Source organism: Salmo salar, chromosome ssa03, assembly GCF_905237065.1.
Source record: "Salmo salar chromosome ssa03, Ssal_v3.1, whole genome shotgun sequence".
NCBI classification, from domain to species: domain Eukaryota; kingdom Metazoa; phylum Chordata; class Actinopteri; order Salmoniformes; family Salmonidae; genus Salmo; species Salmo salar.
The window spans coordinates 42,609,302-42,753,480 of NC_059444.1; the positions used below are offsets into that span (position 1 = coordinate 42,609,302).

Genomic DNA, 144,179 nt, shown 5'->3' on the forward strand with positions numbered 1-144,179 from the left:
TCCACAAGTATTAATTATATGCATATCCTAGCTTCTGAGTTTGAGTAGGAGGCCGTTTAAAATGGGCACAAATTCTTTTCAAAAATCGCTGTAGCGCCCCCTATCCTAGGCGAACGACAAGAGGATAACAGACTCGGTCAGGGATAGGTTGAAAATGTCAGTGAAGACACTTGCCAGTTGGTCTGTGCATGCTTTGAGTACACATCCTGGTAATCCGTCTGGCCCCGCGGCTTTGTGAATGTTGACCTGTTTAAAGGTCTTGCTCACATTGGCTACCGAGAGCATTATCACACAGTTGTCCAGAACTGCTGGTGCTCTCGCTCGTCTGGTAGGCTTGCAGCTTGCATCTGGGTTTCTCTTTGTTGTCCATATTAGTTTTCAAGCCCTGCAACATCTGTGTCAGAGCCGGTGTAGTAGGATTCAATCTTAATCCTGTATTTACGCTTTGCTTGTTTGATGGTTCGTCTGAGGGCAAAGCGAGATTTCTTATAAGTGTCCAGATTAGTTTCCTGCTCCTTGAAAGCGTCAGCTCTAGCCTTTAGCTTGATGAGGATGTTGCCTGTAATCCATGGCTTCTGGTTGGGAAATGTACATACGGTCACAGTGGGGATGACGTCGGTGATGCACTTATTGATGATGACTGAGGTGGTATCCTCCTCAATGCCATTGGATGAATCCCATAACATATTCCAATCTGTGCTAGCAAAACAGTCCTGTAGTGTAGCATCCGCGTCATCTGACCACTTCCGTATTGAGTGAGTCACTGGTACTTCCTGCTTTAGTTTTTGCTTGTAAGCAAGAAACAGGAGGATATAATTATGGTCAGATTTTCCTAATGGAGGGCGAGGGAGAGCTTTGTATGCATCTCTGTGTGTGGAGTAAAGGTGACCACCTTTACTGGAGTTTTTTTCCTCTGGTTGCACATGACACATGCTGGTAGAAATGAGGTAAAACCGATTTAAGTTTGCCTGCATAAAAGTCCCTGGCCACTAGGAGCGCCGCTACTGGATGAGCATTTTCTTGTTTGCTTATGGCCTTACAGAGTTGGTTGAGTGGGGTCTTAGTGCCAGCATCAGTCTGTGGTGGTAAATAGATGGCTATGAATAACATAGATGAGGACTCTCTTGGTTGATAGTGTGGTCTACAGCTTATCATAAGGTACTGTACCTCAGGTGAGCAGTACATCAAGACTTCTTTAATATTAGACATCACACACCAGCTGTTATTGACAAATAGACACATACCCCCACCCCTCGTCTTACCTGACGTAGCTTCTCTATTCTGCCGGTGAATGGAAAATCCTGCCAGCTCTATATTTTCCGTGTTGTCGTTCAGCCACGACTCGGTGAAACTTAAGATATTACAGTTTTTAATGTCTCGTTGGTAGGATCATCTTGATCGTACGTCATCGATTTTATTTTCCAATGATTGCACGTTGACCAATAGAATGGATGGCAGTGGGAGTTTACTCGCTCGCCTACGATTTCTCAGAAGGCAGCCCGACCTCCGCTCCTTTTTCTCCGTTTTTTCTTCAAATGACGGGGATTTGGGCCTGTTCCCGGGAATGCACTATATCCTTCCCGTTGGATCGGTGGGTCCCCCATGGGACAGTTGAGCTAAGGTAGGCTAATGCGATTAGCATGAGGTTGTAAGTAACAAGAACATTTCCGAAAACATAGACATAAAGCTTAAATTCTTGTTAATCTAACTGCACTGTCCAATTTACAGTAGCTATTACAGTGAAAGAATACCAAGCTATTGTTTGAAGAGAGTGCACAGTTATGAACTTGAAAAGTTATGAATAAACCAATTAGGCACATTTGGGCAGTCTTGCTACCAAATTTTGAACAGAAATGCAATGGTTCATTGGATCAGTTTAAAACTTTGCATTTCAATGATGGTACAACAAAATACAAAAAACATATGTTTTTTTTCTTTGTATTATATTTTACCAGATCTTATGTGTTATATTCTTCTACATTAATTTGACATTTCCACAAACTTCAAAGTGTTTCCTTTCAAATGGTATCGAGAATATGCATATCCTTGCTTCAATGCCTGAGCTACAAGCAGTTAGATTTGGGTATGTCATTTTTGTTGAAAATTGAAAATAAGGGTCCGATCCTGAAGAAATTATTCTTCGGGTTTGAGGTGAGTAATCGCTGTTCTGATGTCCAGAAGTTTTTTCAGTCATAAGAGATTGCTATATAATAAGTAAAAAAATAAGTTACAAACAACGAGAAAAAACGAACAAAATGGCACAGTTGGTTAGGAGCACTTATAATGTCAGCCATCCCCTCCAGCGCCATTATACATTATGATGCAGCCACCACTATGCTTGAAAATATGGAGAGTGGTACTCAGTAATGTGTTGTATTGAATTTGCCCAAAACAAAACACTTTGTATTCAGGTGTCAAAGCTAAAATACCAAACCCGGCAAGATTATCAACTCAACTAGGCCCTGCCTACCCAATGGCAGTTCAGTTATTCCTTGTCCTTAATCCCACAAGTCTGATAAATCCTGCTCTGCCTTACCATTGAGCTAGTATACAGCTAGGAACTGTTCCTCAAACTCAACAGTAAGGGCCTTACATTAAAGTGGTCTATCCCTGGAGTCTAGTGCCTATGCTACCTCGCCTCTATAAACCCAGTGCCTTCTCAGGATTAGGCTGTTAGGCTATTAGGCTGACTGATAGAACAGCTATTTCCATATTAAAATGTTATGGGAAGGATTTTCTCCATTGTTTTTGATGGTAGGCCACTCTGGTAGGCCTACATTATGATCAAATAGCCACAGTGGCCTACTTGACCAGTGTCTGAAACTGTAACTTAAAGCAGGTACATCCTCAGTGTTCACAGTAAACACACGCTGGAAGTTGCACAGAAAATAATATTGAGGGAACAATGCATACGAGTGCATGTCGTTTAACTCTAGGTTTCTGAAATTTACTTGATAAATTGAGGATTTTTTGCATCTGGTTAATTAGTCTATTGGGAACCCGAGTTGCTGATAAAAAGGGACCTGAGACCCGACTATAGGTACTGAGTGCATTGGTAGGAGTCGTAGTGAGGGGCGTCTCTGGGCTAAGCCAACCCAGAGGAATGCGGCCCACTCATAGTGTAAAGTAGCAGGCAATGTGTGGTGTTCAATTTAGGCCTACAGTCCATGAGACTTCCGAAAAAAACATGCAGGGCTTGACATTAACCTGTTTATCCACTTGTCCTTCAGACAAGGTGACTGAAAATGTAGTCTTGTTGCTTAATGCAAGAAACCACTTTACAAAATAAAATGCATTATTATTCCCATACCATTATAACAGAGAATCAGACAAATTATGCTACCCTCTGCCTATTGGTTACTTATCTTATTCAAGCCAGTCTCAAAATACAACACTGTCCCTTTAATAAAAAAAAGAAGCTCTTAACCTGAATCGCTTTTCAAAGATGTCTAGATGTCACGTCCTGGCCAGTATATAAAGTTAATTGTTTTGTAGTTTGGTCAGGGTGTGGCAGAGGGTATTTGTTTTATGTGGTTCGGGGTGGTGTGTTTGTTAAAAGGGTGTTTGGTTTAGTATTTCCGGGTTTTGGTTTATGTCTAGGTAGTTCTATGTGGAGTCTAGTGAGTGTATGTCTATGTTTGGTTAATTGGGGTTGGGACTCTCAGTTGAAGGCAGGTGTTGTCTATCTGCCTTTGATTGAGAGTCCCATATATTAGGGTGTGTTTGTGATTTGTGGGTGATTGTTCTGTGTTGAGCTTTGCTTTGCCAGACTGTTTGTTAGTTGTTCGTTTTTTCGTTTTTGTTATTTTGTATGTTCATTTTTGAAGATAATTAAAAATCAAGATGAGCATTCACGTACCTGCTGCGTTTTGGTCCTCATTCACCGACAACAACTGTGACAGAATCACCCACCACTCAAGGACCAAGCAGCAGAAGAAGGAGCAGAGGGAATTCGAGTTGGACTGGCGGGAGAAATGGACCTGGGAGGAAGTTCTGGACGGGGCCGGACCTTGGCACCAGGCTGGGGATTATCGACGCCCGCAGTGGGAAATTGAGGCAGCCAAGGCAGAGAGGCGGTGGTACGAGGCCAAGTACGCGCTGAAGGAGAAGCACGAGAGGCACCCCCAAGAACATTTTTTGGGGGGGCACACGGGTAGTTTGGCTAGGCGTAAGAAGAGCCGGAAGCCAGCTACCCGTGGTTATATGGAGGAGCGTATGGGGTGGAGAGCGCTATGTTTCGCTGAGGAGCGCACTATCTCACCCATACGCACGCACAGTACGGTGCGCGTTATTCCAGCCCCTCGCAGGTGCCGTGCTAGAGCGGGCATCCAGCCTGGTAGGAGGATGCCTGCGCAGCGCATCTGGTCGCCGGTACGCCTCCGAGGACCAGGCTACCCAACTCCCGCTCTACGCACGGCTACCATCAGGCCCCTGCACAGCCCAGTCTGCCCTGTACGAGCACCCCGCTCGTACAGGGCTACTAGTTCCATCCAGCCAAGGCGGGTTGTGCAGGAGGTAAGATCTAGACCGGCTGTGCGCCTCCTTAGCCCTGGGTTTCCAGCTCCTGTCTCTCGTGCGGACCCGGAAGTGCGTCAACCCAGTCCGACTCGTCCTGTTCCCGCTCCCCGCACTAGCCTAGAGGTGCGTGTTCATAAACTGGTATATCCGGTACCAGCACCACGCACCAGGATTATAGTGCGTCAGCCCGCCAGTCAACAGTCATCATCAGAGCTGCCCGCCAGTCAACAGTCATCATCAGAGCTGCCCGCCAGTCAACAGTCATCATCAGAGCTGCCCGCCAGTCAACAGTCATCATCAGAGCTGCCCGCCAGTCAACAGTCATCATCAGAGCTGCCCGCCAGTCAACAGTCTTCATCAGAGCTGCCCGCCAGTCAACAGTCTTCATCAGAGCTGCCCGCCGTCAACAGTCATCGTCAGAGCTGCCCGCCAGTCAACAGTCATCGTCAGAGCGGCCCGCCAGTCAACAGTCATCGTCAGAGCTGCCCGCCAGTCAACAGTCATCGTCAGAGCTGCCCGCCAGTCAACAGTCATCGTCAGAGCTGCCCGCCAGTCAACAGTCGTCGTCAGAGCTGCCCGCCAGTCAACAGTCATCGTCAGAGCTGCCCGCCAGTCAACAGTCGCCAGAGCTGCCCGCCAGTCAACAGTCGCCAGAGCTGCCCGCCAGTCAACAGTCGCCAGAGAGGTCAGACTGCGCTGAACTGCCGGAGTGGCCAGACTGCGCTGAACTGCCGGAGTGGCCAGACTGCGCTGAACTGCCGGAGTGGCCAGACTGCGCTGAACTGCCGGAGTGGCCAGACTGCCCTGAACTGCCGGAGTGGCCAGACTGCCCTGAACTGCCGGAGTGGCCAGACTGCCCTGAACTGCCGGAGTGGCCAGACTGCCCTGAACTGCCCTGAACTGCCAGACTGCCCTGAACTGCCGGAGTGGCCTGAACTGCCGGAGTGGCCAGACTGCCCTGAACTGCCAGAGTGGCCAGACTGCCCTGAACTGCCGGAGTGGCCAGACTGCCCAGACGGTCCCGAGTTGCCAGACGGTCCCGAGTTGCCAGACTGTCCAGACTGTCCCGAGTTGCCAGACTGCCCAGACTGTCCCGAGCTGCCAGACTGCCCAGACTGTCCCGAGCTGCCAGACTGCCCAGACTGTCCCGAGCTGCCAGACTGCCCAGACTGTCCCGAGCTGCCAGACTGCCCAGACTGTCCCGAGCTGCCAGACTGCCCAGACTGTCCCGAGCTGCCAGACTGCCCAGACAGCCTGGAACGGCCTGAGCCGGAGCCACCTCCAAAAAATAGGTGGGTTTGGGAGGGGGGGTGTAGCACAGTGCCGTCGTTGACGGCAGCCACCCTCCCTTCCCTCCCTTTAGTAAGGGGGAATTTTTCTTTTGGGTATTGTTTGGGGTTATTTTTTTGTTAAGGTGCTTCCGGGTAGCACCTTTAAGGGGGGGGTACTGTCACGTCCTGGCCAGTATATAAAGTTAATTGTTTTGTAGTTTGGTCAGGGCGTGGCAGAGGGTATTTGTTTTATGTGGTTCGGGGTGGTGTGTTTGTTAAAAGGGTGTTTGGTTTAGTATTTCCGGGTTTTGGTTTATGTCTAGGTAGTTCTATGTGGAGTCTAGTGAGTGTATGTCTATGTTTGGTTAATTGGGGTTGGGACTCTCAGTTGAAGGCAGGTGTTGTCTATCTGCCTTTGATTGAGAGTCCCATATATTAGGGTGTGTTTGTGTTTGTGATTTGTGGGTGATTGTTCTGTGTTGAGCTTTGCTTTGCCAGACTGTTTGTTAGTTGTTCGTTTTTTCGTTTTTTGTTATTTTGTATGTTCATTTTTGAAGATAATTAAAAATCAAGATGAGCATTCACGTACCTGCTGCGTTTTGGTCCTCATTCACCGACAACAACTGTGATAGAATCACCCACCACTCAAGGACCAAGCAGCAGAAGAAGGAGCAGAGGGAATTCGAGTTGGACTGGCGGGAGAAATGGACCTGGGAGGAAGTTCTGGACGGGGCCGGACCTTGGCACCAGGCTGGGGATTATCGACGCCCGCAGTGGGAAATTGAGGCAGCCAAGGCAGAGAGGCGGTGGTACGAGGCCAAGTACGCGCTGAAGGAGAAGCACGAGAGGCACCCCCAAGAACATTTTGGGGGGGGGGCACACGGGTAGTTTGGCTAGGCGTAAGAAGAGCCGGAAGCCAGCTACCCGTGGTTATATGGAGGAGCGTATGGGGTGGAGAGCGCTATGTTTCGCTGAGGAGCGCACTATCTCACCCATACGCACGCACAGTACGGTGCGCGTTATTCCTTTTACAAGAAACTCAGAAGTGACCCTACTTCCCAATTTCAGAATACTATCTTTACTGTCCTAGATGGTTATTTAAATTCTGGTCAGATAACTAAAAAAGAATATGACTTTCTGGCCATTCAACACCCTAAAATTGCCACTTTCTATACTTTGCCGAAATTACACAAGAATGTTACAAACCCTCCAGGGTGCCCTATTGTAGCGGGCATTGATGCAGTAACGGCCCCTCTTTCTACTTTTGTGGATTTTTTTATTAGACCACTTGCAGAACAGCTCCCCTCCTTTGTAAAGGACACCAGCAGTATGATCTCTATCATTGAATCTCTTGATCCTCTGCCTGAGAACACCTTGTTAGTTACTTTTGATGTTGAGTCGTTATACACAAATATTCCACATGAGGGCGGTATTGAAGCCATGGAACATTTTCTTCTGCAACGTGACCCTAATGAGCTACCTTCCAGTGCCTGCATTGTAACATTGGCTGAAATAGTACTCACACATAACTACTTCATGTTTCTAAATGATTTCTTTATTCAGACGAAGGGTACTGCTATGGGATCCCCCATGGCTCCTAACTATGCTAATTTGTATGTGGGTTACATGGAGAAACAATCCATTTTCAACCCTCTCAAAAATGTTTTCTTGCCTAACATCATTATTTGGAAACGGTATATTGACGATATTTTTGTTCTATGGAGGGGTGATGCAGAACTGCTCCAGGCGTTTTATGCTTTTCTTAACTCCTGTTCTGAACATTTGAGATTTACTATGCAATCTGATACACGTCAAATCAGTTTTCTTGATCTTCTGATCGTGTGTGAAGATAATGTTTTATACACTGATCTTTACAGGAAACCTACTGATCGTAACAGTTTGTTGAGGGCTGATAGTTGTCACCCACTGCCCTTGAAAAATAGTTTGCCCTACAGCCAATTCTGTCGAATCAAAAGAATTTGTATTAAACAATCAGATTTCGACAGAAATATGGCTGAGACTCAGGATAAGTTCAAGGAGAGGGGGTACAACAATGATCAGATTAATATTGCCATTGAGAAAATTCAAAACAAAACGAGACATGACCTTTTTCAAGGTCAGTCTCGCAAAAAGACGCATTCTTGCGTTCTCACTACCCGCTATTCAAAGTGCTCTGAACAAATTAAAGGAATCGTTCACAAACATTGGCACATTCTGAAATATGATGATAGTCTCGTTAATGTGTTTTCTGATCTTCCCCTGGTCGTATTCTCGCGGGGAAGAAATCTCAGAGACCAATTGGTACATTCTGATTTACCACCCCAAGATATTCCTGAACAACGACTATTGGCGCCCATACTGGATGGAAATTACAAGTGTAATGGCTGTGCTCAATGCAATGGCACTTATAAATGTAGATCCTTCAAACACCCCCAAACAGGGAAATCTATCCCAATTAAAGGTGTTATTACGTGTTCCACTAAGGCAGTTATTTATCTTATAACTTGTCCTTGTGGTAAAAATTATGTGGGTAAAACAAAGCGTGAATTAAAAGTACGTATCTCAGAGCATCGTAGCACCATTAGGTGCAAAAACTTAACTTACCCAGTTGCGGCCCACTTTTTGGAAGCAAACCATCCGATTTCGTCTCTGCGTTATATTGGTATCGACCATGTCACCCTCCCGAGGAGAGGGGGTGACCTTGATAATTTGTTGTTGAAACGAGAGGCTGCCTGGATCTTTAATTTAAAGACCCTTGCTCCCTTCGGTCTCAACATAGACTTTGATCTGAAGCCATTCTTGTGATAATTGTGATTTTGCCATTGTAATTGTTTGTTAGATACATTTTAGACTACAAATGCTATGATCGTATGCTATCCATTTGTTTGTCTTTTTGTATGTTCTTTGTATGCCATTTTTTTAAATATTTGAGTTAACCAATGATATTAGGCCATACTTGGCCATGATTACAAACACCTGTGTGTCTCTCGACACTATATAAATGACTCATCTCGCAGTGTTTGATGATACCCTGATGAAGACAGCTTCGCTGTCGAAACGTTGGTGATTAAAAATTTTTTTTGCATCTGAGCTCTTAGAGTGTGCGGCTTTCCTTTATTTTCTAGTGTTCTACTCCGCTAGCCAGCACCTCGCCTTTAAAGGTGTGCGTTTCTTTTTTTCTAGGTGTTGTCTATCTGCCTTTGATTGAGAGTCCCATATATTAGGGTGTGTTTGTGTTTGTGATTTGTGGGTGATTGTTCTGTGTTGAGCTTTGCTTTGCCAGACTGTTTGTTAGTTGTTCGTTTTTTCGGTTTTGTTATTTTGTATGTTCATTTTTGAAGATAATTAAAAATCAAGATGAGCATTCACGTACCTGCTGCGTTTTGGTCCTCATTCACCGACAACAACTGTGACACTAGAAATATACACGTTTATGCTCTTGTAGGAAGCAATCACCCCCCTATTGCTGACTACAAATGATCTATAACTGGGCTAATAACTCACTAACTAGCGAAGGATATGAACAAAATGTGCACACGTCTGAGGTGCGGCTCTCGCTTTGATCTCAAAACAAGCGCATCTACTTACGAACGCTCATGCTGTAAACACAGTCCAGTTCAAAGTAAATGGCACAGATACATATATGGCAATGGTCTATTTGCATAGAGATCTACTGCAGCTCTGATTGTTTATGCTTCACAGGTCTGTGTAGAGTACGGGCTGAGTAGTGTGTCAATGCATTAGAATCCTACTCTGATGCGTTCTGCCTACAAAAAAATCTCTTGCATTGTTTGTTTTGTTTCAGCATGTTACATAGAAAGTTGCTAATATTGCGTTGATTCGATCACAATTGCCACAGTAAAGGGAAACGTTGATAGTGTTAACAGGAAAACAGTGGTCACCAACCTTTTCTGAGTCAAGATCACTTTGAGTCAAAATGCAAGCATGATTTAAAAAACGTAAACCTATGCAACATTAACCAATTCAAAACTGTAGCAATAAGGTTTATGCAGTAAGCAATGCCCAGTACATTATCATTGCATATTGGCATGCCAATGCATTGTTGTTCGGGCCATGTTTTAAAATTATATTTAAAAATTTGAGGTAGGCTACATGATCACACCGGTAATAAATCCGTTGTTGAATTAGTTGTGAAGCACATCTGAGTGAGCATACATTTAAATAATGTGCTTTATATTTTCGTTTTACTGGGCTGATGGTGTAAGGGGTGCGTACTGGCGGCAGAGAAGTCAGACGCAGGAGAGCAAAAACTGTATTTCCAACGGCGCAGTTTAATAATAAAAACCACCGGAAAACATAACAATCAATAAATGGGTACAAAACCCGACGCACACCAGACATAACGTGCACAAGCACTTACAATAAACAATACCAGACAAGGACATGGAGGGAACAGAGGGTTAAATACACAACATGTAATTGATGGAATTGAAACCAGGTGTGTGGGAAGACAAGACAAAACAAATGGAAAATGAAAGGTGGATCGGCGATGGCTAGAAGACCGGTGACGTCGACCACTGAACGTCGCCCGAACAAGGAGAGGGACCGACTTTGGAGGAAGTCGTGACAGATGATGCCTGCATCTGATGGTCAGTCTCAGCGGAGGGTGAGAGCAGCAGACTGAGGGTCCACCTCTCAACATCCCTCTGCTCTCCCTTTCCTCCACTGACCAAAAAGGGACACCGTCTTCCAGTTGTTGGCAAAACTCGTGTCGCACTGCATTATTTCTTCACAAATTCATTTTGTTACTTCTATGAACAGAGAAAGTTAAATATTCCTTAAGTATAAAAAAAGACCCAAGCCGCTAGTAATAACAACAACGCAAGCCTATAGATACACTTTCCTACTCATTCATTACGGCTGCAGTGCTTGTTTTAGCGCTGAGTGGAAATAGGAAGAACAAGCATTTTATGGCTTATAAAAGTGTTGAATACAAAGTGTTGACAGTGCAGAGTAAGCAGCTCTTTGCTGTATTCGTTGACAGTCTCTCTCCAGTCATGGTTTTGAACGTTTTCAAATCTCATAGTATCAACTCTGCTGTAGCTTTCTTTTATGCCTGCTATGTTACAGCAGACAAGTAATCTGAGCCATCCGATTGGCCAGCGGTAAGCCTATAGTGCACTTGATTTGCTCTCTGGGCCCACCGGGAAGGCAGAGGTTGTACCTTCAGACACATGAAATGGTTCAAAATGGCAACAGTTTGTCTACCCGGTGCGCAGGGCAGCTGAATTTGTTGGTGACCACTGCTCTAGAAAGTTGAGTGAAGTTCAATCTCGTGCTCTGTGGGCTGCTTTTCCTGTGTGGCAGTCCAGGGGGAGCTGCGCGCATGCAGTTTAGAGAGAACATTGCTTGCATGACTCTTTGATGACACAGAACAATAAAGCAAGTTTAATCTAAATTCCATAAACAGGCATAAGAAAATCCCAGATCAATCAATCAATCACAAATCAATCTTCCTTCAGCAGATGACAGTTTCTTCTAGCACGCTCAAAGAGAGTCCCACCTCTCCCAAAAATCCTGCCTCTTTTATACCCTAATCCTCATCTTCTGCTAACTCATCGTGGCTAACACCTGGCCAGATTATTCATTCAGTGGTTGACACCTAATGCGGTCATTTCTCAAAAGGTGCTTTTCCAGCACTCACTAGCCCCCACCTTTTCTCGCCTAGACAGGATGTTTGTTTCGACAGGATGCCTCCTCCTAGCAGCTCTGACCTGGGGATTTCCAGGGCAAGCTAGCACCCTTAGTACACTCCATTTTTAAAACATTTATTTTTAAACATTATCCTTTCTTACTCCACTCAATTCCAATTTCACTCCAACCTAATTTATTACTCACATTACATCCTAAACATCCAACATTTTAAACACTTCAACATTATAACATTTCATCATTATAACATCTCATTATCAACCTGCTAAGGCCTTGTCATTGAAGCCTAATAAACATAGTCTATATGCATCACACAGTACCTTAAAGCAAACATTATAACATTGTTAACTATTACTGAAATTACTTTAATCACCCTTAAATGTCTCCCACTGTATACTAACAGTTAACATATTTAACCTTTAATTATTATTTTAATAAATTCCCCAGTCCCAATTAATTTCTTCTTATTTTTCTTCTTCTCTTTAATCAATATCAATTCTCTCTTAATGTTCCTTCTTCTTTGTGCTCCATGTGTGAAAGTGAAACGTCTTTATGAGTGTGTGCGTGGATGTATGCAAGTGGGGCCTAACAACCCATGACCTGTGTCACAGACAACCTGGGCCTTAGCCTTCTGCTCTTGACACAGGACATGAAGTGAATTACTTTGCTTAATATTTTGCTGTATTATTTTAGTGCCTTGTTGCAAAAGGATGCATGTTTTTGAATAAGCTTACTTCTTTTCACTCTGTCAATTAGGTTAGTATTAGGGAGTAACTGTTGTTGATCCATCCTCAGTTTTCTCCTATCACAGCCATTATTAAACTCTGTAACTGTTTTAAAGTCACCATTGGCCTCATCGTGAAATCCCTGAGCGGTTTTCTTCCTCTCCGGCAACTGAGTTAGGTAGGAGGTGTCGTGTCTTTGGGGTACCATTAAACTGAAGACATGTTTATCAATTAACTCCCTGTAATTATTATCACGCGATCAAACTGATTCATCGTTTAATTGTAATTAACTAGGAGATCGGGGCACCAAGGAAAATATTCAGATTACAAAGTTATAATTTTCCTAATATAACTTTCCTATATTATAACATTATATATTATATTCTATTATAGTATAGGCCGATTATCTTCTGGTTTAAATAGTGTATTTTACCTCGCGTCCAGTCTCATTCCAAACGTCGTAAATTGTTGTATCTGCACGAACCCAGTCTTTACTAAGAGTCATCCATACATCAATTGTCTTAAAATCATTAATTTACTAAACTAAGTAATTCACATAAAGTATACAAACAGTAATTATCATCACAAAGAATTGGTAGAGTAATGTGCCCTAGTGGTCTAAACAGGCATGGCTGGTGTCTTGTAGAACAATGGGTCATAAAATGTTCAGCTGAGGAGGTACACAGAGTTCATCAATATTAACAATTGACAATTGAACGCTCACTCATTCGGGAACAATTGCAATCAATATATATTTACGCTCAGTGTGTCGTCAGGATCCTTGTTGGAGCATCGCCCCGTTGGAGAGTTTTGTCCGCGTTCTCTCTCTCTCTCTCTCTCTCGGGTTAGAATGGATCTTTCAAAGCGACATTCATTAATGTCGTCATAGAATGGATGTCTCATTGGTTTTCGCGTTCAATGATATAATTTACTTAGCTGCAGACTAATAATTAATATCAAAGACTTGTTCTTATTCTGTCAGTATCAATAGTCTAAAAGTTAACCACGTGGTATAGTTCACTTTCAGTAGAGTACTTGGATGGTCAAACCTATTGGCCAACTCGCAATGGAGTGGAGGCCAGGTCTGAAGAAAGTAGATCAGGCTATGGTTTTATAGTGAACATGTCACATGACACCTGGTCCTGTCTGTGTCCCTGGGGGCGTGCCGATGACTGAGTTAAGCTTGGTACAGAAATATAATTCTATCACATTAACATCAGTACATAGCATCTCAATGTATTACAAATAGCTTTATCCTTATTAATACATTCTATACAACCATGTGGATGCAAGTCTCAAGGCTGAGGCTATTATATAAACCGTTTTATGGTAATATGGCTATATTGTCTCTTCTGAGTATCACAAAATTGTACCAAGCGGACCAATTCGTAGCTGGATTCTTCACCAATCTTCCATACCTTCTCCAGAACACAAAGGTCGCTTGACTCCCCAATTCTGTGAGTTGGAAGAATTTCCTGTGTCTCTCTATGGGCCATGTGGCAAGAGATTCTCCTCTTAGAGTTTTTACAACCCTTTCACACAGGGCCTGGGTGGGGGAAGGTAGGTTGGGGGATGGTGCAAGGGGGGAGGGGGTCAACTGTCCTCCCTGTACTCAAAGAGGCCAACGTCATGACAGAGGCCTGTGCCTTTGTAGTGACTGCGTGTATTGATACACCATCCAAAGTGAAATTAATAACGACCATGTTTAAAGGGATATTCAATGTACACTTTTTTCTTATTTTTACCCATCTACCAATAGGTACCCTTCTTTTGTGAGGCATTGGAAAACCTCCCTGGTATTTGTGGTTGAATCTGTGTTTGAAATGCATTGCTCGACTGAAGGACCTTACAGATAAATGTATGTGTGTGGTACAGAGATGAGGTAGTCATTCAAAAATAATTTTTAACAGTATTAATGCACACAGAGTGAGATTTTTACTCCTGAACTTATTTAGGCTTGCCATAACAAAGGGGTTGAATACTTATTGACTCAAGGCATTTCATATTTTCATTTTTTATTCATTTGTAAACATTTCTAAAAACATAATTCCACTTTGACATTATGGGGTATTGTGTGTAAGCCAGTGACAAAAAAAATCTAGATGTAATCCATTCAAAATTTAGGCTGTAACACAACAAAATGTGAAAAAAGTAAAGGGTGTGAATACTTTTTGAATGCACTGTAGATTTGCTCACCTCCTGTGTCTTCTCTACTCTGTCCTCTTGCCTCTTTTATAAAAGGTCACAGTTAATCGAGGAGAATCGGCAAGGAGAGTAAACATGGATGGGAAAGCACTTGCTTGAAATGAGACGGTCCTTCTCCACTTGCACGTCATTAGGAAAATTACGTTTAAGGGGTGGATCCCAAAATAAATGTGCAAAGTAATCCAAACTAATGTTAGTTGTGCAAGACATTTCATAGATAAAACATTGTTTTTAAACTTGTTTTTCTCCTCTGACAAAAAAGCTGATTCAAAGGGGGTGTATTTTGTATTTGTATTTATTATGGATCCCCATTAGCTGCTGCCAAAGCAGCAGCTACTCTTCCTGGGGTCCAGCAAAATTAAGGCAGTTTATACAATTTTAAAAACATTACAATACATTCACAGATTTCACAACACACTGTGTGCCCTCAGGCCCCTACTCCACCACTACCACATATCTACAGTACTAAATCCATGTGTATGTATAGTGCGTATGTTATCGTGTGTGGGTGTGTATGCATGTGTCTGTGCCAATGTTTGTGTTGCTTCACAGTCCCTGCTGTTCCATAAGGTGTTTTTTAATCTGTTTTAAATCTAATTTTACTGCTGGCGTGAGTTACTTGATGTGGAATAGAGTTCCATGTAGTCATGGCTCTTTGTAGGACTGTGTGCCTCCCATTGTCTGTTCTGGACTTTGGGACTGTGAAGAGACCTCTTGTGGCTTGTCTTGTGGGGTATGCATGGGTGTCTGAGCTGTGTGCCAGTAGTTTAGACAGATAGCTCGGTGCATTCAACATGTCACTACCTTTCTTCAATAAAAGTAGCTATGATGTCAATCTCTGAGATTGACATGCATATTATTAATATTAGCTCTCTGTGTACATTCAAGGGCCAGCTGGGCTGCCCTGTTCTGAGCCAATTGCAATTTTCCTAAGTCCTTTTTTGTGGCACCTGACCACACGACTGAACAGTAGTAAAGGTGCGACAAATCTAGGACCTGCAGGACCTGCCTTGTTGATAGTGTTGTTAAGAAGGCAGAGCATTGCTTTAGTATAGACAGACTTCTCCCCATCTTAGCTACTACTGCATCAATATGTTTTGACCATGACAGTTTACAATCTAGGGTTACTCCAAGCAGTTTAGTCATCTCAACTTGTTCAATTTCCACATTATTTATTACAAGATTTAGTTGAGGTTTAGGGTTTAGTGAGTGTTTTGTTCCAAATACAATGCATTTAGTTTTAGAAATATTCCCTTGCTACCCACTCTGGGTGTGGCAGATTTCAAAACACTTCCACATTAGGATACACATAAGTATCAAAAGGGTTTTCTAGTTTAGGTAAAAGTATGTCCTCAGTCCTCTGTCCTCAGTACTCTCTCCTCCGTGACCCGGAAACCAATAAGTGGTCGAGGAGTGTGTCAATTTGTTAGTAGGCAAACAGAAGTGTCCTCCCCTCCTTAATAGCCACCTTTTATCGAGGATATTCATGTGTATCCTACCATGGAAGAGTTTTGAAATCTGCCACACCCTCTTTGAATCAGCTTTTGTTTTATCAGAAGAGAAAAACATGCACACGTTAAATGCATTATGGTATGTTAATTGCTTAATTAACTCAGGAACCACACCTGTGTGGAGCACCTGCTTTCAGTATTCTTTGTATCCCTCATTTACTCTAGTGTTTCCTTTATTTTGTCAGTTACCTACAAAGTGTTATAAGTTTACCTTTCCGTTAGTCAGCACCTCTGTATCTATTAAAGGGTGTGAGTCAGCTTATGCTTTGTGTTGTTCTGTCGAGAACAGAGTTGGGGTCAACTCAAATTGAAGGCAGTCAATTTAGGAAGTGATTTGAATTGAAAAACTTTAATAGCCTCTTCTTTTCAGTTTATTGAGAAGTAATTGAAAAATACATGTCATTTTTTCAATTATTGAATTATTGCATTTACTTCCTGAATTGACTGCATTCAATTCAAATTGACCCCAACCCTGGTCGAGAAACACCTTATGTGTCTGCTATGCTGCACTCCTTTGTGTTATAGATCTATGGCGTTCGTTAGCTCTGCTCTTCCCAGCATGGTGAAAGCGGAGCCCTGTGTGTGTGGACTGCTGGAGCTGCAGTGGAAGACTAGATTGTTGTTCCAACAGCTGATTCGATCCCTCTCTCCCTCTGAGCTAGCCGTCTCCCTGGCTATTTATGGCAGATTCCCCGCTATCAAAGCTCCTCTCTTCAGCCCATACATGGTTGCTCCTGTATGAAGTTACCACCACGCCGCTTTTGGCACACAGTCCTCCTCAGCACAGTCGTGGAAGTGCGCAAGGCCGGCATCTCACTGCTTCTTAGTGTGAGATTGTCAGAGGCCTAATGTTAGTTGTTAGAATGGACATTTTGAAAATCCGGCAGGCAGGCACAGCGGACCGGTTGATGGATTGCTGGACTAGTTCAGAGTAGAATCGAAGGAAGTTAGAATTGAGAACTTTTGGAATAGTTTTAAGAAGAACCACCTGTGGACTATTGCTTATTTTTTACTACCCCTGTTTATTTTCTGTCTCCCCTCTCGTCCTCTTTCACTCCCTCCCTAACCCCATTCCCTGCCCACCTCTCCTTACCCCTCTCTTCCCCTCTCGTCTTTTCTCTGCTGTATCTACTTCTTGGACTGATTTATTTGGCACAGCTTTTTCCAGAGAGGTCTGGAATGCACTGTTCTATATTTGTCGGCTGCTGAAGCTATCTTCTCCATCGTGGATGAGGCTGAATCCTGGTGCTCCTTTGGGAAGGTGTGAACCCTAACCCTAACCCTGTCACACCTGCACCACCTCCAGCCTCCTCACCACTGATAAGACTACTAGCCTCCCAGGACTAATAAGAATCTTTTCCTTCCTTGGCTTCAAAACCCTGAATTTGTTTTTTTTTTCAGGACAGGTGGACTTCACTATTGTGGTGTTGCGCCACCATATCAATCACCTGCTGAGAGTTTGAATGTAGTTGGAACCAAGGAAAAGTAAGTGAATTTACTTCCTTCCTCTTATTGTTTATTAAGACTTGCTAGTCTGTTACTTTGTGGTATTCATCTTTCAATGTTGATGTGAATATGTATGATTATAGATATGTATTGAGTCATTCATAGGACCTACGCAATCAAATTTCCCCTTTGGGGGATTAGTAAAGTACTATCTTGTCGTATTTAAGTGCTCTTCCATTTAGCCTGGGGTGAAGATAAAAGGGAACACTACTGTCTACTGCAGACCGCAGATCACACCACTGTAAACCCCAAACCCACTGTATGGGGAGTCGTGCCTTACCTCAGTCATGCCTTACCTCAGTCATGCCTTACCTCAGAAGGCATCACAATAGATGTTATGTTGGCTAAAATGTCATCAGTCACCTCCTGAATCGCTGGGTTATAGTCTCAGTAAATCCCCTGACTACGTCTAGATATACAGCCTGTGGTGTGTTGTAAATCTCAGACAGAAACAGGATTTGCTGTAAATCTATTTGCTGCTGTCGTGTACTAGTAGGGATTGGCATCTTTCCCTTTCAAGGTGATTCGATACATGGGCTCCAATATGATACAGGAACGATGTGTCATAGTTTGAAACAATTCGGTGCGATTCGGTTTTATTAGAGAATGAATCGATTTGGTTTGATGCGATACGATTCAATGCACTAACTAACATTTGTTGCATAAACATATTCATTTTTCAATCTGATGGAGCTCATGAGCTGGGCCTCTATGAGCTGACACATTTGTGTTTAAATTATGTATGTCTATGGCGCATACTATTTAGGCACCTGATTTGAGGAATAAAGGAGACTAGGTATCTACCACCCCACTTCACTATCTGATTAAGGGGGGGCAATGTAGCCCATGTTTTGTCCCCCCACGTTGGTTCTGAAATCACCATCATCACCCGCTAATGAATTTTTTATTTGTGCAGATTAAGTGCTTGAGCTAGTAATGTATCAATATTTACCGTTTATAAATTAGATATGACGTAAACAATGACTATATAGCACAACTTTGGATTTCACCCCCATCTCAAAATCAAATGGTTTTGACCATAAACCCCATTCAGCAGGTATAGCCAGAAGAGACTTGTGTCTGATAACCCTAAAACACAATTTTCAACAGCACATAGATAACAATAACCTAGCAAATTACATAGGTTGTCACTCAACTAATAAAGCCTAATATCACGCAAGCCATTTTAGCGTTTGAATGCTGAAGGTGCCGCGTAGATGTGCAAGATCAGTAACGTAGGATTTCCACCACTTCCGAATTAGCCAGACGAAATACCGCCCCCATACATTTTCCACGGGAGAACGCGGAGCAATGCGCAGAGGATCGTGGGAAGGTGAGCGGCGCGAACCCTGCTAGCGGAGCGATAGAAAAAGTTCTGCTCTGCTCTATGGCACCGCTGCCGTTAACCAATCCGGTGAGAAGCAAATGTTTTCAAAATCTTCCTTTATGGAACATACTATAGTTTCTGCCTGTCATTAGTTCCAGGCAAGGACAACCAAAAAAGATGGAGGAAAGCCAATCATCGCTGTGTCTGGTTTTCCATTCTGTTTGATTTTGCTCTGGTACAATACAGAGACAAAATCATAAGGTCAATGGCATGGAAGAGGATTGCAGAGTTTGTTTGTTTGTGCTGCTAGCTAGCTATGAATGTCAAGCAGCCTAAAAACTGATCAAAGCCACCAAATTGTGAAATTTGCCCACCAAAGGATATAAATCACCAGTAACATGCAGTATAACATAGTAAATTATACACTAAGAATGAATTTTACCATATGGTAAAGTAAGTGATTCTCAAATATAATAGCTTATGGCTCTTTAATTATACTTGTGTCATGACTTTGATCATTATAGCTTACTTCCTGTAAAATACATAGGCCTACATGCACATAAATGGGTTCTTTGGGTAATGGAAATTATGGCTTTGACTTGCAAACATTGTTGTGCAAATCTGTCTTTACCCCTCATCAACACCAACATCTCTGCAATCTGCCCCATGCCATTGACCTTCTGATTTTGTCTCTGTATTCTAAAATAATTTTCAGCAAATGAACGAGGTAGATTTAAAATGCTCCCCACGCCACATTCTTTTTCTTTTTTATATTTTTAATTAGCCTACAAGTTGCCAGCTCCTTATTTTCACGTACAGTACTATACCTAGAATACAAGGGTTGGATTTGCACTAAACCATTTAATGTCAGAAAAATAATGTTGAAAATGTGCCTTATGGTTAGCCTCATATACATTATCTAATAGTATCATTTTAAATTGAGAACATACACAACCAGTCAAAGTTTGGATACACATACTCATTCCAGGGTTTTTCTTTATTTTTAATATTTTCTACAGTGTAGAATAATAGTGAAGACATGGAATCGTGTAGTAACCAAAAAAGTGTTAAACACATCAAAATATATTTTATATTTAAGATTCTTCAAAGTAGCCACCCTTTGCCTTGATGACAGCTTTGCACACTCTTGGCATTCTCTCAACCAGCTTCATGAGCTAGTCAATTAATTTAAATTAACAGGTGTGCCTTGTTAAAAGTTAATCTGTTGAATTTATGTCCTTATTATTGCATTTGAGCCAATCAGTTGTGTTGTGAAAAGGTAGGGGTGGTATACAGAAGGTAGCCCTATTTGGTAAAAGACCAAGTTTATTTCTTTATTACTTCATTGCAACTTGCTGAAAAGTGTCAACAGTGTTCTTATCATCCTGATTAAGCAGTTCAACAAACATGGTACTTACAGAGTGACCTTGTTTTTGAGAAACTGTTTATTTCTGTATTACATGACTGCAACTTGCTGAAAAGTGTCAACAGTGTTCCTATCATCCTGATTAAGCAATACAGCAAAAATGGTTCTTACAGAGTGCATCAAACATGATTTAGACCTTGTTTGTGAAAAACTATTTATTTCTGTATTTCATGATTGCAACTTGCTGAAAAGTGTCAACAATGTTCCTTTCATCGAGCTTAACAGTACAGCAAAATGGTACTTACAGAGTGACTCAAACATGACTTAGACCTTGTTTTTGAAAAACTGTTTATTTCTTTATTTCATGATTGCAACTTGCTGAAAAATGTTAACAGGGTTCCTTTCATCGAGCTTAAACAGTACAGCAAAATGGTACTTACAGTGACTCAAACATGACTTAGACCTTGTTTTTGAAAAACTCTTTATTTCTGTATTTCATGATTGCAACTTGCTGAAAAGTGTCAACAATGTTCCTTTCATCGAGCTTAAACAGTGCAGCAAAATGGTACTTACAGAGTGACTCAAACATGACTTAGACCTTGTTTTTGAAAAACTGTTTATTTCTGTATTTCATGATTGCAACTTGCTGAAAAGTGTTAACAGGGTTCCTTTCATTGAGTTTAAACAGTACAGCAAAATGGTACTTACAGAGTGACCTTGTTTTTGAGAAACTGTTTATTTCTGTATTACATGATTGCAACTTGCTGAAAAGTGTCAACAGTGTTCCTATCATCCTGATTAAGCAATACAGCAAAAATGGTTCTTACAGAGTGCATCAAACATGATTTAGACCTTGTTTGTGAAAAACTATTTATTTCTGTATTTCATGATTGCAACTTGCTGAAAAGTGTCAACAATGTTCCTTTCATCGAGCTTAACAGTACAGCAAAATGGTACTTACAGAGTGACTCAAACATGACTTAGACCTTGTTTTTGAAAAACGGTTTATTTCTGTGTTTCATGATTGCAACTTGCTGAAAAGTGTTAACAGGGTTCCTTTCATTGAGTTTAAACAGTACAGCAAAATGGTAAAAGACCAAGTCCGTATTATGACAAGAACAGCTCAAATAAGCAAAGAGAAACGACAGTCCATCATTACTTTAAGACATGAAGGTCAGTCAATCTGGGAAAATCTCAAGAACTTTGAAAGTTTCTTCAAGTACAGTAGTAAAAACCATCAAGCGATGTGATGAAACTGGCTCTCGTGATGACTGCCACAGGAAAGGAAGACCCAGAGTTACCTCTGCTGCAGAGGATAAGTTCATTACAGTTACCAGCCTCAGAAATTGAAGACCAAATAAATGATTCACAGAGTTCAAGGAACAGACGGATCTCAACGTCAGCTGTTCAGAGGAGACTGTGAATCAGGCCTTCATGGTCGATTTGCTGCAAAGAAACCACCACTAAAGGACACCAATAAGAAGAAGAAACTTGCTTGGGCCAAGAAACCTGAGCAATGGACATTAGACTGGTGGAAATCTGTCCTTTGGTTTGATGAGACCAAATTTGAGATTTTTGGTTCCAACCCCTATGTCTTTGTGAGACGCAGAGTAGGTCAACGGATGATCTCTGCGTGTGTGGTTCCCACCGTGAAGCATGGAGGAGGGGGTGTTATGGTGTGGGGGTACTTTGCTGGTGATTGTTTTTAGAATTCAAGGCACACTTAACCAGCATGGCTACCACAGCATTCTGCAGCGATACAACATCCCATCTGGTTTGCGCTTAGTGGGACTGTTATTTGTTTTTCAACAGGACAATGACCCAACTTACCTCCAGGCTGTGTAAGGGCTATTTGACCAAGAAGGAGCGTGATGGAGTGCTGCATCAGATGACCTGGCCTCCACAATCACCCGACCTCAGTTGAAATGGTTTGGGATAAGTTGGACCACAGAGTGAAGGAAAAGCAGCCAACAAGCGCTCAGCATATGTGGAAACTCCTTCAAGACTGTTGGAAAAGCATTCTAGGTGAAGCTGGTTGAGAGAATGCCAAAAGTGTGAAAAGCTGTAATCAAGGCAGAGGGTGGCTACTTTGAAGAATCTCAAATATAAAATATATTTAGATTTGTTTAACACTTTTTTGCTTACTACATGATTCCATATTTGTTATTTCATAGTTTTGATGTCTTCACTATTATTCTACAATGTAGAAAATAGTAAAAATAAAGAAACTATTATTCTACAATGTAGAAAATAGTAAAAATAAAGAAACCCTGGAATGTCCTTTAGTGGTGGTTTCTTTAGTGGTGGTATTTGTGTCCAAACGTTTGACTTGTACTGTATATGACAGTCATGCCATCATACTGTAGGCCTATGGCTGCATTGGGGATGCATGCCACCATGACAAGCTGCAAAATGTGTTCACATGGCTGATATCCTGAGACAGAGTGACAATCAAATAAAACCGATAGGAGAGCTCACAACTGGACAAAAAGCTGATGTTAATTTGACAAAGCAACACAGAAACACAGACAAATTAGAGACAGATCCCATTCACACATTTTTATTGAAGAATTGTGATCTGTGATGAATGAACATTGACACTAGTTCATCTTGAAAAATGTTTTAAAGTTAACAGTTAACACAACTTTAAACACTTCACTTCAATGAATCAACGTTGAATTAATCAGCATATAATTTCAAAATGTACAAATAATATAACTTGTTTGTGATTGTATTACATCTTAGTGAGTAGGCTATTATTACTGAAGCATACTTTCGGGTGAACAAAAAAGTCCATACCAGAGGTGGCCAACCTTGCTCCACTCCCTGATCTACTGTATGAGCAGACTTCTATTCCAGCCCAGCAATAATACACATTATTATCAACTTAAGTTTTGCAAGTTGAATCAGGTGTGTTAGTGCTGGGCTGGAACAGAAGCCTGCACACCCAGCATACCTCTAGGAGAAGGATTGGCCTGCTACAGTTTTAATATACATTTGTAGCCTATATTGTGTGTGACTTAACTGTATTGTTGTATGCAACATTTGCTAACATAAGTACACATACAACCCATGGCATACAAGGATGTGCCAGCAGTCACTTGGGACATTCACTGAGACCTCTTCATCTGCAGACAGGCTTTCACAGCTCTCCATATCTGAGGACAGACATCACAAAGAAACAGGCTTCATTATATTACAATTAGACAGACCTGACTATTATCTTTCTGTCTGTCTTCATAGTTTTCCTCTCTAGGTATTAAAACTGGAGAATATTTTCAAAATGTCATCCCACAACCTGCCCTATCTAACTAGTACACCTACTCTCTTTTCTGACAGCTGGAGCAGAATAACATTGCTGTTATCTACAAATGCATTTGGAGCATTAAAAAATCTTAAAAACGCCTACATCAAGATAAGTTAACTAGCTGATGATATTTCACTGAGCTATAGTATGTAAAGTTGGCTAGTTAGCTAACAAGCAGCTCATTATCCTACACACAGTGGCCTGCTGTAGCTAGCTAATAATACATTGTTTTTTTACATTTTCAAAATGTATTCACTTACTTGAATAGATTCACGCCTATGCCCACGAAGCGGCCAATCTTTTGGAGTGAAGAGAAGGAGGCATCACTTCTGGTCGAAACCTACAGTAACAGTACGCATACCTCACATTTTTTTATGTCATTTTTTATTTCACCTTTATTTAACCAGGTAGGCCAGTTGAGAACAAATTCTCATTTACAACTGCGACCTGGTCAAGATAAAGCAAAGCAGTGTGACACAAACAAAACAGAGTTACACATGGGATAAACAAATGTACAGTCAATAACACAATAGAAACATCTATATACAGTGTGTGTAAATGTAGTAAGATTAGGGAGGTAAGGCAATAAATAGGCCATAGTGACGAAATAACTACAATTTAGCAATTAAACACTGGAGTGATAGATGTGCAGAAGCTGAATGTGCAAGTAGAGATACTGCGGTGCAAAGGAGCAAAAAAATAAATAACAATATGCAGATGAGGTAGTTGGGTGGGCTATTTACAGATGGGCTCCTCTTCTCCATCGAGACAGAGACCACCATCGGTTACGGCTACCGTGTCATCACTGACCAGTGTCCAGTGGGAACCATGCTGCTCCTGCTCCAGGCCATACTGGGATCTATGGTCAACGCCTTCATGGTGAGACTCATGGACTGCATCTCAAATGGCACCCTATTCCCTATATAGTGCTCTACGTTTGACCAGAGCCCTATATAGTACAATCATTTTGACCAGAGCCCAATGTAGTGCACTACTTTTGACCAGATCCCTGTATAGCAAGAGCGTGTATTCATGGATGTCAAGGGAAGCCAGGCTTCCCCCCAAAAAAATTGAAGAAAAAAAGAAACAATTATTTATGTATCGTTTCTCTGTGTTTCATGATTTTCCTTCAATTCATAAGAGGCTGAATGTATCTCATCGGATAAAGCATCCGAGTGAGCGAAACAGCGCCCCTCTGTCTCTGTATTTGTAGCCCATCTATCTGAAGCTGTCTGGTCAAAAAGAGTAGGACATTGTTCCTGCCCATTTAAAAAAAATATATATTTCACCTTTATTTAACCAGATAGGCCAGTTGAGAACAAGTTGTCATTCACAACTGCGACCTGGCCAAGATAAAGCAAAGCGGTGCGACAAAAAACAACAACAGAGTTACACATAAACAAACGTACAGTCAATAACACAATAGAAAAATCTATGTACAGTGTGTGCAAATGTAGAAGAGTAGGTAGGTAAGGCAATAAATAGGCCATGGAGGCGAAATAATTACAATTTAGCATTAACACTGGAGTGATAGATGTGCAAGTAGAGATACTGAGGTGCAAAGGAGCAAAAAAATAAATAACAATATGGGGATGAGGTAGTTGGCTGGGCTATTTACAGATGGGCTGTGTACAGGTGCAATGATCGGTACGCTGCTCTGGCAGCTGATGCTTAAAGTTAGTGAGGGAGATATAAGACTCCAGCTTCAGTGATTTTTGCAATTCGTTCCAGTCATTGACAGCAGAGAACTGGAAGGAAAGGCGGCCAAAGGAGGAGTTGGCTTTGGGGATGACCAGTGAAATATACCTACTGGAGCGTGTGCTACGGGTGGGTGCTGCTATGGTGACCAGTGAGCTGAGATAAGGCGGGGCTTTACCTAGCAAAGTCTTATAGATGACCTGGAGCCAGTGGGTTTGGCGATGAATATGAAGCGAGGGCCAGCCAACGAGACCATACAGGTCACAGTGGTGGGCAAGTATATGGGGCTTTGGTGACAAAACGGATGGTACTGTGATAGACTACATCCAATTTGCTGAGTAGAGTGTTGGAGGCTATTTTGTAAATGACATCACCGAAGTCAAGGATCGGTAGGATAGTCAGTTTTACGAGGGTATTTTTGGCAGCATGAGTGAAGGAGGCTTTGTTGCGGAATTGGAAATTGATTCTATATTTAATTTGGGATTGGAGATGCTTAATGTGAGTCTGGAAGGAGAGTTTACAGTCTAACCAGACACCTAGGTATTTGTAAGTCAGAAGCGTCCAGAGTAGTGATGCTAGACAGGCGGGCACAGGCAGCAAATGTTTGAAGAGCATGCATTTAGTTTTACTTGCATTTAAGAGCAGTTGGAGGCCACGGAAAGAGTGTTGTATGGCATTGAAGCTCGTCTGGAGGTTTGTTAACACAGTATCCAAAGAAGGGCCAGAAGTATACAGAATGGTGTCGTCTGCGTAGAGATGGATCAGAGAATCACCAGCAGCAAGAGCAACATCATTGATATATACAGAGAAGAGAGTCGGCCCGAGAATTGAACCATGTGGCACCCCCATAGAGACTGCCAGAGGTCCGGACAACAGGCCCTCCGATTTGACACACTGAACTCGCATTTGTCAGCTAGCGAAACTGGACAGTTTGACTAGGCTACTGATATTCCCTAGGTTTGTTCGGCATGCAAAACGACTTCAAATCAAATTTTATTGGTCACGTACACATACTGTACAGTATTTTTCAGATGTTATTGCAGGTGCAGGGAAGTGCTCATGTTTCTAGCTACAACAGTGCAGTAATACCTAACTATATAATACAATACAATACACACAAATCCCCAAAATTAAAAGAAAGAAATGAAGAAATATCAGAATCAGCTTGTCAGAGTCTGTAATATAAATATAGCCTACATACACTGAGTGTACAAAAAATGAGGAACACCTGACTAATTCAGTTTCTTTATCCACACAGGAAACGGTTGAGCTTAAAATAACGAGCAGCGTTGCAGTTCTTGACACAAACCCGTGTGGCTGGCACCTACTACCATACCCCATTCAAAGGCACTTAAATCTTTTGTCTTACCCATTCACCCTCTGAACGGCACACACGCACAATCCATGTCTTAATTGTAAAAAATCCTTCTTTATCCTGTCTCCCCTTCATCTACACTGATTGAAGTGGATTGAACAAGTGACATCAATAAGGGATCATAGCTTTCACCGGGATTCACCTGGTCTGTCTAGGGCATGGAAAGAGCAGGGGTTCCTAATGTTTTGTACAGTCCCTATATAGGGAATAGGGTGCATTTGTGATGCAGCCCTACTGTTTGGTACAGCTGCCTATGTCTGTGTGTAAGTAGTTGACACTCCAGATTCTAACTGCTTTGGAAACAGACAGTAGATATTGCCAAAGCAGTATAGTGGTAAAGCATTTCAGTAAATACAGTACAATGATTTTAATTTAACCTTTATTTAACTAGGCAAGTCAGTTAAGAACAAATTCTTATTTACAATGACGGCCTACCAGGGAACAGTGGGTTAACTGCCTTGTTCATGAGCAGAATGACAGATTTGTACCTTGTCAGCTCGGGGATTCAATCCAGCAACCTTTCGGTTACTAGGCCAACACTCCAACCACTAGGCTAACTGCCAACCCTGTATTGCTGACAGAGTAGATATATTCTGCACATTTCTGCCAATTTCTATTCTCTTTTGAAGCCAAATAGCAATTAAGTTTATTCTGTGTTTTTGTTTCATTTTCTAAATTTGTAAAATAGGAGGTTTTCATTTCTGTAAAAATTTGATTGATTTCCCTTTGTGTTTGGATAATAGGGTTGTTTAGTGTTTTTAACAGCTGACTCTTTTCAGGGTTCAGCTCTTGGGTTTCCAGTGCTTTTAATTGTAAGGATGTTTTGGGGCTTAATTTCAAATGGTGCCAAAATATTTGTATCCTTGTTTTAATATTTACAATTAAAGGGAATCTTCCGTGTTCCACTCTGCATGTATTATTTGGTACTTTCTTCTGGATATTTAGGATATATCTGCAGAATTCTGTATGTAGATTTTCTATTGGGTTTTGCTCCCAATGCTTACATACAGTGCAATTGGTCAAATTTGCACCAGATTTGGATAGGAATATTGATTTTTGAGAATTTTCTTTTTATGGAGTAAAATGCTTTGCAAGCTTTTTATTTTAGTGCATTCACTGCCAGACCAAATCCACCAGAGCTTTTTTGGTCCCCGGTAGTTGGGCATGTTCAACCATGGTATTTCCTAATTTGAAGGAGTATCTCGTGCTCAGATTCCTGGCCTTTTTCTGGAAAATCACCACTTAGGTTTTTTGAAAGTTGATTTTGATTGCCCAGTTGACGCTGTATTCCCAAAGAATGTTCAGTTGTTCCTATAGATCTTGCTCTGTTGGTGACAGTAGGACAAGGTAATCTGCATAGAGCAGGAATCTGACCTCCTCATCTTTGAGGGTGAGTCCAGAGGCTGCAGATCGGTAGACTTTGAACAGCGTTGGACTTAAAATGCACCCTTGTCTCACCCCCGCCCTTGTGCAAAAAACTCTGTTATTTTATTGTTCAGTTTAATACTACATGTGTTGTTCGAGTAAATAGATTTTATGATGTCGTACTTTACCGCAACGCTGCTTTGGAGGGTTTTGTAATATAATGTCATGTGGAATCAAAAGCATTCTTAAAATCAACAAAACATGTAAATACTTTTGCTTTGCTTTTCTGATGAGCATGCTGGTTTATTAGTGTGTATGGTTCTGTGTTTGGGTACAAAGCCAATTCGTTTTTTTGCTTTTTTTATTGAATATTTTGCACCAGATTTGGATAGAAATATATATTTTTGAGAATTGTCTTTTTATTGAGTAAAATGATTTGTGGCCCATTTATTTTAGTGCATTCACTGCCAGACCAAATACACCAGAGACACTGATCTTTAGTCCCAGGTAGTTGTACCATTGGGCATGTTTTTAAATGTATTTTTTATTTAACTAGGCAAGTCAGTTAAGAACAAATTCTTATTTACAATGATGGCCTACCCCAGCCAAACCCAGACGACACTGGGCCAATTGTGTGCCACCCTATGGGACTCTCAATTTTGGCCAGTTGTGATACAGCCTGGAATCGAACCAGGGTCTGTAGTGATGCCTCTAGCACTGAGATGCAGTGCCTTAGACCACTCAGCCACTCGGGAGCCCTAAATGTTCAACCATGGTATTTATTAATGTTTTGTACACTCTGTGTATATTGAATTTTATACTGTATATACTGGTGTATCTAGACAGTACAGACAGTATATTAATATTAAAAGGTATGTACAGCAGTAGTTCTATAGGATGAGCCTTGAAAATAATACAGTATATACGTATGAAGTGGGTAAAACAGTATGTAAACAATTTTAAAGTGACCAGTGTTCTATGACTATGTACATAGGGCAGCAATCTCTAAGGTGCAGGGTAGTTAGTTGGCTAGTAACAGTGATGAAACTTCAGGGCATGGTATTGGGCAGAGGCTAGTAACACCTCTGCCACGCTTATAGATCAATGACTGTCAACACAGTTAAATGTTTAGTTTGACACTGAAGGAGAGGACTAATCAGTTGTCACATAATATTAGGTATTTTTGGAAAGTAGAAATAAAGTAATATGAGCAACAACCAAATATCGTGAATTTGAGATGCTTGCTACATTTGGATCGGTTTTGGGTCCGTGGAACGACACAGTAGTATCTTTAACATTTGAATCGGGGACCGAATCGTATCGGTAAAATGGTTACATCCCTACGTATTAGTTAGTTTGTCTGGAAGTAATCCGTGTGTATATTTACTCTCTTTTGGACGTGTGTGTGTGTGTCCCCTTTTTGCTTTCCTCCCAGAAAACACTATTGGTTTTGATTTCAGCTGACTTGAATAAGGCTGATAGGAATGTGTTTGACCAGTTTGTTGTTCCTGTCTGTGTGTGTGTGTGTTTCAATGCTGTCCAGTGGGTCCAGCCTTCAGTTTCCCATGTTGTGTGTGTGTGTGTGTGTGTGTAAGGGTGGATATTGCAGCTGTTTAGTGTCCCTTTCTCACACCTGTCACCTCCATCACTATAAACAGACAGGTTTACTGCTACTCTTCCACTACCCCCCCTTTGTACGAAACACACACTCCCGCATGCAAGCACACAGACACAAAATATAGATTATTGGGGGACTCCCCCCCACCCCCCCACCCCCCACACACAGTGTGTGATCACTGAACATATTTCAGGCTTTGAAGTTTGACCCTGTGCAGTCCAATTGATTCCTGTGGTCAGGTACTATGCTTGCATACATCGGATATGCTTTATACCCGTACTCTTCACTACAAGGGCATCCTGAGTTCATGATTTGCTAAAGCGCGTATTACAAAAGTTACCAACACAGATGCATATTTATCTAAAATTGATACTAGGTCATAACAGTGGGTAACAATTGGGGAAAATACTTCACATAGGCTAGGCCCTACACTACATTGAACTCTGTAAAACCAACACCATGGTACAACCATCAATTGATCTGGTGTTCAGTGTGTGTGTGTGTGTGAAAGAGATGCTCTGTTGTACTGATTACTTGTTCATTTACATTTACATTTAAGTCATTTAGCAGACGCTCTTATCCAGAGCGACTTACAAATTGGTGCATTCACCTTATGATATCCAGTGGAACAACCACTTTACAATAGTGCATCTAAATCTTTTAAGGGGGGGGGTTAGAAGGATTACTTTATCCTATCCTAGGTATTCCTTAAAGAGGTGGGGTTTCAGGTGTCTCCGGAAGGTGGTGATTGATTCAGCTGTCTTGGCGTCGTGAGGGAGCTTGTTCCACCATTGGGGTGCCAGAGCAGCGAACAGTTTTGACTGGGCTGAGCGGGAACTGTGCTTCCTCAGAGGTAGGGGGGCCAGCAGGCCAGAGGTGTTCAGCAGTACACAGAAACCTTAAGTAAGCATTTCACGGTGAGGTCTACCCCTGTTGTATTCAGCGCGTGTGACGTAACATTTGATTTGATTTGGAACCACCCACAGGATGACGAGGCGTGGTAAATGTGGTCTACAAACATGCCGTGGTTTCTTGATATAGAGCATACTGTACGCCTATAGTAGCAGAATGCTCTTTGGGCCTCAGATGGACCTAGTGTGTGAGGAATCTCTTCTTCCACAATCCCAGTCAACAAGATACTGTCCCACATGGCACTCTATTCCCTGTACTGCACTACTTTTGACCAGAGCGCTACGGGCAACCCAAGACTCTCCTTAAAGCTCTCTTATCTTTTTAAGTAGCTACCTTACCTGTAACGACCCCTCCCCCTCGGTGCAGCCGCAGAAGTAGCAGTCGCATGGAATAAGGCCCAACCCTACCCTGCCCTATCCCGCTGTCTCTCCATCCTGCCTTTATTAGGAGACAGTGGCAGGCAGGCAGGCTGTGTGTTTAGGTTAGCAATGTGCTGCTCTGAGCTGAGCTCCACACAGCCAGCAAGAGCCAGATAGAGGCCCATCCTGCTCCTTCAGAACGTTTACTCTGGCTTCCACATGAGAGCCACGTTCCTGCGTTCATTCCTGGCTTGTGTCATTGGAGCTGACATTTTTGGGGCGTCAGTGCAGAATTCTCCCTGGACTTATATGGGTATCGATGAGCGGAGGATTGAGTTGAAGAGGTGGAGAGACGCACTGAGTTCTGTGGAACATCAACAGAGAGGACAGACTTTCGGAGCAGAGGAGGGTAATGTGTTCAGGGAAGCTCCTGTCCTTAAAATGTGTTTAGTCATGATGGATGATGCAGCATTGTCACACACACACACACACACACACACACACACACACACACACACACACACACACACACACACACACACACACACACACACACACACACACACACACAGTGTAATTATATCATCTGACTAAGTACATTTAGGGTTACTGACCATATCTGTCCTGGTCCAAGTATTGCACTACTATACAAAGATGAATAAATACTGCCTTTGAGACCTACACAGGTTAGAAATTGTGCAACAGGCTCCTTGAGGCCAACTCGTAGAGACAGCATGTAAACCATACACACACGGCTTATCTGCTGACGGCTGTCTTAGTAGCCTAACATAAATACATTTCCATTTCACATTTTTTGTCATGTAGCAGATTCTCTTATCCAAAATTGACTTACAATTAGTGCATTCATCTTAAGATAGCTAGGTGGGGCAACATACATATCACATAGAAAGTTGTCAGAGCTAGGAGGGGGGGGGGGTCGAGGTTAGAAGGAGGATTATTTAAGATAATGTTTTGAAGGTAGGGCTTCAGATGTTTTTGGAAGGTGGGCCAGGACTATGCTGTCCTAGCTTCAACTTGTTCCATCATTGGGGTGCCAGGACAGAAAAGAGCTTGGACTGGGCTGAGGGGGAGGGGTCGGAGGGCCACCTTCTTGTACAAAACCCTCTAACTTTGATCATTAAACACTCAGACATTAACCATTCAAACCCTCTCCCTGGCTCTGTGACTGAAAAGACAAACGTTGAAGCCTTTTACTGCTGAGGTTGACTACCCTCCCCTGCCTCAGCCTGACCCTATTGTTCAGTGACAGAGGCCACTTCACACCTTTGTGTTAGGGACCAGGTTGCCAGGGAACAGTTGGACATGGCTGCAGAGAGACAACAGGTTAGAAAAACTCTACAGCACTTCAACACACTGGACCCTTACTAGGATAAGCCTCTACCCTGGACTTCCAAACCGTGCGTTAGTGCGTCACTGACCGTACAACCACTATACACTATCCTCTATCCATCCTCTGTAAAGTTGTGGGTGTCTTGGGTGTGAAATAAAGTGTGAATTGTATCCCTGTCTCCTGCTGGTCATTATCAGTCCTCTGACCGGGACTCTGGGACAGTTGTACCTATACTAAACTGACACAGGTGAATGCCAAGAGTGTGCAAAGCTGTCAAGGCAAAGGTTGGCTACATGAAGAATTTCAAATCTCAAATATATTTTTATATTTTTAACACTTTTCTGCTTACTACATGATTCCATGTGTTATTTCATAGTGTTGATGTCTTCACTATTATTCTACAATGTAGAAAATAGTAAAAGTAAAGAAAAACCCTTGAATTAGTAGGTGTGTCCAAACTTTTGACTGGTACTGTTCATGTACAACGTTTTGTATACATTATTATAATCTACTTCGTCACATATGCATTTTTTAATCGATCTTCGCGGACCAGCAGTGAACAGTGTTTTCCCCAAAAATATCCTGACACGAGGGGGGGGGGGGTAAAATACCCGGTTAATGTGCACTGTCATTCTAGAATCAACCACTATTAACAGTGTCTGCCACTAGAATACAATTCTAAGTACATGACAGTTTTCTGACAAGTCAGTAAGGCTCTTTGACTTTTTTTTGTTTTACAATGTACAATAAACTTATTGTATAGACCTCCTTTATCTTTTTTTGTAAAAGCACATGTATATGTGGGAAACTGATTAGCAAAAACATGGGATTTTGTCATATATGCAAAAATGTTTTAAGTTGTATGCAATGTTAGTAGCTAGTAGCCTAGTCAAGATACACCATCATCCAATAATCGCATTCTACACAGACCAAGCGGAACAAACGTAATCCTTGAATTTGGAGGTTTAAAATATCCTTCCAAGTTGACCTATTTTAAGAAAAGCAGTTGGTGTCACATTCGTCGTAAGAATGAGGAGACCAAGGCACAGCGTGCGTAGAGTTCCACATGTTTAATAAAGGAAACTCTCCAAAAACAATACAGAACAAACGAAACGTCATGGAGTGCATAACCTGCACCTACACATAAACAAGATCCCACAACTCAAGGAGGGAAAAAGGGCTGCCTAAGTATGGTTCCCAATCAGAGACAATGATGAACAGCTGCCTCTGATTGGAAACCACCTTCAGCCAAAACAAAGAAATAGAAAAACTAGATTGCCCACCCCACATCACACCCTGACCTAACGAAACTAGAGGAAAATAAACGTCTCTAAGGTCAGGGCGTGACAGTAACCCCCCCCCCAAAGGTACGGACTCCCGGCTGCAAACCTGAACCTATAGGGGAGGGCCCGGGTGGGCATCTATTCTTGGCGGCGGCTCTGATTCGGGGCGTAGCCCCCACTCCTTCCGCTGATCCCCCCGCTTCTGTGTCGCCGGAGGAACCAGACCATGGATCATCGCCGGAGGCTCTGAACCGCCGCTGAAGACTCCGGGCTGCAGACCGCCGCTGAAGACTCCGGGCTGCAGACCGCCGCTGAAGACTCCGGGATGCAGACCGCCGCTGAAGACTCCGGGATGCAGACCGCCGCTGAAGACTCCGGGATGCAGACCGCCGCTGAAGACTCCGGGCTGGGGGACGTCGCTGGAGGCTCCGGACTGGGGGACGTCGCTGGAGGCTCTGTGCCATGGATCATCACTACAGGTTCCGCGCCATGGATCATCACTGGAGGCTTCGCGCCGTGGATTATCACTGGAAGCTCCGGGCCATGGATTATCACTGGAGGCTTCGTGCCATGGATTATCACTGGAGGCTCCGGACCATGGATTATCACTGGAGGCTCCGGGCCATGGATCATCACTGGAGGCTTCTTTCGTGGTGCTGGAACAAGTCTCACCGGACTGGGGAGACGCACTGGAGACCGGGTGCGCAGAGCTGGCACAGGATATACTGGGTCGTGGAGGCACACTGGAGGTCTGGAGCTTAAGGCTGGCACAACCCGTCCTGGCTGGATGTTTACTTTAGCCCGGCAAGGGAGGAGTGCTGGCACAGGACAAACTGGGCTGTGCAGGCGCACTGGCGACACAGTGCGCAGAACTGCCGCAGGATATACTGGGCCGTGGAGGCGCACTGGAGGTCTGGAGCGTATGGCTGGCACAACCCGTCTTTGCTGGATGCTCAACCCAGCTCAACAACTGCAGGGCGCGGGCACAGATCGCACCGGCCTGTGAGTGCGCACTGGCGACACAGTGCGCATCACCGCATAACACGGTGCTTGCTTCGTCACTCGCTCCCCACGGTAAGCACGGGGAGTTGGCTCAGGTCTCCACCCTGACTCTGCCAAACTCCCTGTGTGCCCCCCCTACACACACACACACACTTTTTGGGGGGTGCTGGCTCTTGGGCTTCCTTCGTTGCCGTGCCTCCCGATCTTGTCGCTGTTCCTCCCTCGCTGCTTCCACCTGTTCCCATGGGAGGCGATCGCTTCCGGCCTGGATCTCCTCCCACGTCCAGGATCCTTTGCCATCCAGGATGTCCTCCCATGTCCACCTCGTCTTTCCCATAGGCGCACGCTGCTTGGTCTTCTTGTGGTGGGATCTTCTGTCACCCTCGTCGTAAGAATGAGGAGACCAAGGCGCAGTGTGCGTAGAGTTCCACCTGTTTAATAAAGGAAACTCTCCAAAAACAATACAGAACAAACGAAACGTGACGTCATGGAGTGCATAACCTGCACCTACACATAAACAAGATCCCACAACTCAAGGAGGGAAAAAGGGCTGCCTAAGTATGGTTCCCAATCAGAGACAACGATGAACAGCTGCCTCTGATTGGAAACCACACTCAGCCAAAACAAAGAAATAGAAAAACTAGATTGCCCACCCCACATCACACCCTGACCTAACCAAACTAGAGGAAAATAAACGTCTCTAAGGTCAGGGCGTGACAGTTGGTTAGTGAATATAAAGTCTAATATCTTTGATTGGCTGATGCAGAATTTGTTACAGGTAATAATCACTGTCAGCTGGTGAGGTATTATAGGTAATATTTACACAAGTTATAGGACTAACTTGTGCCAGGTTAACTGATTGGACCAAATACAATGTAGCGTTCTTTCACGTGCAACTAAACTCAGCAAAAAAAGAAACACCCCTTTTTCAGGACCCTGTCTTTCAAAGATAATTCGTAAAAATTCAAATAACTTCACAGATCTTCATTGTAAAGGGTTAAACACTGTTTCCCATGCTTGTTCAATGAAGCATAAACAATTAATGAACATGCACCTGTGGAACGGTCGTTAAGACACTAACAGCTTACAGACGGTAGGCAATTAAGGTCACAGTTCTGAAAACTTAGGACACTAAAGAGGCATTTCTACTGACTCTGAAAAACACCAAAAGAAAGATGCCCAGGGTCCCTGCTCATCTGCGTGAACGTGCCTTAGGCATACTGCAAGGAGGCATGAGGACTGCAGATGTGGCCAGGGCAATAAATTGCAATGTCCGTACTGTGAGACGCCTAAGACAGAGCTACAGGGAGACAGGACGGACAGCTGATTGTCCTCGCAGTGGCAGACCACATGTAACAACACCTGCACAGGATTGGTACATGCGAACATCACACCTGCGGGACAGGTACAGGATGGCAACAACTGCCCGAGTTACACCAGGAACGCACAATCCCTCCATCACTGCTCAGACTTTCCGCAATAGGCTGAGAGAGGCTGGACTGAAGGCTTGTAGGCCTGTTGTAAGGCAGGTCCTCACCAGACATCACCGGCAACAATGTTGCCTATGGGCACAAATCCACCGTCGCTGGACCAGACAGGACTGTCAAAAAGTTCACTGACGAGTTGCGGTTTTGTCTCACCAGGGGTGATGGTTGGATTCGCGTTTATCGTCGAAGGAATGAGCGTTACACCGAGGCCTGTACTCTGGAGCATGATCGATTTGGAGGTGGAGGGTCCATCATGGTCTGCGGTGGTGTGTCACAGCATCATCGGACAGAGCTTGTTGTCATTGCATGAAATATCAACACTGTGCATTACAGGGAAGACATCCTCCTCCCTCATGTGGTACCTTTCCTGCAGTCTCATCCTGGCATGGCCCTCCAGCATGACAATGCCACCAGCCATGCTGCTCGTTCTGTGTGTGATTTCCTGCAAGACAGGAATGTCAGTGTGCTGCCATGGCCAGCAACGAGCCCGGATCTCAATCCCATTGAGCACATCTGGGACCTGTTGGAACGGAGGGTGAGGGCTAGGGCCATTCCCCCCAGAAATGTCCAGGAACTTGCAGGTGCCTTGGTGGAAGAGTGGGGTAACATCTCACAGCAAGAACTGGCAAATCTGGTGCAGTCCATGAGGAGGAGATGCACTGCAGTGCTTAACCTCTATGGGCTAGGTGGGACGCTTGAAATCGTCCCACCTACTCAACAGCCAGTTGAATCCTGTGGCGCGTTATTCAAATACCTTAGAAATGCTATTACTTCAATTTTTCAAAAATATGACTGTTTTACACCATTTTAAAGATAAGACTCTCGTTAATCTAACCACACTGTCCGATTTCAAAAAGGCTTTACAACGAAAGCAAAACATTAGATTATGTCAGCAGAGTACCCAGCCAGAAATAATCAGACACCCATTTTTCAAGCTAGCATATAATGTCACATAAACCCAAACCACAGCTAAATGTAGCACTAACCTTTGATGATCTTCATCAGATGACAACCCTAGGACATTATGTTATACAATACATGCATGTTTTGTTCAATCAAGTTCATATTTATATCAAAAACCAGCTTTTTACATTAGCATGTGACTAGCATGTGACTAGCATTCCCACCGAACACTGCCGGTGAATTTACTAAATTACTCACGATAAACGTTCACAAAAAGCATAACAATTATTTTAAGAATTATAGATACAGAACTCCTCTATGCACTCGATATGTCCGATTTTAAAATAGCTTTTCGGTGAAAGCACATTTTGCAATATTCTCAGTAGATAGCCCTGCATCACAGGGCTAGCTATTTAGACACCCAGCAAGTTTAGCACTCATCAAAGTCAGATTTACTATAAGAAAAATGTTATTACCTTTGTTGTCTTCGTCAGAATGCACTCCCAGGACTTCTACTTCAATAACAAATGTTGGTTTGGTCCAAAATAATCCATCGTTATATCCAAATAGCGGCGTTTTGTTCGTGCGTTCAAGACACTATCCTAAAGGGTAAATAAGGGTGGCGAGCATGGCGCAATTCGTGACAAAAAAAATCGAAATATTCCATTACCGTACTTCGAAGCATGCCAACCGCTGTTTAAAATCAATTTTTATGCCATTTTTCTCCTAAAAAAGCGATAATATTCCGACCGGGAATCTGCGTTTAGTTAAACAGACAAAGGAAAAGAAAGCATTCGGTCGACGCGGGCACGCGCCTAAGCCCAGAGTACTCTGAGTGGCCACTTGCCAAAAGCGATAAAGTGTTTCAGCCAGAGCCTGCCTCGATATCGTTCAGCTTTTTCCCGGGCTCTGAGAGCCTATGGAAGCCGTAGGAAGTGTCACGTTATTGCACAGATCCTGAGTCTTCAATAAAAAGAGCCAAGATGAAACACTACTTCTCAGACATGCCACTTCCTGCTTGAAATCTTCTCAGGTTTTGGCCTGCCATATGAGTTCTGTTATACTCACAGACACCATTCAAACAGTTTTAGAAACTTTAGGGTGTTGTCTATCCAAAGCCAATAATTATATGGATATTCTAGTTACTGGGCAGGAGTAGTAACCAGATTAAATCGGGTACGTTTTTTATCCGGCTGTGTCAATACTGCCCCCTAGCCCTAACAGGTTAATGCAGCTGGTGGCCACACTATGAATTTAGATTTTGACCCCCCCTTTGTTCAGGGACACATTATTCCAATACTGTTTGTCACATGTCTGTGGAACTTGTTCAGTTTATATCTCAGTTGTTGAATCCTGTCATGTTCATACAAATATTTACACGTTAAATTTGCTGAAAATAAACACAGTTGACAGAGAGAGGACGTTTCTTTTTTTGCTGAGTTTATGTCGACGTGCCCCTGTGTGCTGTGGGGACTGGGGGCTGTTTTGGATTGTATGTTTGTGTGATGGGTGTTGTGGCCTTTTGGGAAAAGAGACAGCCAGATGTGCCTAGGGAGGGCAGGTGGTGGGAGATGGGGTGGGGGGAGGGGTCAACGTGGTGGGGGGGGGGGACTCACAGGGATCATGTTTGTTGCCGTGATTGCTGCCAGGAAGGTGGGTGAGGAGAGGAAGGAGAGGGAAAGCGAGCACACACACACATTTACACACACACACACTGGTGGTAAACACTGGGTGACCTCTCTCTCTCCCTTCATCAGGCAGCCACTCAGCTAACACGTTGCCTTATTAGGGTTGACTACTGGGAGTGGAGGGAGGCAGGTGGACTCGGGAGGGGCAAGGGTGAGGCAGAGTTAAATGTGTAAACATTGCCACCTAAGCCCACGTGGTGCCATTCAAGAGAGACAAATCATGTTGTCTTTATAAATGCAAAGCATTTCCAATATCCAAAAAGACACTGACAGTGTTATGTTCGGTGTGTGTGTGTGTGTGTATGGCTACACTTTGGTTCTATTTTCATGTTCACAGTGTAAAGCCTCAGTACAGTGTTGTTCTCTGCAGTGAGTCCAATCTCCATTAACTCTCAGTGGGTACCACAATAGGCTAGCTCTAATTTGTCAGGTATCGACCCTCTGGTATACTGTACATCTCTGCTAATTCAGGAACAAAGACTGCTTCTCAAATGGCACCCTATTTCCTATGAAGTGCACTACTTTTGAATAGGGTGCATTTGGGACGCAGCCCTACTGTTTGGTACGGCTGCCTATGTCTGTGTATAAGTTATGGGGTTAATAGTTGACACTCCAGATTCTAACTGCTTTGGAAACAGACAGTAGATATTGCCAGAGCAGTAGTGGTAAAGCATTTCAGTAAATACAGTACAATGCAATGAGGATAATGAAATGCAGTTAATTTCAGTAGTGATTATAATAAGTACATATAGTCATGTATACAGTACAAAACTACTGCTGTTGTATTGTGTAATCTTCGGTCGATACATTTAATTAAATAAAAATACGATTATAAAAAGAAAGAATGGCTAATAAATAAACAAAATGTACACAGATGATGGTTACACTATGTATTGTTATTCCTCCCGAGTCCCTGCCCTGTTTGATGTTTTATGTTTTAAAGATGGAAGTAGATGCGTGAGCTGGGGATGATGGGCTCGGGGTCCCTCTCCTCGTTAGAGACATCATGTTGGCGAGACAGTGCGTCTGCCTTCTGATTCTTGGATCCCGGGCTATAGGCTAGTGTGAAATTGAACCTGTTAAAAAAACAGAGCCCACCTAGCCTGGCGAGCGTTCAACCTCTTGTCTTCTTGAATGGAGACCAAGTTCTTATGATCTGTCTAGATTACGAAAGGATAAGGTGCCCCCTCCAACCAGTGTCTCCACCCCTCAAGGGCCCACTTAACTGCCAAGAGCTCCCGGTTGCCTACATCGTTGTTGCGTTCCGCTGCCGAGAACCGCCATGTTGAGAAAGGTGAATGGGTGCAGTTTCTTGCCCTCCTCGTTCCACTGTGAAAGAACCGTCCCTGCTCCGGAGTCCAGCAAAAATGGTTCTGGGACTTGCGGGTTAGAACCGTGAGAGGCACTGCCACCGCACCAAAGTTCCATATAAAACGCCTGTAAAATATTGTCGCCTGTAAAAATTGTCAAACCCGAGGAACCGCTGGACCTGCTTGAGTTAGGTGGCATTGGGCCAATCGGCAACTGCCTCAACCTTTATGGGATCCATTTGGATGCCTGCAGTAGAGATAATGTGACCCAGGAAGGAAACTTGGGATACATGGAACTCACACTTCTCAATCTTGACATATAGTTGACTCTGCAGGAGGCGTCTCAGGACTTGACAGACGTGCAGTATGTGTTCCGGAAGGGTTTCCAAGAAGATCAGAATGTCGTCGAGGTAAACAAAGACGAACTGATTCAACATATCCCTAAGGGTGTCATTGACCAATGCTTGAAAGACTGCCGGTGAGTTCGGTAATCCAAAGGGCATGACTAAATACTCATAGTGACCACTAGGGGTGTTAAAGGCAGTTTTCCACTCATCTTCCTCCCTGATTCTCACCAGATTGTAAGCCTTGAGGAGGTCCAGTTTGGTGAAGAATTGGGGATAACGATTCATGATCGTAATCCGGTTCAGCCCTCTGTAATCGATGCAAGGACGCAGGCCTCCATCCTTCTTACCCACAAAGAAGAAGCCTGCACCAGCTGGGGATGTAGAGGGACAAATGAAACCTGCCTCCAGCGACTCCCGGATGTAATTGTCCATGACTGCTGCTTAAGGGGTCGAGAGGGAGTACAGACGGCCCCGGGGAGGTGTGGAGCCGGGCGGCTTTCTTTCTTACTGAAGGCCTCCCAGAGGGCGAAGTATTCGGGAGGGATGTCTTGATCTTCAATGGATGCAGGAGGACACGGCGAAGCTCTTGATGGGGGTCGAAGAAATTTAGTCTGGCAGTCATTACCCCAGTCTAGTAGGTGTCCCATGGACCAGTAGACTAGGGAGTTATGTAGAGCTAGCCAGTGGTAACCCTAGCATAAGGGGATTCTCTGGAGCAGAGATCAAAAGAAATTAAGTCTCTCTGAGTGGTTCACCCCAACCTGCAGTAGAATGGGCTTGGTCTAATATTCCACTTGACCGGAGCCAATGGCGAAGTCAGCCACTGGTCTGCCCCCTTGGCAGATGTTTAACAGTTGGCTGGCCGCTTCTTGTCCGCCGACTGGGTGGTCGAAGACTTGTCTCAGCTCGGCAGTGAAGACTAATATAGAGCTGCAGGATGGTGGCTGCTGTTCCCACTCCGCCGTTGCCCACGCCAGGTCTTTGCCTGAGAGTAGGGAGATGATGTAGGCGATCATGGCCGATCAGTGTGGAACGAGGAGGGCTGTATCTCGAACACCAGAGAACACTGAATGAGGAAACCCTTGCATCCTCCCGGGTGGCCGTCATACCGCTCTGGGGCTGGGATCTTGGGTTCCAGGTGCAGGTTCCCTGGAGGAACTACGGGGACGCCTGTAGCACTGGGCGAAGAGACTTGGGCATTGGCTCCTCATGGGTTGGAGACGTGCCGTGGTTGGAGGGAATCGGTAAGTGGCGGGAGGGTCTCTGAGATTTGAGAGAGTTGTCCTTGCTGCCGTCCCAACAGTGCTTCTTACTGGGTTATCACATTCCTGATCAGGGTAATCTCTGCTTGCTATGGCGTGGTGAGGTTGAACTCAGGTGCAGAGAATGGACCACATGAGGAATCAATGATTAAGGATAAACATAAATACTTTACTGAGAAAAGATAACATTAGGATCACAGTAACCCAGGAGAAAACAACAAACACTAGACACTCACTCACTCACTCACTCACTCACTCACTCACTCACTCACTCACTCACTCACTCACTCACTCACTCACTCACTCACTCACTCACTCACTCGACAAACACACACAGGGCAACCAAAATCAAGCTTCTGCAAAGGGAACAGCAAACACACCTCTTTAAAGGGGGAAATCATAATGAGGAAATAGAAACACCTGAGTGTAATAATAGCTTCTAGGGCCGTCTCTGCTGCCTTCCTTTTAGGTGGTTGTAGAATTTAACTGCTCTTTTCTGGATTTTGATCATTAGCGGGTATCGGCCCAATTCTGCTCTGCATGCATTATTTGGTGTTTTACGCTGTACATGGAGGATGTTATTGCAGAATTCTGCATGCAGAGTCTCAATTTGGTGTTTGTCCCATTTTGTGAATTATTGGTTGGTGAGTGGACCCCAGACCTCACAACCATAAAGGGCAATGGGTTCTATAACTGATTCAAGTATTTTTGGCCAGATCCTAACTGGTATGTCACATTTTATTTTCCTTTTGATGGCATAGAAGGCCCTTCTTGCCTTGTCTCTCAGCTTGTTCACAGCTTTGTGGAAGTTACCTGTGGCGCTGATGTTTAGGCCGAGGTATGTATCGTTTTTTGTGTGCCTCTCTGTCTCTCTCTCACACACACACTATCTCTTTCTCCCCATGCTCTCTCTCTCTGCCTTGCTCTCTCTTTCTCTCTCTCACACTATCTCTTTCCTTCCATGCTATTTCTGCCTCTCTCTCTGCCTCTCTCTCTGCCCCTTCTCTCTTCTGCTTCCCCTCCCTATAGTCCTACTCTATTTGTGAGGACTTAAACAAGTGGTATTTCTTGTCCATTATTGGGCACTGTCTGAACTATTTCACCATTGTGCTGCATTATTGAAACCTGTCCAGGTTTCCAACAAGTCTATGCCAGTGTGTGTGTACATGTGTGAGTGTGTGTGTGTGTGTGTGTGTGTGTGTGTGTGCTACACTCCTCAGTCCTCCTGGCACTGTCCTCCAATCCATTTTCAGCGTTTTTATCATCAGAGCTAATTTCTGTCTGTAATCTGATTAGGGGCTCTTAGCAGCTTTAGCACGCTGCCTCCTGCCTCTCATCTCTCTCTCTCTCCCCCTCTCTCTTCCCCTCTCTCTCTCTCTCTCTTTTGCTTACACCTGTCTCTCTCTCTCTCCCCCTCTCTCTTCCCCTCTCTCTCTCTCTCTTTTGCTTACACCTGTCTCTCTCTCTCCTCTCTCTCTTACTCTCTCTTCTCACTTTGTCTGTCCCTCTATTGGCGCTGATCTCCCTGGCTGAGCTCACACATGCACGCACGCACGCACACACACATACAGTGTCTGTCTGTCTTTTAGGCTGCTGGTCTGAGCTGGCGATCCACTCAGTGTGGTCAGGCCTTAATGCTACTTGCCTCGCTGTGTGTGTGTTTGTCTGTGTAGTACCTCACTGCCACAGTGTGTCAGTTTGTCTGCATCACTGTTGCTGTGACTGTCTGTAAGCACCGCTAGCTGTGGGACAACCTGGGACAACAGGGAGCCTGTCAGCAGCGTATGTTCTGTCTGTCTTCAGCTTCCCTTCAAACATGTTCCGGAACCCACGGATCACTAATTATCTGAGGCATGTCAAATACAGTGTCGGTGGGCAAGGTAAGGGCAAGGAGGAGGAGGGGACTCTGGAGTGTGTGTGTGTGTGTGTGTGGTAGGCTTTGACTTAGTAGTTAGCACTTATTGACCATTCATAGTAAGGAACTGTCCTTGTGTTGTGCAGTGAGTGAGAGATTCCAAGGACATGAGTTACTTTGATTTGGTGCATGCTCTCTTAGGGACTCAACTGGCTTTGACTGTGTGTGTGTGTGTGTGTGTGTGTGTGTGTGTGTGTGTGTGTGTGTGTGTGTGTGTGTGTGTGTGTGTGTGTGTGTGTGTGTGTGTGTGCGTGCGTGCGTGCGTGCGTGCGTGCGTGCGTGCGTGTATGTGCGTGCATGTATGTGCGTGCGTGTATGGGTATGTGCGTGCGTATGTGCAAGGGCTGCTACAGCTGCAGTAGCACCATTGAATAATGAATGAAGTATCTATTTGTCCATGTGGACTGAAGAAGTGTACCTGATGCTGTTTCTTTATTACTTTCTTCTCATCTGATACAAACTTCCCTAGTAGTCAACAGGTGCTTTATCCTTGGTACTTTATTACTGTATTGCTGCAAATCATTATACCCCTCTCATCCATGCTCTTCAGGGCTTGTATGTATCAAGCGTCTTAGGAGTGCTGATCCATTGAGATTTCCGCTAGGATCTGTTAGTTCTTTTATATTATAATGAATGGAGAGGGGGGACCTGATCCTAGATCAACACTCCTACTCTGTCATTGTCCGATCAGACTATGAAGGCTGATAAAGAGGGTGGTTTCCATGACTTTAACTGAGGATGGACACATGGTAAGTCTATTCGCTCCTGTGATTCCTGCCTGCCTTGAGACGAGGTGCAGTTTGTTTAACAGGGTCTATTTTTCACCTTGTGCTTCCCTCTGTGTATTTATAGAAAATCCCTTTCTTCACTGAGCTCACTTTTGACAGACAGTCTCCTAAGCTCGTCTTTGGCATGTCCTTTTCGCACGGCTGCCCACGAACCAACTGGACATTGTCATGGGTGGACGACTGACCTGTCTCTGATTTAGATGACCTGATTGACACATTTGCTCTCAGGCCACCACCCATGACAACACCTGCACCCACCCACACATACTCAGGGCTGGCTCTAGCCTTTTGGAGGCCTGTCATGCAAAATAGTATCCCCCTGCCAAAAAGTCCCCCCGATCCCCCGTCCCCCCCGCGTCACAATGGGATTCGATAAGCTATTAGCGTCCGTTGCTATATCAATGGTGCGATGACCTAATGCGTCAATTTTTGGAGATCATTACAGTCTAAATTACATTATTTTCATCCCCCACTATGTAAACAAAGCTGATTTTCCACGACAATTTCATTGTTTAAACAAGTTTTGTTTAGCTAATTAGATGAAAACATTAATTCAAACTACCTCCCCACCACCTCACAGCAAAACGTTTTAGATGACAGTGGAGGTTGATAAAAATGATTCTTCACTTCATGGAGCTTGGTTGGAGAGCAAGGTAGCAGCAGTATTATTAGATCTTTTATTGAAAAAGCTGTTGTTTCGCTCTCATTTTCCAATGGTTATTGATTGATATTGAAGAAGTGAATGCCTTATTTAGGCTGGAGTCTAGAGTTAGTCACCGTAGCTGGTGCTGGTTATCTACAGTGTGTAATTCCATCATGTTTCCATTTAGGTTATGATGATGACGTAATATGCTTTTTCGTCAGATTGCAATGGAAGATTGAGTCATTGTAAAATGTGGTGGATTCCTGGTTTTGGTCCACTCTGACACATTCTTGATATGTCTTTGTTATATTTATGTAGTCAGTCCTTTTTATCAGTTAAGTCATTTGGCGCGTTTCACCACCCTGTTTCACCATACTGTGTGACAGGTAAAATCAAACCAATTAACATACACAGAAGTAGAACATATTTTTCTAACATATTTTCTCTGTCTGTTTCTCTAGGCTTTGGAACTGAGGCTCATGTCAAACTCTGCACTTCAACCCCATTGCCAACAGAAACTCTAAGGTGGAGGAAACCATTTTGTATGCACTTTTCACTTGTCATATTCTAACATATACAGTAGACCCATTTCACAGTAGTGTTGTGGCACGCACAATTATGCGTCAGAAAGAGAGTGTTTTTATCAAAGAAAGTGATTGAGCCAACATTAAACTTCAGATGAAAGTTAACAAATGTAAGGTCATTTGATCAGGTTGTTATTGCAAACATTACACATTGTAATCCTGAAGAACATGCTATTGGCCCCATGTTGTTATATCTGCTACATCATCAAGATAGGGATAGACAAGGATAAGGGTAGGTTCTTCAGACTGGTTTTAGACTAGGCTCCTGATGAGATACCCAGGCAGGCAGAGTACCTCCTCTATGAAACCAGAACAGTCCACAGTCTGGATACAACCCCCACTGGCACCACAAAAACACCGTTACCAACAACAGCACAAGGGCAACAAAATACTCCAGCTTTTAATGCTTACTGGGCAAAATTAGCCCAGTAAGCATTAAAAGCTGGACATGCTTGGAGCAGCTTATCCTAAGATACTTTGTTCAAATGGCAGAACAGAACTGTAATACCTCCATTCAGTAGTCCCTCCCTCCTATCTTGATGGAATTAGTGTACTTCTGTAACTGACAGCTCATTTGCTGTATCCATTCAAAGCTAGTCTATGTCAATATTCTCCACCCTTTTTCCAAAATTATGCACTTGCAAACTTCCTGAAATGGATTTAACAATGTTAAACATTCCTTCCTACCAATGCTTACACTAATCTAATGTTATTACATATATCATACTAAAGCAGTTGAACGTGGCATATCATACTAAAGCAGTCGAACGTAATATATCATACTAAACGGGTCAAAGCAAACTGTTGCGATCAAGACATAGGATACTATACGTCCTATAATTCCTATTATATTGTATGACCGCTATTACATTGGTAGGCAAATGTAATGTAACCTAAAGTAAAGTAACATAATAAATGGAGTGGCATGGATTTTAGTAAAATATAATACGTTTTGCTCTGAGGCCAGGTTGGGGTGGAGAATCAGAGATACATTAAGTAGAGATACTATAATTCATTTAATTTGTGAATTATTGGATTTCTATGGTCATGTGGTCATTCAGTAATGTTTCATAGAGTTGTTCTGTTTCACATCGGACCATTATGAGATCTTTTGATTGACAAGTAAGTGGGTCAGAATGTTTAATTGTGACGGCAGAGATGTTTAGAAGATACTTGCCTGGCTATGTGTCCTTTTGATTGCTCTGGATAAAACCACTAGGACATGATCCTGATCGTTTCCTGGAGGTGTGCCATGTTAGGGTTAGGGGTTAACCTAGTTCTTAGCTAGATCCCTCTTCCCTCACGGAAGTCGAAGCACAGTACAAAATTACCCGAACTGACCCTGGGGACTGACAGTATGTTTATCCACTTAAAGGCAGTCAATACAGTAATAGTAGTAGACATGATGGTGTGTTCACAATCTTAAAATGGTTTATCAAAGTCAGCAACTTAGTGGCATTTTGGTTAGAGTGTCAGCTCTGAGATTGGAAGATTGGAGGTTCGATCCCAGCTCGGGTTATACCAAAGACTCTAAAAATGGAACCCTATGCTTGGCACTCAGCGTTAAGGAGTTGGATTAGGCACCTGCGAGAGACTAGTGTGCTGTCCAGGGGGTGTACTTGTACATCAAGCTGCCTCACGCTACAGAAACATGAGATAGTATCATTTTTTTTGTCATTTGACCAAATTTTTTTAATAATATATGAAATGTATGCATTCACTACTGTAAGTCGCTCTGGATAAGAGCGTCTGCTAAATGACTACAATGTAAATGTAATATGTCCAATATGTGAGATGATATATCCAGTACGAATTTGTGTGGGCACCTCACTGAAGACTGGTATACAACTTATATACAGTACGTCTTCAGTAGCAATAGTCTCATGATAAGATGCTAAATTCTTTGGAACTCTTTTACTTTCAGCTTTCAGAACGACTTTTCCTTCAGGGACAAGACCGAGCTGGTCAAGAGTGCCACTGATATCGATGCCAATCTTCTGTCAGCCCTACCCAAGGGTGAGCTTCTTCCCAAACACAGACAGCATCCCAAATGGCACCCTATTCTATATACAGTGCACTACTTTTCACATGTAGTAAACTATGTGTAGGGGATTTTGGGACGCACACATAGTTATTGCGATAGGAATAATGAACTAACTAACAGATTACTGTCGTGCCATGTTTTGTAATATTTTATATATATTTTTTCCCAGTTTCAGAATTAAAGAAACATTTTGAAAGCATTGTCTCGAGTGATTTAGAAATGAACAGGTATGTTTGCATATGTCAAAATCGTAATCCTTGACAACCCTCCATCTGTCCCTCCTTTTCATACATCCTTCAGTTCTCATCAACTCTCGTAGTTACCTCAGACCGTTTCATGTTGTTACTGTGTAGGGCTGCAAAATTCTGGAAATTTCCCCAACATTCCCAGGTTTTCCTTATGTCTTGCTTACTCCATTCTAATTCTGAGATTTTTGGAAAACCTGGAATTTTGCAAACCTCTCCTGTATAAACAGAAGTCTGTTGAGGACCTCTTTACTGAGGAATGTGCTTGTTTTTCATGATTATGTTATATTTTGTTGGTGTATTTCCTATGCTCCTATGCTGCCTTGATTGTGTAATTGTTGTGTACTTGTTGAGATGCAGGGCGCCCTTGCAAAAGAGACTTGAAAAGAAATATTTGAAAAATTGCAATATATGATATTATAATATATCTATATCCCTCTGTCTGTCTCTGCCTGGTATGAAGTAGGAAGGAAAGGATAGCCAGGCGCCTGGAGGGTATCGAGAGTGAGGTTCCTCTTGCCCTGATACCGAGCTGTGCCGGCCTGGTGGCCAACCGCATGCTGGAGGAGGACCCGCCACGATACACCCGGGCCTCAGACCCCTGTGAGCCAGTCATGGGTACTTATACTGACCACACAAGGCAATGCAAGCCCTGTATGAAACATATACTGTAGACTTGGCCTACTGTACTTAGATTTTTAAGCTCCTCGTAAAGAAAAAGTGAAGCCTCATAATGTATGCTAGTGAGGGGGAATGCATATGACACCTAGACCCTTATTCAGAGCATGGGTTGTTAGGTTCTGATTATTTTGGGATGGAGAAAGATTATATTTGGGAGAGAGGCATGGTAGGTCTGCCTGTATGTTTAACTGTGCGTCTGGGTTTCTCCTGGTTCCACAGTGAGACCATGCCATGTTTGAGACATTGTTGTGTTCATATGATTTAGGGTACGTCCCAAATGGCACCCTGTTCCCTATATAGTAGTGCCCATGCAGTGGGCACTAGTGGTGAACTATAAAGGGAACAGAGTGCCATTTGGGACACATCCTTACTGTGTGCTTGTCTCCCTCCTCGTTCCACAGTGAGACGTTACAGCAGAGAGCAGGTGGAGGTCCCACAGATGCCGGTGTCCTCCCCAGACAGACAGTCTAGGACCCGGGGCAGACCGGGGGACCATCCTGGACCGGCCGCCCACCCCCATGCAGAGCCTGTCCTATCCCCTTCCGATGGCCCAGTGGACGCAGCCAGCCTCAGTTCCAAGGCCGAGCGGATCGCCCGCTACAAAGCAGAGCGCCGGCGCCAGCTCTCTGAGCGTTACGGCATCCTCTTGGACCAGGAGATAGACATGGACTACAGTCCTCGCTACTCGTGCTCACGTAGAGAGTCTGACGCCTCGGAGAGAGGGGCCCCAGCAGTCACAGAGCGTAGGAGAGACAGAGATAGAGAAAGACAGGAGGTGGAGGAAGGAGGAGGAGGAGGAGGCCGGGAGAGTTCCCGCAGAACTCCCTACAGCTCTGGAGTGGGCAGGATCTACATGCAGGCTCACCCTGCTGAGCCTACTCCTGGCCACGCTCCTGCCTCAGGTCACGGTCCAGCCCATGCAGGCCCTACCCATACTCAAGCCCCTCCGCCCACCCAGGAGAGGGCCGGCACCTTCTCAGAGCGGGAGAGGATGATGAACCTGGAGAACTACCGGCGGGCCCAGGAGAGGACAATGCCAGGGGGGGGCCTCAGAGGAGCCAGTAACAGGCCCCATGATCATGCCCAGGCCCCCTCCATCCAGCAGCTCAGCCCTCCTCTATCCAGGGCCTCCTCCAGAGAATCCTGCAGCGTGGCGGCCATCCCCAGCTCCCCTCGTACGGCCCGCCGGGCCTCCCTGCCCTCCACACGCTACGGCATCTCCCCCGGGGACCTGTTCATCAAGCAGCAGGCTCAGGCCATCCTCAGCAGACAGGGGTGAGTTCAGATCAGCTTTGATGTCATACTGCATTCTGTCTCCAATGAGTTTGATCTCTGTGCTCAGGTTGCTTTCAGTATGAAATAGGTGCAGGTGCTGAGTACAAAAACAACGAATGTAAAGATATTGGCACACTGATAAATGCTCCCACTGTCTCTGGGGTGGGCGGAGTGGCTTGGGTAAAAAACAGGTTGCTTTCACCATTGACTGACCACTTTAAGGAGTAGTTGCAGTATTTTGTTGCCCTTGTGCTGTTGTTGGTAACAGTGTTTTTGTGGTGCCAGTGGGGGTTGTATCCGGACTGTGAACTATTCTGGTTTCATAGAGGAGGTACTCTGCCTGCCTGGGTATCTCATCAGGAGCCGCAGAGGGGCTACAGGGTGTGGTTTTGTGGGGGATTTATGATGGGGGATTTGTTAAGTTGGTTGGGTTTCACAGCTTGCCCTGTAAGGGCAGACCCATACAGTTAGATAGAGTGCTCATCTTTGCCTCTGAAAACACCCTCTATCCAACTCTATGGCCAGAGCAGAGACGGTAGAGAAAGCGAGACATCTCACTGGCTAATCTTCTCTTGGCAGGTCAGGTGAGGTGAGCAGGGCGGTGACAATAATTATACCAGTGCCAGCTGTTATTGGGCAGTTTCCCATTGAAAATAAATCCTGTTTGTGTAAGTGGGCCTTAACTCTCTCGCATGAACATGCCAGAGATTATGGAGGAACCGTAAGCTCACGCAGAAAAGCATGCTCACGCGAGAGAGGGAAAGCCCACTTACAAAGACGGGAACCTTGAAAAATGTTTCCAATGGTAAACTGCCTGAGTAAGACATCTTCATGTATCCACCATTGTGAGAGAGAGAGTGAGAGAGAGTGAGAGTGAGTGAGTGAGTGAGTGAGTGAGTGAGTGAGTGAGTGAGTGAGTGAGTGAGTGAGTGAGTGAGTGAGTGAGTGAGTGAGTGAGTGAGTGAGTGAGTGAGTGAGTGAGTGAGTGAGTGAGTGAGTGAGTGAGTGAGTGGTCTAAATGTCTTCTTTATAGCATTGATTAATATTGATATTTCCGACATAGTGCACTGCTTTTGACCAGAGCCCTATGGGCCCTGGTCAAAAGTAGTGCACTATATAGGGAATAGGGTGCAATTGGGACATAACCTCAGTATTATAGTAGTCCAAATGACCCAGCACCATTCTAAGCTATGTCGTCATCTTCACCACATTGGTCCTGTAGCCAGGCAGTGTTGTCTCAGAGCGACTGGTCTCTCCAGACAGACTCAGAAGATGACGCTGCTGGCACTCAGCCTGTCATCAGTTGGCCCTCCAGGTACTGTGGTAGGAACATACTGTAGGGGCAGACCTGGGTTCAAATACTTTTTGTAAATCTTTCAAATACTTTCTACATTTGCTTTAGCCTGCAGGTCGGTGGGGTTTGTCATTTAGAGACTTTATTATTGGTTCTATTGCAACAGGCAAGTTCACTCAAGCACATATTTGAAATTATGTCTAATAGTATTTGAACCCAGGTCTGTTTACCGTATGGATGTGTGTGTGTCGACCCCAAAACATCTACCTAACACATCCTCCCAACAGATAGACAACCTACCGTAATTTCCGGACTATAAGCCCCAACTTTTTTCCCAGGCTTTGAACGTCGCGGCTTAAACAATGACGCGGCTAATATATGGATTTTTCCCGCTTTCACATTTTTTTCTCCAAAAAAACACATTCTGTGACGTGCTCAGTTTTTTGGCAGCATGAAGCTTCCATTAGACCAATGAAGTTGCCGAACGGGTTAAGGTCAAACATCTTTTTTGTTTACTGTTTAGATTAAATTGAGCGCTCTCAAACTTCCCATCATTCTGATTACGGTAGTTATTTTGTCACCCTGATTCCTGGGGGTACAACAAAGTATTTGCAGCCACTCGACATCAGTGTAAATCGTGCATTTAAGGTGGCGCTCCGTGTTCAGCGGGAGGCTTGGATGACAAGTGTGGAGAAATCCTTCACTAAAACGGGCCGCATGCGAAGAGCAACTTATGGTCAAGTCTGCCAGTGGGTCCTGACAGCGTGGAGCATTGTCAAAATATCCACTATCATCAATGGGTTTCGAAAGGCTGGACTGCTGCATGTTGAAGAGGGCTCAGCGGGGGATTTGCCTCCGGATGAAAGTGACGAGAGCGACAATGAAAACGATCCAATATCGGATGAAGCAATTCTGAGGCTATTCAACTCCGACACCGAACGAGAGGACTTCAGTGGTTTCAGTGCACAGGAGGAGGAAGATAGTGACCAATGACTTTCTTGGTAGGCTACTGTTTACTGCACATTTTTTATTTTTTGTTACAAGCCGTGTTTCGTTAAAGCCTATTTATTTTTGTTACAAGCCGTGTTTCGTTAAAGCCTATTTATTTTTGTTACAAGCCGTGTTTCGTTAAAGCCTGTGTAAAGTTCATTTGTTTCAATGTACCGGTAGGCACCTGCGGCTTATAGACGTGCGGTTTATTTATGTTCAAAATAAAACTTTTTTTTTTATTAAGTGGGTGCGGCTTATATTCAGGTGCGCTTAATAGTCCGGAAATTACGGTATATAATTTATATGATAATATATCCTGTATTATATATTACTATATAATCATAGTAATTATTCCCCTTTGTCATCTCCAAGTTAACTGGTGTTTTCTAGTTCTCAGTGTGAGGTTTGGATTGCAGTTCTTTAACTCTCCTTCCCAACCCCCTCATTATTCAAATTAACGTTTGGTCTTCTCATCCATTTTAATTATCCTTAAAACTTCTAAGGATGTTATCTCTCAAATGTCATCAAGCCTCCTCATCAGGGAATCAGATGGAAACCTGGATGCACACAAGTAATAGAAGTGAATGCTTTGGTCACACGTTAGTTATTGGTCAGATATGTAGTATACAGTAGTAGGACAAGCACACACTGTGCTTCCAGTCACAGTGTAGGGTGCTAGATGCAACTGACATTTTGAGGGTGAGAGAGGAAGCTTGCCTTAAAGCGCTAGGCATCTTGCTATGACATGCATTATCTGAATTAGGCCCACAGAATATCTCTCCCTAATTTCTGAATTACACTTGTAACGTCGTCAGTAGGCTACAGTAACCTATACTTCTGTGGGGAGGGGCAGGTAGCCCATGTGAGTGGAGTCCTGCTCATCGCTCATGGAGCGGTTGCACACTGCTGCTGTGGCCATGCCCTTTCCTACAGCTTCGCAAAAAAAATAAATGCTGAGCTCACAATAAAAAAAACTGCTGCTCCAAATTCGCTCCATTCATTAAAATCACAATTTAACCAACACCCATTTATTTTTGTGACTACCTGGACCTACCAATTGGTTTTTAAGTATTGAAACCAACACACATGATTTGAATGAAAAGTATTTGAATAAACATGAAAAGGTGAATGTAAGAAGCGAACATAATTTCAAATAGGCGACATGTCATATTAAACAGCATATAAACACTCTAAAAAGGTCAGAAGACAGACAGGGAGCCTAAGAAGTGGATTATTTTGGCTATATTATTTCAATTATTTCAAGGCTATAGCCTACAAAGAAATACATTGTGAAGCATTTACAAGTATGAGACAATAGGCTGGTAGGGACATAAAGCATCATATTAAGCATCTCCAATCCAAAATTAAATCTATTATCGGCTTCCTATTTCGCAACAAAGCCTCCTTCACTCATGATGCCAAACATACCCTTGTAAAACCGACTATCCTGCCGATCCTTGAGTTCGGCGATGTCATTTACAAAATAGCCTCCAACACTCTACTCAGCAAATTGGATGCAGTCTATCACAGTGCCACCCGTTTTGTCACCAAAGCCCCATATACTACCCACCATTGCGACCTGTATGCTCTCGTTGGCTGGCCCTCGCTACCTATTTGTCGGCAAACCCACTGGGTCCAGGTCATCTATAAGTCTTTGCTAGGTAATACTCCGCCTTATCTCAGCTCACTGGTCACCATAGCAGCACCCACCTGTAGCACGCACTCCAGCAGGTATATCTCACTGGTCACCCCCAAAGCCAACACTTACTTTGGCCACCTTTCCTTCCAGTTCTCTGCTGCCAATGACTGGAACGAATTACAAAAATCACTGAAGCTGGAGACTTATATCTTCCTCACTAACTTCAAGCATCGGCTGTCAGAGCAGCGTGCCGATCATTGCACCTGTACACAGCCCATCTGTAAATAGCCCATCCAACCAACTATCTACCTCATCCCCATATTTATAACATTTTAAAAAATCAGCTCTTTTGCGCACCAGTATTTCTACTTGCACATCCTCATCTGCACATCTATCACTCCAGTGTTAATTGCTAAATTGTAATTACTTCGCCACTATGGCCTATTTATTGCCTTACCTCCTTACTTCATTTGCACAGATTTTCTGTATACAGATTTTCTATTGTGTTATTGACTGTACGTTGGATTATCCCATGTGTAACTCTGTGTTGTTTTTTTGTTGCACTGCTTTGCTTTATCTTGGCCAGGTCACAGTTGTAAATGAGAACTTGTTCTCAACTGGCCTACCGGGTTAAATAAAGGTGAAATAAATAAAATAAAAATAAAAAAAGCGCTCAGCATTTAAACTACATTTCGTTGTATTAAATCATTAGAGTCTATAAATTGTGCATATATGCTGTGACTTACTTAGAATTCAATACAAATTAAATGAAAAGGACTTATTAGTGCCTTTGAATTCATTTTTAGAAACACAAGTTTTGCCAGTCTTTTGCTTCAGGCTCATGCGATGGTGCCTGGAGAACAGGTGTTGTGCCGAAAAGCTCCCCCCTGACAGAATCCCCCCTTGCGTGAATGCGCACGCACTCAATTCGTCATTGCTGCAACTTGCTTGCTAGTTGAGATTTCTAATCACATTCGGCTGCATTTCGTTACATTTTTTATGTCGGTTTGATAGTGGGGGAGGCGCTAGTAATTTCTGCAGTTTTCGGTTTAGCTATTTGTATCAAGTGTATTAGTCTATAAATAAATCTCTTTGCCAAAATGATTCATCATCTTTCCCATGTCTTATTCGACTAGTAGTTGTTCTGAAGTGTTTATTGCTTGCCTACATTTAACTCCCTCTTCTATGTTTAATATAACACACATACATTAATTATTCATTTGGTTGCCTATCCTGACGTGATGTTTGTTCTATAGAAAGTATTTGACTCTAGCCACAAAATTAAGTAAATTAGAGGGGCTATTTTCTTGCCTGCCGAAAGTGTCTTCCTCATTATTGTCCACCTCCCCACAGAAGTGGCACAGTTGGCTCGTGTCATCTAGCAAAACATAATGTCAAGTAATCTATACGTCTTTACATGTATATGGATATGCAGGGGTATGCATATTCTTGGTACCATTTGAAAGGATACACTTTGAAGTTTATGGAAATGTGAAAGGAATGTAGTAGAGTATAACACAATAGATCTGGTAAAAGATAATACCAACCGTTCTTTTGTATTTTTTTTGTACTATCTTTGAAATGCAAGAGAAAGGCCATAATGTATTATTCCAGCCCAGGTGCAATTTTGATTTTGGCCACTAGATTGCATCAGTGTATGTGCAAAGTTTTAGACGGATCCAATGAACCATTGCATTTCTGTTCAAAATGTTGTATTAAGACTACCCAAATGTGCCTAATTTGTTTATTAATAACTTTTCATGTTCAAAATTGTGCACACTCCTCAAACAATAGCATGGTATTCTTTCACTGTAATAGCTACTGTAAATTGGACAGTGCACTTAGATTAACCAGAATTTAAGCTTTCTGCCAATATCAGTGTCCTGGGAAATTGTCTTGTTACTTACAACCTCATACTGATCGCATTAGCCTACATTAGCTCAACCGTCCCGTGGAAGGGACACCGATCCCAAAGATTAGAAATTGAGGAGAGTGACTGCTATTTCTTCTCTCATGACGTTAACATCTTTGTCCGTATTTGAAAAGGCAATTGACTCCTCCTTCAGAACACATTCAGCAAACTGGGAGAGAAATTTGATGGGCATTTCAGTTTTCCCCAACAAAATTATGTTACACTTAAGATTCTAATTCGCAAGTATACATTACATTTACATTTACATTTAAGTCATTTAGCAGACGCTCTTATCCAGAGCGACTTACAAATTGGTGCATTCACCTTATGATATCCAGTGGAACAACCACTTTACAATAGTACATCTATATCTTTTTTTTTTGGGGGGGGGGGGGTTAGAAGGATTACTATATCCTATCCCAGGTATTCCTTAAAGAGGTGGGGTTTCAGGTGTCTACAGAAGGTGGTGATTGACTCCGCTGTCCTGGCGTCGTGAGGGAGCTTGTTCCACCATTGGGGTGCCAGAGCAGCGAACAGTTTTGACTGGGCTGAGCGGGAACTGTGCTTCCTCAGAGGTAGGGGGGCCAGCAGGACAGAGGTGGATGAACGCAGTGCCCTTGTTTGGGTGTAGGGCCTGATCAGAGCCTGAAGGTATGGAGGTGCCGTTCCCTTCACAGCTCCGTAGGCAATCACCATGGTCTTGTAGCGGATGCGAGCTTCAACTGGAAGCCAGTGGAGAGAGCGGAGGAGCGGGGTGACGTGAGAGAACTTGGGAAGGTTGAACACCAGACGGGCTGCGGCGTTCTGGATGAGTTGTAGGGGTTTAATGGCACAGGCAGGGAGCCCAGCCAACAGCGAGTTGCAGTAATCCAGACGGGAGATGACAAGTGCCTGGATTAGGACCTGCGCCGCTTCCTGTGTGAGGCAGGGTCGTACTCTGCGAATGTTGTAGAGCATGAACCTACAGGATCGGGTCACCGCCTTGATGTTAGTGGAGAACGACAGGGTGTTGTCCAGGATCACGCCAAGGTTCTTAGCACTCTGGGAGGAGGACACAAGGGAGTTGTCAACCGTGATGGCGAGATCATGGAACGGGCAGTCCTTCCCCGGGAGGAAGAGCAGCTCCGTCTTGCCGAGGTTCAGCTTGAGGTGGTGATCCGTCATCCACACTGATATGTCTGACAGACATGCAGAGATGCGATTCGCCGCCTGGTTATCAGAAGGGGGAAAGGAGAAGATTAATTGTGTGTCGTCTGCATAGCAATGATAGGAGAGACCATGTGAGGATATGACAGAGCCAAGTGACTTGGTGTATAGCGAGAATAGGAGAGGGCCTAGAACAGAGCCCTGGGGGACACCAGTGGTGAGAGCGCATGGTTTCGGAGACAGATTCTCGCCACGCCACCTGGTAGGAGCGACCTGTCAGGTAGGACGCAATCCAAGCGTGGGCCGCGCCGGAGATGCCCAACCCGGAGAGGGTTGTATACAACGACACAGCTATAATATCATTTGACAGTTCTGTTTTGCCTTGTAGTCAGTATACTTTCAGTAGGTTAATTGTACATTACTTATACTCTTATACTTACTTTCAAGGCAAAGACCCCACAAGAAGTAACATCTTGTTGGCATGGGTGAGGAATTACCACACCCACCTGGAGTGTGGGTGTGGCATGGGTGAGGAAGGGTACCACACGCCCGTCTGGAGATATTGCACCCCTTCTCTCTCAGGAATGATCTGAACATATATGTTAATAAAAGTACAGCATTTTGAAACACTTTATTGATTACAATAGAGATTAATAACAGAGGGGATTCAGGGATTCCAGCAGGGTGTGGGTTGAAGTAGTCAAATGTGGAGCTGACAAGGGCTGGAATGTAAATTACATGTTATCATCTTGGATTATCTAACATCTGAGAATGGGCAGGCATTCCCTCGGATGAAGAGCATCTCCGTCTTGCTGATTAGGTGCTGTCATCCAGGTGGAAATGTCACCTGCATATCTGATGTAGGAAAAGAGATAAGAGATAAGTTGAGTGTCCTGTGAATATGTTTATGTATATGAACTGTACATATTTATGTGTATGTGTATATATATCTTGGTATATATATTTTTTATTTTAATTTCTACTATTATTATCATTATTGTGTTTTGTGGTTGAGGGAGGTTGATGGCGATGGTGGAGGTGCTGGGGGTGTCCTATTGAGGGCGAAGGGACCTATTGGGGAGGGGATTCTTCATGGAGGCACATTCAGTCATAGTTTTGTTTATTATATTATTATACATTTATTTATTTTTTTCTTATTTTTTCTATTATAACTGTTTACTGTGATTACGGATATGCACTCATGTTGACTTATATATTTGAACTTGATTTTTCGCCCAGAGTATACATTTTTGTGACTAGAGTCTAATACTTCCTGTGGCACACGTCAGAGGACATGATAGGTCACCAAACATTATTCAGAAGTGCGCCAGGCCTTGCAGTCCCAAGATAGAAGGGAGGGAAGCAAGAAAATAGCCTTGCCGAAATACTCCCCCCCTTCTAATTTCCTTAATTTTGTGGCTAGAATCAAATACTTACTGTGGCACACATCAGAGTCAAATACTTTCTATGGAACAAACGTCATACAAGGATAGGCAACTGAAATGAATAATTAATGTATGCGTGTTATATTAAACATAGAAGAAGGCAAGCAATAAATGTAGGCAAGCAATAAACACTTCAGAACAACTACTAGTCGAATAAGACATGGGAGAGATGATGAATTTTGGGAAAGATATTTATTTATAGACTAATACACTTGAAACAAATAGCCAAACCGAAAACTGCAGACATTACTAGTGCCTCCCCCACTATCAAACCGACATAAAAATTTCAATGAAACGCAGCCTAATGTGATCATAAATCTCAACTAGCAAGCAAGTTGCAGCAATGAAGAATTGCGTTCGTGCGCGTTCACGCGAAGTAGGAGGGGGGGAATTCTGTCAGGCGGGAGCTTTTCGGCACAACGCCAGCCAGCAGCAGAGAATATCCTGTCCACACTTGCAAAGCCATTTGGGATGCTAAACATCCTTTTGGACACTTGCCAGGCTGGGCAGAGATGCAGAGTTGTTTTTTTATTTTTCAATAGGTAGGCCTAAAGGTTTTTAAGCAAAATAACCCAATCAAAACAGAAAGCTCCTTGAACATGGGAACATGCCAGACCTATAGGGCCAAAGTCAATTATGGCCTATTGTATATAGATAATAGAACAAAAATGAACAAAATGTTTAAGAGATCAGTGTTTTTGTTTATAAATACTTACAATGACACACTTAATTAGCCACCCACCTCGTTGCTTTATTTTAGCATGTGCACATAATAAGTAGGTTACACCATCATGCTTTCGGGATAAGTGATGATTCTTTAGTTGTGGACATTACATCACAACACTCCCTCTCTTGCTCTTGGTCCTCATCTTTGTAAGTCACCTTGATTTAGCCTTGTATGTCACCTTGTGTGTTTTATCCATTTCTTTATGAAAATATTTAGCGAACTCCATGACAGTAGCTAAAGCAAGGGGCTATAGCAGCACACAAGTAGACTACAAATGCATGCTGGGCCGGGCATGCCCTGAGCTCGTGAAGTCAGCACTACTGGAGCGATACTGGAACGAAATTGGGTGGGCGAGAAGGCCAACGCTCCAGCCTTTGGGAATCTTGCTCCAGTCAAATTGGGCACGCTCTGCTCCTCGCTCCACTCCAGCTCTGCTCCGCTCAAATACTCTGTAGCCCACACACACACCCACTGGCAAATATTTACACCTGGCAGGAAGTTGCTGGAATAAGTTTCTGAGTGACAGAGTGAGAGCTTTGCATAAATGTTTTGTTGCGATTTTTGTAGCACCCCCCAAAAAATGCCTGGAATGTAAAATAAAGTTATTCACCAGTTCCCATGCTTTTAAAATAACGGTTCTGTTCCGGAATAGTATAGATGACTTTTGTTTTCGGTTTGGGTGATGTCCCTCAAATAATTACATATATTCAATTCATAATGACAGTGTGACACAGTTCAAGCAGATTCTACCTGTGTCCAAAATGGCACCCTATTCCCTATATAGTGTACTACTTTTGACCAGGACCAAAGGGCTCTGGTCAAACGTAATGCACTATATTGGGAATAGGGTGCTATTTGGGACACATTCTATGTGTGCCCTGAGTTTGATAGGCAGAGGAGTTGGGCTGTGTGTGAGTGAGTACTGAGTACTGTAGGTGTATGTGAGTGAGTACTGAGTACTGTAGGTGTTGGGCTGTATGTGAGTGAGTACTGAGCACTGTAGGTGTTGGGCTGTGTGTGAGTGAGTACTGAGTACTGTAGGTGTTGGGCTGTGTGTGAGTGAGTGAGTACTGAGCACTGTAGGTGTTGGGTTGTGTGTGAGTGAGTACTGAGTACTGTAGGTGTTGGGCTGTGTGTGAGTGAGTACTGAGTACTGTAGGTGTTGGGCTGTGTGTGAGTGAGTACTGAGTACTGTAGGTGTTGGGCTGTGTGTGAGTGAGTACTGAGTACTGTAGGTGTTGGGCTGTGTGAGTGAGTACTGAGTACTGTAGGTATTGGGCTGTGTGTGAGTGAGTACTGAGTACTGTAGGTGTTGGGCTGTGTGTGAGTGAGTACTGAGTACTGTAGGTGTTGGGCTGTATGTGAGTGAGTACTGAGCATTGTAGGTGTTGGGCTGTATGTGAGTGAGTACTGTAGGTGTTGGGCTGTGTGTGAGTGAGTACTGTAGGTGTTGGGCTGTGTGTGAGTGAGTACTGTAGGTGTTGGGCTGTGTGTGAGTGAGTACTGAGTACTGTAGGTGTTGGGCTGTGTGTGAGTGAGTACTGAGTACTGTAGGTGTTGGGCTGTGTGTGAGTGAGTACTGTAGGTGTTGGGCTGTGTGTGAGTGAGTACTGAGTACTGTAGGTGTTGGGCTGTATGTGAGTGAGTACTGAGTACTGTAGGTGTTGGGCTGTGTGTGAGTGAGTACTGTAGGTGTTGGGCTGTGTGTGAGTGAGTACTGTAGGTGTTGGGCTGTTTGTGAGTGAGTACTGAGTACTGTAGGTGTTGGGCTGTGTGTGAGTGAGTACTGAGTACTGTAGGTGTTGGGCTGTATGTGAGTGAGTACTGTAGGTGTTGGGCTGTGTGTGAGTGAGTACTGAGTACTGTAGGTGTTGGGCTGTGTGTGAGTGAGTACTGAGTGCTGTAGGTGTTGGGCTGTGTGTGAGTGAGTACTGAGTACTGTAGGTGTTGGGCTGTATGTGAGTGAGTACTGAGTACTGTAGGTGTTGGCGTGTGAACATTAGTCAGATGCTCGGTCTAACTCAGCCTTTGTGGCCGTGTCCACTGAGTCAGAAAATGCCAGCTGAGTGAGTATGTCTGCACTCATATAGGTTGCCCACTCACTGAGATACAGTCAGAATTACCGTGAAATTACCTGATTGTGTAAATCTGAAAACAAACCCTTATTATTCATGTTGACGAGTCAGCTGGATATTGGGGAATTGTGAATTGCTGCTAATGGCATTTCAGCTAATCAGATTGCGCATTTCTCCTAACCCGTTTTCTATGATAAATCATGTTTTATTTAGGATTACAATTAGTGCCTTTTTAACTTTCTGTCTAGACATGTAGGCTACACAGTGGATATCACTAGAGTGACTAGAGTGTTGTGTAGGCTTGGCCGGTCTTAAGACCTTGTGGTGAGGAAAGTGTTAGCTAGGCTAGTGGGGTATATTTTTGGAGCGGAGTTTGGCCCAGATACTCTGCATGACTGGCCAGCTGAAGGCAGGGCTGTAGTGTGAGAGGTGCTGGGCCCGTGGCCAGGCCAGCCTTACTTTGAGGAGTATGGACAGGTGAGTGTGGGTCTACCGAGCACAGCCCACTGAGGCCCTGCACCAACCCAGTAGAAACCTGTCTGGGTTGTGTTCCAAATGGTGTCCTATTCCCTAGATACTGTAATGCACACATTTTGACCGGAGCCCTATATGAGCCCTGGTCAAAAGTAGTGGACTATATAGGGAATAGGGTGGCATTTTGGACACACACCTGGGGTGGATTGTAAAGCTTGGCTGTTCCCTTGTATTTATTAGCACACAATGCTATCTGGTTCATTTCATAGCCTCTCTGTTTGACAGACACAGCAGTTAATTTACGAAGAGGTTCTAGCTATGTTTAGCTTTCCAACAGGTATATAAGTGGCAATCACTCCAACCAAGATAGGATCTGCAGTGCAGCCTGTGTGGCCTAGCCTGATCCCAGATCTGTTTGTGCTTTTGCCAACTCCATTGCTGTCATTGTCATAGCCCAACATGAGTGACAAGGACTTGGCATGGTAGCACAAACAGATTGGCACTCAGGCTACGTGTGACCTTGTCTGCCTAGTAACAATAAGTATTAGATCACAATGGAGATGTCCTGTTGTCTCTATGGAGCGTGTATACTATTTAAACTCCTTCCATGCCATGTCAAATGAAGCGTCAGCCCGTCAATTAGGGGTGGCTTAGTGGTGTACAAGGAGATTAGCGTGGGCTGTGTCATAAATGGCACCGTATTGTCTATTTGGTGCATTACTTTTGACCAGAGCCCTGCCATTTGGGACGCAACCCAACGTGACCTTTTGCTGCTAAGAGCAAGGGGTCATAGATAAAAATAGTTTAGGCTCGCTCACATTTTGGCATAGAGAAATTTGAGTCAGCTAGAGATGATATAGCAAGGATTAGTCTTGAACCACAACATGGAACATACATTTACATATGAGGAGACACTTTTGTCCAGAGTGACTTACAGAAGCAATTAGGGTTAAGTGCCTTGCCCAAGGGCACATCAACAGATTTTTCACGTATTCAGCTCAGGGATTTGAACCAGCGACCTTAGCCGCTAGGCTACCTGCCACCCAAGAATGATGTCGCTACTTGAACTTAACCATTCTGTCAGTCAGATGTTTCTTCATACATACATTTTTTATATAAATAAATGTGACTGCATGTGCTGCAGTCTTTATATATCCCTGTTTGTTGTCCCTAGATTAATGGCATTCTTTAATTAATAATCACTTGACTTGACATTTATAGTCGACTTGGTGTGGAATTTCATTATGCATCCCAAATAGCACCCTATTCCCAAAATAGTGCACTACTTTTGACCATGACACTATATTTTGGACACAGTTTTAATGACACATATTTCAAATCACTACGTCACCAATTTGACAAGGGCACTGTGGTAGTTTATTTGGGTGTCTCATTGATTGTCTTCAAAATTAGTGCTATGGTTCGTTAATCGGTTCTTCCCCCTTTAAGAATCAGAGTAAGAGAGAGATTATCGAAAGATGAGAGCGGTGTCCAAAGGGCCCCTGCAGAGCGGGGTCCAGCTCCAGAGCCCCCAGTGAAGAGACACCGTGATCGTGCTCACACCACCACAGCTCACTACATGCCCCAACGTGGCCACAGCTCTGACCCTGCCACCTACAAAAGGACTGGCCCCTCCTCTCAGCCCTCCCAACCTGCCTTCGCCCACGTCCCATACCCCCACGCCCCAGCACCACGCACCCACACATCAGGCCCTGCCATGGGCCACCAGGGTGACCATCAGGGGAGTCACCAGGGGACCCATATGGACCCTCAGCCTTACCTAGCCATGCCGGCCCCTGTGGCCACCAAGCTCCCTGGAGCCCCTGTGGTGGAGGTGGATACTCCAAGGAGGAGGGTGAGCACTGACCACATCTACACGACCCAGAGGGAGACCCACAGGGAGGGCAGGCAGGCACTGAGAGAGGAGGTCCACACCGAGGGGCTGCTGAAGAGCCGGAAGGCCGTGCTGCCCTCAGAGATCCGCCGCAGGGAGAAGAGTGTGGACGACCCCCAGAGAGGGGAGCCCCACCTGGGGCCAGTCAGCCGCCAGGACGACTCCACCACCTCAACCGCCATGGAGTATGAGAGCTATAGGTCCAGGGGGAGGAGAACGAGTCGGGCGGACTCGGAGGAGTGGGAGACTAGGCCCAGGGAGCAGCAGCAGCACTGGTCCAGCCACAGCCAGGACACAAAGGAGACAGGTCCATCCAGTTGCATGGAGACCTCCCACTCCCAGCCCAGCCAGCAGCAACAGGCTCCTGAGCCTCTCCACCAGTACCAGCAACTCCAGCAGCATCCGCAGCCCCAGAGTCAGCAGGACCTCCAGGGTCAACACGGCCTGCAGGACCAGCAGCAGGGTGACTCGGCCGTCTACCTCCAGAGGGGTGCCTACCTCCCTCAGGCCAGACACAGGAGCATGGAGCCAGCCGGGCAGGCTGGGCCCCCCAAGCTCAAGGTCCGCACGCGCTCCATGTCCGACATCGGCGTAAGTCAGCGCTCAGCTGCCTATAGGAGCGTGGAGAGGGCAGCCGCCAGCAGAGAGGCTACCATGGCAGCCCACCTGGCCAGGGAGGGAGGGGTGGCAGTGGGGGTACTGCCCAATGGGGAGGTGGGGACCTTGGATACCAGGGTCTCTGTGGCCCAGCTCCGACACTCATATCTGGAGAACGCCAACAGGAAGCCGGAGCTGTAGGTGGAACAGCATGTTTACTGACTCTTTAATCAGTTTGCTTTGCCTAACACTAATATAGACTCTCATCCTAATATGAGGCTTGAGATGTTTGTGCTTGTGTGTTTTTTGAGTGCAGTATATTGCATAATCAAACGTGATATCAAGAGATCTTCTAAGCCAGTATGGGTTTGTATTATTTGTTTAGCCAGCTGCTTGGACATATTCTGTTATTGTCAGCCTGTTAGGCAAAGTTGAGGGGTTTGTTTCTGCATGTTGGGCTGTGTGTGGGTTCAGACACAATTGGGTTGGTGACAAATCCCTCATTTTGGGGACAGTTAATTTTTGCGGTGTGATCGTCTTGTGCGTGACTTCACCACCTCTAACCTGGATGTCTGGATTGCTGTGGAAGAAAACTGACCTTGCCGTTCGTTCTCTCACTATTATCCTCCTTTTCTGTTGCCTTCATCACTCTCTCCATCCCAACATGTGACCCTACAAAGAGAGCCAACTAAAGTAGAGCTTACTGCCATGGAAGTAGATCCGGCTGCTGGGAGCGCTGATCGGGAGCGTGGCACAGCGCGGAGGCCGCGGCGCTACATCACCCCTGGAGACATCCGCAAGTCCTCTGAGAGATTTAGGACGCAGCCTATAACCACTGCAGAGCGGCTGGAGTCTGATAGGTGAGAGGTTTAGGACTCTGCCCATAACCTCTGCAGAGCAGCTGGAGTCTGATAGATGAGAGGTTTAGGACAGTCCATAACCTCTGCAGAGTCTGATAGGTATTGAAGGCCCTCGGGGACAGGTCTCTCAGAAAAGGTACACAGAATACATTTGCTAAGATCACCAGTGGGTGTACTGTGGAGAGTGGCTTTTCTTTTTTCTCCTGGAGTTTGTGGGATACATGGTGCAGACCATGGGGATTTTATGCTCTCAATAAATGTGTCTCTTGTGCCGTATAGCAAAAGACCATTCTTGAGTCTATTTGGATCAATGTCTTGTTTGTTTTGTTGTTTGTTTTCTCCCTCAGGTCTCGTCTGAGTCCAACCGAGCTACAGAACCCAGAAGGCAAGTAACAGTGGAGATTATTTGCTTTATTTAGTTACCAACACCACTCTTAATTGAATTACTATTCATTAGCCAGAATGCTCACCATCTGACAACACAATGGATGGATGTGTCTGAGGGATTTGTTGAGGTTAACAAAGATTAGAAAGGTGTTGAACAAAAAATAAACCTCCTCTAGATTAATTTACTGTGTCAGGCAGGGTGATTTTAGGTAACATGTGTTTGAGGTCAAGGAAATACATTCACACCAGGGTTGGGGTCAATTCGTAATTTCTGAAATTAATTAAATTCAACCCATTAATTGCACTCCTCAGTGGGTTTACCTTAGTATTGTGGATGTGTTGTGGACTGACAATTGTTTGCCCTTACCTTTTGCAGCTGATGAAGAGAAGCTTGATGAGAGAGCTAAGATGAGTGTGGCTGCTAAGAGGTCACTATTTAGGGTACAGTATCTGCCTTGTGTGTAGTTGTTTACATTGAGGGCCGGTTTCCCAGACACAGATTAAGCCTAGTCCTGAACTAAAAAGAGTTCAATTGATATTCTTCATTGAGCATGCTTTCAGTCTAGGACTGAGCTTAATCTATGTCGGGAAACCGTCGCAAATAGTATATTCCCATGGTTTGATGCATGTTGTTGATGAGCAGAGATTTACTATAAGCATGTTTCTCTTCGTTCCCCTCCACAGGAGCTGGAGAAGACCACAGATAGCATCCCCAAACCGCGGTCCCGTAACCCTGCCGTGGAGAGGCGCCTGAGACGAGTCCAGGACCGTGCGCGCACACAGCCTATCACCAATGAGGAAGTGGACATCGCTCACACGTACGTCTGTCACTCTCTGATCATTACTAAGTGCTGCCTCTTGCCGTCATTTTGTTTACAATGGAAGGGTAAAAAAAATTACAACACTTGGTCAATATAAAGATACTCTTTCCAATCTCTCTTTTTGTGATGTTCTTGTTTGACTCTTTTCCCCGTCTACTTCTTTTTCTTCTCTGATTCTCTTGTCTACTGCTTTGTGACTTCTCTCGCTTTCTCTCTCTCGTTATCTCTCTCTCTCTTTCTCACTCTCTCTCTCTATCTCTCTGTGACTCCTTTCCCTATGTAACTGTCCCTGTCTATGTGGGACACTTTTCTGCACATATAAAGTGTCTCTGCTCTGTCCTCACAATCGGTGACGGTCCACACCACAGTAGCACGTATCCCCAGCCCCACTGTAGTCAGCACCACCATGACCAGTTACAGGTGTGTGTGTGTGTGTGTGTGTCTCTGTGTGAGCTCAAGACATGGGCTTACCATGGGTTTACCTAATTGATATACAATTAAACCTGGCATGCCTCCTCTCTTCTCTTCTCTTACTCCATGCAAGACTGATGTTTTTCATCTTCCATTTAGCTTTACATTTTCTTGAGTGGCAATGCATGGATATGACGTTATTATTGATTAATTCATAGTGTTTCAAAAAATTGCAGTACATTTCTGAAATCCTAGTTGGATGATTCCGGATGTCCTTCTTATTCCCTGTGTTTCAAGGAATCTTCCAACTGGGATTTCTGGAAAACATGGGAATTTGGGGAAAGTTACCATCATTTTGCAACTTCATTAATTCATCTGATGGTTAACCCACTGTTCATAGGCCGTCATTGAAAATAAGAATTTGTTCTTAACTGACTTGCCTAGTTAAATAAAGGTAAAATAAAGAAAATCTGTAGTTGTTGTTGTCTAGAGCTACAGGTGGAATGTACTAGGCAGGCAGACATCTGCTCTACAGTGCCCTCTGCTGTTTATAGTGTTCATAGTGCCCACTCACATGCTGCTTGCTTGTTTTCTCGGAATAGCTGTGTGACGTTGAACCTTATAGGGGGAATAAACTTGTTTTAACACAATAGATTCTTTAGTACATTTCAACTCTGCAAGCATTAGGGGAGAGTGGGGTAAGTTGAGCCCTTTTTTACATTCAGCATCACTACATCCAGGGAAATATAGTATTCTCTCTAACAAATAACTACATATATTTCAGGATGTTGTGTATCCCTGAAAATAATCAGAATTCATGTAAACATAACCATTTTTATTTGAAAAGAAGTGACCCCCTGGTATGGGGTAAGTTGAGCATAGGGACAGGGTATGTTGAGCCACCTTGGGGTAAGTGGGTGATGGTTCTGGTTAGGACAAAGTTTTCATGGAATGGGGGTTTGGTATATTATATATCTTAAATAATATGTATGCTATATTCAGATATAGATTTCTCTGTTCAATATTACTTACCCTTCCATTTATTGACCAGTTGTCTGGGACATGGATGCTGTTTCGAAGTGACAATTTGTAGGCAAGTTCTCTGCATTTGAGGTCCATGCAACTGGTTCGCAAAATTCTTGATTAGCAAGCTCAGAATTCGTGTCGTCAGATAAGACCTTGTATGTCTCTGATACTCTATCAAAGCCTCTCATTCGTACAGGTACATGTTTGTTTTCTTTTTTTTTGTCATTGTAACTATTCAGTGTCATTCAGTCTATTTTTTCATCCAAAACTTCCTTGGCTGCTTTCTCAAGAACCTCAAGGGGAGCTAGACCCCTGCCTGTTTTACATTTGTATACACGGGGCATGATGATGTCTGCTCTGTAACAATACAAACGGCTATCCTGAGTTCATATGCATGACACACGGCAAATTACTATGCATACTGGTCCCGAATCAGACTTAGGAAATGTATTATTTTTTTTTACACGTTTTGATTTAAGCACTTCTTAGTAGTTGGTATTCAGACTTACCGTATGCATGTGCGTAATGGGTTTTGCAGGAGTGGCTCCCTTGCGCACACTAAATAAATTAAATTAAACTGCTGAAAACCCTCCGACTTGCTAGCCAACAGATTTTCTTGTGGAGTTTTTATTCAATAGGGTTTTCAGTACATTTATGTAAAGCCTTCCCTTTAAATATGGTGTACCTTTAATTTAAAAAAAAATTCTCGACAGACTCAGTAGAATATACTGTTTATCGAGGGACATGTTCAGAATAGGGATCAATGAAAGAAAGCCATCTAAATACCTGCATATTCGTCTCCTTTTCAGCACCAATTGGTAGATAAAAAAATATTCTGATCTTGTAGATTATTTAGGGTATAGGAAGTATTTATGAATCATACATAAACAGAGTTGGACAGCCTTTGCACACAAAATATATTAGTCAATAAAAAATACAGTGGTTTAATTTATCCTGAAAGTTGCCATATTAAAATTGTTCAATCCATGACATATTGGAAGGTGAGAAGTGTACAATAGTGCTTGAGCAATAGTCCTATAAGGCTACCCTAATCTTCACTAATCACAGAACTGTGATGACAAAAGGTCCAATTGTCGTGAAACGTGCGCCAAGCTCCAGGTTTAAACTGCTAGGTATGGTCTGCGTTCCATAATGATTCAAATAAGCTACATGTCCCAAATGATTGCACAACTTGTAATACTTTATCCTAATCTGATCCACTATTTGTAGCGACCATCAGGAACAACCACACAGATGTGACAGTGGAAAGAAAGGTAAACTAACGATGTAATGGTATGATGCAAAATGTAGGCTACAAATTGAAGGAAACTTCACACAAGTGACTGTTGTTATGTAGGTGGGTATTACTGACGGTGGCTACCAATAGTGGCTAATATTCATATGAGAGAAATGGTTCAAAATAACTGAAAAGTCTGGCCAGACTTGAAAAGAGGCCAAAATACCTGTAAATTTGACATGCTTTTCCATTTGCTGAAATATGACTGCTTTCACATTTACATCCAGCGATCATAAGCTAAACTAGATCTAAAACAATTGTCATTTACATTTACAATCCACTTATCCAAACGGATTAGCTCTTATCAATTTATAAATTACAATGCATGGAGATTGTTCTATCGGAAAAAAGAAAGTTCATGTTTTTCCACTTGGATCTGGCATGTTGCTTGACTTTATTCAAGGTTTCCTTGCGCATGGTGGAATTATGAGGGAATTAAGTCAAGGTCAAAATATAGCATATCTGTAGACATACCTCCATTTCTGTGATCTCCACCGCAAACGAATACCTGGCTGACAGATGCATTTGCCCATACTTAAGTTCAAGGTCAGAGTACGTGTAGAGAGAAGGGTGCATAAAAAGGGAATTAAGTTTAATTGACGCACACGTAACTCAGATCTGAATTCCCCCCATTATGCATAAAACGGACAAAATGTAATCATAATTTGTATGGAGTATGGTGGCTATTGGCTCAGTTTACCCCATGGCCATTGGCTCAATTTACCCTAAGGCAAACATTTTGACTATATTACCCCACACACTTACAAGGATGCACTTTCATGTTAGGTTTAGGACCTCATATTGTAGCTTATAGAGACCCCAAATCTTACAACGATCTACTTTGGTTTCGATACAAGCATCATGAAACCTATAACACAATTAATTCAAATTACATTAAAAAAAATCTAAATAAATACTTTTCCCATGTGATTTCTTCCTTCACAGACTCCATGAAATGAGGTTGTCACTAATTAACATGGTCACGAAGTCATAAACCCTGCCTGTTTCTACAATTTGTCCTCTTAAAATCTCATTTTAAACCTAACCCACACCTTAACCGCACTGATAACCTTATGGTTAACGCTAACTTTAAATTACGACCAAAAAGCACATTATTGTTTTCATGACTTTTTACAATAGCCAATTATGACTTTGTGTTTGGGCTATCTAGTGTAAACAATGAAATGATGACCTCTTCCAAAATATTTGGTCACATGATTCGTTTTGTGTATGGTTTCCTAGAAAGAAAGGGTGGCTCAACGTACCCCACTCTCCCCTACTGCTTTCAGTGTTGTTTGTACTCTTTAAGGGATAGTTCACCTAAATTACAAAATGACATACTGGGATTCCTTGTAAACAGTCCGTGGACAAGATAAGACAGCAATCCATGCTGTCTTTGGTTTTGGGTATAATTTTGGTTTTGTTTACCTAGCCATGTCATTTTGTAATGCGGGTGAGAACTATCCCTTTAAGTTCCTATGTTGAAATGTGTCACACGTCTTCTAAAGCTATGACTGAGGGAGAAAAGGTCAAAGGTAAAGCCAGTTAAAGCTCAGTGTGTCAGGTTCACATGTAGGGCGAGCGTGTAGCACGGGGTTTGTTTTCCGACTGAGGTTAAACTTAACATGCTGAGAGAACCAACCGTCCATATCCTCTAGTACAGATGGCCGACTGCATGAGCACCATGATTATCTCTACTTATAACTCCTGTTGCCGCCCAATGGCTACATCCTGATTCTCCACCCTTCTCTAAAAGTATGCACTTGCCAATGCTTACTACCCTTATCCACCATCCTGAGTGCTCTACTCTCCTCTGCTTTTAAATCCATGACAGGGAGTGTATAATTGCACTCTTTGAGAGAAGGGTGGAGAATCGGGATGCAGCGTTTCGGTATCATGTTCTGATCAGGAATATCAATTATTTAACGTGATGCTGTTCACAGGATACTTACTGTACATGCTTTATGGAGATGAGTAGTTAGTTTGATCACAAGTATCACCAGGGTTTAAGTATTATTGCGTTCATGTGGTTGAGCTCAATGCAAACTTCAGACTTGTCTGACTATTAACAATGTAGTATTGCTACTTCACAGAATGTGTTTTGATTACCTAATTGATCATCTAGCATGTTGACATGGCCTTGCTAGATATTGTCCGGCAATTGTACAGTATGGTACATTATAATACAGTGTTACATATGGCCCTACAGCTGTTAACCCATAGCAGCACAATCTGCACTCATCCCCTGTGTGTGTGTGTGTGTGTGTGTGTGTGTGTGTGTGTGTGTGTGTGTGTGTGTGTGTGTGTGTGTGTGTGTGTGTGTGTGTGTGTGTGTGTGTGCTTCCTCCTCCCAGCCTGCAGGAGGCATCGCAGCACAGCTCTATGGTGCGGAGCATTGGAGAGCAGGATGGGGAGAAAGAAAGGGAGAGGGAGGCCCAGCCTAAAGGAGATGGAGCAGGGCCTGGGCCTGAGGAGATAATGGTTGACCTGGGTCCAGATGAGCCCGACCTTTCAACTCTCAGGTAAAAAGAGAGAATGTGCTCAACTCTTATCCTCTTATGTAAACACATTAAAGGGTGTTTGGAAGCAAAAATAGATCACATTGAAAGAAATGGCAAAAAGCCAGCATTCACTTCATAAGTTGCAATTGAAGCTTGGTTTTAATTGTCTTTGAACTCATGGCAACATGTCTTAAATTTTACAACTTGATTTGAGATGGGTCCTCACCCTGAAAGAAGTCTATGGGCCAGGAGAAACTGTAATCCATGTTTCTTTAAATAGCCACTAAAAACTTCAGCTAACTTTACTTACCGCTAGCTAACATTCAATGGAAGTGATGGGGACATAGACCCTAGTGACAGACCACACACTGACATACAGTATGTTACCTTTCCCCTCACAGCCTTGCAGAGAAGATGGCCCTGTTCAACCAGCTGTCCCAGCAGCCCTCAAAGCCTGCTGCAGAGGGGGCCGGGGCCTCCAGGGGCGACACCCGCCAGCGCAGAGCCAACAGCCGCTTCCAGACCCAGCCTATTACCCAGGGAGAGGTGGATCAGGTATAGAGTCCTGCCCCTCTCTGAACTCAGATAGACAATGGACATGTTTCACTTATCCAATCTTGTCCAGAAGTGTGCACATGGATTTTAAAGCATAGGATTGATTTAAGCAGTGGCTGGATGGAGGTTCCACCATTGTTAAATCCATGCGAGATAGTGTGCAAGTGCACACCTAGGGATAACGGTGGAGAATCGGGACCAAAACATGATGGGCTTCCTTTCTCTTGCTCTTCAAAACTGTAGCCTCTAAGTGTCAAGCCTTACACCGAGGGCCAGTTTCCCTGACCCAAATTAAGCCTCGTCCTGGACTAAAACACCACCAATGGAGATTATCCATATTTTTGGAATTCCTGAGAGTATGTCGTTATGCACAAACTAGTTTCTCGTTGCCCTGATACAACTACAGGTTGATCATTCTGTGTAAACACTAAAGAACTTACACAACCACGCAATTAGTAAGTGATCCAAGTCTCAAGAAAATATTCAAGAAAAGCAGTATTGAACTGAAACATTCATGCGAACTAGTATAAAACAACCCTGTAAGTGAAGTAATGCTGTGTCCGTACAGGAGATAGATCCTATGGTTACCTCTCTTCCTCCTCCTCCTCCGTTGACTAAGAGAGAACAAGTAGGAGCCTGCCTAGCAACCTGCCTAAACATTGCTGCTGACTGGTAGTGCCTTGCTCATAGCATTCTAAAAGCTTGTATGCGTTCGTTTGGCAAGCCTTGATGCCCGTTAACAGTATGGCTTGGTGTTACGGCTATGTTCATGAAGATGTTGGAATGCTCAGCCCTCATAGAGTCCATGATTTTCATGAAGGCGTTCACTTTGAAAATATGACGTGACCGCATCGTGCGTCATTCATATAGTCATGAAGGACTACGGTATGTCGTCACATTATGCTGCTACGTTGTGCTGGCTTGCAGAAAACTTTGGCATGGAAGCGCCGTAGTGTTTAGTGAATACAACGATATTCTGCCACGAGATGCTTTAGTATCGTGTTAGCAAGAGAGTTCTGCTCTTCTAAAATGCTTATCCAATGGCTGAATAAGTATGCATGAACACTTTAGTAATAATATTTCTAGGAATGTATTAGACTCAGATGCATGCAAGGTTGGTTCTTGTGCAAATGCTGTCTTGTCTTGAGTGTACAGTAAGAGTGTACAGTAAAGGTGAATACATACAGATTTGGCTGGAATGTTATAGGTTTAATTAATGTTGATTAAGTCGATAGAGGACATCACATTTCAACCCATCATCAAAGATGGTAGGGAAGTTGTGTTCATGCATGCTGCTTGGTTCTAAGGTTGCACTGAAGGTGAAGGTCATTTTAAGAATGGTAAAGGGTAAGTGCTCACTTTCAGGTGAACATCACAGAAGAGAATCACTCCTAAAAAGCAGGATGAATTATAATGCATAACATTTTAATACTATGATTATGCACTCCTAAAGAAAATGACCTCTTACAGTGCTTTCCATTGGTCATTTATTATGAATGGGGTAAATGGGATATGGTCAGAGGCAATGACTTGTGAATTGGGATATTATTTGTATGACAGGTATATGTTGTTTTCTGAATTACCTCATGGCCCAGGCCCAGTGATGGAAAAAGTACCCAATTGTCATACTTGAGTAAAAGTAAAGATGCCTTGATAGAAAATGACTCAAGTAAAAGTAAAAGTCACTCAGTAAAATTCTACTTGAGTAAAAGTCTAGAAGTATTTGGTTTAAAATATACTTAAGTATCAAAAGTAAAAGTATACATCATTTCAAATTCCTTATATTAAGCAAACCAGATACCCCAAACCAGATACCCCCAAAAACTACTTAAGTAGTACTTTAAAGTATTTTTACTTAAGTACTTTACACCACTGCCCAGGCCTGCCTTGTCTAAGGCATGTTTTGTTTAGATTTGGCGATAGTGTTTTTGTATGACCAAATGTGAAGAGCTGCTCTGCTTGATCGGTTTCATCTCTTACTGTATCTGTTCTGACTGCATGTTGTCCTTTCCCCATCCCTTTATCCCTCCATCCCTTTATCCCTCCGTGTCCCCCTCAATTCCTCCGTCCATTCATTCATTAATTCATTAATTCATCCCGGCCTCCATCCCTTCTCTCGCTTCCTGCAGCTGCAGAACGGAGGAGGAGGGGTCAAGCTGGAGCCACTGTCTGCCTCTTTGGTCCGCTCCGTGGCAGCCGTCACCTCCCAGGTCTCGGTCGCCACGGTAACCACGGCGACTTCCAGCTGCAGCAACGTCCACCTTGGAAAATCTACTGCCGTTCCCTACAACCCGCCCCCCACCACCACCACCACCACCACCACCCAGGAGAGGGGAGGGGTGAGGTGTGTGTGTGTGTTTCCTCATGTTATGACATTTGAAAATGGTGTCAAATAATTCAGCCTTCACTGGTATTGAAACCATGAATTGTCTGTCTGTCTGTGTCTGTCTGTCTCTCTCATTCTCTCTCTGTCTCTACGTCTGTCTGTGTCTGTCTGTCTGTCTGTCTGTCTGACTGTTTCTCTCTCTCTCTCGCTCTCTCTGTCCCCCCCCCCCCCCACCTTTCTCTCTCAGGTACTTCAGCCTGACCAAGGGTGGTGACTCCTCCAGTTTCCCTGAACCAGATCTGTACTCCCCTGGCCCTCCCCTTTCAGAGCAGCAACCGCAGCAGCAGGCTCACAGTAGAGGAGCCGGAGAGAGAGGAGGAGACAGTAGCGGAGCTCCTGGAGCCAGTCGCTCCTTCACTGGCCACAGAGAGAGAGAGGAGGAGGAGGATGTGTGGGGAGGAGGGGCCAGCAGAGAGGAGAGGGAGAGCTGTGGTAGTAGTGGTGCTGGAGGCAGCAGCAGTAAGGGAAGGCTCCACTCCCCCGACAGGGACAGCAGACAGCAGCGCTATCAGCCCCCAGCCCCAGAGCCCCAGCCCCAGCCGCGGCACGCCAACAGTAGCCAGCGGGAGTCCATCGAGCTTCCCTCTTTGAGGCACGGGAGGGGTGAGTTGCTGGTGGAGCCCAGGCAGCATAGAGACAGAGAGAGAGACAGAGATAAATACGGCAGTAGCAGCAGCATCACCCTGGAGAGGAAAGAGCACGGGAGCTACCTGGGAGAGACACACAGCTCAGAGAGACACACAGAGCTGCAGCACACAGCAGACAGAGAGAGCACACGGAGCAGCAGGAGCAGGGAACTCCTCTCAGGTAGGAAACACAGACCATTGTATACCTCCCAAAAGGCATCCTATTCCCTACGTAGCACACTACTTTGACCAATGCTAAACAAACATGCATGTAGATTAGAGGAATATTTATATGCATTCATTATACGGACGGTTGATGCACTCAAGACGTTTTTTTCAATTCAGAAGAGTGCACTATATAGGGCATATGGCACCATTTGGGATGCAGACCAGAGACAGAGAGGACAAGGGAAATATCTTATTGTCTCATGGATTATGCAGTATGTTAATTGCATGCCTCTTTCCATTGGCTACACACTGCCTCCGTCGGCGGTTTGATTTGTCTTAACGCCTAATGTGTCTGTGCTCATCACATCACGGACACAATCTGACAGACAGGAAGACTAGAGACACAGCTTCAGCTGAATCGAATTAGCATATTTCTACATACATTTGTCCCCGTGGCTCCCTTTGTCTGCAAATGTAGGACCACTCTTACTGACAGGTTGTCTGTAATTGTGATTCCAGATGGAAATCAAAGTATGATTGAGGTGTGGATATGTTTTTTGTGGATGTCATGGATGGACGTCAGTGTTGCAGGCTTTGGTTTACGCATTGGCATTGTGCTCCGCCGTGCCGGTAGGGTAGACAGACAGTGCAGATAGACAGTGTAACACGGCTGACCCATCCGTCCGTGTGTCTGGATGACTGTCAGCATACATTGTGTCCAGAGGATGCAGGGCCGTCTTTTATTAAAGCGTGCGAGAGAGAACACTCGTAGAGAACAATTGGAAGGAACCCTAAAAGGAACAGAGAGCAATTGTCTGTGCATTAATGAGCACGGACATTATAGACAACGGCGTAGCATTAGAGACCATGTGAACTGAAAACACTGATCATGACGACTGTATGCAAAATCTTGGCAGTCGCCAATGTGTGTCTGTACGCGGTGTGCGCACGTGCGTATGCGTGCATGTGTGCTACGAGGGGCTGCTATTGAGGTCTGCTTCTCCCCCCGTGTGAGTATTGATTACACTGTGGATTTATTACAATGCAATTTCTGTGTGCATGTGTGCGTGTTTGTGGCTGTCTATATGTCTACAGACACCGAGCACACCAGTGTGTCATTGAGAACTGTGACAACAGCGGCAGCGCCCAGGAGTGTCTCTCACACCTCCAGTAACCAGCAGAAACAGCAGCAGATCCAGTCTTTCACCCAGTCTCCCCCACAAACTGAGCCCCAGCCATACTCCAAACCTCACCAGCACTTCACCCAGGAACCTCCAGCCCAATCCCAGCCCAAGCCCCAGGAAAGGGACAGGAGCTTCACCCAGCCACTACCCAAGACTTACTCTCAGCTAACCCCTCACACTCAACCCAGACCCCAGTCCTTATCCCAGCCTCCTCCTCCCCAGACCGCCCCCCAGACTCTGCCCAAGCCCACGTCCTTCCCTCAGCCGCTGGTCAAGTCTCAGTCCCTGCCTCTGGACTACAGTGACGACATCACAGGACACAGTGTCTCCGACCTCCTCTCCCCCAGCGAAACAGAACTCTCAGAGATGTCCTCCAAACAGATGTCCATCAAAGAAAGGTTAGTCTGTGCCTGGGTTTCTGTGATTGGGTAACAATTCCAACTGTAGTTCAAATGGGGGTGGTTACATGGCAGGGTGTTGTACTGTACATACGTTTCCAGAAAATGTCCTGCTTATTCCCTTCTGATGCCGGGAATCTTCCAACCATCATTTCTATATTTATGGGAAAGTTACCGGAATTTTGTAATTGTCTGAATGGGCTCTCTGTTGTGAAAGATGCAGGTATTATTCAGGCGACATAGCGGCTTGCCAAAGATTTCACCTTGATTTGCGTTGTTGTCTCTGTAAAAAAAACGTGACAATGTAAAGAATATGAGACAGAATGAGGCGGTGGTGAATGAGCCTCTGTTTGCGTCCCAAATGGTAGTCTATTCCCTACATAGTGCACTACTTTCATAAGGCTCTTGTGAAAAGTAGGGCACTATATAGGGAATAGGCTTCCATTTGGGGCACCCTCAGAGTCCCTCTGTGTCCTTGTGGGATCTAAGTTTCTGCCTCTCTTTGAGGTGAAAGTGATTTATTTCTGGCCACTGTGCATTTTCCCTCTTTGTTCCTGGAGAGAGGAGAAGTAGGAGACGGAGAGCAGGCTGCGGTCTGTAGACATCCTTAGGTTGTGTCCCAGTGTCCCAAATGGCACCCGTGTCCCTATATATTGCACTACTTATGACCTGACTGCATCCCAAATCCCACTCTGCCACCCCCCTACCCCCAAAAACGTAGTGAACTATAAAGGGAATAGGGTGCCATTTGGGATGTAGCCTTAGAGATTAAAAGCTGTTTCAGTAGATTTAGCTACTGTTCTACAGTACTGCTCTCATTTTGGCCCTGTCAGACTGTTAGTAGCTCGGTTTCCATGCAACTGGCGACAGATTTTCATGCGAATATTCTAAAATCCGCAAAAAGAAAATATGCGCATTTTTCCACCAGCGGTATGTTTCCACCAAACGGACTTGTTGTGTATAAAAGTCAGTGCATGATGATGTAGTTCATGCAAAATGTACTTTTTAGCTTAAGATTTCATGTACCTATGTGTCCTGTCTCTGTCAGGCTGGCCCTGCTGAAGAAGAGTGGTGAAGAGGACTGGAGGAACAGGATCAATAAGAAGCAGGTAGTGGTAAAGGTGGCTGTGACTGAGAGACACTCCACAGTACAAGGACAGGGATGGGAGGCAGAGCAGACCTACAAGAAGAAGGTGAGACTACACACAGCTGGACCTCCAAATTGAATCTGGAAAGAGAAGCCCCATTGTGGGCTCAAAGAGATACAAACAAACAAACACACTCTGTGGAGATGCACTATAACTACAACAGTAAAACAAGCAGCATCCCCACACCTCACAAAATGTCTATTGAGATCATATGATAATGAATGAAATGTGTTTCAACAACCCAGAATTTGTCATACTGAACCATCATTACTCAACCCGTTACCCATACAGTACTAAATGATTACAGTAAGGTGGATTTAGATGCATTCACACAAACCGTTCGTGTGCTCATTGTTTTTGTTATACTTTAAGTTAAAGATGCACTCTCAAACTTTTTGTTAACGAAAGTGATGCTCACCTTCCAAAAGTGGGCCCTGTTTTTGTGCACTACGTCATCCGTTTCGTGACATGCTACACATTTGTTGTGCTTACAATCTTTATGTAGTCTCATTAGGGCACTCTTCCTGGTTGCCATTTTAAAGGGGCCTCTCGTGGTCTTTATGTGAGGGTGCCTTTCATTTCCCCCCTTGCCATTCATCAGCCCCATCTGCTCCCGTGTGAGATCAGCTCAGCTTAGTGGGCTGGTGCCCCCTTGTGTCCCAATTGGCACCCTATTCCCTATTGTGCCCTTCTTTTGACCATAGTTTGACCACAGCCCTATGGGCCTTGATCAAAAGACGAATATAGGGAATAGGGTGCTATATGGGACCAGTGCCTGGGGCCAACACAGCCCTGCATGGAACATATGGGCCAGTCTCCCTGTGGAATTAGCAATCTGGGGCCTTTGGAGAAATCTATTTTCTACTTTACACTGGGACAAGAGCAAGTCAAAATTGCTCACTCTGATTGAAGATTCAGTTTCACTTAAACTAGTGCTAATGCCACCAATATGTAATTTGACAATATGGTTACAGAATGGCATGTGATTATATGTATTGTTTAATGTACCGTCTTTTTACTGTACAGTATTACGGTGAATTAATGAATTAGTCTACTCTATGCCACTTCACAAAAATTCTGGTTTAACTGAGCATATTCAGTTCAGATTATATCTAAAACAGAGACACTGACTTCTTGGAATAATTTAATCGCCCCTCCTTTCTGTTAATGATGCACCCCATTGTGCTGTAATCTGGGTCAAATCCTGTCTGTTTGTGTACTTAATACTTCATGTTAAATCCTCCCGTTGATCACACTTCTTCTAAGCCTCATGTTACAGTAGCAACAGTAATGGGTTGGGGCTAGGGTTGTAATTGAAAGATTTTGGGCACTGGCCAGTTGGGCTAGTAGACCACAATTTCTACTAGCCAAGGTGACATTATACTAGCCAAGATTCCAAAATATATGTCACGCGATATTTGATAAGACAACATTTCTGTCTTGTCTGGCACATTTTCTACTAGGCTAGCCTAGCACTAGCCTTCTCCCTTTGAACGTGTTCTGTGTTTCCCCTGTCTTCAGGAGGAAGGGATGGTTATTGATGAGTTCGCTGCTGTCACTGTGTCTGACCAGCTGTGGGTAAGGCCTGACGACGGTGCTATGCCCCAGTGCCAACGGTGGTCCATTGAGCTCTGTGTGTGGCCTGCTGCTTCTTTCAGTCTCTTCTGTTCTGTTGTTCACTGCTGTTCAGTGTTGCTGTGTTCTGATGAGGGTTCCAAAATATTTTGAACTTTCCCCAAATTCCCAGGTTTTCCAGAAATCCCGGCTGAAGAATTCCCCGATTTTCCTACTTATTCCCTCCTTGGAAAACCTGGACATTTTGGGCAAATTACCAGAAATTTGCTACTCTAGTTGTTCAGTGTTGCTTTTCACTGCTCTTCAGTGCTGCTGTGGTCTAATCCTATCCTACCTCTGATGGTTTGTGGCTGTGTTATGGGATGCTGGTGATGGACTTGACTGCTTCTTTTTCTAAGCTTTCGATTGAACTTCTTGCACTTTTGCTTGGTTTGAAGTCAATATAGCTAGCTACGCTATAGTGTTCAGAGATAAGATGCGATGTGTTTGTGGCTACGTTGCTGCCAGTCACTGCTTGTTCTCCGCCTCTAAATGTTTGCTTTTTGAACTGCACATTGCATAGTAGTGATGGAGAGAGACTTGATTCAACAAAATAAATGAAGATTTATTACATACAGTGGTTCTTCCTTTAAACATTTTGAGCTTATGCCGCAACCGTTTGTGGTAGATGGTGGCAGATTGTGGTAAATTGCGGCATTCTGGCAACAATGGCTGACACTTAAATGACGTGCCATAGAATTCTGCGGCACCCCGCAAGCTGTGCTGCAGTACGCCGCAACTTTTAAAGGAAGAACCACTGTAAGTAAGTAGTGACAGAACAATTGGCCTCTCTTCATGACTGTATCACAGATTGTCACTGAGACAGTCACTGGCTTGTCTAGACCAGGGTTTCCCTTATTCGGTTCTGGGGTCCCGCCTGTGTGCACGTTTAGTTTTTTGCCCTAGCACCCCACAGCTGATTCAAATAATCAAAGCATGATGATGAGTGGGTTATTTGTATCAGCTGTGTGATGGGTATTGGGTACAGCAGCTGCAATGTGCATTGCCAGTTACCGATTAATTCGTATTCAAGCACCTCTGTATATGTTCATGATTAAACACTTGCACGCCAGTGGTGGCTGGTGGGACTTTCAATCGGAGGACGGGCTCACAGTAATGGATGGAATGGAATATATGCAATGGTATCAAACACATCAAAGACATTGTTTCCATGAGTTGGATACTGTTCCATTTTTTTCCATTCCAGCCATTGCTATGAGCCGTCCTCCCCTCACCAGACTCGACTGTTGCATGTCTTTGCATTTCATGTGAAGTGTATGGATGTGAGGGCTCAGGTGATGGTGCTCTGGAGATGTTGTCTCTGTTTAAAGGGGAAAATACACTGTGAAGCAGATAAACGTTTGACTGGGGAACGCCGGCTCAGTCTGCTTCAGCCATGGAAACATCATCATGATTTCAGACTTGATTTATCCAAAATAATCTCTGTGAGTTGTCCCTCAGTGGCTCTCAGTATCTCGCTCTGGGTCTCTTTGTCACAATTATCATTTCTGGTTTGGTATGGTCTCTCTCCTTTGCATCCTTTCTCCAGTAGCGTTGGGGCGGTATCCAGATTTTCATACCTTCAAAATACCCCGGTATACGGTATGATCATATACCTGGCTGCCCAACCCTATTCTCTAGCATCCCTCTGTATATGTCTGCCTGATTGTAACTTTCTTCCCTATCCCTCTCTATTTCCTCCCTCCACATCTCTTCTCCTCTTATCCACGTATCCAATCACCTCTGTCCTTAGGAGCCTGTCTTTTCATCCACATATTTTCCTCCAATCTCCCTTGGCCATAAGTGCCAAGTTATTGACCTTCATAGTCAGGTAAGAACACGCACCGGACCTGCCATGTTTCACTGTTCTGCCTGTACTGGAAGCTTGGGCTGTGTCTGAAATTGCACCCCATTCCTTATATAGTGCACTACTTTTGACCAGGGCACATAGGGCTCTGGTCACCTATCCCGAATTTAGGGAACTACTTTTGACCAGAATCCTATGGGGCCTGTTCAAAAGTAGGCCATTATATAGGGATTAGGGTGTCATTTAAGACTCAGCCAGTGGTCTTCCATTATCCCTTCATGCATGTCATTGAAAGGTTAGGTGATTATGCATGTGTCTTTTCCCTGTCCACTAAAATCTAATTTAGTTACGTTAATGAGTATGCACAAAATATGAACCCCTCCCCCTATTGCTACTTACTTACTGTACTCTGCCTCTTTGTCTTGTGTGTATGAGTAGTATTACACTTCTATGGGATTGTCCTACAAAGACAAAGCTACAGTACTGTGTTGCTGTCATTTCCAAGGTTTTGTCCTCATATAATCAGAGCAATATAATTGTGGCTGGTGTCACTTTAAGTCAGAGGATGGACTCATTGTAATGGCTGGAACGGAATTGTTGGAACGGCATGGTTTTTACGTGTTTGATACAATTCCAGCCTAATGGCTATGAGTCATCCTCCGTTCACCAGCCACTACTGATTTCCACTTTTTTTGTTTCTCTCATATTATCAGTGATACAGTGACCTTCAGTGGTGTAGTGGAGGGTAAACACTGTTTACGCACCTTTTTTATTTTGCGTGAGCATTTATCCACCTTTTGCTGAAAAAATGCATTTAAAGTATAGGGAGCGTTACTTTAGTCACAGCGAACGGTGATCAACGTTTACCCACCTATTTATTAACCAATACATCACTGGTGACCTTACTGTACAGCATTTAACCCTATGTGAAACCCTGTACTAACCAGTAGGTAACAGTGTGTAACTGTGTGTGTTCAGAGGATGGGAGAGGAGATGGAGAACCAGGCTCAGATGTCCATAGAGGAGAGGAAGCAGATGATCTCAACACGGGAGGAGTCCTGGGTGTCTAAAGGCAAGGGGGTGGCCAACGACTCCACCCAGTACACTGTGGCTGCACGCATGGTCAAGAAAGGTTAGTTCACACGGGCTGCACGCATGGTCAAGAAAGGTTAGTACACCGTGGCTGCACGCATGGTCAAGAAAGGTTAGTACACTGTGGCTGCACACATGGTCAAGAAAGGTTAGTTCACAGGGGCTGCACGCATGGTCAAGAAAGGTTAGTACACCGTGGCTGCACGCATGGTCAAGAAAGGTTAGTTCACAGGGGCTGCACGCATGGTCAAGAAAGGTTAGTACACTGTGGCTGCACGCATGGTCAAGAAAGGTTAGGGTTAGGGTTTTTTCTCGTTTTTCAAGTGAAGGTCGAAGATATGCGAGCACACTTGTTCGTTTTGCCTAGCTGTCACGGTTATGTGGACAGACAGACCAAGGCGCAGCATGCTCTGAGTTCCACATATTTTATTTAGTGAAACTTACAAAACAAAAGGAAAAAAACAACTAACCGTAACATCAGCGGTGCTACATGCACTAACTCAAAACAAGATCCCACAAAACACAGTGGGGAAATGGCTGCCTAAATATGATCCCCAATCAGAGACAACTATAAACAGCTGCCTCTGATTGGGAACCATACCAGGCCAACATAGAAATAAAACACCTAGATAGAAACACCCCCCCTAGTCACACCCCGACCTAACCAAAATTGAGAATAAAAAGGCTCTCTATGGTCAGGGCGTGACACTAGCGGAATTCGGCTAGGCGCCAGCCAAACCAAAGTATGTGCAAGTCCACTGAGGCTACCCAACTCCCCAACGACATACAACAATAAGTAATAATAATATCAAAACACAATTTATTTCACAAGGGGAATTAATAGGCAGGATGGCAGCTATATAACCACCATACATGACAAACAACATATGAGATGATCACAACAACTATACACCAATAGATCTTAAACGAGATGTTTTCTTTTAGAAATCCAAATCTCTATTTTTGATGTAAATGGCATGTTCTAGAAGGGTTCAGACACCTTTTTTCACCTTTCTTATTCTCATTGTGCAGTATGGGGCCACTGAAAAAACATGATCAAAGGCTCCAAAAACATTACGTTTAGAAATGGCAAATCTCTCAGTATAGTGATGCAGATCTTTAAATGTTGTACACATGAAATTGTGCCATTCCTAACTTTATCCGCAAGGTTATATTCATTTTTGTTGAAACTCGAGCGATACCTCTCTGTCCATTCTACAGGCAACTGCCAAAATAAAGGAAAACTTGAGAAAATGAGGGATACAAAGAATATTGAAAGTAAGTGCTCCCACACAGGAAGTTCCAGACATTTGTACAATATATGCCAAGGCGCATTGAAGCTATTCTGGTGGCTCGTGGTGGTCCAAAGCCCTATTAAGACACTTTATGTTGGTGTTTCCTTTATTTTGGCAGTTACCTGTAGCAGCAGGCTACACAGAGAATGGAACAGCTGGATAGGGGAAACGGCTCGAGTCGCACAAAAGTAGTGAATATAACGTTGCGGATAAAGTTCAGAATGACACAGTTTCATTTGTACAACATCTAAAGACCTGCATCACTATGCTGAGATCTTTGCTGTTTCTAAAAGGACGTATAGGGTGTTTTTTCGTGTTTTTTCAGGTTCCCCATATTGCACAACAAGGATGAGAAAGTGATTCGCTGTTTGGGGTAAGTTTATAAAAACAAGTGAAATCACAAGAAAGGTTTCTGGACCCTAGAGGATAGTATGATTTTCTTTCCTCTCAGAGTGTGTGTGTGTGTGTGTGTGTGTGGTTGTGTTTGCAGGTCTGGCAGCCTCCTCCTCAGCCATCAGCCCCATCCTGTCTCCTGTTTCCACCAAACTCAAGAGCAACGTGCCTGTCATCAAACCGCAGGAGGGTCAGTCATACACTTAATGAAAGATGCAATGTAGGATTGCAGAATTCCAATTACTTTCCCCCAATTATTCTGAAATCCTGGTTGGAGGATACATGGATTTCCTGCTTATTCCCTCCTGGTTCAAGGAATCTTCCAACCGAGATTTGGAGAACGTTACCAGAATTGTTTAACCTTAATCACAATTCTATGAAAACATACAATCACAACATGACCATACTATATCTGTCAGGATTATTTGTAACTCTGTTGTCTGGTCTGGTGTTTTATCCACCAGAAATCGAAGCCAGACCAGAGATGAACTTGGAGTCGGATAAAAAGCTGGATAAATTGGAGACATTTTTGGGACGTCTGAACAGTAAAGGTTGGTGCTAATAGTTTTTCAGTTGCCTCTACCCACGCCATCAAATGCTTTTCAGTGGCGTAGCTAGCTAAAGATGTTTCAAGAGTGTTGTGAGACAGAAGATCAAATATCGAATACCAGTGTGGGCTTGTGAGGAAGGAAGCTATTCTGTTAATCAAGCATCGTGAAGTCTGTTACAGTCGTCATTTACAGTAGTGATTGGACCTTTACTGTGTTTCTATCAGTGGCAGGTCTTCAGGAGACCACCCTAACAGTGACAGAGAGGGAGCAGATGGGCTCCTGCCGTATGGGCTGCTCTGGCTTGGACAAGGCTTACTTTACTGTGTTTCCCCCTAGTGGCAGGTCTTCAGGAGACCACTCTGACTGTGACAGAGAAGGCTGTGAAGGAGGTGATGAGGATGGATGATGAGATCTTCTCCAAGTTCTACCGTCACGTGGCTGACTTCCCACGCATGCCCAGCAGGATCGAGATCGACGAGGACTTTGATGCCATCTTCGGCACTCAGGCGCCCAAGTAAGCAATGATTTACCAAATAATGATGTCTTTGCTCCCGGGTTGCAACATCCTGTTAACTTTCCCCAACATCTTCCAGAAATCCTGGTTCTAATATTCCTGGAATCAGGAGGAATTCTGGAGTTACAGGATTTCTGCAAGCCTACTTTGGTCGGAGCAGACATGTGGCATTGGGTGTAGCTCCATTGCATGGAGTTTCACTACATCTACATGTCCTCTCTGCCCCTCTTCCTGTCCCTTTCTCCCTCGCCCCCTCTCTTCCTGCCCTCTGTCCCTCCCTATGCAGGTTGACCTCAGCCATTGCGCAGCACAAACGAGCAGTGAGACCATCTAGGAACGTCCAGGCGTCTAAGAACCCTCTGAAGATGCTGGCGGCCAGGGAGGACATCAGACACGAGTACACTGAGCAGAGACTCAACATCGGCCTCATAGAGAGCAAGAGGATCAAGGATGAGAAGAGTGAGTGTGTGTGTGTGCAAGTCAGAGTGAGTGTGTGTGTGCCTGTGTGTCACACATAGTGTCTAGCACTCACACGCTCCCTGTCCTGTGAGTTTTAGTGAATAAGACTTCGGAGTACTCGGATGCGGCCCTGGCTGGACTGGCCAGTAAGGAGAACTTCAGCAACGTAAGTCTGAGGAGCGTCAACATCTCAGAGCAGATGTCCAACAACAGCGCTGTGCCCTACAAGAACGTCATGCTGATGCAGGTCAAAGGTGAGATGCCTACTGCATTACTGAGCTTTATTGCACATTGTTTCAAAATGTAGATACAGTACCTCCCTGTTTCTGTCAGTTTTCTTCCATTTCATACCTAATGAATATGACCTAGATGTGTCTTTAGTATCTTTCCCATTCATTTTGGGATTGAGGCATATCGCTTGATCCACAGTACAGATAGCATTGGATATATTCTCATCGCACCCACTTTTAAGGTCTTAAAACATCTGACAGACTGGTTTTGAGGTGAGCTGTATCAATTCAAGACCAGCATTTATTTTGACATTGACCAATGTCATAGGAAACAGGACAGAGAATATTCCACAGCCAGGTTGTTCCTGAATGAGGACAGGTGAGGACAGGTAAAGAGAACAAATGAAGTTATTTCTGGAGAACTCTGCGTCATTCAAGTAGGATGTTGCACCCAAACGGCACCCTATTCCCTTCATAGTTCAGTTCTTTTTACCACGGCCCATATGGCTCTGGTCAAAAGTAGTGCACTTCTAGGAAATAGGATGCCATTTGAGATGCACCCTGAATTTCTTTCTCTGATTATCCATCAGAGTCTGGTATGCAGGCAGGGTCCTGTGGTCCTGTGTTGTCTGCTAACCTGTGTTGTCTGCTAACCTGTGTGTGTGTGTGTGTGTGTGTGTTCAACCTGCTAGAGAGCACAAGATATTAGGGCCAGTCTTGCAAAGGGGAAAGATAAGGAGGAAATAGATTTGTAAAGAGAGGGTCATGTTGGGATAGTTAAAACATGTGGTTGACACACACACACACACTCACACCAAATCAAGAATGTGATTTCCTGTGCAGATGTGACCGTGTCCACCTTCTAGACTAAAATAATCAAGCCCAGAATAGCAGAGTTGCTCGGATCATGACAGAGAATGAATTGTATCCTGAGCCTCAGGTTGCGTTCAAAATGTCACCCTATTCCCAGAGCCCTATGGGCCCGTATTCCCTTGAAGCTTTTGTCAGGGAATAGGGTGCCATTTCAGACACAATCTCACCCTCTCGCTTATCTACCCAGGCCGCCGTCACGTCCAGACCAGACTAGTGGAGCCCAGAGCCTCCACCCTGAACAGTGGCGACTGCTTCCTCCTGGTTACTCCTCAACACTGCTTTGTTTGGATGGGAGAGTTCGCTAACGTCATCGAGAAAGCCAAAGTGAGTCCCTGTTTCCTGACTGTGCGTGTGTGTGTGTGTGTGTGTGGGCATGACTGTTTGAGATGGGCGAGAAAGGCAAAGTGAGTCCTCGTCTCTCCAACTGTGTCAGTGTGAAAAACAACTTCCAGGATTAAGGAAATGTCTTGTGTGTTAATCCCAGTCCTCTAGGGTTGGGTTAGCTATAATTTGTGATTTAAAAGCTTGGGGGTTATTTTAGGGTGCAGGCAAATGTTTAATAAGGCCTTTTGGATGGGCTTTTATGTACTTTAATGTCTCCCACACAGGCAACAGCTGGTGATGTGTTGTCGTGTTTTTCTGTTGAAGTAGACGTATGTTCTGTGATATCCTATTGGCCCTGGTCAAAAGTAGTGCACTTTATAGGAAATAGGGTCGCCTTTGGGATTCAGCCACAGACACACCGTTCATTTGTGCTGTTCTCTCATTGTAGAAGAGAGAGCTGTCCCATCTGTTCCTACAGCAGCTCCCATTCCCCATGGAATGTGTCCTGTTTGTGTATAGTACACCATTTCAGACACACAGTGACTTTAGCTTGATTCCCCTAGGCTACATAGTTTTTTTCAACCCTGATATTTATTTTACCGGCTACAGTATTTTTAACTGGTATCAACTTGGGTATCATTAGGCAGACATCGAATTACAGTGCGCCCACAGTTAGAGCATGGAGACCCTTGATCTCTCAAGATGAACAATGCCTCATCATTATAACATAAAATACTACTGGTAGGACAAAACTAGCAGGCTCTGACATTGGCCTTTGCAAGTAAATCTAATGCTGACCTAAGCCCCTTTCAGGGCTGACAGTATTGGTATTGTACTGTATGTATGGTATGGACATGTACAGTGTATGTATTTCCGTTAGTGAAATGTTCTCTGTTGTTGTGTGTATCTCTCTCGTACTGTAGGCTTCTGAGCTGGCATTGTTCATCCAGACTAAGAAGGATCTGGGCTGCAGAGCGAGCCAGATCCAGACCATCGAAGAGGGGGTCAACCCCCAGAGCCCTGCGGCCACAGAGTTCTGGAAGATCCTGAGAGGAGAGCAAACCTACCAGTGTAAGCAACAGCATCAGAGGCCATGGCTGTGTCACAATTCTCCACCTCCAAAAATGTGTACTTGCACACTTTGTTTGAAAAGCATTGGTGGAGTCGCTGGATGGAGGGAGTTTCCACCATTTGTTAAGTCGTGACGGGAAGTGTGGAGAAAGAGTGGAGAATTGGGACTAAGTTCATTGAAAAGATTTAGCTACGCGTCATCAGAAGCCTTTATCTTGATATCTAATATGTTTGTGTGTGTCCTCGTACAGCTGCCGGGCCACCAGAGGAGGATGAGCTGTTTGAGAGTGCCATAGTGGAGACGAACTGTATCTTCCGTCTGCTGGATGACAAGCTGGTTCCTGATGATGACCAGTGGGGGAAGGTTCCTCACAGCAATCTACTGGAGTCCAAAGAGGTACGTGATTGGACTGATCAAGTAAGGCATGTGATATATCAGAAATTATGTAATAGAATGACTGTCAACTGAAAATATTGTCATATAATTCTAATATAGTTTATATGGGTTTGATACACTTTTTCTGTATAAATAGCCTCTAAAATATATGTAAACAGACATGTTTTAATTTTAGTTTCCTTGGAAAGCTGTGAGTGCCCTTGTATGATACAATATCAGTACTTGTTGCATTTACGACTTGTCTAAGTCCCGTCATCAGCTGATTTCAGCCAGTGTGTGGCTGTGGATTGACTGCATTGTTTTCATCAATGGAATCCTTCCTCTAAAACTTCCTGGCTAGCTAGAATCAAACATAAATTATTCAACTTCATTATTTTATACAATATCTTATCACAGCACTGGCAAACCATGGTTGACCAACTCCCTGACCAAAATGGCTGACCTTTATCCCATCATAAGAAGCTTAATATCCATGCTAGTATTCTAATTCCTAAATCTATGGTCCTAACCATGGAGATCGTATTAAATTAATTCCCAATTCTATGGTCCTAACTCTCTAAATATATGGCTCTGGTTTCCGTATGTTGGACGTAGTTTGATACCGTTCCATTAATTCCATTCCAGCCATTACAATGAGCCCGTCCTCCTATAGCTCCTCCCACCAGCCTCCTCTGCTATCAATGAACTTCATATTATTGCAGCCAAATGTTTACTGGAATGGCCATCATTGTGCCCTAGCTGTTGCTCTGTGCCCATTCTGATGCCACACTGGCACACTGTTGTTTTTGTGCCCCCCTGCAGGTGTTGGTGTTTGACTTTGGCAGTGAGGTGTATGTGTGGCATGGTAAGGAGGTGACTCTGGCCCAGAGGAAAGTAGCCTTCCAGCTGGCTAAACACCTGTGGAATGGAACCTTTGACTACACCTGCTGCGATATCAACCCTCTGGACCCTGGAGGATGCAATACACTCATACCCAGGCAGGCAACCAACACACACACACACACACACACACACACACACACAGACACACACACACAGACACACAGACACACATAGGCATGCTCTCTCTCTCTCTCACACACACACACACACACACACACACACACACACACACACACACACACACACACACACACACACACACACACACACACACACACACACACACACACACACACACACACACACACACACACACTCGCTCCACCACTTACTCAACTCAAATCATCACCTCAGGGACTGTTTGTCCTGGATTGTTTTGTGTATAGGCCTTGTGCTAAAGCCTGTGCTCTCACTCTCTTGTTCTGTGCGTGTGTGTGTGTCTACAGGAAGGGCCAGGGCCGTCCTGACTGGGCCATATTCGGCAGGCTGACAGAGCACAATGAGACTACCCTGTTCAAAGAGAAGTTCCTGGACTGGGCAGACACTAAGAAACCACAACCGAAGAACACCAATGAGCAAGTCAGTGAGCAGAAGGTATGTCCTCCTGACTCTCTCCTTCTCTCTCTCATTCCTGATCTTTCTCTTTCTCGCTCCCTTTGTCTCTCTTTCTCTCTCTCTTTTGCTCTCTGTCTACCCTTCTTTCTCTTTGCCTTCTCTCTTTCTCTATCTCTCTCTCTCTCTATCCCTTTCATACTTCTTTCGCTATCTGTTTTCATAAGACCCCATGACCCAAGAGTTTTCTGAATTACACTCTCTCTCTCTCTCTCTCTCTCTACACCCCTCCCCCCTCTTTATCTCCCTCTCCCTTTCTCTCTCAGGAGACGCCGGGGCGGGAGTGCAGGCCGTATGATGCAGCATTGATGCTGCCTGTACTCCAGACAGCAGTCAGCACTGTGCTGGATGGGATGAACGTGGGCCGAGGCCACGGCTCTATAGAAGGAGAGGACAGGATGAGGACTCTAGAGATCAGCACGGTGTCGGTGGATGTCTGGCACATCCTGGAGTTTGACTACAGGTCCGTTTCCCCCAAAAATGAATGAATTTGATTTGACATATTTTAAATTACGTATAGAACTACCTCAGCCATTAGAGTACAACAATACATACATTAAAATGATCTAGGATTAAAAGCACAATCAAGTCTACCACAATTTCCATTGTGGTCTTTACTATTTAAAGTGCAACGCACGGTGGAAAAATGCTATATAAATCAAATCGATATTCTTCTTATTCCAGCCGGCTACCCAAGCAGAGTATAGGCCAGTTCCATGAGGGAGACGCGTATGTTGTGAAGTGGAAGTACATGGTGAGCGCAGCAGTTGGGAGGAGGCAGAACCCAGAGCTGAGGAGTGCGGGCCCTGGCAAAGAAAAGTGCTGCTACTTCTTCTGGCAGGGACGGAACTCCACCGTGAGCGAGAAAGGAACGTCAGCACTGATGACAGTGGAGCTGGATGAGGAGAGAGGGGCACAGGTACTGTCAACCTGTAAATACTAAGGCTGCATCTCAAATGGCACCCTATTCCCTATATACTGCACGCCTTTTAAACTAAGCCCCCATACCAGACCAGAGAGCACTAAATAGAAAATACACTTTTGTAGTGCACTATATAGGGAAAAGGGTGTCATTTTGGATGGAGCCTAAATCCATGCATACATGTATCTACTGTCACTGATCTGAGAGCAGCCCTAGATGCATATGACCTGGGTGAGCGTTGTCCCTCTGTCTCTCCCCCAACAGGTCCAGGTACAGCAGGGGAAGGAGCTCCCTTGTTTCCTCCAGTGTTTCAACGGGGGGATGATCATACACTGTGGGAAGAGAGAGGAGGAAGAGGAGAACACACAGAGTAGGGATCTCTTCTGGTTAGCAGTATGATGTCATAGCCCTCAGAACAGTTGCTTAAGCAGTTAGATGCAGCTCTACTGTATTATTAGCAGCGCTGTTTGTGTGAATAGAGTTACAAAATTCCAGTAACTTTCCCCAAATTCCCAGGTTTCCCAGAAATCCTGGTTGGAAAGTTACAGGAATTGTGCAACCATATTTGTGAATGTGTGCCATGTTAGAGGGGCTTCTGACTGTGTACCTGTGTGTCTGCGATCAGGAGCAGTAGTACTAGTGTATGTATCATACTGACCGTGCGTGTCCGTCTGTTACCAGCTGATTAGTGTCTGTACTGTGTGAGAAGGGAGGTCTCCTGACTGTTATTCTAATGTATTCCAGCTGAGTGGCGTCTGTACTGCGTGCGAGGGGATGTCCCAGTAGAGGGCCACCTCCTGGAGGTAGTGTGTCACTGCAGCAGCCTGCGCTCCAGGAGCTCCATGATCCTCCTGAATGTTAACAAGGCCCTCATTTACCTGTGGCACGGCTGCAAGGCCCAGCAACGCACACGCCTGGTGGGCCTCACCGCCGCACAGAGGATCAAAGAACAGTAAGCCTCCGTCTCAAATGGCACCATATTGCCAAAATAGTGCACTACTTTTGACAAGGGCCCATAGGGCACTACATGGGGAATAGGGTAGAATTTGGGGGACAACCTGTATATTGTATGTGGAGGATATGAACCATGTGTTGTCTGTTAGATGTCCGTTGGAGGCGGGGCTCCATAGCAGCAGTAAGGTGACCATCACCGAGTGTGACGAGGGATCAGAGCCCACTGGATTCTGGGATGCGGTCGGTAGGAAAGACAGGAAGGCCTACGACTGTATGTTGCAAGGTACAGTATAGTACTATTACACACACACACACACACACACACACACACACACACACACACACACACACACACACACACACACACACACACACAATTGCAGTGAAATGACTCATTCACAAGAGCACTCCAGTTATTCATCATACTTCTGACTATAATTCATTTGTTTCAGATCCGGGTAAATTTAACTTCACCCCTCGGCTGTTCCAGCTGAGCAGTTCTTCAGGGGAGTTTGTAGCCACAGAGTTCTACCACCCCTCCAGAGTTCCGGACCTGGTCAGCTCTCTGCCCTTCCTTCAGGAGGATCTGTACCAAGCCTCCCAGCCTGGTGAGTCCTACAATACAATACAGTACCATACCATACCATACAGTACAGCACAACACATTGCAATGCAGTGCAACACAACACAAATACTGTATATCAGCCTTGGAAGGTGATTAGGTCTGTTTAAGGTTGATTTACTTGCAATCAGAGCCTGTTTGTTTGATTGTTCCCCAGTAGTACCGTGAAGTTAGGTCCACATTCATCTTGAGGAATCAACCGTCCCTCTGCTCTCACTGTGGCCTTACTATTGGAAATAGCTGATCTAAAATGACTTTCTCTTCCTGTAGCGTTGTTCCTGGTGGATAACTTCCATGAGGTGTACCTGTGGCAGGGCTGGTGGCCCCAGGACAGCGAGAGCCCCGGCTCCGCCAGGATACGATGGGACATGGACAGGAAGTGCGCCATGGAAACGGTGCTGCGGTACTGCAAAGGTAGAATGTGATAATGTCATCTGTTTGACATCAGTGTGATATTACACTTTAAATATGATGTAATCTCTGGTGTTTATCTTTCAGGACCATTTAGTTTCATTGTACTGTTAACGTGCAAAGCTTTTCACTAAGGGCAAGTCTCTCTAGTTAGGATTTGTTACTGAAGTGTGTCCCAAATTGCATCCCATTCCATAAATAGTGCCCTAGTTTTGATGTCCTCAGGGCTATTGTCAAAAGTAGTACACTATATAGGGAATAGGGCGCCATTAGGGCTGCATCCTAAATGGGTTGACTTCCTCCTACAGAGAAGAATGAGAAGAAGCCTCAGAAGTCGTATCTGATTCATGCTGGTCTGGAGCCTCTCACATTTACCAACATGTTTCCCAGCTGGGAGCACAGAGAGGACATCGCAGAGATCACTGAGAGGGTGGGTTATACACCACACGCACTGATCTGACAGCCCCCTTGTACATTACACACACACACACACACACACACACACACACACACACACACACACACACACACACACACACACACACACACACACACACACACACACGTGTGCAGTGCTCTTATGTCCTTTTTCTTGGGACCATAACAGTGTGTGTGTGTGTGAGTCAGGAGGCGGAGGTGTGTAACCAGATCATCTTGGTGGAGGATGTGCTGGCCAGGCTGTGTCAGAACACATATCCCCTGGCTGAGCTGCTGGCACGCCCCCTACCTGGGGGCGTCGACCCCCTCAGCCTGGAGATCTATCTATCAGACCAGGACTTTGAAGTGAGTTTAAGTTCAATGTTTTTATTTATCTAACGGCAAACCCTCTCTGAAATAGTTGATATTAACAGATTAAAGGAGTCCAGTTGCAGTTTGTATTAAATACACAATGTTGTGAGACCACCCCTCTCACCATTCAGCACCAACACACCCTGTGAGAAAAGTAAACCTTGATTTAAGACTGAATGGGCTGGTTTCCCAGACAAAGGTTAGGCCTAGTCCCAGACTAAAAAGCTAATCTTAATTGAGAAAGCTTTTTAGTCCAGGACTAGGCTAAATCTTTGTCTGGGAAATCATTCTACATGTTGTTTTGTTGAAATCAATGCATTGTAGTCATGTTCATATCTGATGCATGCAGTATGTCCATGTTAAACATAAACCACAGTGTGTGTGCGTTCGTGTGAGGTGTGTGTGATCCCCTCTGTGTGTGATGGATGAAAAGGTCAAAGGGATTTCCACAGATAAGAAGCTCAACACAAAAGCAGAACATGTGAGAAGCAGCACCTTGCTTCCTGACTGCGGCTTGGAATAAGAGCTGTATCTGTCACACTGTGTCCTGTACATGTACTGATAGTGTCAGCATGTGCATCCCAAATAGCACCCTATTCCTTTACAGTGCACTACTTTTGACATGAGCCCTGGCCAAAAGTAGTGCACCATATAGGGAATAGGATGCCATTGGCGATGGAGAGACAGACTGGCCCAGTCAGGTCACCCTCCATTTCACACATTACCTCAATCTGGGTGCACTCCTCTTCTCTCCCACCATTCAACAAGAGAGAGGCCCTCTCCATTTGTGTTTATCTCTATTTACAGAATTCAACACACACACACCGCACACACACTGGAGGAGGACAGAGTGGTTCCAGTGTCGGAGCTCACTCTGTGTACTCAGGAAATGAGTTCTCGCTCTCCTTCGGCGTCAACTCCCTCCTCAAATAGTGTGACCATGGTTACAATGAGGACAGAGGGCCCGGAGAGATGCTTGGTCTTTGGTCTGTAGCATGCCAATGGCAGAGATAGCAGGGGCTGTATATATCAAGCATTTCAGAGTGGTGATCTAGGATCAGTTTAGCCTTTTAGATCACAATGAATAAGATTACATGGACAGAGATCCTAGATCGGCACTCCTACTCTGAGATGGTTGATACCTACTGATGTAATTTGTGATTATCTTACCGTCATTACTTTCAGCTCCCTGTTAATGTCTAGGCTAACTTCTCCCCTCACCTTTCAGGCTGGGTTCTAGGGGATTCAGGTAAGATTAGTTATTTATGACGCAGACTATGATAAATGAGCACTGGTGATTTTACTTGTCTTCAAGCACACAGCATCTTCACTCACTGTAATAACCTCTGACCATGCTTGTTCACTCTTCTTTTCCCTCTTCCTCTGGGCTGTCCTGCTTGCCTTCTCCACCTGCACCCCTCCACTCCACCTGTCTTTTCTTTCTTTCTCCACAGCAAGGTGGAGCACAGTGGATCACTTCACGTCTTTGTAGCATGGGCTCAGGCGGTTTACTACAGTATTGGAAAAAAGGGTTCCAAAAGGGTTCTTCGGTTGTCCCCGTGTTGTCCCCAGGTGGAACTCTTTTGGATTCCATGTAGATCCCTCTGTGGAAAGGGTTTTGCATGGAACCCAAAAGGGATCTAGCTGGAACTAAAAAGGGTTTTCCTGTGGGGACAGCCGAAGAACCCTTTTAGTAACTTCTAATAGATCCTTTTTTTTAAAGAGTGTACTTCTGTGTAAAATGTATTTGACTTTGAACTTTGCTGAGACCAGAGCATGATAATCAATGATGGTTCATTATTTGACATGACTTTGTTTTGAATTCAGCCAATGTGACTATATATTGACCACCCCTGGTGACATATTGAGTCTCTTCCTCTCTCACTCTGGCAGTGTAATAATTGGAGCTGTTTCTTTCCCCCATGCAGAAAGCATTGGACATGAAGAGAGATGAGTACGAAGGATTACCAGGGTGGAAGCAAGTGAACTTAAAGAAAGCTAAAGGACTGTTTTAGTGTAAAGTTAAGCTGATGATGATTGTGGAGAGAAATTCAATTCAGCAACTCTTGGACGACAGTGGAAGTTGATAAAAATGCTGCTTTATTGTTAAAACCAACGTGTTTTGGCTCCTAGCCTTCATCAGGTTGGTTGTGGAGAGAGAGGACACAGAGACTGTTGACATGATGGAGGCCACCAAGCTGTCCCCCTCAGCACTTCCTTCCCAGCGGTGTGACTGAACCCCAGTAGTGGCTGGTGGTACTTTAAAATCAGTGGATGGGCTCATAATTTCAGTTGAATGGAATCATTGGAAAGGTATCAAACTCATGGTTTCCAAGCGTTTGATACAATTCCATCCACTCCATTCCAGTCATTATTATGAGATATCCACCCCTCACCAGTTTCCTCTGCTGAACACACTCTCAGGGGCAGCTTCTCTGAGTGGGTCACAGGGGGAAAAAAGGAAAGGAGGCTGGGGTAGAGGATCTGCTGAGGTGTGCTAGCATCATGTAGCATATTGTTTTTACCTTTCAGTTATGTAACTATGTAGGAAAATGAAAATTCTGCTAAGCACATTGTATGCGAGTGGCTTTATCAGGTACTGTACAAAGCAGGACCTGCACTCTCTCTCTTTCTCTCTCTGCTTCATACTGTACTACAAGTCTCCACTTATTATGACACCGCTCATGCCATATGAAGTGAAGAGGAAATTCAGCAACTCTTCGAGGACAGTGGAAGTTGATAAAAAGGCTTGTTTAATGTTAAAATAAACCAACACGTTTAAATTGGTCGGTAGCCTTCATCAGGGTTTAACAGATAGAAGAACAATGAAAGAGGGCAGAGTTTCATGTCATGGACATATGAATAACATACACACTGATGTGGTCTCTGGGTGTGATGTTTTAACTGTTGTGTGTGTGTTTGTGAAGTATTTAGAAGAATTTGTATTTATGTAAAAAAAAAAAATCTGGTAGAAGGACAATGTATTCAACTTAAAAGTACTGTGTAATATCTGTCAGTAGGAGTGTTTTTTTTGTTCTTGTCAAAAGGTGTAAACATGCCAAGTATGTACCTTTTTTGTTTGGCGTTCTCAGATATGGTACCTGCCTGGGGCTGTCATAATGACATCTAACCTTTACAGGTACCTGAGAAATGACAAACGGTTGTATTTTTAAAGGCATGGAATTCTTTGTGAAAAAAACCTTGATGAATGTTGAATGTATAGTGCCTTGCTTTTGTGTACAGTTTATATACAGAAATTCTAGTCTGCATTTCGAAGACTTTCTTTGTGATAAAATAAATAGTAAATAAACAACAATGAAAATCCAAATACATGTTAGTTTGTATTAATTTGAGTGAATCTCAATTGTATTTTCTTGAATACTCACATTCTCCCTCCTCGTCACTTTTTCAAAATCACATTGGAGTAGAAGATCTGTGGTTCCTCCCCTCTGACCTTATCCTCCAATGTGTTTTGAGAAAGAGACGAAGAGAGAACGCAAGGAATCTAGGGGAGATTCTCAATTGGAAAACAGTCTGTCCTCTCCTCGACTCTTCCGTCGTCCTCTCCTCTGTGACCCGTAAACCGATGTGGTAGGTGAGAGTGTCAATTCCTTAGTAGGTGAACCGGAGAGTATGCTTCCCTCCTCTATTACCTAGTTCAGCAGAGGATGCACAAAATAATCCTACCAGGACCTAGCGCGGATGTGTTGTACAATCCACCACATCCCCTTTGAATCAGCTGTTGTTTTTTCTCAGAAGACAAAAGCATGCACGCATTTAAAAAAAATAAAATCTATAAAATGTCTCGTACAACTAGCTAACACATTACACATTTATTTTGCGATTCCAACCCTGTAAACATAATTTGCCTGGTGACATGCAAGAGTCTCATTTTATTTAATTCCACGTTCCTTGTCCTCACCGCCTCTGGAGCAAAACCAACTGAGATTCTCCCTAGGAAATACAATTGAGATTCACTCTAAAACTTGCTTGACTTTGTAGCGGTTTGTCTTATGCCCAGCAGATGGTGCTCTTTGTCCTCAGAATGTTCAGGCCAAACATCCCTTAAAGTCCCATGCAGTCTTTTTATTTTTAAATGATCACTGTATGTCTAATAAATCCCTGTGTGTTTATTTTATGAAAATAACTACACATATATTTTGAATCATTTATTTCCCTGAGCCTCCTTTTGCCTCCTGATCGTGTGGGCGTGTTGATAGAAATTGAAATATATTTACATACACAGCCCTGATTGGCGAATAAGATCGTCTACTCTAGTCTAGAGCCTACCCTGCTTACCCCTTCAAAGTAGGAGGATACATGTGCAAATAAAAGATGAGTGGTCAGAATAATCAGACCAGATTGTGATGTCAAGCTATGGGCCAAAAACTCGAACATACCTGAACTTCCAGGTGTTTTTATTTTTTTCATCTCTTACACTAAAAGGCCATTATCATCACTTTCACAATTTCAGAGTGTTATTCCATCCTCGTAGTGTGGAAATATATATATATTTTTTACATGAAAATCACGTTTTGACTGCACTGGCCTTTTAAGTTCTGAACCGTTTCCAGTTCTGTGTGTCATGTATACATTTGCCAAACATATTAAGATTGTACGAGAGATATTGTTATTTTCTTAGTGACTGCTGTGTAGTAGTATGGAGAACTAGTTGTTGTGAATTGTACAAGTGTTAATTCATTATCTACCTAGCAACTAATATGCTGTATTTATGTTGGTTAATTGTTGGGAGAGAGCAGGAAGTAGTTGAGTTGGTGCATGGCTGTAGACCAAGCTAACAATTAACGTTCCCACAACTTTAGTGATCGTTCCCTTAAGAGTCTTTAACTAACGTTTTCATAGGAATGTTCCTGTGATGTGCAAGGAATGTGGTTTAGGAAAATATTCCATCAACATCCCACCAAATGTACACATTACATGATTGCCATGTTCTAGACACGTTTAATGGGAACTTTGAAAAAATGTGTCCCAAAAAAGAATACTATTACACCAGTGGAGGCTGCTGGGGGAGGACAGCTCATAATAATAGCCAGTACTAAGCAAGTGGAATGGCATCAAACACATGGGAACACAGTGCTTTTAAGATAGTGTTTTCAATTTACATATTTTACATATGATTACATTGTGAATGTTCAATTAATCAGGAATTATTATTCAACATTCCTCACCTGGGATTTGAACTCACAACCTCTTGGTTCACAGTACTCCGATCTTCCTGCTATGCCATCAGTTAATCTGACTATTCACTCATCATTGATTTTATGTACAGATTTCAGCAATTTAAGAGCTTCCTGTACAGTTATCTAATGTTGGTGGGGCATATTAACCGGTTTTAATGATACTATTCAATCACTATGATCAATCCAATATTTTTTGAGTGTACTTTTAACAGAGCTGAGATTTACTTTAAAGTCCATTCACCCTGTTGCTGACACCTATCAAGTTGTTTTAGATTGTTACAGGCTTTATTTTTTTCAATTATATTTTAAGGTTGACATTAACACTTTGGGCGCTACTAATGTACTAAAGTACTAATGTGAAAGCAATCCTGAGAAGTTACACCTGTACTGAGGTTTGTCTTTTTCTACAGTGCCAAAAGATAAGGATTGGCAGAAAACTGGTTTTTCGTATCCGCAAGTGGCTTGTGTTTTTCCTTTGCCCAAATAAGAGTGTTAACCAGTTTCTCTTAACCATCATGTGTGCTGCCACTCATTTCCCTGAGGCCATTGCACTGAGGAGAATCACAGTTCCCAGTATTCTTAAGGCCCTGGTGAAATTATTTTCAATGTTTGGACATCTGTGAGTAGTGCAATCTGACCAAGTTTTGAATTTCAGCAATTGTTGCTAAAGTTGGGCATTACCCGTTGCCTCTAGTGCCTACCACCAAGGGTCTATGTTGAGAGCTTACTGCTTCGAGTTTTATAAAGATTGGGATGAAGGGGTTCCTCTTTTGATGTTTGCAGCGCAGGAGGTTGTTCAGGAATCTCTCGGGTTTTGTCCGAATTAGCTTGTGTTTGGACATCATGTTAGAGGTCATTTGAACTTGCTGAGAAAGAGGTTGTTGCAGGGCGACACTTTAAACACCAAAACAAATATTTTGGAGCATGTTAGCACTTTTCGATACAGATTGCACCGCGCCTGTGAGTTTGCCAGTAAGAATCTGGAGAAAGCGCAAACAAAAATGTGTGGCACAATCGATAAACCCGAAGCCGCACTTTTGATGTGGGTGACCAAGTCCTGGTTTTGTTGCCCATTCTGGGGTCACCATTGCAAGCTCGCTTTTCAAGCCTTTACCCCATAGTGAAAAAAATGTGTCATCTAGATTACACCGGAGCTCAAGAAACCTGGCTGTGTCATGTCAACATGTTGAAACCATACTTCACCTGCTAGCGAAGAAGTCAGTGGAAACCGGTGGTGATGTTCTGCCTGTAGCCACTGCTGTCACCATTGACTATAGTCCTCCTCAAGAAAGCAAAGAAAGCCCAATACTCCCTGTGCCTGTGGGACGGCAGAGTAACTCAGAGATTCTAGAAAGCCTTTATGTATTTTTGGCACACTTACCTCCAGAAAAAGGAAACATTTCTGCTTTTAGAATATCAGGTTTTTTTCTCAGATGTGCCAACTCAGACAAATGTACTAGAGCATGACATTGACATTGTGGACTCTGCCCCAATCAAACATGCCTATTGAGTGAACCCTGAAAACCCAAAGAAACTCTGTTGTGAGGTGGAGTTCATGCTTGAGCACAGCATTGCACAACATGGCAAATGTCAGTGGAGTTCACCCTGTATATTAGTACCGAAGGCGGATGGGTCTCTGCGGTTTGTTTCCGATTTTCAGAAACTCAATGCCGTTACTAAGTCGGATTCGTACCCTTTACCAAGGGTCGACAATTGTGTAGACCGCTTTGGCGCTGCTATGTACGTTAGCAAGTTCGATCTACTGAAGGGATATTGGCAGATCCCTCTAACTGAGCACGCCAATGTGTTGCCTGCTTTTGTAACTCCTGACTATAATCTGTTTCCGTTCAGGTTACAAAATGCTAAGATCCTTTTGGTCTCTGCACTGGTGCTAGCTGCTCCGGATTTCCGTCATCCATAACAATGTTGAGCACTCTGTGGGATACTTTTCAAAGATATTGGCCTCAAAACCCTACTCGACTATTGAGAAGGAGACTTGCTTTGGTGCTGGCTCTTCAGCACTCTACTCCTCTGGTGGTCTATACCGATCATAACCCTCTTGTTTTCCTGCAAAAGACGAGTTCCACGAATCACCGACTCCTTTGCTGGAGTCTAATTTTGTAGGAGTTTCCCCTTGAAATCAGACATGTCCGTGGTAAGGACAACTTGGTTACTGATTGTCGTTCAATGGTGGGCAGTCAAGCCTTTGTGTAGCATTTAGCCTGTGTGTAGCCCTGGCACAAATTTTGTTTTGACTGCAAGTTTTGCTCTATTCGAGATGAGTTTTGTTTTGGATGGGCTCGTTCCAAGAGGATGAGAGTTATGGAAACATACTTAATTTTACCCGTTTCTCAAAACGTCAGTTTTAGGCAGCAATTGAAAGAAATCTATATACAAAAAAGGGGGAAAAATAAGAAAAAGATTGTAAAAATTATCATTTTACAAGGATACATAATATATACATTATATAAAAAAGTTGCCCTTCTGCCAGGTATTTAATTGTTGACAGCCAGTAGACACCATGTTTATATTGGAGAAGGCGATGCATTAGTTGATTATGTTGGGATATGGAAGTTGTTTACTGTTGGTTGTGAGCAAACTTGTTGAACACAAATATGGAATATATTTGTTTTAAGGGGGAAGGTGTTACAGGCTTTGGTTTTTCCATTTATATTTTGAGGTTGCATGTTGGGCACACTGATTTGGTGTCACCTCGTTAGTCAGTATATGTTACACCTGTGCTGGCTTGTCATCTCGTTAGTCAGAAGGTGTTTCATCTGTGCTGTTACAGGTCATATTTAAGAGTGGCTGGCCCAGTGCTCCATTTAGCTTGAGAGGTGTGGAGGGTTAACACCTTTTAGATTTCTGAAAAATAATCCTTTATCTGATCTTCCCTGTTTTTGTTTTGCTCCACTTTTTGGTTTGCTTCCTGTCTTTAAGTTTGATGTGGGATTTTCTGTTTGCCTCTTCTTGGGCAAATTTAGTGGGTGTTCATGGTGGTTGTCTTTTAGGTCCCAGTTTTTTGTTGCTGATCAACTTTTAGTGGAAACCCCCATGAGTGTCTTTCAGAACTCCTCCTAGCCCCTTTAACATATTGTGATTTGTCCCGAATGTCTTTTTTCACATTAAAACTTGGAGATGGAATTCCGTGTGGTGTATTGTTTTGGTATAACTGGCATTATCATTGCTTAAATGGCAAATGTGAAAAAGTACAGACATGCTACTGTAAATATACACATGAGAATATGGCATCCATGTTCTGGGTGTGTTTCCATCAGAAGCAACTCTGCCACCTGGGCCAAGTTTCGGCAACAAATGTTACAGATAACACAATAACGAGAGCTGATGTGATTCCTAATCAGAGGCATGTTTGTTCTACATGGTACATGTGGTGTGAAAAATAAAAAAAAAAAAAAAAAAGGATAGAGAATTCACTTTCAGATGCTCGGCTATCTAGAATTCTACCGATTCCCATCTTTTATATGAAACTAATTTGAATTAGATCAGATATGGTAGGTCTCTTGTAACTGTTACCAAATAATGACATTAACATATATTGCTAAGAATGTGAGACTAGCGGGTCTTGAGCCCAGGCTACCAGCACCAATGTCAAACACCCTAACCACTGTCCCAATAAGGGATATCTCTAGGGCATACTGTTTGCTTATTGGCCCAGTATAGTGAGGACCTGTCCAGAAGAAACCCTAACCCCTCCTCCTTAGGCACTTGAGTAGATCTGAAAAAACGGTATATGTGTAAGAATAGGGTGAATGGATTTTGAAGTAAAGCTCAGCTCTATTAAAAGTACACTCAATAATTGTTTTTATTGATCATGGTGATTCAAGAGTATCATTAATATAGGTTAATATGCCCCACCAACAGACAACTATACAGAAAGCCCTTAAATTGTTTAAATAAGTGAATCAAGTTAATGATGAGAAATAGTCAAATTAAATAACTGATGCAGACATGGTGACAGCAGGAAGATCTGAATGTTGTGAACCAAAAGGTTGTGAGTTTATATCCCAGGTAAGGACATGTTGACTAATAATTACTGTATAAATTAACATGCAAAATCTAATGAAGTGTGTCTAATATCGAAGTTGAAAACACTATGTTAAACCTCTAAAAGTTGAAGCGGTTGGGGAGGTTCTACTGACCTGACATACGGAATTGTTTTAAGATGGTCAGACCATGGATCATTTAGCTATTTGATTTGTAATTTTAGGACCCTTTAGGTACCCCCCCAAAATAAATTATTTGATAAAATATGCAATTTGGCCTTTATTACTATAGCCTATACGTATTCAATAACACATTCATGAATGGCAAAAAAAATGTCGTTTTGAAGTTTCTGTCCGATATCTAGGAGATATAGGAAATATTTAAGTTTTTTGGATACATATAGTATTTAACCCATTATTTTTGTTGCCACAAAACTACCTCCATACTTCCATTCAATAGACTTATGGATTAACCCTCAGGAAACTGGACACAAATGTTCTTGCAACTTCACATAAAACGTGTCTAGAATGTTGTATATTCTGAGAACATTGTAACCACGTTCTAGATAAATTCTGTTTATACTTATTGTAGAAGTCTGAAGTAAAATGTAGCATACTATACTACACACTGTAATATCCCTCTGTGACGAGATTGTGTAGAGGTAGGTGAAGGAGTCAAGCGCAGGAGAGCAGAGATGTCCGAGATGCGTATTTAATAGGCAAGTCCCATAAACATACAGGTCAGGTACAATACCAGAACAAATGCTCTTAACAACAGAGAAAACCCGTTACTCACAGAAGGAGGGAAACAAAAAAACAATGCTCCTAAACTTATACACACTATGTATAATACAGTGAGGGAAAAAAGTATTGTTGTTATTCTGTCTCTCACTGTTCAAATAAACCTACTATTAAAATTATAGACTGATCATTTCTTTGTAAGTGGGCAAACGTACAAAATCAGCAGGGGATCAAATACTTTTTTTCCCCCACTGTACGTGAGAACCAATAAGGCACAACCTTAGCCAACAACATCACAAGCACAATCCCGCACACACCTAGGCAGGCAAACAGGGGTAATTATACAAACAGAAATTAAGGCAAATGAAAAACAGGTGTGAAAGCACCACAGACAAAACAAACAGAAAAGGAAAAAGGGATCGGTGATGACTAGTAGGCCGTGCGCCGCCAGAACAGGGAGAGGAACCACTTTCGGTGGAAGTCGTGACACCCTCGATCATGTGTTGTACTACTATAGTAAATACCACAATATTATCCACACAAAAACCACTGTAGTAAATTCTACAGAAATATCTGCAAAAACAGTAGTCTGCAAAAAAAATTTTTTTACTACAGTACTTAATTTGCATATACCCTGCCCATTCCTCTCCCCATATACCAAAACACTACAGAAAATACTACAGTATGCTACAGTCCTCAAAAACACTACAGTAATTACTATAGTATATACTATTTTTTTGCTACAGTATTTATATTATAGTAAACTGTAAATAATATAAATTCTAAAGTATTCACTGTAATGTCCACAAAAACACTACAGTGAATATTATAGTATTCCTACCATTTATACACTATAGTATTTTTTTATGCGGGAAGAGCCACTTTAGGATGGTAAAACTTGCTGTATGTGATTTTTTTTATGGTTGGCTATGGATTGACTGTGAGATAGTGGTCTTTGTTGCACCATGCTTGATCAGCTTCACCTCCACTGCAACCCTTTTACTGTCCATCAAAGCCCAGGGATCATCTTCAAATGTATATCAAATTTTATTGGTCACATGTTATTGCAGATGTAGCAAAATGCTTGTGTTCATATCTCCAACAGTGCAGTAGTATCTAACAATTCACAACAATACACACAAATCTAAAAGTAAAAGAATGGAATAAAGAAATATATAAATATTAGAACGAGCAATGTCGGAGTGGCATTTACTAAAATACAGTAGAATAGAATACAGCATATACATGAAATTAGTAAAATAATATGTAAACATTATTAAAGTGACTAGTGTTCCATTATTAAAGTGACCAGTCATTCAATGTCCATGTATATAGCGCAGCAGCTTCTAAGGTGCAGGGTTGAGTAACCGGGTGTAGCCGGCTAGTGATGACTATTTAACAGTCTGATGGCCTTGAGATAGAAGCTGTTTTTCAGTCTCTCCGTCCAAGCTTTGATGCACCTGTACTGACCTCGCCTTATGGGTGGTAGCTGGGTGAACAGGCCGTGGCTCGGGTGGTTGATGTCCATGATGATCTTTTTGGCCTTCTTCTGACACTGGGTGCTGTAGGTGTCCTGGAGGGCATGCAGTGTGCCCCCGGTGATGCGTTGGACAGACTGCACCTCCCTCTGGAGAGCCCTGCGATTGCGGGCTGTGCAGTTTCCGTACCAGGCAGTGATACAGCCCGACAGGATGCTCTCAATTGTGCATCTGTAAAGGTTTGTGAGGGTCTTAGGGGCCACGCTGAATTTCTTCAGCCTCCTGAGGTTGAAGAGGCGCTGTTGTGCCTTCTTCACCACACTGTCTGTGTGGGTGGACCATTTCAGATTGTCAGTGATGTGTACGCAGAGAACTTGAAGCTTTCCACCTTCTCCGGGATGCTACCTAGAAGGCCAGCATCCCGGAGTCGCCTCTTCACTGTTGACGTTGAGACTGGTGTTTTGCGGGTACTATTTAATGAAGCTGCCAGTTGAGGACTTGTGAGGCCTCTGTTTCTCAAACTAGGCACTCTAATGTACTTGTCCTCTTGCTCAGTTGTGCACCGGGGCCTCCCACTCCTCATCTCTTCTGGTTAGAGCCAGTTTGCTCTGTTCTGTGAAGGGAGTAGTACACAGCGTTGTGCGAGATCTTCAGTTTCTTGGCAATTTCTCGCATGGATTAGCCTTCATTTCTCAGAACAAGAATAGACTGACAAGTTATAGAAGATAGTTCTTTGTTTCTGGCCATTTTGAGCAGAGTCAGAGTTGTGCACTGTAACCAACACCCAGGAAACAGAGAAGGCCCAGGTAGATTGCAACCATGCATGCATACATAATTGTGATGGCAACAAAAAATAGCAGCCCTTAAAAGGTTATCCACATGTCCAAGAGTGCGTCCCCAGTGGTACTCTATTCCCTATATAGTGCATTACTTTTGACAAGGGCCCATAAGGCTCTGGTCAAAAGTCGTGCATTATGTAGGGAATAGGGTAGCGTGCCATTTCTGACGCAACCGAGAGTCTACTCCATTACAGCTGCCAAAGATCTTACCACCACACTGGAGTCATTTACAAACAAAGTGATGGAGAGAAAAGAGGAAATGCAGCCAGCATGTTCTCAAAGACCCCACCACGCCTGAGTGAGAGTGAGTGTAAGTGAATTATGTATGAGAATAAAATGCCATACCGACAAATAGCTGTGTGGAGAGGATTGGAGTGCCTAAGGGGATTGACTCGGTTGAGGTGCTGGTTACAGTGCACTACTCTGACCCTGCTCCTGAGTACGATTGCAAAATTCTGGTAACTTTCCCAGATTTTCCAGAAATCCTGGTTGGAAGATTCACAACGTTGGGACGGAGTAAGGGATGGATTGAAATATACATTATGGGTATCTGGAGGAAAATGGGGGAGGGTCGTGCTTTTTCAATTCAGTCAAGCGGAGGGTTTCGTATTTTTTAAATGTAGTCCAAGAGAGGGTCATGTAATTTGTAATTGATGAAATGTCAATATTTTTCAGTGTTTTAGAATTATTTGCTTACTAAGCTATATATATCGATGTGTGCCTGATGCCGTCCCTCATTTCTGACCCAATGTTGTGAATTTCTGATTTCCCGCTGGGCGTGCAATATCAAGTGCGCCTATAGGCTGTTTAGTGTGGTCTCAATCAAATGATCCATGTCCTATAGGCTATAGGCTACAACGTGCATGTTCAAGAAGCACAAAGAAAGTTATATTTCTAAAATAGCTGCTGGGAGGGTCTAAATTAAACTAGGCCGCATTACACACTGCAAATTGTTATTTCAACACTGCGCCCTGGCCTGCTCCGCGAAACCGTTTTTGTGTGCTGCCTAACCAATGGCTGTGCTGTGCAGTCCTACTGTGGCAGTTCAGGAGGAGTGTCAAAGGCTTCTTCCGAAAAGTACTGCATGCAGACTAGCCTATAGCCCATGTTCTGTTCAGTTTGAGGAGAACTTAAAGATGACTTTGATAGCTTCCTACTACTATAATTGATTTGATCAAAAACAATTTTTCTTGCCCATGATGTAGTTATTGACCTCACAATAAGCCAGATTTGAGAAGCTTGGGAAGTAATCTTATTCTCACTATCAATTGATTAAGCTATTCACTTTCTCTACAACAGAAGATGTTTAAACCTAGACAGCCTTTATGGAAACACTTGAGACCCTCTCTCGTTGGGTTAAGCCACAGAAGAAGCGTAGCCTGCAGTTAAATCTTACATTTTTTCTATGTTGGTAAGCCTACTCGGTCTTTTGACAGTTAAACAGCCTACTCTAACTTTTGAAAGTACAATGCTCAGATTCCCAGATGATGTCTCAGATGTAATTATTTGTAAACAGAGACACAGTTTCGTTACAAACAAGACACCAATTTGACATTGAAGAAATATGATGACTTGAACACATTCCAGGACTATCTCTCTGTCCATTCTTAATAATCTGTAATTTTGGTAGTTTGTGTGGTAAATAAAAAAATATTTTGCTAACATGTGAATCTATTCTACCACGCCCAGAAATCTGCTCCTTTTATTCTCTGTTCTCAACGCACTAGACGACCAGTTCTTATAACCTTTAGCCGTACCCTTATCCTACTCCTCCTCTGTTCCTCTGGTGATGTACACCTATTCCCCAGGCGCTCTCATTTGTTGACTTCTGTAACCGTAAAAGCTTTGGTTTCATGCATGTTAACATCAGAAGCCTTCTCCCTAAGTTTGATTTATTAACTGCTTTAGCACACTCCGCCAACCCTGATGTCCTAGCCGTGTCTGAATCCTGGCTTAGGAAGGCCACCAAAAATTCTGAATTTTCCATCCCCAACTACAACATTTTCCATCAAGATAGGACTGCCAAAGGGGGCAGAGTTGCAATCTACTGCAGAGATAGTCTATGCCCAAACAATTAGAGCTTCTACTTTTAAAAATCCACCTTTCCAGAAATAAGTCTCTCACTGTTATAGACCCCCCTCAGCCCCCAGCTGTGCCCTGGACACCATATGTGAACTGATTGCCCGCCATTTATCTTCAGAGTTCGTACTGTTAGGTGACCTAAACTGGGATATGCTTAAGACCTCGGCTGTCCTACAATCTCAGCTAGATGCCCTCAATCTCACACAAATTATCAAGGAACCTACCAGGTACAACCCCAAATCCGTGGACACGGGCACCCTCATAGATATCATCCTGACCAACTTGCCCTCTAAATACACCTCTGCTGTGTTCAACCAGGATCTCAGCGATCACTGCCTCATTGCCTGCGTCCATAATGGGTCCGCGGTCAATCGACTACCCCTCATCACTGTCAAACACTCCCCAAAACACTTCAGCAAGCAGGCCTCTCTTATCGACCTGGCCTGGGTATCCTAGAAGGATATTGACCTCATCCCGTCAGTAGAGGATGCCTGGCTATTCTTCAAATAAGCATACCCCATTCAAAAAATGTAGAACTAAGAACAGATATAGCCCTTGGTTCACTCCAGACTTGACTGCCCTTGACCAGCACAAAAACATCCTGTGGCGTTCTGCATTAGCATCAAATAGCCCCCGCGATATGCAACTTTTCAGGGAAGTTAGGAACCACTAGACACAGTCAGTTAGGAAAGCAAAGGCTAGCTTTTTCAAACAGAAATGTGCAACCTGTAGCACAAATTTAAAAAAGTTTTGGGACACTGTGGAGAATAAGAGAATAAGAGTACCTCCTCCCAGATGCCCACTGCACTGAGGCTAGGAAACACTGTCACCACCGATAAATCTATGATAATCGAAAATTTCAATAAGCATTTTTCTACGGCTGCCCATGCTTTCCACCTGACTACCCCTCCCCGGCCAACAGCTCTGCAACCCCCGCAGCAACTTGCCCAAGCCCCCCCTTCTCCTTCACCAAAATCCAGATAGCTGATGTTCTGAAAGAGCTGCAAAATCTGGACCCCTACAAATCAGCTGGGTTAGACAATCTGGATCCTCTCTGTCTAAAATGATCCGCCACAATTGTTGCAACTCCTATTACTAGCCTGTTCAACCTCTCTTTCGTATCGTCTGAGATCCCCAAAGATTGGAAAGCGGACGCGGTCGTCCCCCTCTTCAAAGGGGAAGACACTCTAGACCCAAACTTTTATAGACCTATATCCATCCTGCCCTGCCTTTCTAAAGTCTTCGAAAGCCAGGTTAAAAAACAGATCACCGACCATTTTGAATCACACCGTACCTTCTCCACTATGCAATCTGGTTTCCGAGCTGGTCATGGGTGCACCTCAGTCACGCTCAAGGTCCTAAACGATATCATAACTGCCATCGATAAAAGACTGTACTGTGCAGCCATCTTCATCAACCTGGCAAAGGCTTTTGACTCTGTCAATCACAACATTCTTATCGGCAGACTCAATAGCCTTGGTTTCTCAAATGGCTGCCTCGCCTGGTTCACCAACTACTTCTCAGATAGAGTTCAGTGCGTGAAATCGGAGGGCCTGTTGTCCGAACCTCTGGCAGGCACTATGAGGGTGCCACAGGGTTCAATTCTGTGCACCCTGTGCACCCTGGCCTACCTTCTCTGTATATATCAATGATGTCCCTCTTGCTGCTGATGATTCCTTGATCCACCTCTACGCAGATGACACCATTCTGTATACATCTGGCCCCTCTTTGGACACTGTGTTAACAAACCTCCAAACGAGCTTCAATGCCATACAACACTCCTTCCGTGGCCTCCAACTGCTCTTAAACGCTAGTAAAACTAAATGCATGCTCTTCAACCGATCGCTACCCGCCCACCCGACTAGCATCACTACTCTGGACGGTTCTGACTTAGGATATGTGGACAACTACAAATACCTAGGTGTCTGGCTAGACTGCAAACTCTCCTTCCAGACTCATATAAAACATCTCCAATCCAAAATGAAATCTAGAATCGGTTTCCTATTTTGCAACAAAGCCTCCTTCACTCATGCTGCCAAACACACCCTCGTAAAACTGACTATCCTACCGATCCTCGATGTCGGCGATGTCATTTACAAAATAGCCTCCAACACTACTCAGCAAACTGGATGCAGTCTATCACAGTGCCATCCATTTTGTAACCAAAGCCCCATGCTTCTACACCTGCATTGCTTGCTGTTTGTGGTTTTAGGCTGGGTTTCTGTACAGCACTTTGAGATATCAGCTGATGTAAGAAGGGCTTTATAAATAAATTAGATTTGATTAAAAAAAATGGATATACCACCCTCCGCTGCAACCTGTATGCTTTCGTTGCCTGGCCCTCGCTACATATTCGTCGCCAGACCCACTGGCTCCAGGTCATCTATAAGTCTTTGCTAGGTAAAGCTCCGCCTTATCTCAGCTCACTGGTCACCATAGCAACACCCACCCGTAGCATGCGCTCCAGCAGGTATATCTCACTGGTCATCCCCAAAGCTAACACCCAATTTGGCCGCCTTTCCTTCCAGTTTTCTGCTGCCAATGACTGGAACGAATTGCAAAAATCACTGAAGTTGGGGACTTACATCTCCCTCACTAACTTTAAGTATCAGCTATCTGAGCAGCTAACCAATCGCTGTAGCTAGCCAATCTGTAAATAGCCCACCCAACTACCTACCTCCATCCCCATATTGTTTTAATTAACTTTTTTGCTCTTTTGCACACCATTATTTCAACTTGCACATCATCATTTGCACATCTATCACTCCACTGTTAACTTGCTAAATTGTAATTACTTCGCTACTATGGCATATTTATTGCCTTACCTCCTTACTCCATTTGCACACACTGTATCTAGATTTTTCTACTGTGTTATTGACTGTACTTTTGTTTATCCTATGTGTAACTGTTGTTTTTTGTCACACTGCTTTGCTTTGTCCTGGCCAGCTCGCAGTTGTAAATGAGAACTTGTTCTCAACTCCTACCTGGTTAAATAAAGGTGAAATAAAATATAAAACAGAAGAATCGCACTGGCACAGACGTCAATTCAACGTCTTTTCCACGTTGGTTCAACATAATTTCATTGACATGACGTGGAAACAACGTTGATTCAACCAGTGTGGGCCTAGTGTGATGTGTTCAACTTATTTGGGGGAAATATGCAAGATACTGTTTCTTAATTACATTTTCCTATTACTAAATTGTGCATTCCTCCTATGTTTCTAAACATATTTTTAATGTTGGATACCTGGGGGAGTTGATTGATGAGCATAATTGCTTTCCATAACAAGTCATGACAAAGACATCAATAATCATCAGTCCTGTGACACATGCCATATGCTCTTCTGTATAGACCCAAACACATCATCAATGTAGCTGGCCGATGCTAACATGCTGCATGTCTGGCTACTTTCTTGTATCTCTAATTGTCCTCTGATACAGTTCCCTTCTGCTTGATCACATGGTCTGTGTCCCAAAAGGCACCCTAATCCTTATATACAATAGGTTTGATGTTTCTCCTCCCTGTGAAATACACTGCAATACAGATCATTTTCTTCGGAAAGACCACACTGTAGATGATTCATGAGAGAAAAAGACTTGATGAATAGCTTCCCTACTGCCTCCATGCTGGATGGCACTGTAACTATAACGCTGGAGTTATTAACCCACATTTAGACTAGGTCCTTGTGGGGTCAGGCCTATAATTGTCAGGCCTCTTTTCTCTTGGTGGTCTCACACCCTTTTCCCCCTCTGGACGCATAATGCTAGCCAGCACTAGTATAAAATGGTCCCAAAATGACCAACTACAGTATTTGTCTACGTGAAAAAGAGTTATAGGAGTAGATTATTTAAGTGATAATGCCCGAGAAGCTGGTGTTTGGAGGATATATTGGCACGGTTGTTGTTAGGCCCAAGACGAAGCAAACCGTGTCAATATATCCACCAAACACTGGCTTCGAAGGCATTATCACTTTTATACAATGGGTTACCGACTTATTCAAATAACGTTTTACATATTATCCTTACAAACTTTATTTTGATTAATTTATTCGTGCCATTTCATCCTTCCATGCATTTGTTTAAGCTGTTTTCTAGTGACATTTATTTGGATATATCCATAACAATAAGCTAACTATGCGTGATTTCACCTGGCATAGAAAATGTGCTCTCTCATCAGGACACTGTTCTGTTGTTCAGAGGAGCTAGCCAACAACACAGCTAACACAATTGCTTCCCCATTATTTATATTTCTACTTTGCACTTTCTTCCACTACAAATCTACCATTCCAGTGTTTTACTTGCTATATTGTATTTATTTTGCCACCATGGCCTTTTTTGATTTATCTCCCTTATCTCACCTCATTTGTTCACATTGTATATAGACTTATTTTTCTACTGTATTATTGACTGTAAGTTTGTTTTACTCCATGTGTAACTCTGTGTTGTTGTATGTGTCGAACTGCTTTGCTTTATCTTGGCCAGGTCGCAATTGTAAATGAGAACTTGTTCTCAACTTGGCTACCTGGTTAAATAAAGGTGAAATAAAATAAATAAATAAAAAAGGAGAGGGACCGACTTCAGAGGAAGTCGTGACAGGTTTATACAAATATCCGCTACTGAAAGCCAATTGCAGCTCTAAAATAAATAGGAGATAATGTCTAGATGATTTTTATGGAAGTCCAAAAAGGACATATGATAACATTTTTAAAAACGTTGTTGTGTCAAGATCACAACTTATTTATCTCATGATCACAACATAACAAATGTTTCTATTGGACAAATTCAGGTAGGTCTATCCCCATTTCGTTCCGTCTGATTCCATTTAAGAAGCGTTTTTCAGCAGAATATGTGGAATGAATACACCCCTGACCACCCGCATACAAAGTTCACTTTCATTGCAGCCACATACAAACAGCATCATCACTTTAATCGTTGTATAATTCCTTCTCGCATCTACGCGCTCCTCTTCTCACCATTTTCTTTTGGCTTGTGGACTTCAGTGCACAACACAACAGATGTCTGTGACCAGGCGAAAAAACCTCTCCAAGCCAAACAGTAACCGCTAACCGCTACACACAGCCTACATAGTTGTCAGGATGCTCTCAATGGTGCAGCTGTAAAACCTTTTCAGTCTCCTGAGGGGGAATAGGTTTTGTCATGCCCTCTTCACGACTGTCTTGGTGTGCTTGGACCATGTTAGTTTGTTGGTGATGTGGACGACAAGGAACTTCAAGCTCTCAACCTGCTCCACTAACGCCCCGTCGATGAGAATCGGGGCGTGCTCGGTCCTCCATTAATACTGTACATTTAAAGTCCCTGAACTCGGCAAGAGTCTATTGTCCTGCTGGTAGCCCATCAAGGGGACACGTTGTTTGCAGTTCACAAATACTTGTGAAGAAAATGCCTCCAGCTGTACATAACTACGGTAAATAAAAACACAGCATCTATAGTGGTACAAATATATTATTGAGTTCGATGATTTAAAAAAAAATATATATATATACAGTATCTCACAAAAGTGAGTACACCCCTCACATTTCTGTAAATTTGAGTATATCTTTTCATGTGACAACACTGAAGAAATGACACTTTGCTACAATGTAAAGTAGTGAGTGTACAGCTTGTATAACAGTGTGAATTTGCTGTCCCCTCAAAGTAACACAACACACAGCCATTAATGTCTAAACCGCTGGCAACAAAAGTGAGTACACCCACCCCTAACTGAAAATATCAAAATTGGGCCCAAAGTATCAATATTTTGTGTGGCCACCATCATTTTCCAGCACTGCCTTAACCCTCTTGGGCATGGAGTTCACCAGAGCTTCACAGGTTGCCACTGGAGTCCTCTTCCACTCCTCCATGACGACATCACGGAGCTGGTGGATGTTAGAGACCTTGCACTCGTCCACCTTCCGTTTGAGGATGCCCCACAGATGCTCAATAGGGTTTAGGTCTGGAGACATGCTTGGCCAGTCCATCACCTTTACCCTCAGCTTCTTTAGCAAGGCAGTGGTCGTCTTGGAGGTGTGTTTGGGGTCGTTATCATGTTGGAATACTGCCCTGCGGCCCAGTCTCCGAAGGGAGGGGATCATGCTCTGCTTCAGTATGTCACAGTACATGTTGGCATTCATGGTTCCCTCAATGAACTGAAGCTCCACAGTGCCGGCAGCACTCATGCAGCCCCAGACCATAACACTTCCACCACCATGCGTGACTGTAGGCAAGACACACTTGTCTTTGTACTCCTTACCTGGTTGCCACCACACACGCTTGACACCATCTGAACCAAATACGTTTATCTTGGTCTCATCAGACCACAGGACATGGTTCCAGTAATCCATGTCCTTAGTCTGCTTGTCTTCAGCAAACTGTTTGCGGGATTTCTTGTGCATCATCTTTAGAAGAGGCTTCATTCTGGGACGACAGCCATGCAGACCAATTTGATGCAGTGTGCGGCGTATGGTCTGAGCACTGACAGGCTGACCCCCCACCCCTTCAACCTCTGCAGCAATGCTGGCAGCACTCATACGTCTATTTCCCAAAGACAACCTCTGGATATGACGCTGAGCACGTGCACTCAACTTCTTTGGTCGACCATGGCGAGGCCTGTTCTGAGTGGAACCTGTCCTGTTAACCCACTGTATGGTCTTGGCCACCGTGCTGCAGCTCAGTTTCAGGGTCTTGGCAATCTTCTTATAGCCCAGGCCATCTTTATGTAGAGCGAGAGTTCTTTGCCATGAGGTGCCATGTTGAACTTCCAGTGACCAGTCAGTATGAGGGAGTGTGAGAGCGATTACACCAAATTTAAAACACCTGCTCCCCATTCACACCTGAGACCTTGTAACACTAACGAGTCACATGACACCGGGGAGGGAAAATGACTAATTGGCCATTTTCACTTAGAGGTGTACTCACTTTTGTTGCCAGCGGTTTAGAAATTAATGGCTGTGTGTTGAGTTATTTTGAGGGGACAGCAAATTTACACTGTTAAACAAGCTGTACACTCACTACTTTACATTGTAGCAAAGTGTCATTTCTTCAGTGTTGTCACATGAAAAGATATACTCAAATATTTACAAAAATGTGAGGGGTGTACTCACTTTTGTGAGATACTGTATGTTTATTAAGCAACTGTGCAGTCTGACAAGTAAACCTAGCCTACAGTACATGGTAAAGTGCCTAATTCCTTACGTAAGGGAGAGCAGGCCATGTCCAGACTTTCTCAGTGACCTCAAGTACTCATTAACTCTGTCTTTAATACTTTTTCGGGTTGCATCAGTCATGGACAGAAACTTCTGAGACACAGTATTAATGATGAACAGCCGGAGGTTCACTGGTAAGCCACATTTGCCTCAGGATCCTTCCCAGTTGGTATTCTGTGTCCACTCGTGGTATCTCTCTTCGGTTACACATCCTTGGAAAAGCAGAACAGCATATTTATTTGTATTTATTTATTTCACCTTTATTTAACCAGGTAGGCTAGTTGAGAACAAGTTCTCATTTGCAACTGCGACCTAGCCAAGATAAAGCATAGCAATTCGACACATACAACAACACAGAGTTACACATGGAATAAACAAAACATACAGTCAATAATACAGTAGAACAAAAGAAAACTAAAAGTCTATATACAGTGAGTGCAAATGAGGTAAGTTAAGGCAATAAATAGGCCATGGTGGTGAAGTAATTACAATATAGCAATTAAAACACTTGAATGGTAGATATGCAGAAGATGAATGTGCAAGTAGAGATACTGGGGTGCAAAGGAGCAAGATAAATAAATAAATACAGTATGGGGATGAGGTAGGTAGATAGATGGGCTGTTTACAGATGGGCTATATACAGGTGCAGTGATCTGTGAGCTGCTTAAAGCTAGTGAGGGAGATATGAGTCTCCAGCTTCAGAGATTTCTGCAGTTCATTCCAGTCATTGGAAGCAGAGAACTGGAAGGAAAGGCGGCCAAAGGGGGAATTGGCTTTGGGGGTGACCAGTGAGATATACCTGCTGGAGCGCATGCTACGAGTGGGTGCTGCTATGGTGACCAGTGAGCTGAGATAAGGCGGGGCTTTACCTAGCAGAGACTTGTAGATAACCTGTAGCCAGTGGGTTTGGCAATGAGTATGAAGCGAGGGCCTACCAACGAGAGCGTACAGGTCGCAATGGTGGGTAGTGTATGGGGCTTTGGTGACAAAACGGATGGCACTGTGATAGACTGCATCCAGTTTGTTGAGTAGAGTGTTGGAGGCTATTTTATAGATGACATCACCGAAGTCGAGAATCGGTAGGATGGTCAGTTTTACGAGGGTGTGTTTGGCAGCATGAGTGAAGGATGCTTTGTTGCGATTGGAGATGCTTAATGTGAGTCTGGAAGGAGAGTTTACAGTCTAACCAAACACCCAGGTATTTGGTAGTTGTCCACGTATTCTAAGTCAGAGCCGTCCAGAGTAGTGATGCTGGACGGGCGAGCAGGTGCAGGCAGTGATCGATTGAATAGCATGCATTTAGTTTTACCTGCGTTTAAGAGCAGTTGGAGGCCACCGAAGGAGAGTTGTATGGCATTGAAGCTTGTCTGGAGGTTAGTTAACACAGTGTCCAAAGAGGGGCCAGAAGTATACAGAATGGTGTCGTCTGCATAGAGGTGGATCAGAGAATCACCAGCAGCAAGAGCAACATCATTGATGTATACAGAGAAGAGTCGGCCCGAGAATTGAACCCTGTGGCACACCCATAGAGACTGCCAGAGGTCCGGACAACAGGCCCTCCGATTTGACACACTGAACTCTATCAGAGAAGTAGTTGGTAAACCAGGTGAGGCAATCATTTGAGAAACCAAGACTGTCGAGTCTGCCAATAAGAATGTGGTGATTGACAGAGTCGAAAGCCTTGGCCAGGTCGATGAAGACGTCTGCACAGTAATGTCTCTTATCGATGGCGGTTATGATGTCGTTTAGGACCTTCAGCGTGGCTGAGGTGCACCCATAACCAGCTCTGAAACCAGATTGCATAGCGGAGGTACGGTGGGATTCGAAATGGTCAGTAAACTGTTTGTTAACTTGGCTTTCGAAGACCTTAGAAAGACAGGGTAGGATAGATATAGGTCTGTAGCAGTTTGGGTCTAGTGTCACCCCCTTTGAAGAGGGGGATGACCGCGGCAGCTTTCCAATCTTTGGGAATCTCAGACGATACGAAAGAGAGGTTGAACAGGCTAGTAATAGGGGTTGCAACAATTTCGGCAGATAATTTTAGAAAGAGATGGTCCAGATTGTTTAGCCCGGCTGATTTGTAGGGGTCCAGATTTTGCAGCTCTTTCAGAACATCAGCTATCTGGATTTGGGTGAAGGAGAAATGGTGGGGGCTTTGGCGGGTTGCTGTGGAGGGTGCCGGGCAGTTGACCGGGGTAGGGGTAGCCAGGTGGAAAGCATGGCCAGCCGTAGAGAAATGATTATTGAAATTCTCAATTATCGTGGATTTATCGGTGGTAACAGTGTTTCCTAGCCTCAGAGCAGTGGGCAGCTGGGAGGAGGTGCTCTTATTCTCCATGGACTAGTGTCCCAGAACCTTTTTGAGTTAGTACTACAGGATGCAAATTTCTGTTTGAAAAAGCTAGCCTTAGCTTTTCTAACTGCCTGTGTATATTTGTTCCTAACTTCCCTGAAAAGATGCATATCACGGGGGCTATTCGATGCTAATGCAGAACGCCACAGGATGTTTTGTGCTGGTCAAGGGCAGACAGGTCTGGAGTGAACCAAGGACTATATCTATTCCTAATTCTACATTTTTTTAGTGGGGCATGCTTAATTAAGATGGTGAGGAAGGCACTTTTAAAGAATAGCCAGGCATCATCTACTGACGGGATTAGGTCAATGTCATTCCAGGATACCCCGGCCAGGTCGATTTAGAAAGGCCTGCTCGCAGAAGTGTTTTAGGGAGCGTTTGACAGTGATGAGGGGTGGTCGTTTGGTCGCAGACCCATTACGGATGCAGGCAATGAGGCAGTGATCGCTGAGATCTTGATTGAAAACAGCAGAAGTGTATTTGGAGGGCGAGTTAGTTAGGATGACATCTATCTTTGTGTGAGATTGAGGGCATCAAGCTTAGACTGTAGGATGGCCGGGGTGTTAAGCATGTCCCAGTTTAGGTCACTTAGTAGCACGAGCTCAGAAGATAGATGGGGGGCAATCAATTCACATATGGTATCGAGGGCACAGCTGGGGGTATCAATGCCCGAAGAGAAAGTTTCTCTTTCTGCTGGTCTGCCTTCAATGACTTGATCTCGGTCTTCAAAGTTTGAATCTGATCCATGTGCACCTTCATCAGATGAGCAGAATGGTAACGCCCTGCGCCCCCATCGATTACAGTGGCCTATGATAGAAACGGTAGATCAGTTAAGAATTAAAAGTGACTCCAACATACAAATGATGCGTACAGAAACACATTTTAAGAATCTAGCAAAACTAACCGCTTTCTTGGGAACCATGCGTTTTTTTGGGTGCAGCCCGTTGTCTAGCCCTTTAACCACTGAACTCCACGGATGGTAGTCGGCATGGTTGTATGCTCTGCAAAAATACATTTACATTTTTAGTATACAATTAGTGATTTTATTACACAGTATGTATTTATTTTTAAGAAAATTCCCTGAAACCAAAATACCTTTAGTTTTGGTGATCCTCTCAGCTCTGGCTCATTTTCAAGTCCTAACCCTGAAACAGGTAGCACCATCCCTTCAGAAACCTGGCACCATCCCTACATTCACCTGAAGAGGAATCAAAGTTGTTTGTTACGTTACAGCCTTATTCTAAAATTGATTAAATACTTTCCCCCCCTCAGCAATCTACACACAATACCCCATATTGACAAAGCAAATTACATTTTTGCAAATGTATTAAAAATAAAAAAACAGAAATACCTTATTCACATAAGTATTCAGAACCTTTGCTATGAAAATCAAAATGTAGCTCAGGTGCATCCTGTTTTCATTGATCATCCTTGAGATGTTTCTACAACTTGGAGTCCACCTGTAGTAAATTCAATTGATTGGACATGATTTGGAAAGGCACACACCTGTCTATATAAGGTCCCACAGTTGACAGTGCATGTCAGAGCAAAAACCAAGCCATGAGTTCGAAGGAATTGTCCATAGAGCTCCGAGACAGGATTGTGTCAAGGCAGAGATCTGGGGAAGGGTAGCAAAAAATGTCTGCAACATTGAAGGTCTCAAAGAACACGGTGGCCTTCATCATTCTTAAATGGAAGACGCTGTGCCAAGCGTCACATCTGGAGGAAACCTGGCACCATCCCTACGGTGAAGCATAGGGATGGCAGCATCATGCTGTGGCGATGTTTTTCAGCGGCAGGGACTGGGAGACTAGTCAGGATCGAGGGAAAGATGAACGGAGCAAAGTATCGAGAGATCCTTGATGAAAACCTGCTCCAGAGTGCTCAGGACCTCAGACTGGGGCGAAGGTTCACTTTCCAACAGGACAATGACCCTAAGCACACAGCCAAGACAACGCTTCGGGACAAGTCTCTGAATGTCCTTGAGTGGCCCAGCAAGACCCAGGACTTAAACCCGATCTAACATCTCTGGAGATACCTGAAGATAGCTGTGCAGCGACGCTCCCTATCCAATCTGACAGAGTTTGAATGGATCTGCAGAGAAGAATGGGAGAAACTCCCCAAATACAGCTGTGCTAAGCGTGTAGCTTCACTTCCAAGAAGACTCGAGGATGTAATCGCTGCCAGAGGTGCTTCAACAAAGTACTGAGTAAAGGGTCTGAATAATAACACAACGTGCCAATGGAACACAGGAGTGATGGTTGCTGATAATGGGCCTCTGTACGCCTATGTAGATATTCCATTCAAAATCAGCAGTCTCCAGCTACAGTAGTCATTGTAGCGATGTGTACTGAGAGTCAGGAAGCAAGTGTTTTAATAAATAAACACAACATAATACAGAATAAGAAACATAAACGACATGACACAGAAACAGAAACAATAACGCCTTAGGATGGAACCAAAATTTAGAACAGTAGTGTAAGTACTCACACCCCTGAGTCAACTACAGCTCTGAGTCTTTCTGGGTAAGTCTCTAAGAACTTTCCACACCTGGATTGTGCAACATTTGCCCATTATTCTTTGAAAAAATTCTTCAAGCTCTGTCTAATTGGTTGTCAACCCTTTTCAGGTCTTGCCATAGATTTTCAAGTAGAAGTCAAAACTGTACCTCAGCCTCTCTGGAACATTCACCGTCTTCTTGGTGAGCAACTCCAGTGTAGATTTGGCCTTGTGTTCTAGGTTATTGTCCTGCTGAAAGGTAAATTCATTTCCCAGTGTCTGGTGGAAAGAAGACTGAACTAGTTATCAATAATACAGTAGAACAAAAGAAAACAAAAAGTCTATATACAGTGACTGCAAATGAGGTAAGTTAAGGCAATAAATAGGCCATGGTGGCGAAGTAATTACAATATAGCAATTAAACACTGGAATGGTAGATGTGCAGAAGACGAATGTGCAAGTAGAGATACTCTGTCAATTAGGTTAGTAAACTCAGCAAAAAAATAAACGTCCCTTTTTCAGGACAATGCCTTTCAAAGATAATTCGTAAAAATCCAAATAACTTCACAGATCTTCATTGTAAAGGGTTTAAACACTGTTTCCCATGCTTGTTCAATGAACCATAAACAATTAATGAACATGCACCTGTGGAACGGTCGTTAAGACACTAACAGCTTACAGACGGTAGGCAATTAAGGTCACAGTTCTGAAAACGTAGGACACTAAAGAGGCCGTTCTACTGACTCTGAAAAACACAAAAAGATGCCCAGGGTCCCTGCCCATCTGCGTGGACGTGCCTTGGGCATGCTGCAAGGAGGCATGACTGCAGATGTGGCCAGGGCAATAAATTGCAATATATGTACTGTGAGCCGCCTAAGACAGCGCTACAGCAAGACAGGATGGACAGCTGATCGTCCTCGTAGTGGCAGACCACATGTAACAACACCTCCACAGGATCGGTACATCCGAACATCACACTTGCGGGACAGGTACAGGATGGCAACAACAACTGCCCGAGTTACACCAGGAAGCACAATCCCTCCATCAGTGCTCAGACTGTCCGCAATAGGCTGAGAGAGGCTGGACTGAGGGCTTGTAGGCCTGTTGTAAGGCAGGTCTTCACCAGACATCACCGGCAACAATGTTGCCTATGGGCACAAACCCACCGTCGCTGGACCAGAAAGGACTGGCAAAAAGTGCTCTTCACTGACGAGTCGCAGTTTTGTCTCACTAGAGGTGATGGTCAGATTCGCGTTTATCGTTGAAGCAATGAACGTTACACCGAGGCCTGTACTCTGGAGCGGGATCGATTTGGAGGTGGAGGGTCCGTCATGGTCTGGGGCGATGTGTCACAGCATCATCGGACTGAGCTTGTTGTCATTCCAGGCAATCTCAATGCTGTGCGTTACAGGAAAGACATCCTCCTCCCTCATGTGGTACACTTCCTGCAGGCTCATCCTGAAATGACCCTCCAGCATGACAATGCTACCAGCCATACTGCTCATTCTGTGCGTGATTTCCTGCAAGACAGGAATGTCAGTGTTCTGCCATGGCCAGTGAAGAGCCCGGATCTCAATCCCATTGAGTACGTCTGTGACCTGTTGGATCGGAGGGTGAGGGCTAGGGCCATTCCCCCGAGAAATGTCCGGGAACTTATAGGTGCCTTGGTGGAAGAGTGGGGTAACATCTCACAGCAAGAACTGGCAAATCTGGTGCAGTCCATAGGGAGGAGATGCACTGCAGTACTTAATGCAGCTGGTGGCCACACCAGATACTGACTGTTACTTTTGATTTTGACCCCACCCTTGTCCAGGGACACATTATTACATTTCTGTTAGTCACATGTCTGTGGAACTTGTTCAGCTTGTCTCAGTTGTTGAATCTTGTTATGTTCAGACAAATATTTACACATGTTAAGTTTGCTGAAAATAAAAGCAGTTGACAGTGAGAGGACGTTTCTTTTTTTGCTGAGTTTATTTTGGAGTAACTACAATGTTTTCAGTTTTCTCTTATGACAGACATTAAACTCTGTAACTGTTTAAAAGTCACAATAAGCCTCATGGTGAAATCCCTGAGCGGTTTCCTTCCTCTCCGGCAACTGAGTTAGGAAGAACACCTGTATCTTTGTAGTTACTTGGTGTATTGATACATCTTCCAAAGTGTAATTAATAACTTACCATGCTCAAAGGGATATTCAATGTCTGCTTTTTTTTTTACCCATCTACCAATAGGTGCCATTCTTTGTGAGGCATTGGAAAATCTGCCTGGTCTTTGTGGTTGAATCTAATGTGTGTATTTTTTATTGATACTGTACTGTTGGTGCTTGAAACATTTCGCTGCACTGGCTATATCATCTGTGTATGCGACCAATAAACTTTGAATTGATAAATCAGGATGCTGCCTTCTAAGTTGTTTCATATGCAAGGCTCCTTGCAAACAACCTGTCAATCTATCATCAATACGTCCCACTCCTATTTATAGAGTTAATCTCGTGATCTCGACAAAACAATTTATGTTGTGATCATGAAATAAACAAGTTGTGATCTCGACATAACGAGGGAATAATAGTTTTTTATTCATATATCCATTGACGGATCTAGAATTTTATACACGGGGTGGCCAGCGGATGGCCAAGGCTACTTCAGGGGGTCATTAGACGATGACAGAAAATTAGTGTGTAACCCTAACCTGGCATCTAAGGAGCATGAATGAATCCTATGATTGCTGATTAGAGGTAGAAGTGATAATTCACTTATCCCAGAGTTCTTCAATGTGGCAGATAGTGTGGTCCAAAAGGGTTACTTTTCACTAGAATTCTTTAACATACACTGAATAGTCAGTGTCTCTACCTCGGAACTGCAGCTCAATTTCTTTTCCTCTCACACACACTGTAATGTCCTCCCATTCTGGAGAGACTTGGGTCACTCTGTTTTCATGAATATATAATCTGGGTCTATAAGTGTTGAACATCCAAAATATAATAAAGCTCAAGCACGAAGGAGATAAGATAGCATTTGTGTGTTACATAAATTGCAGTTTATTTAGACACTGCAATTTGACATACCAGGAATCAAGCAGAAATGCACTTGAAAATGTTCAATAATTTTGGTGCCCATCAATATTTAAAACTTACAGTATCATATTTACGCTCATATATATTATGTTAACTAATAGCAAAGAAAAGGCTTGGAATTGGCCTAATCAAATCTGTGTGACATGATACCCTTTGGATGTATCATTTTAGAATGTCAGTGTACTAACTAGTACACTGTGCAAGGTTTTAATCATGACCAGAGGGACCGCCTAAGTGCCAAATTATCCTAGGTCATTTCTGGTGAGTCCTGGCAAAATGTTTCACAAACTCATCCATGTCGAGGGAGCGTGCCCTCCTTGACTCAACACTGAGAATTCCAAGGTGACTTAATAATCTGTCATCAACCATTGTTGTCCTAAGGTGGGTTTTAATCAGTATTAAAGCTGAGAAGCTTCTCTCGCAAGAAGCACTGTAACAACAGAAATCTTACAAAGTTGAAATAGCTCATGGAAGACCTCTTTATAAGGTTCTAGAAACACAACAAAGTCAAGGAGAGTAGACGGTCTATCCCTTCCACTTTTCTCTCTCCTATCAAGAAGCTGCTTGGTTTGATGAACCTTGTGTTTGAGTTCCTCTACATCTGACTCAAAGGTCTGAGCAAAGGCAAACAGAGGCTCCTCATTGAAGAATGTTGAATCTTTGGGTTGAGAGACTGGACCCATTGCATTATCTCGCAATTCTTATTTGAAATACCCTCTGCAGCTCAGCTGTAAGACTGTCAAGCACCTGATAAAAGATAGCTCTTTGGAAGCTCTCACCATCACTTTGGTCACAATTTTTCTGTCCTACAGTGCTCATCATCAATGAGTTGTGAAATCTTAAGCTTGTTTTAGGCTGTCTTTTACACACTGTTTGTACACTTATTTTGCAGTGCTCTGCAATCTCTTCAACCTCTTTCCATAGTTCTCCAAAGTAACCCTCACTTCTGTATTCCTGTAATGTGTCTGTAAGGGCACCTACTAGATCCACAGCTCTTGCTAGGTCAAGAGAGCTTGATTGGAGCATGTCAGAAATACATTTGGCATCACCAAGCACTTTACAAAAGGTAACCAAAAGCCCTATGAAATGTAATTCTATCTGAGAAAGAAGGCCCCTTGCCTCCACTGATCAAACACCACTATTTTCAAGTGTGATATCCTGTAGCACTCTCAGAACTGCTGGAAGCCTGTCCCTCAGATTACGTCATGCCATGTATCTGCATGCCCACCTTACATCCGTAAGTCTCTGTAGTTCCCTGGGCTGCTGCTGTGGATACAGCTCTTTCTGAACTGCAAGCCACTTGAGATGAACGTATGAGCTAGATACAAAGTAATAAAGCTTCTGCAGGAGAGCAAAAAAGTTATAAAGCTTCTGCAGGAGAGCAAAACAGTTAACTGCCTCAGGCACTGATTTTACCACATCGACAAAAACCAAATTCAAACAATGTGCATTACAGTGCACATAAAATCTTGCACTGTTTTTAATCCATGCAGACACACCAGAATGCTTTCCGCTCATGACGGATGCACCGTCATAGCCTTGCCCCACAAGATTATTTCTGTAGTCCAGATCATGTTTTTCAAGGCAATCAATGATCATTTCTGTGAGACCTGCTGTATCTAAGCTTTCAGCTGACTGAAAGTGTAGAAAGCTTTCGTGGGTGGCCCCGTTGTAATATTACCTCACAATTAAAGACATTAGTTATTTTTTTATTAAATCTTTGGTTTCAACTGCAATTACACTAAAAACTTCAATTTCTTTTACTTGTCTTATTATTTCACGTTCATCCTTTTCTCTATGAGAGGGTCATGCTTTGCTTTTCCTTCTAAGATTGTCAAAAAATTACCCTTGTTGTGAGAGTCAGACTCTCGATGACCTCTGCGCTATATTTTGAGTGGCAGTTAATAGGAGCACATCTGCAATTGTTTTAATGTAAGTGCACTTTTCCTCCACTTTCTTTTTCCGGTCCTCATTTATGACATCTAAAAGTGATGAGTTGCTGTCAATAGCCCTTTTATGCTGATTCCAAGCATACATAGTATTGATATGATGCTCTGCCTTCGAATGGAGCTTAAACCGAGAATCTTTAAACAGCGCCTTTTTCCAGTTACAAAAACCTGACTGTGATGTGAAGGCAGATTCAGGTGTATTGGGCAGAGAAAAATGCCTACAGGCGAAACAATAAGTCGAATCTTGACTTACAGAATATTCAAGCCATGAATTGTCCTTATACCAGGAGCTGTTGAAAGCCTCTTTTCTAGTACCATGCTGAGTTCTGGGAAATGTTTTCAAACACGGCTGTACAGGACCCTCTTCTCTGGATCTTGAAATTTCTGAAATACATGTTAAATAATGTGTCATATCTCTATGGAAATATATAATTAAGGGTTCCACAAGATTAGATACTAACAGCTGCTAACTAAAATGTGTAGTTTAAAAGAAAGGCCTGGCATACCATTGGGTCCTTTTGGAACAGCATATCTGGTGCTTGATGCAGTTGGGAGGGGCTCGATGACATCTCCTGGCAGCTCTGGCTCACTGTCTTGCTCAGAGCCAGAGGTCTCTGTGTCATCCCTTGATACATCTATTACATTAAAATAACACAAAAACCATAATCACAATTAAAATGCCACAGCCATCAAAACAAGTACACATGAATCAACAGCCAACATTTTAAAGTGAGGCTTAATCTGACAAAATCATCTAGATGCTCTGACCTGGTGGTGGTTTACTGGGTCCTTGTGAAGTCTGAACACACTGACTCTGACTAGCCTCAGGTAGGGAGCTTCTCTGGGATCCGGTGGTGAGTCAAGGGCTGGGGTCTGTTTGTGCTTCTTTAAAAATAAGTCTGATATCTCTCCCTTTCTTTTTATGTTTAATTGAACCTATGCAAAAATAAGACAGTCTATGGTTACATCTTAGCATCTAATTAGTCCAAAAACAACAACACAGGGTTACAAACAAACGTACAGTCAATAACACAATAGAAAAATCTATGTACAGTGTGTGCAAATGTAGTAAGATTAGGGAGTAAGGCAATAAATAGGCCATAGTGGCGAAATAATTACAATTAAGCATTAACACTGGAGTGATAGATGTGCAGATGATGGTGTGCAAGTAGAGATACTCGGGTGCAAAAGAGCAACAACACAAAAAATAACAATATTGGGGATGAGGTAGTTGGGTGTGCTATTTACAGATGGGCTGTGTACAGGTACAGTGATCGGTAAGCTGCTCTGACAGCTGATGCTTAAAGTTAGTGAGGGAGATATAAGTCTCCAGTTTCAGTGATTTTTGCAATTCGTTCCAGTCATTGGCAGCAGAGAACTGGAAGGAAAGGCCACCAAATGTAACGGCTGTCGTAGAGAGGGGACCAAAGCGCAGCGTATTGAGTGCTCATGATTACATTTATTTTAACACAGAACACTAAAGAAAATAACAAAAGCGAAAACAATCAGTTCACAGTTCTGTCAGGTACATAGACTAAACAGAATACAACTACCCACAAACACAGGTGGAAAAAAACCCTACTTAAATATGATCTCCAATTAGAGACAACGTCGACCAGCTGCCTGTAATTGGAGATCATCCCAAAAAACAACATAGAAATAGAAAACTAGAACTAAACATAGATATAGAAAACATAGAAAACACAAAACACCCCCTGTCACGCCCTGACCAACTCTACCATAGAAAATAACATCTTACTATGGTCAGGACAGGACAGTACCCCCCCCAAAGGTGCAGACTACGAATGCTACTAATAAACAAAAACAAAAAAGGGAGGGTAGGGTGGGTACCTACTGTTTATGGCGGCTCTAGTGCAGTCCACATAACCTTATCCTCCAGCAGAGGAGGCGGCTCCGGTTCGGGGCGTAACCCCCGCTCCACCCACTGATCCCTCTGCTTTTGTACCACCGGACCGTGGATCATTGTCGAAGGAACCGGACTGTAGATCATTGCTGGAAGTTCCGGGCTGCAGGCCGTCTCAGGAGGTTCCGGGCTACAGGCCGTCTCAGGAGGTTCCGGGCTGCAGGCCGTCTCAGGAGGTTCCGGGCTGCAGGCTGTCCCAGGAGGTTCCGCGCCATGGATCGTCGCTGCAGGTTCCGCGCCATGGATCGTCGCTGCAGGCTCCGCGCCATGGATCGTCGCTGCAGGCTCCGCGCCACGGATCGTCGCTGCAGGCTCCGCGCCACGGATCGTCGCTGCAGGCTCCGCGCCACGGATCGTCGCTGCAGGCTCCGCGCCACGGATCGTCGCTGCAGGCTCCGCGCCACGGATCGTCGCTGCAGGCTCCGCGCCACGGATCGTCGCTGCAGGCTCCGAGCCACGGATCGGCGCTGCAGGCTCCGCGCCACGGATCGTCGCTGCAGGCTCCGCGCCACGAATCGTCGCTGCAGGCTCCGCGCCATGGATCGTCGCTGGAGGCTCCGCGCCATGGATCGTCGCTGGAGGCTCCGCGCCATGGATCGTCGCTGGAGGCTCCGCGCCATGGATCGTCGCTGGAGGCTTCGCGACATGGATCGTCTCTACAGGCTCTGGGCCATGGATCATTCCTACAGGCGACTTGCCATGGATTATCCCTACAGGCTCCGGGTCATGGATTATCTCTGGAGGCTTCGTGCCATGGATCATCCCTACAGGCTCCAGGCCATGGATCATCACTGGAGGCTTCAGGCCATGGATCATCACTGGAGGCTTCAGACCATAGATCATCACTGGAGGCTTCTTTCGTGGAGCTGGAATAGGTATCACCGGACTAGGGAACGTCGCTGGAGGCCGGGTGCGCAGAGCAGGCACAGGGTATACTGGGCCGTGAAGGCGCACTGGAGGTCTGGAGCTTATGGCTGGCACAACCCGTCCTGGCTGGATAACCCCCGTAGTCCGGCAAGCGCGGGGTGTTGTAACAGGTTGCACAGGTTTGTGCTGGCGAACTGGGGGGTATCGTGCATAGAGCTGGCACAGGATAACCTGGGCCAAAGAGACGCACTGGAGACCACCAACGCTGAGCAGGCACAATCCTTCCTGGATGAATGCTAACTCGAGCGCGGCAACTGTGGGAAGCTTTCACCGAGCGCACCGGGCTGTAGCTGTGCACTGGCAACACAGTGAGCATCCCCGCATAACACGGTGCTTGCTCGATCACTCGCCCCCCACGGTAAGCACGGGGAGTTGGCTCAGGTCTCCAACCTGACTCTGCCAATCTCCCCGTGTGCCCCCCCAATTTTTTTGGGGGGGGGCTGTCTCTCGCACTTGCCTCGTGGTTGGTACAGCGCCTCATGATAACGCCGCTCCGCTTTTGCTGCCTCAATCTCCTCCCTCGGGCGGCAATACTCCCCAGCCTGACTCCAGGGTCCTTTTCCGTCCAGAATTTCTTCCCAGGTCCATTCCTGTCCACGCTGCTCGGTCCTTTTGTGGTTGGTAGTTCTGTAATGGCTGTCGTAGAGAGGGGACCAAAGCGCAGCGTATTGAGTGCTCATGATGAAATGTATTTTAACACAGAACACTAAAGAAAATAACAAAAGCAAAAATGATTAGCTCACAGTTCTGTCAGGTACATAGACTAAACAGAATACCCACAAACACAGGTGGGAAAAAAAACGACTTAAATATGATCTCCAATTAGAGACAACGACGACCAGCTGCCTCTAATTGGAGATCATCCCAAAAAACCACAACATAGAAATAGAAAACTAGAACTAAACATAGATATAGAAAACATAGAAAAACACAAAATACCCCCTGTCACAACTCTACCATAGAAAATAACATCTTACTATGGTCAAGACGTGACACCAAAGGAGGTGATGGCTTTGGGGGTGACCAGTGAAATATACCTGCTGGACTGCGTGATACGGGTGGGTGTTGCTATTGTGACCAGTGAGCTGAGATAAGGCGGGGCTTTACCTAGCAAAGGCTTATAGATGACCTGGAGCCAGTGGGTTTGGCGACGAATAGGTAGCGAGGACCAGTCAACGAGAGCATACAGGTCGCAATGGTGGGTAGTATATGTGGCTTTGGTGACAAATCGGATGGCATTGTGATAGACTACATCCAATTTGCTGAGTAGAGTGTTGGAGGCTATTTTGTAAATGACATCGCCCAAGTCAAGGATCGATAGGATAGTCAGTTTTACAAGGGTATGTTTGGCAGCATGAATGAAGGAGGCTTTGTTGTGAAATAGGAAGCCGATTTTAGATTTAATTTTTGGATTGGAGAAGCTCAATGTGAGTCTGGAAGGAGAGTTAGATCATGGCTAGCCCTATTCTGAAGTAAGTAACTTAGCTAGCTATAATTTCTTACACCTTTATGATAGCAAACAGGTTATCTGCAAATTGTGGTTATCTTTTGAGTAACGTTAACCTGTTAGTGACCCCTTAACGGGATTGATTTGACAACAGCCAGTGAAAAATCAGAGCGCCAAATTCAAAACAGCAAAACCTCATAATTAAAATTTCTCACACATACAAGTATTATACACCTTTTTAAAGATAAGATTATCCTTAATCTAACCACACTGTCCGATTTCAAAAAGGCTTTACGGCGAAAGCAAAACATTAGATTATGTTAGGACACCACATAAACAAGAAAAGCCACACAGCCATTTTCCAAGCAACTAGATGCATCACAAGAACCAGAAATACAGATAAAATATTCACTAACCTTTGATGATCTTCATCAGATGGCACTCATAGGACTTCATGTTACACAATACATGTATGTTTTGGTCAATATAGTTCATATTTATATCCAAAACCCCCATTTTACATTGGCGCGTAATGTTCAGAAATGTTTTCCCTCCAAACCACCGGTGAATGAGCACAATGAGCACACATATTACAGAAATACTTATCATAAACTGATAAATATGCAAGTGTTATGCACAGAATTATAGATACACTTCTCCTAAATGTAACCGCTTTGTCAGATTTCAAAAAAGGTTCACGGCGAAAGCACAATTTGCAATAATCTGAGTACAGCCCAGAAGACACCAACAACAAGCAAACAGAAACCCGCCATTTTGGAGTCAATATAACTAAGAAATGACATTATAAATATTCACTTACCTTTGATTATCTTCATCAGAAGGCACTCTCAGGAACCCCAGCTCCACAATAAATATTCAATAAAGTTTATATTTATGTCCAAATACATCCATTTTGTTCGCGCGTTAGGTTCACTATCCAAATCCACAACGCGCGTGCTTACGTAGTCCAGACGAAAAGTCAAAGTTATACTACAGTTTGTAGAAACATGTCAAACGATGTATAGAATCAATCTTTAGTTTGTTTTTAACATATATCTTCAATAAAATTCCAACCGGACCTATCCGTTCTCTTTAGGAGTGAATATGAACTCAGCTCACTCCCAAGTCTCTGCGCGTGACTGAGCCCATGCCTTATAATGGGACACCTACTTCCTTGGGCTGTTATTCCCATCAAATTCACCATAGAATCCTCAAACAAGGTTCTAAAGACTGTTGACATCTAGTGGAAGCTTTAGGAAGTGCAAAATGAACCCTAAATCACTGTAGACTGTAAAGGCAATCACTTGAAAAAAATTCTACCTCAGATTTCCCACTTCCTGGTTGGATTTTTCTCAGGTTTTTGCCTGCCATATGAGTTCTGTTATATTCACAGACATCATTCAAACAGTTTTAGAAACTTCAGAGTATTTTCTATCCAAATCTACTAATACTATGCATATCCTACCTCCTGGGCCCGAGTAGCAGGCTGTTTAATTTGGGTACGTTTTTCATCCGGCCGTGAAAATACTGCCCCCTATCCCTAAGAGGTTTTAACAGATTGATAATAACAATTGTTCGTTTTGAGTTCAAGTACAAAAATCTAACTGAGTTAATGGATTTCAAATTGCTGAATGTTTACTTGCTGAACACTGACAGCTGTAGCCTACTAGTTACCCCACATTAGCTAAACATTCGTATACTGTAACTTTCGACACTGCACTGTATACACATGTATTACTAGCACAGACGTAAACATAATGTTAGGCTAAATTGGGAACCGATCTCTCTTATCTGATTAACTGTCTGTTAATGGAGCCAAAGGTTAACTTACACAGAGACTCAACTTTTGTAAAAGTTGTTCAAGAAACCTAAACCCGATGCTAAACCTTAAAACTTACTTCAAATATGATGCTTTCGCCAATCGTGAAAAGAGCTTGTGGAAATATTCTCTTCTTCTGTATGTTCTTATTCTTCCGTATCTCGCAACCAACGTTAATATTCTCTCTTCCTCATCCTCGATTTGAAAAATGCTCTGCCGAAAGTCAAAATAAATGCTTCTTTCAATAAGAGGTGAAATAAGATGTCAATCAGCATCAAACTGCCAGTAGCGAATGGCATTTTGGGGTGGCACCCACCCCGGAAACACCTCTGGCCCCGCCCCTGCATATATCCTCTCTGGGCTTCCAAAGCTTTTTTACAGTGGAGATGAAGTTTCTGAATTGCGTAGTTGGGCTGATGAGACAACTGATTGCGCACTGAGATTTAACAGTGAATAGGTATTACAACATCATAGCCTTAGCCGGTGGTAACTTGCGGAATAGACACCGCCTGGAATGTGGTTTTAACCAATCAGCATCCAGGATTAAACCCACCCATTGTCTAAAAGGAAAGAAGTATGTTACATTTACATTTACATTTAAGTCATTTAGCAGACGCTCTTATCCAGAGCGACTTACAAATTGGTGCATTCACCTTATGATATCCAGTGGAACAACCACTTTACAATAGTGCATCTAAATCTTTTAAGGGGGGGAGGGGGGTTAGAAGGATTACTTTATCCTATCCTAGGTATTCCTTAAAGAGGTGGGGTTTCAGGTGTCTCCGGAAGGTGGTGATTGACTCCGCTGTCCTGGCGTCGTGAGGGAGCTTGTTCCACCATTGGGGTGCCTGAGCAGCGAACAGTTTTGACTGGGCTGAGCGGGAACTGTGCTTCCTCAGAGGTAGGGGGGCCAGCAGGCCAGAGGTGGATGAACGCAGTGCCCTTGTTTGGGTGTAGGGCCTGATCAGAGCCTGAAGGTATGGAGGTGCCGTTCCCTTCACAGCTCCGTAGGCAATCACCATGGTCTTGTAGCGGATGCGAGCTTCAACTGGAAGCCAGTGGAGAGAGCGGAGGAGCGGGGTGATGTGAGAGAACTTGGGAAGGTTGAACACCAGACGGGCTGCGGCGTTCTGGATGAGTTGTAGGGGTTTAATGGCACAGGCAGGGAGCCCAGCCAACAGCGAGTTGCAGTAATCCAGACGGGAGATGACAAGTGCCTGGATTAGGACCTGCGCCGCTGATGTTCTCCTTGTGATGTTCAGAGGCCGAGGAACAATGATCTTAAGTTCGGCAAAAATGTAGCAAAACATTTGTGAAATGTAAAAAATGGCATAATTTGATGGATTTATGACTTTTGTACAGTAATCAAACACTTGGCTCAACATTTTTAGCAGTTGGTCTATCAACTCAGGGAAAAAAAATATACAAAAGAATACAATCTCAGCTTCTGGAAAATATATTTAGAATATATTTTGTACTTACTGTACTGCTCAAATTGATCCGAAAATATAAATGATGTAGGCCGAATCGAACATAAGGGTAGGGTTAAACCTGTAATGGAAAAGGGGAAAGAGAGACATTGGGAATCAATTCCATTAACTGGCAGCAACTGTATTTCACTCTGCTTGGTGGTTGTGGCTGGCTGGCTTAGGACCTACATGGCTGAGTGTGTATCCAGAATGCCTGGTCAGGGTAAAGCATAGGTGTTGTAGGCCTAAAGGCATCCAGGTGCCTGCATCAATGATGCCCTAATGGACAGTCTGTAAGTGTGTTCATGTTAGTGAACCTCCACCTGAAGATCCCTTTAAGCATTTCTTAAAGGACACGTTTAGGTAGTGCCTTTGGCCCATTTGCTTCAGCTTAGTTGCACTGATCGAGGAGGAGCGAAGCCCTCAACCCAGCTTCAGGGGTACCTCACAATATTATCATGGTGCTCGCTGGCCAAACACTGCACAGAAACATGGGGAAAATGTGCCACACACAGAGATGCATACACACACACGTGCTCTGTCATCAAACAGCAGTACCGGGAAGGGACCCAGAGTGGACCAGATCAGAGAGTGTCTAGAAGGAGCATGAGAGAAAGAAGAGGGCGTTTAATTACAGTTCAGCCATTCACTTACACAGGGCCACAGTGTAATTCCTCCAGCTGCAAGCCTCATTTGCATTTAACCGTCAAGCCTGAGACGGAAATGGGAACGTGGTGTAACACACTCTATGAGAGCAGTAGCAGAAGAGAGAAAACGTGGTAATTACAGACTGCTTCCCAAATAGCACCCTATTTCCCTATAGTGCACTACTTTTGACCAGAGCTCTGTGGGCCCTGTTCAAAAGTAGTGCTTTATGTAGGGAATAGGGTGCCATTTGGGAAACCCCCATAGACCAAGCTGTGAGTTGGGAAAGGATGGCTTCCTTCCTCATCCACCCTTTAATCTGCTTGTTCAATGCTTCATTCTCCCACATACAGTACACCCATTTTGCATACTCTCTAAACTGCACCACTACAGGGGGCTAAAAGCATTGTTTTTCGTAGACTCAGAATTCTGAAAATGCTTTATCACTATATGATTCCAAGATGGCGTAGCAGTTCAGACGTCCTTTACCCTCCTCTTGTCGTGTCCCGTGTATATATATATTTACATATTTTTCTTCGCATTATCTTTTTACATTTTTTCTTCTAAAACTCAACCTCAAAGCACTCTCCTGCAACCCGCCTCACCAATTTAAAAAAGAAAGTATTATTTACCTCAAATCTGAAATCCACAACAGAAGCTAGCCAGAGGTTAGCCATTTTCACTGGCTAACGTTGGAGTTCAGCTAGCCACGGTTAGCTGTCCTCAGCTATCCGTTAGCTCGAAAAGCTATCGCCAGTTTTTGTACAGCACGACTCAGACCAGAGCACACCAGACCTATTCTCTCTCCTTTCCCCGATTTCTACCGCAGGCTCTGGACATTTACACCTGGATCTTGCAGCTAACTAGCTGCTACCTGAGTGACTATTGGCAACGTCGGTCCCGGAATGAACACACATTATTCCGGAGCTAGCCAGCTGAAGAGTTCTGTCAGCCACTCGTGGGCTTTTCCTGAGCTAGCCAGCTGAAGTGTCTCCTGGGCTACAATCACCTATCCTGACCCGTTTTACTGCCGATGCGGAGCCCCATCGGGCCTTCACGACTGGACCACCGACGTTATCTGCCCGAGGGAGTTATCCAACTGGCCCCTCCGTCGCGACGTAAGCTGATCGCCCATCTGCGGCCCACTAATCGTTAATCGTTAGCTGTCTTATCGGCTGCGATCTGAATAGGTCTATCGGACACTTTTCTTGGGCCACTATAACCAACTATTTTGCCAACTTGGACTTGTCCCCCCTTCCACACGGAACCCCACTAACCCACAGACGGAAACGCACGAGGTGGCTAAAAACAGACCTCCCTCCATCTTCCACCAGCTTGCTACCTATGGCCCGGCTAGCTGTCTGAATCTCACTGGACCCTTTGATCACTCGGCTAAGCATGCCTCTCCTCAATGTCAATATGCAATGTCCATTGCTGTTCTGGTTAGTGTTTATTGGCTTATTTCACTGTAGAGCCTCTAGCCCTGCTCATTCTATCTTATCCAACCTCTCAGTTCCTCCACCCACACATGCTATGACATCTTCTGGTTTCAATGATGTTTCTAGAGACAATATCTCTCTCATCATCACTAAATGCCTAGGTTTACCTCCTCTGTATTCACATCCCACCATACCTTTGTCTGTACATTATACCTTGAAGCTATTTTATCGCCCCCAGAAACCTGCTCCTTTTTCTCTCTATTCTGGACGTCACAGACGACCAATTCTTATAGCTTTTAGCCGTACCCTCATACTCATTCTTCTCTGCTCCTCTGGGGATGTAGAGGTGAATCCAGGCCCTGCAGTGCCTGGCTCCACTCCTACTCCCCAGGCGCTCTCTTTTGATGACTTCTGTAACCGTAATAGCCTTGGTTTCATGCATGTTAACATTAGAAGCCTCCTCCCTAAGTTTGTTTTATTCACTGCTTTAGCACACTCTGCCAACCCGGATGTCCTAGCTGTGTCTGAATCTTGGCTTAGGAAGTCCACCAAAAACTCAGAAATCTTCATCCCTAACTACAACGTTTTCAGACAAGATAGAACGACCAAAGGGGGCGGTGTTGCAATCTACTGCAGAGATAGCCTGCAGAGCTCTGTCCTGCTATCCAGGTCTGTACCCAAACAATTTGAACTTCTACTTTTAAAAATCCACCTCTCCAAAAACAAGTCTCTCACCGTCGCCGCCTGCTATAGACCCCCCTCGGCACCTAGCTGTGCTCTGGACACCATATGTGAACTGATTGCCCCCCATCTATCTTCAGAGCTCGTGCTACTAGGTGACCTAAACTGTGACATGCTTAACACCCCAGCCATCCTACAATCCAAGCTTGATGCCCTCAATCTCACACAAATTATTAATGAACTCACCAGGTACAACCCCAAAGCCGCAAACACTGGCACCCTCATAGATATCATCCTAAACAACTTGCCCTCTAAATACACCTCTGCTGTTTTCAACCAAGATCTCAACGATCACTGCCTCATTGCCTGCACCCGTAATGGTTCAGCGGTCAAACGACCTCCACTCATTACTGTCAAACGCTCCCTGAAACATTTCAACGAGCAAGCCTTTCTAATCGACCTGGCCCTGGTATCCTGGAAGGATATTGACCTCATCCTGTCAGTAGAGGATGCCTGGTTATGTTTTTTAAATGCCTTCCTCACCATCTTAAATAAGCATGCCCCTTTCAAGAAATGTAGAACCAGGAACAGATATAGCCCTTGGTTCTCCCAAGACCTGACTGCCCTTAACCAACACAAAAATATCCTGTGGCGTTCTGCATTAGCATCGAACTGCCCCACCGATATGCAACTTTTCAGAGAAGTTAGAAACCAATACACACAGGCAGTTAGAAACGCCAAGGCTAGCTTTTTCAAACAGAAATTTGCTTCCTGCAACTCAAACTCTAAAAAGTTTTGGGACACTGTAAAGTCCATGGAGAATAAGAACACCTCCTCCCAACTGCCCACTGCACTGAGGATAGGAAACTCTGTCACCACCGATAAGCCCACTATAATTGAGAATTTCAATAAGCATTTTTCTACGGCTGGCCATGCTTTCCACCTAACTACCCCTACTGCATTCAACAGCACTGCACCCCCCACAGCTACTCGCCCAAGCCTCCCCCATTTCTCCTTCTCCCAAATCCATTCAGCTGATGTTCTGAAAGAGCTGCAAAATCTGGACCCCTACAAATCAGCTGGGCTTGACAATCTGGACCCTTTCTTTCTGAAATTATCTGCCGAAATTATTGCAACCCCTATTACTAGCCTGTTCAACCTCTCTTTCGTGTCGTCTGAGATTCCCATAGATTGGAAAGCAGCTGCTGTCATCCCCCTCTTCAATGGAGGTGACACTCTTGACCCAAATTGCTACAGACCTATATCCATCCTACCCTGCCTTTCTAAGGTCTTCGAAAGCCAAGTCAACAAACAGATTACCGACCATTTCGAATCCCACCGCACCCTCTCCGCTATGCAATCTGGTTTCAGAGCTGGTCATGGGTGCACCTCAGACACGCTCAAGGTCCTTAACGACATCGTAACCGCCATCGATAAGAAACAATACTGTGCTGCCGTATTCATTGACCTGGCCAAAGCTTTTGACTCTGTTAACCTCTATGGGCTAGGTGGGACGCTTGCGTCCCACCTACGTAACAGCCACTGGCAGCCTGTGGCGCGATTTTCAAAACGTTAAAAATCCTATTACTTCAATTTCTCAAACATATGACTATTTTACAGCTATTTAAAGACAAGACTCTCGTTAATCTAACCACACTGTCCGATTTCAAAAAGGCTTTACAACGAAAGCAAAACATTAGATTATGTCAGCAGAGTACCAAGCCAGAAATAATCAGACACCCATTTTTCAAGCCAGCATATAATGTCACCAAAACCCAGAAGACAGCTAAATGCAGCACTCACCTTTGATGATCTTCATCAGATGACAACCCTAGGACATTATGTTATACAATACATGCATGTTTTGTTCAATCAAGTTCATATTTATATCAAAAACCAGCTTTTTACATTAGCATGTGACATTCAGAACTAGCATACCCCCCGCAAACTTCCGGGGAATTCGCTAACATTTTACTAAATTACTCACGATAAACGTTCACAAAAAGCATAACAATTATTTTAAGAATTATAGATACAGACCTCCTCTATGCACTCGATATGTCCGATTTTAAAATAGCTTTTTGGTGAAAGCACATTTTGCAATATTCTAAGTACATAGCCCAGGCATCACGGGCTCGCTATTTAGACACCCGGCAAGTTTAGCACTCACCATAATCATATTTACTTTTTGTTGTCTTCGTCAGAATGCACACCCAGGACTGCTACTTCAATAACAAATGTTGGTTTGGTCCAAAATAATCCATCGTTATATCCGAATAGCGGCGTTTTGTTCGTGCGTTCCAGACACTATCCGAAATAGTAAAGAAGTGTCGCGCGCATGGCGCAATTCGTGACAATAAAATTCTAAATATTCTATTACCGTACTTCGAAGCATGTCAACCGCTGTTTAAAATCAATTTTTACGACATTTTTCTCGTAGAAAAGCGATAATATTCCGACAGGGAATCTCCTTTTCGGCAAACAGAGGAAAAAATCCCAAAGGCGGGGGCGGTCGGGTCACGCGCCTAAGCCCAGTGTCCCTTGATCGGCCACTTGAGAAAGGCGATAATGTGTTTCAGCCTGGGGCTGGAATGACGACATTCTGTTTTTTCCCGGGCTCTGAGCGCCTATGGACGACGTGGGAAGTGTCACGTTAGAGCAGAGATCCTTAGTAAATGATAGAGATGGAAAAGAAGTTCAAGAAATGGTCAGACAGGCCACTTCCTGTAAAGGAATCTCTCAGGTTTTGACCTGCCATTTGAGTTCTGTTATACTCACAGACACCATTCAAACAGTTTTAGAAAATTTAGGGTGTTTTCTATCCATAAGTAATAAGTATATGCATATTCTAGTTACTGGGTAGGAGTGGTAACCAGATTAAATCGGGTATGTTTTTTATCCAGCCGTGTCAATACTGCCCCCTAGCCCTAACAGGTTAATCACCACATCCTCATCAGCAGACTCAGTAGCCTTGGTTTCTCAAACGATTGCGTCGCCTGGTTCACCAACTACTTCTCTGATAGATTTCAGTGTGTCAAATCGGAGGGCCTGCTGTCCGGACCTCTGGCAGTCTCTATGGGGGTACCACAGGGTTCAATTCTTGGGCCAACTCTTTTCTCTGTATACATCAATGATGTCGCTCTTGCTGCTGGTGAATCTCTGATCCACCTCTACGCAGATGACACTATTCTGTATACTTCTGGCCCTTCTTTGGACACTGTGTTAACAACCCTCCAGATGAGCTTCAATGCCATACAACTCTCCTTCCGTGGTCTCCAACTGCTCCTAAATACAAGTAAAACTAAATGCATGCTCTTCAACCGATCGCTGCCTGCACCTGCCCGCCTGTCCAGCATCACTTCTCTGGACGGTTCTGACTTAGAATTTGTGGACAACTACAAATACCTAGGTGTCTGGTTAGACTGTAAACTCTCCTTCCAGACTCACATCAATCATCTCCAATCCAAAGTTAAATCTAGAATTGGCTTCCTATTTCGCAACAAAGCATCCTTCACTCATGCTGCCAAACATACCCTCGTAAAACTGACCATCCTACCAATCCTCGACTTCGGCGATGTCATTTACAAAATAGCCTCCAATACCCTACTCAACAAGCTGGATGCAGTCTATCACAGTGCCATCCGTTTTGTCACCAAAGCCCCATATACTACCCACCACTGCGACCTGTACGCTCTCGTTGGCTGGCTTTTGCTTCATAATCGTCGCCAAACACATTGGCTCCAGGTCATCTACAAGACCCTGCTAGGTAAAGTCCCCCCTTATCTCCTCTCACTGGTCACCATAGCAGCACCCACCTGTAGCACGCGCTCCAGCAGGTATATCTCTCTGGTCACCCCTAAAGCCAACTCCTCCTTTGGTCGTCTCTCCTTCCAGTTCTCTGCTGCCAATGACTGGAACGAACTACAAAAATCTCTGAAACTGGAAACACTTATCTCCCTCACTAGCTTTAAGCACCAGCTATCAGAGCAGCTCCCAGATCACTGCACCTGTACATAGCCCATCTATAATTTAGCCCAAACTACTACCCCTACTGTATTTATTTATTTTATTTATTATTTTGCTCCTTTGCACCATATTATTTCTATTTTAATTTTGAACTTTCTTCAAATTATAAATCTACCATTCCAGTGTTTTACATGCTATACTTTATTTACTTTGCCACCATGGCCTTTTTTGCCTTTACCTCCCTTATCTCACATCATTTGCTCACATTGTATATAGTCTTATTTTTGTCTACTGTATCATTGATTGTATGTTGTTTTACTCCATGTGTAACTCTGTGTTTTTGTATGTTGTCGAACTGCTTTGCTTTATCTTGGCCAGGTCGCAATTGTAAATGAGAACTTGTTCTCAACTTGCCTACCTGGTTAAATAAAGGTGAAATAAATAAAAAATATAAAAAATCTGGGTCCCAAATGGCACGCTATTCCCCATATAGTGCTATATAGGAAATACAATGACATTTGGGATGCAATTTAGATCTGGTTCAATACATTCTCTTAGCTGGATGTTATCATTTAGGCACACACATATTTAGGTAATGCTTGGACCCTTGGCTGCAGTCAGTTGGCTACCACACTGTTCCACCTCTTTGTGCTGCTTATCAGAGCACATTCTTTTTACATACCTGCCCCTCCTGTCACATGTTGTCTGTTTCTGTGATAGCAGGATCGTATTCGTTAGGCACCAAACCAAAGAAAACTTACTGAAGCAAAACAGGGATTGGTCTAGCATTTTAATTTTCCATTGCAAAATGTTTTGAGCCCTAATGTATCTGTCAATTGTTTGCCTGGGAGACAGAGATGTTAGGTCTCTATGGAGCACTAGATGGCAGACAGGAACACCAGACCCCCCATACTCAACTACACACAGAGTTATCATAACAACATCACAGATGGAGAGGGAGGGAGAGAGAGAATTTGAATGGTAAAATCCCTTGTATTGGACTCTACAGTACTTGAACATTCAACCCTCAGTCATGCACCAATGTGCTGTGTACCAGCCTGTAAGAAAAAACTGAGAGAGATTGACTTTTTGTGTTACTTTATTGGGACATTCTCATTATAATAAAAACACCACATTACCCCCCCCAAAAAAAAACATACATAGCACCACTACTTCAACAAAATCACATTACACAACCCAACACAATCCAATAGACAATTCAGCACCACACTACAAAAATACATGTCAGAAATACAGACAGCCCCCCTAAACCCCCATACCTCCTGAAACATCTCCACATTATTCACCATTATATTAAACAAAAATTCAACACTAAAGGCACAGAGACCTTCCCTTTAAATAATAACACAGGGTCAGTTGCCCCCTACCTCTGATCCGGTTTCTTTTTGTTAGCCATATGGCCAACTTGGCCTGCCCAAACATTATTTATTTTCACTGTTAAAATAACTCTGGACCAAGACAAACATCCCCACAGAAAAGACCACTCCCAACCTTATACACAGTCCAACAGAGACAATACCGGCATCACCCTCGTACACGCAGGAAAAAAAACATGCTGAACAGTTTCAGTTGATGCACAAAACAGACACCCCTCCCAGATCCCCGGGTCAAACCGAGCCAACCAGCTATTTCTGGCCAGGGCCCCACGAACCACCCTCCACTGGAGGTCTCCTGTCCTTTTCAGCCCTGGGAGCTTGTAGAGCTCCTGGTACCCTTTGCCTTTGATGCTTCCTCACTTCCTTTCAGTTTTTAAGGTTCCTCACCTTGACACTGAGATCACACAACGCCAGGGTCGGAGTGTTACAGTAAAAGTCAGTACCGTAATTTCCAGACTATTAAGCGCACCTGAATATAAGCCGCACCCTGAATTAAAACATTTTTTTTTATTTTGAACATAAATAAGCCGCACATGTCTATAAGCCGCAGGTGCCTACCGGTACATTGAAACAAATGAACTTTACACAGGCTTTAACGAAACACGGCTTGTAACAAAAATAAATAGGCTTTAACGAAACACGGCTTGTAACAAAAATAAGTAGTCTTTAACGAAACACGGCTTGTAACAAAAAATTAAACATTTGCAGTAAGCTTATGTTGGTAAGCTTACTGCAAATGTTACATTTTTTGTTACAAGCCGTGTTTCGTTAAAGCCTACTTATTTTTGTTACAAGCCGGGGATTTAGTTGTCTTTTTGCACTGAGTCAATTCCTCACGCTGCTGTTTCCAACGTCTTATCATCGACTCATTAAGACCAAGCTCCCGTGCAGCAGCTCTATTTCCTTTTCCAACAGCCAGATCAATCGCCTTCAACTTGAAAGCTGTATCATATGCATTTCTCCGTGTCTTTGCCATGATGAGGGTGACAAAATGACTACCGTAATCAGAATGATGGGAAGTTTGAGAGCGCTCGATTTAATCTAAACAGTAAACAAAAAAGTTGTTTGACCTTAACCCATTCGGCAATTTCATTGGTCTAATGAAAGCTTCATGCCGCCAAAAAACTGAGCACATCACAATGTGTTTTTTTGGAGAAAAAAAAATTGAAAGCGGGAAAAATCCATATATTAGCCGCGTCATTGTTTAAGCCGCGAGGTTCAAAGAGTGGGGAAAAAGTTGCGGCTTATAGTCCGGAATTTACGGTAAGTCTTTCGGACCGTACTGCCAGTCCCCAGTCTCTGCTGTCAATTGTAGTGGCCCCCCAAACCCTCCTGGGCTCAGGCAGCGTCTCATGGACCTCCCCAATGACCCTCAGTTAGCACTATTCGGAATCCTTGGGAAATCCCTACCTTTAACCCCTAACCTAAACCATAACCCTTACCTAACCATAGCCCTAACCTTAAGACATAGAGAGACAGAAAGATTAACAGAACGATTAACATTGAGATTGAGTATGGGTTTACTATTTCTAATCATTGGTTCTTGTTCTCGCACAGACAACAATCCTGATATTTCAACATAATGCCCACTTTGAGACACCAGGAGAGGCAGCTTGCTGCTCGTCTCGTCTCTCTGCCGGCCAGGTGTCTTCAGCAGTACTAATGTGTTATCGCAGGAGTGAAGTGTTCAGGTAAATAATGAATGGTTCGCGTCATGCCCGTACTGGGCACAGGGGGCAGGGTTGGGGAGTAGCATGTAAGGGATTACAAAAAATGGTAACTATAATCCGTTATGTTACCAGCCAAAATATTGCAATCAGATTACAGATACTTTTGAAAAGCTAGATGATTAATTCTAGGATTACTTTTAAATTCAGAAAGGACACTTGCAAAAAAATAATATTTTACACTTCTCTGTTATCTCAATGACATTCAAATCAGCATTGAAAATATCAGCCTGAGTGAGTCTGACCACAAGTCAGAGACCGCTATGATGACACACCAAATGTGTTTGATATATCCTGGAAAAGAGCAGGAATAGGCTTTTCTAGGCTACAGTCCAAGCTGTGTCTTCCAATGGTGCGACCGTTGTCGGCATCCACAGATTATCCAACTTGAATAAATGCTTGGAGGGAAGGATGACAGCAGTGGTGTAGTCTACGGCGATACGGATATCACTTATTATTGATATCTACATAGCGCATTGATGTGAATCACGCTGCTGCTCTCTCATTTAGCTACTTGCGCCTTACAGATTGTGGTTGTTTTGGATGGCTGTTTACAAATCTAAATGTGTATTTGAACCCAATAATGGTTGAATTCAAGAAGTTTAAGCTGCCTATCAATCATTGTTTTTGAAAAATGCGCTCTTGCAACAGCTGCATAGTGCGGATCAAGGACTATGGAATAAAAGTGGGGCTTTTATTGCTCAATCTAATTTATACTGATAAAAAAATGGACACATGCTCAAACTTGCACACTTTTGATAGACTTAAAAGGGGCAATCTGTAGTTGCTACATCCATTTTTGGACTTAAACATTATATATACACTACCAGTTAAAAGTTTTAGAACACCTACTCATTCCAGGGTTTTTCTTTATTTTTTGTATTTTCTACATTGTAGAATAATAGTGAAGACATCAAAACTATGAAATAAGACATATGGATCATGTAGTAACCAAAAAAGTGTTATACATGTCATAATTGATTTTTTATTTGAGATTCTTCAAAGTAGCCACCACCTTATTCCCTTTGTGGCGCACTACTTTTGACCAGGGCCCATAGGGATCTGGTCATAAGTAGTGCACTATATAGGGAAAAGGGTGCCATTTGTGACACAGCCTTCATGTCCAGATGTAATCCAGATGGCTGGTCACAGTGGAGCCCTGATCCTAGCCCTCCCTCACCCAGAGGTCAGGTATCAACCTCAATGATCCCTGCAGAATGCTCCATCACAATTACAGCTCAGATTACATCACAGGATGCTAGCAAGGACTGAATCCATACCGTCCTAAATGGCACCCTATTCCCTATATGGAGCACTGCTTTTGACTAAAACCTTATGGGAATACAGATGTCGAATCTAATTTGATCACCTTGTTGCAGGAGAACTTTCCTGCAACACACACATCTATGACATTTAGAGGCATAAATAAAGGCTTTTAAGGTTTGTAATTTCCACTTTGAAATTTCAGACTTGATTTTCCCTTATATAAAATGTATCAACCACTTCAAAAATGTCCATGAATTATAATCCACATAATCATTCACATTTCCTGTTGCTGCAGGATTATTTTCATGTTGTAGGAGACTGGCTCAAATTATGATCCTACATCTGTAGGGTACTATTTGTAATGCCCACCTTACTTTCCTAAGGCAGGTGTAACAAGTGCGCTGAGAGTTGGGAAGCAAGTTCAGTGAGTGTTTTAATAAATAAAGGCAACAATGAACACGAAACACAAACAACGCACCGACATGAAAACAGAGTCAATAAAACCTGAGTAAAGAACCAAGGGGAGTGACAGATATAGGGAAGATAATCAAGGAGGTGATGGAGTCCAGGGGTGTGTCATGAGGCGCAGGTGCACGCTTGACGATGGTGACAGGTGTGCGGGATAATCAGTAGCCTGATGACTTAGAGGCCGGAGAGGGAGTATACGTGACGGCAGGCCCCTAGCTTCCACACTCCAATACACACAGATGCGGAAAACCTCCACCAAGCAGATC

General features: G+C 43.8%; 1 protein-coding gene across 20 annotated transcripts; it reads left to right on the plus strand.

Annotated features, from left to right (window-relative positions):
* Nucleotides 1-16,668: 16,668 nt before the first annotated feature.
* Nucleotides 16,669-96,645, plus strand: LOC106600477 (supervillin). Of its 20 annotated transcripts, none has more exons than XM_014191848.2 (44): nt 16,670-17,164; nt 17,305-17,388; nt 45,177-45,240; nt 47,224-47,315; nt 47,513-47,570; nt 48,052-48,206; nt 48,671-49,544; nt 50,767-50,859; nt 62,696-63,934; nt 64,418-64,597; nt 64,945-64,982; nt 65,361-65,425; nt 65,669-65,802; nt 66,130-66,225; nt 70,894-71,061; nt 71,442-71,595; nt 72,164-72,223; nt 73,725-73,939; nt 74,169-74,788; nt 75,871-76,357; nt 77,406-77,550; nt 79,027-79,083; nt 80,451-80,564; nt 81,905-82,058; nt 83,804-83,896; nt 84,171-84,257; nt 84,594-84,771; nt 85,058-85,230; nt 85,329-85,484; nt 86,521-86,657; nt 87,581-87,728; nt 87,980-88,125; nt 88,927-89,102; nt 89,454-89,601; nt 89,886-90,082; nt 90,304-90,538; nt 90,806-90,911; nt 91,286-91,493; nt 91,645-91,778; nt 91,948-92,103; nt 92,388-92,531; nt 92,837-92,958; nt 93,156-93,311; nt 95,246-96,645. In XM_014191848.2, exons 5-44 carry the CDS (start codon nt 47,563-47,565, stop codon nt 95,330-95,332), a joined length of 8,043 nt encoding a protein of 2,680 aa, XP_014047323.2. In that variant the 5' UTR covers nt 16,670-17,164; nt 17,305-17,388; nt 45,177-45,240; nt 47,224-47,315; nt 47,513-47,562; the 3' UTR covers nt 95,333-96,645. The 20 variants fall into 20 exon arrangements, with proteins under 20 accessions (XP_014047314.2, XP_014047323.2, XP_045570821.1 ...); XM_045714865.1 differs by having other exon boundaries at nt 48,055-48,206; XM_014191849.2 differs by having other exon boundaries at nt 17,310-17,388.
* Nucleotides 96,646-144,179: the final 47,534 nt, after the last annotated feature.

Coding starts and splice junctions, on each gene's coding strand:
- LOC106600477 (XM_014191835.2), top strand. CDS start 23,688: ATGCCCACGAAGCGGCCAATCTTTTGGAGTGAAGAGAAGGAGGCATCA. Junction 66,226..70,893: donor ACCACCATGACCAGTTACAG/GTGTGTGTGTGT, acceptor TCCTCCTCCCAG/CCTGCAGGAGGCATCGCAGC. Junction 92,532..92,836: donor GGTGCTGCGGTACTGCAAAG/GTAGAATGTGAT, acceptor TTCCTCCTACAG/AGAAGAATGAGAAGAAGCCT.